This window comes from Rhinolophus sinicus, linkage group LG02 (genome assembly GCF_036562045.2).
Source record: "Rhinolophus sinicus isolate RSC01 linkage group LG02, ASM3656204v1, whole genome shotgun sequence".
Classification (NCBI taxonomy): Eukaryota; Metazoa; Chordata; class Mammalia; order Chiroptera; family Rhinolophidae; genus Rhinolophus; species Rhinolophus sinicus.
Genome location: NC_133752.1, coordinates 2,390,534 through 2,498,919, shown reverse-complemented (window position 1 = coordinate 2,498,919; position 108,386 = coordinate 2,390,534). Strand labels below are relative to the sequence as shown.

At 53.8% G+C, this 108,386-nt stretch overlaps 3 protein-coding genes across 6 annotated transcripts; all 3 read left to right on the top strand.

Moving 5' to 3' along the window:
* Positions 1-6,163: 6,163 nt before the first annotated feature.
* Positions 6,164-28,920, top strand: TRMT44 (tRNA methyltransferase 44 homolog). 4 transcript variants are annotated; one of them, XM_019711492.2, is made up of 11 exons: positions 6,164-6,990; positions 7,798-7,912; positions 10,515-10,734; positions 11,389-11,457; positions 12,258-12,365; positions 13,636-13,707; positions 17,861-17,967; positions 18,875-19,058; positions 20,640-21,033; positions 23,188-23,304; positions 27,588-28,920. In XM_019711492.2, the coding sequence occupies exons 1-11, from the start codon at positions 6,402-6,404 to the stop codon at positions 27,920-27,922; spliced, it is 2,310 nt and encodes a 769-aa protein (XP_019567051.2). In that variant the 5' UTR covers positions 6,164-6,401; the 3' UTR covers positions 27,923-28,920. The 4 variants fall into 4 exon arrangements, with proteins under 4 accessions (XP_019567051.2, XP_074176818.1, XP_074176828.1 ...); XM_074320717.1 differs by having other exon boundaries at positions 6,851-6,990; positions 10,544-10,734; XM_074320727.1 differs by lacking the exon at positions 6,164-6,990 and adding an exon at positions 7,432-7,581 and having other exon boundaries at positions 10,544-10,734.
* Positions 28,921-33,677: 4,757 nt separating this feature from the next.
* GPR78 (G protein-coupled receptor 78) lies at positions 33,678-52,772 on the top strand. The gene is given in 8 exon segments (XM_074319758.1): positions 33,678-33,768; positions 34,168-34,302; positions 38,653-38,768; positions 49,038-49,157; positions 49,458-50,058; positions 50,061-50,105; positions 50,108-50,270; positions 50,873-52,772. Coding segments are annotated over 8 exon segments (1,527 nt in total). The 3' UTR covers positions 51,129-52,772.
* A 6,715-nt stretch (positions 52,773-59,487) lies between these two features.
* On the top strand, positions 59,488-80,347 carry CPZ (carboxypeptidase Z). Its single transcript, XM_019711472.2, has 11 exons — positions 59,488-59,704; positions 63,944-63,976; positions 64,943-65,317; positions 67,694-67,906; positions 70,081-70,277; positions 70,808-70,969; positions 71,391-71,549; positions 74,207-74,342; positions 76,001-76,140; positions 79,080-79,179; positions 79,856-80,347. The coding sequence occupies exons 1-11, from the start codon at positions 59,626-59,628 to the stop codon at positions 80,221-80,223; spliced, it is 1,962 nt and encodes a 653-aa protein (XP_019567031.2). The 5' UTR covers positions 59,488-59,625; the 3' UTR covers positions 80,224-80,347.
* Positions 80,348-108,386: the final 28,039 nt, after the last annotated feature.

Sequence of the window (108,386 nt, the reverse complement as noted above, 5' to 3'; positions counted from 1 at the left end):
CAGAGCTGCGGGATCAGAACCCCCGGCTGGGGCCTGGACACTGTCGAATTAACAGGTACTGCCAAGTGCTGCGTAAAGTCAGAGAACCCTGGCGCTACCCAGTTCCTGAGAGTGTCCGGGTGCGCCTGAGCCCTGGCTGCCCAGACCAGTAACCGACTCGATAATCCAGCCTTTCCTAGGTTTCTTTCTTTCCGTCTCATGCTTTCCACTTCCGCACTCCTGCCCATGGGGTCAGCTCCCTGGGAAACCCCTGCACGCGAAGCCTTGTCTCACGCTCTGTTTGGGGGAATCCAAACTGAGACACGCTCATGATGTGAATCCACCGAGAGAGAGTCAGCTGGACTTGGCAATTGGCCCTATAAAGAAAGTCAAAACTTTTTCATTTAAAGGGAACTGGAAGATGGGCAGTGCAGTCATGGGGAAGCAAAAAAGTTCAATTTCAGAGCTGTGTCAAGTTTAAGGTGTTGGTAGGACATCTGTGGAGATGCTGACGTTCTCTCTCGCCTCCTACTTTGAAATACCGTCCCCTTCATGCCGTGACAACGTTTTTTTCTTCACAGTTGCAACTCCTATTCCAAACAGACTTATAATTAGGGGTATCAATGGGACCTTCCTGTTGCAAAAGCAGAAGGAAGAGACTGACGGACAAACTAGGGCCTCATGTGTGACATACTAAGCTCTCAGAACAGATGCTCCATCCTCTAGGCAGTGTTTCCTGCCAGGGGACTGTGGCATTGCTGCAGGGGGCCCCCGAGCCCAGGAGAGCACCCAGGAATGCAGATCTAATAAGAATGGTCTGATAAAAACACATACTATTGTTTTTCAGATGTTTGGAGATACTTTTGAGAGTAATAAAAAACCCATTCTTACAGAATTCACACCTCCTTTAGGTCACAGTTGCTTCCAAAATTACAACTACTAGAAAGTACGTCAGGTTCACATGTTTTACTGACATAAGAAAAACATCTTTCCACTTGGAAATCAGTTGAGTCCACTGCGGGAGTGAGAGAGAGAGCAAAGACATTTCTGAGTGGACACTGGAGGGTCGGCTAAAGGTGAGGATGGAGGAGCACCTGGTGAACTAGTACAGGTGAGAGGTGAGGAGGCCTGGGGCCAGCCTGCAGCCCTGGAGCCAGGGGGGGAGAGGGGGTTATTGTCGGTTCTTCATAAGACTGGGCCTCCTCACAAAATGTACCCAGAGACCACGTACAAAGCAGATTTTCTCACCCTTTGAATGCCTTCAGGCTCTCCTCCCTTCCCCACCTCCCTCTTTCCTCCCTCCTCTTCTCACATTTGTCTACACCTACCCTCCCGATTTATCAGGACTGGCTCCTACTAGCAAGTTTTGGCCTCATTTCTTCACTCCATTTAGTTTCCTGTACTGGTGATTGGGTTTAAGAGTTGTTCCCAGCTCTGACCTTAGCTTTGCTTCAGGACCCACCTCAGGTCTTTGCTTGTCAATCATCCGGTACCCAGAACTCAGTCCCCTCCCTGGCCCCAGGTCACCGCTTGGCCTGTATCTGATGGGGATTGTGCCCTGGGCATCCCTAGGTAGAATCCGGTGGGCATTGAACATGTTTTGCACAGTGGTGAGAGAGGGAGAGAGGAAGGGGCCCTGCACTGCTCTGGGTTGTTTTGCTGGGACCTGAGTGGAAGGAGATGCCACTGGGATGGGCATAGGGGAGCAATTCTGGGGAAAGGAAAGGGAGTTTGGTTCTGTCCACACTTTGTTAGCTAGTTCTCCGTAAAACTGCCAGGAGCTGCAGTGGAGCTGGTGTAAACAGCAGGGGAGGTGAGAGCTCTGTCCTAACTCAGCTAATGACCTGGCAGGCCTCTAGTGGAGCTCTGCCATCAGTCCCCACCCACCCACTCCTCTCATTTTGACATCTGTTCCTCTGCTTTCTGTGTGGCACACCCGTTGCCTGCTCATTTTTAGTCATTGGCTCTATTGGCCGTCATTGCTAACTGCAATTATTTGAACACATTGTTAACACTAAAGTTTGCCCCCAGACTCTGGCATTTGTCTGTCCTTATCCCCTTCCTTCTTCCTCCACCACCACCGCCACCTCCCTCACTGATTCAGCAGTCACGGAAGGGTAGTTGGAAAGGAGCCACAACTCCCTGGGTTGGGATGGGCCATGATGATTCAATGCCAAGTGTGGGGTTTCAGAGCGCTGCCATGGCCGCCAGCACCCAGCACCAGCGTCCTTCCCCCTAGTAATGTCGCATCACACAGTAGGCCCCTGAGTGTGGTACTGGGGAAGAGCAAGGCTCTGCTGGAGTGGGCGGAAGCCCATGTTCAATCGCATGATGGGGTTGGCACTTGGAAATTCAGAGCACAGAGGGCCTCCCCGCCAGCCTCGGACACGGTGTTCCCCCCCTCCACCCAGCTTCCAGCACTTAGGGGATGAGGGCCCGGTGTGTGATGTGTGGGGAGACCCTTGAGTCTCTCTAGAGATGCCCTGTCCGATGCAGTAGCCCCCAGCCTCCTGGGGCTACTTGAATTTAAATGTGCATTAGTGAAAATTAAATACATTTAACATTCAGTTCCCTAGTTGCATTAGCTACATTGCAAGTGCTCAGTAGCCAGATGTGGCTACTGTATTTGTGAAAAATAATAAACAGAAACTTCATTTAAATGGAAATTGGGACAGTCTGTAGGGGGAGCTCTCCTGTTGGAGTCTTTACCCCAAACAGGAAAAGACTACTTTCCCTCCCCCAGCTACCACTCAGCCAATGAACAGCGACTACACTTCCAATTCCCAGTTTCCTCTTTGTGTAGGACAGCCCCGCTGAGCTCCCCCTTTCCTCTATAAAAGAACATTCCTCTCCTTTGTTGTCAGAGACTTGAACTTGTGGTTCACCCCAGACCATGTGTCCTGAATTGTAATTCTTTGTTGTTCCCCAATAAACCCATTTTGCTGGAGGAACATCTGGCTGTTTATTTGTTCAAGGTCAACACTGGACAATTCAGATATAGAACATTTCCATCCTCACAAAGTTCTATAGGATAGTAATATCTAGAGACCACTCCCAAACCCAGGCCATGGGCAGCAACCTTGCCCTAAACCTGGACCTTGCCAGCTTCTGCCCAGCAGCCTCTGGTTGGGGCTCTGCTTCTCCCCAGAGAGACAGTCCTGGACAGCCTGCCATCTACACAGCTCTCCGGCCACATTCTCTTCACTTAGACACCTTTTCATTCAGCAGTTAATCATTGGGCGACTCCTATACGCCAAAAACTAAGCTAGGGCTATGGTGATAAGCCAAACAGGGTTCCTGCCCTAAGGATGCTTGTGCTTCAGAGGGAGGAGACAACACACAATGTTTGGATAATTACAAAAGTGGTAATAAGATATAAAGAACCTGGGGTTAGTTGGGAGGTCAGGGGAGCCTTGTCTGAGGAGGGGACATTTAATCTGATTTCTTAATTGGGAGAAGATAGGGAACGAGCATTCCAGGCAGAGGGAACACCTAGAGAAAAGCTCTAGGGGTGAGAATGAGGGAATGAGCTCGGCGAGTTCCAAAAACAGCGGCTGTGGTGGGAGCTGAGCAGGTGAGAGGAAGGGGAAGTGAAGTTAGAAGAGAAGGCAGAAGCAGTTTGTGTGGGATGTTGGAGAAGGTAGGCAAGAGGCAGGTTAACGGTATTCTTAGTGCACTGGGTGGGTTTCCAGCAAGGAACTGACACAGTCTCATGCAAGAATACCCACCCGTATTGAACTGGACTTTTTCACCTCCCTGGAAACATTGGCCTCTGGATTTCTGCCCTGTCACTGCCAAGCCCTTGGCCTCCAGGTCTCTGCTCAGCGATGGATCACTTCCTGCTAGGCCCATGGTACATGCAGCAGAACAGCAGGACTCAGTCAGTGCCAGGACGCAGGGAGGCCTCAGCGCCACAAAAGGGCCCAGACGTGTTGGAGCACAGAGCCTGAGAAAAGAATGTCTGGGGACTCGAGCTCATATTTAAAGGAAACAGCATTCTTGCTGTACATGAGAAATCAGAGTGGACACCTTGCCTTGCTGCTGTTTTCTTAGGGACATTACATACCAAGCCAAATGAAAAAAAAAACAAAAGCACTTTGCATCCTCAGAGCAACTAAAATAACCAGAAAGCCCAGTCTAACACCAGTCCCCTAAGTCAATGAAGCTTCTCCTGTAAGTTGCAAATGCCCTAATGAAACATTGCTCCTGGTTGCAGTAACACCGACTGCAGGTATGTGTTGCTTTTTGCAGAGAATATGGGAGAGGGACTTGTTTTGTTCCAATCTGAAGAAATTACTATACTTTTGGGAACTATTTAGTTTTGTTCTGTGCTCTTTATTTAGACAACCAGGTGTTCTGAGGTCAGGACTCCCTTGCAGATTTTTCCTTTATTTACAGTGTTAGTTCTACTTCACTCAGTGGTCACCTAGTCCTCCTTTCACAACACTTCTTTTGAGATAGGAGGAGACTTAGAGAGTAAACAATTTGCTTCTGTAATTTTTTTAAAATAATCATTTTATTTCTTTTTGGGGGGGAGGGGAACAAGACTTTATTGGGGAAGAATGTGTACTTCCAGGACTTTTTCCAAGTCAAGTTGTTGTCCTTTCAGTCTTAGTTGTGGAGGGCGCAGCTCAGCTCCAGGTCCAGTTGCCATTGCTAGTTGCAGGGGGCACAGCCCACCGTCCCTTGCGGGAGTCGAACCGGCAACCTTGTGGTTGAGAGGACGCACTCCAACCAACTGAGTCATCCAGGAGGCAGCTCAGCTCAAGGTGCCGTGTTCAATCTTAGTTGCAGGGGGCGCTGCCCACCATCCCTTGCGGGAGTTGAGGAGTCGAACCAGCAACCTTGCAGTTGAGAGCCTGCGCTCCAACCAACTGAACCATCTGGCACTGCCCCATGTGGGAATTGAACATGCAGCCTTTGGCATTAGGAGAATGGAACTCCAACTGCCTGAGGCACTGGGCTGGCCCTGTCTGCAATTTTTGAACCCTCTACATGTCTTCACTGTCTTGTACTTTTCATGTCCCATAATCATTGTCCTGTTTATCTATCTGCCTCCGCTATTGGCCTGAAGGTTTTTCAAGGGCAGGATCTAATTTAGTTCTGCACTCTCAGTGCTTAGCCCAGGTCCCCCACACACATCAGCAAACAGTAATATTTGTAATTATTAACCTTTTGGCTTCCCCAACAAGGCTAAACCCATTTGGACAATATTGGGGGTTGAGTTATGCCCTCCCCACAAGACATGCCTAAGTCACTACCCACTGTACCTACAACCTTATTTGGAAGTAGGGTCTTTGCAGAAGAGACAGAGAATCACAGGAAAAGGCCACGTGGCCACGGAGGCAGATATTGGAGTTCTAAGGCCACAAACCAGAGAAAGCTAATGATTGATGACAACCATCAGAATCTGAGCGGCAAGGGACAGATTCTCTCTCAGAGCCTTCAGAACTGTGAGAGAATAGCTTTCTGTTGTTTCAAGGCACCAGTTTGTGGTAATTTATGGAAACACACACACAGATAGCAGGAAAGTCAACTACATCGTCAAAGGCTGAAAGGGCGGAGTCAGCAGGTGTGCGTCTGAGGTTCTGTCACTCATTTATCTTACACTTAATTCCAGACATTTGGTCTATGTTCTTCTGTCTTACATCACATGATTTGAGTTAGTTTTCATTTCTTTTTAATTCTGACAGAGACCCTCTAGGGAATGGCAAAATCCCCACTGAGGACTAAAGTCCAAAAAAAAAAGAGTGTCAAATCTTTGAGGGTTTTGGGACATCACTAGATTCTGCAGACAGTGCTGGTGATGTTGGCCAAAACTGGCAGTGCCCACCGTTCCCCGTTCCTCTCGGGGACACGTAGGTGACAGTTGACGTCACCTGTCATAAGCAACGCCCAGGGCTGTGCCCACACAGGAACGCACCACTGTAACTCTGCCACGCGAGAAAGACACCAGAACGAACATGGAGGCGAGAGCGCTTGCACAGGAGGCGTAATCGTGAACGTTCACAAACGCGGGCTCCTGGACTTGGATCACCCATCAATACCGGAGACAATCAGCAGGCGGATGCAGGAATGCTCGTGAGTCTATAAACGCCCCACCTCCAAATTCTACAAAGCTCAGCTCGGTCACGTTACTCGGAGGAACCAACAGCCTGGAACCGAGCCCCAGAGAATACAGAGCAAAGGTGAAATTCCGCAACCAAAGGACGGAAGCGCAGGCTGCCCTTCCCCGCCCGCTCATTTCCGGCCCCGGCGCCCCGCCCCCAGCCGTCCGCGCCCCGCCCCCAGCCGTCCGCGCCCCGCCCCCAGCCGCCCGCGCCCCGCCCCCAGCGTCCGCGCCCCGCCCCCAGCCGTCCGCGCCCCGCGCCGCCCTGCGTCATCACGGCGCGCCGCTGCGGGGCTCTCGGCGCGGGCCGGCCATGGCGGAGGTGGGCAGGGCCGCTGTGCACGATCCCGGGGCGCTGCTCCCGGGCGGCTTCTGGGCGGCGGTGGCCGTGTGGCTGGAGAGGCCGCAGGTGGCCAACAAGCGGCTGTGTGGCGTCCGCCTGGACGGCCGGCGGAGGGCCGTACTGCCCCGGAGCGAGGCCCGCGGCCGCAGGTCGGGATGCGGGCCCGAGGACGGACCGGGCCCCGGTCAGCGTTCCCCCGAGGGAGGCCCGGGCCGCAGGCCGAGCGCGGGCCCCGAGCGGCCCCAGGGACGGCTCCAGCACGGGGCAGACAAGGAGAAAGCCGCCGCAGCGCCCGTGCTCGCGGGGCCCCCCGGACAGCCCGGCCAGGCCGGACTCGGCGAGGACGACTTCCCAGCCTCGGACCTGGATTCCCTCTGGGACGATTTCTCCCGCAGCCTTGTCCGCGACGATCAAGATGTGCTGGCCTTCCTTGCAGGCCCTGGGACGGGCTCGCAGCCAGAGGCTCAGCACGAGCTGGACGTGGTTCTCAGAACCGTCATCCCCAAGGGGAGCACGCATTGCCCGCTTTCTGCTCCGAAGAGAGAGATAGTCGTGCGAGGTAAGGAGTATTTCGGGTAGTGGGAGGTGTCAGGTAAACGCAGCCAGACGCTATTTAAAGTGGCAAAGGTGTAATAGGTTTCAGTCACGCACTGTTCCCTGCGGGAGAGGAGCGCAGCGTGACCTGGACTCCCGTTTGTGCAGCGGTGGCTGGGCCTTTTAAAGGGAGAATGAGCGAATGGTGTATATGGGGGCGGGGGGCCTCAGAGGGTGAAAAATTAAAAGGGAGAAAAGTGTCCACGTGAAACCCATCTGTGTTTACGGAAGTCAGATTCCTCCCCTCACGGAAGCCAGAAGAGGCCCCGTCTTCAGGTGTGGGCTGGAACAGTCAGTTCTTTTGGCAGCAGCCCTGAACTTTCTCAGTCACTTTAAGGTCGTCCTAGGGGTGTGGCCTTGATCTGTTGGAAACCACGTTAGTGTTTGTTCAAGTGTTTATGGACCAGTGTTGATGCCCAGTGGAGAAAGGTCTCAGAGGAGCCTGGCCTGACTTTGGTCAAGAAGAGAATCTTTAGCAGAGGACGCAGTTAGGTTAAGAAGTGCAGGGGTGGAGTCCCAGAGAGCAGTTTCCAGGCTTTGGACCTCTCGTGGAAAGGTGCTGGCTCGGGTAGTGGATGGCCATCAGCTGTAGCCAGTGAGCCATTAGTCACTGATATAACTGCCCTTTCAGTGTATGAGAACCAGCAGAGCAGGAGAGGGAGGGTCGTCCAGGAAACTAACGACCTGAGTCGTTTCTGTTTTTAATACTAACTCTGATGAGACACTGAACTAAGCAGCTTTAACTTGTCATCCCTGTGGTTTTTTTCGCCAGATGTCCTCAATGGAACTGTAACTTTTTTACCTTTGGAAGAAGATGACACAGGGAATTTAAAGGTTAAGATGAGCAATGTGTATCAAATTCAGCTCAGTCACATCAAAGAAGAATGGTAAGTAGAGTACTGATTCCTCTTTCAATGTGTTATGGTATCAGTTGATGATTTCTTTAGGCGACGGCATGGTTTTGGGCCACTGAAGAGCTTAAGGGACCCTGTCGGGCAGTCAGGATTTGTGGACGGTGCCTGGTAGTAGGTGTTGGCAGGACACGCCTTTGTTGTCGCTGGTGCCTGGCCTGCATCTCTGGTCACAGCCTGGCTGGAGGCTGGAGTCTCTGCTTTCCATGCAGCCTTGAGGCTTAGTATTATAGCACCTAGTTTTAGCCCTGAAATCAGATGAACTCAAATCCCTTTATCATGTTGCTGTTTCTCACAACTTGGTGATAGAGTAATTGTGAGCTTCCTTTTTGATTTCCTGCTGAGGCTCTGTTTCGTCTAGATGTAATGGGTATTTAGTAACGCTTAGCATTAAAGTAGCAGTTTAATGAACTCCCTTTGTCCCATATGGCGTTTGGGCCTATACAGAAAGTGTGAGATTTGGTTTAATTCTAGTAGGTATTTTTTAAATGAAAAAGTGCAAGGAAGGGTAAATTCACTCTTTACCCTTCTGCTGATGTTTTCCTGAAAGCCACATCCAGTCTGTACTTTCTAAAACAACCTTGGGGAATGTGTCTGTTTAAGCAGAATGTGCTTTGCACATGGTTTTGTGGAAGGCAGAGGGGTACAGTGGGAGGAGCTTGGTTTGAGGTCAGATAGACCTGGGTTTCCCCACTAGCAGTGTGACCTTGGGTACATAGTCTCCGTGGCCCTCAGTTGTCGCACTTGTGAAATGGGTTTAATAAGCCTCTGAGGGCACCGGGCAGGGCTTCATAGGGATCTGTTGCTTGATGGGAATTCTTAGGGGATACCAAGGTGATGCCTCTTGAGAATTATCAAGAGGTTGCCCAAGGGACTTTGTCCCAAGGCCCTTTTCTCTCAGCGTGCTCCTTTCTGAAAGTGGGGAGTGAGAGCAGGCCCCGTGTTCACCTGTGCGGTCACTTGGCTGGGTGCTGACGCCAAGCTGTTAGGTGCTCAGGTACGTGCGTGGCGCTGCTCGCAGCCAGGCCTGGCCGTAGCGGCGCTCAGTGCACTGATGACAGCGAGCACATTCCCGGCGCTTTGATGAGTTACTGACGGCAGAGCTGGCAGCCCCCCGTCTTTCCAGGTTGGCGTTTCCTATCGTTGCCCCACTGGGCAGCTGTCACTCACATTCCTGTGAGCGCTGGTCATACTTTGGGGAGCACACATGAATTAAATGGGCATTTGATGGGCTGCCATCTCAGCAGTGTTTGTTATGTACCCACCATGTGCTCAGCCTTGGGGGACAGCGGTGAGCAAGTCTTGTGGGGGACACACGTGAACATACTCTCTAGTACCAGGTAGTGCTAAGTACCGTGCCGAGAAAGAAAAGGTGAAACGGTCTCTGTTCCCATTGCCCCTCGTTAGCAAAGGTGGTGTTGTGCCAGCGTATGTAGAGTGGGCGGGGAAGGCCTCCCAGATGGGGACATCCAAAGACAGGCCTGAGTGGATAAGGGAGTAGGTGTGGGGACCTCTGTGGACACCTGGAGAAAGCGTGAGGCCCAGGAAGAGCAGGGGAGAGGCCCACCGAAGTACATCAGCCCCAGCAAGAGCTTCTGAGGGGAAGGGATGGGGAAGGTGAGCATCCAGCGGTCCCGCCCAGGCCCTTCCTGCATTGTGACCTCCCTCGGTGTGTCGCTCCTGCAGAATCAGTGCTGTCACTTTTGGGAGTGAGTTGTGTTCCTCTGGTGCACGTGGTGATAAGAAGTCTGACAGTCATAGCTGTCGCCACCCCGACAGGCCCCTTTTCCTCGTCCCCTGTGTCTTTCTCCAGCTCTGCCTCTCTCTCCTGCAGCCGCCTGTGTTTCTGCTTGTGTAGGGCCCCCCCTGAACACCTCCTCCTTTTTGTTTCCCCACAAACGATGCGCTCTCCCCTCACTGTGCTGCCCGAATTGCAGCCTCAGAGAGGGTATTGTCGTGATCTGGGCCCACTGGGCCCCCCGGGTCATGAGCACCTGCCGTGGGTCAGGTGCTGCTGGGAGCTGGGATGCAGAGCGAACGGCGCAGGCAGGAGCCACAGCTCACCACGTCTGGTGGCAGAAGGTACAGGAGCCCAGGGAACCGCACACTGCGCGGGGACTGCGTGTGGGTCCTTAGCTTCGTGACTGAGCACTCGTCTTTCCGTCCAGTAAATGATCGGTGAACCAGCAAACTCACATTTGAGTTGCACATGTGAAAATGCATGAAGAAGAGGAATGTTAGGAAAATCCATAGGCCTTTAGCACCTGGCCAGTTAGTGCGTCTGAAGTAGCCGGTAGTTTTAGTTGGTCATTTTAGTTCCTCCTTCTGCTGGGCTTCATAGGGTGCGTGATGCTTTCTTAACAGTGTTTGCAAGAGAAGAGGAATTCTTCCTGCTTTTTAAATGTGTTTTTCTCTGTTAGGTGAAAATTCTGTAACGAGTTCAGCTTGTTTTGTGTTTTGGGTAAACTTTTGTGATTGTAGCGGTCTTCTCTCTTGGTTTGGTAAGTAGATAAGTGTGTGATTTAAAAATAAGAATTAAAACCAGCTCTGCTCATTCATGTTTTTCTTATTTTTAAAGGTTCATATCTGTTTTAATTTTCTGTCCAGAAAGATGGCATTCAGATGGAATTGTTTACCCCAAAGTCACGTGGCTTGCAGGCGAGCTGCTGGCCAAGCTGGCCAGGTGGTCTGTGGAGAGCAGGCAGAGCGCGTTTAAAAGCACCCTGTCCCTCATTTCCATTGTGAAGTACAGCAAGGCCTATCAGGCGCTGAAACAGAAGTACAAGGACATGGTCAAGGTAATTCTGGGGGCAGCATCTGTGACCGCCCCATATAAATGAGGTCACGTGACCAAACTGTGCCAGGTTAAATGGTTTCTCCTGTATGCCCTCTAGTTTTCTACATATGCCGGCATTAAGTCAATGTACCCACTTCAGGTCACTCGTGGCTGTGCTGCTGTGTGACATACTTAGAGATACAAACCACAAAAACGTTGGCAGGTGTGTTATGGAAAAGCATTTATTTATTTTTGCATAATACTAATTATTTTTCAAGAGAAAAATGAAATATTTAAAATAATTGAACATTAAATTAGTTGCTAAATTACCATAATGCTTTGGTATGAACTTAAAGATATTTTAAAATATATGAAAAATTAAAGTACGATGTGCTGTGCGGTCGCCTCATCTAAGTACCTATATACACGGTCTTTGTGATAAAATCTTGCCTTGGACTGTTGCTTTCGACGTGTCCTGTTACACAGATAGGAAAAAAGTCTGTGCAGATCTTACTGTAAGAGACCGAATTCCTGCCTTTAGAACGAGCTTTTTTTTTTTTTTTTTTTAATTTTATTACATTATTAGTCCAGCTTGACTTATGCCTTCCAGAGATACTTATTGTGAAACCGGGGCAGATGGGAGAACAACTTTCACACGCTCTTCAAAACTTTGTAGGTGTGGCCCGAGGTGACTGACCCTGAGAAGTTTGTATATGAAGATGTGGCGATTGCTGCCTACCTGCTGGTAAGAGCGTGCCATCGGAGCTCCGTGGGGTGGGGGCAGGTGGCTTTGGTGATGCCGCTGGGAGTGGGCGCCACCTGTCAGGGCCATGACTCAGGTGTGTGTGCCTCTGTTTGCCACAGTTGGTTCCACACGTGATGGCTTTTAACTTCGCAGGGTACCCTCGCATGAATGTTGAACAAGGGTGAATTGTGAAACTTGACGAGGGATTCAAGCTGAACTGTCCTTTCATCACTCATGGTCGGCATGGAGATGCTTGCTGGTCTGGGGAACCCCCCCGATGGCAGCCATCTGACGCTCACACGCCCTCCAACCCTGCACACGGGGTTTCTAGCCGTGGCTCTTTCCTTAGCGAGCTCGCTAGACCACCTCCATTTGGATGTGCCCTTTAACTTGGCAGTCTTGATTTTCTGATCTATAAAATGTTTAGATTAGGTATTTTTCAATTTCCTTTCAACTGTAATTCTCTTAGTCCTTTTTTTAAGACATAGCATTATTTTGTTTTGATTATCAATGTATACAAAACTTGAAGAATACAGAGAAAGCAGGAGGAAACTTACAATAGTATTTAAAGCTCTTGCCCAGAGATGACCACTTTAATGTGGCATCTTGATGGAAGGAGAAAGTGCGGCTGCCCTGTGCAGCATCAGACAAGAGCCGTGGGCCACTTGCAGCCGCCCTCTGCTCACCTGCGCGGAGGCCCGTTCTGAGAGTGCACAGTGTAGTCCCATGTGGGCTTGTGTCTGGAGAATTCTGGGCTAGAGTGAATTACAAACTGACTTTGTTTTCTTCTATTCACTTAGGTTTTATGGGAAGACGAGCGAGCCGAGCAGGGAGTGACAGCTAAGCAGTCCTTTGTGGACTTAGGGTGCGGAAATGGCCTCCTGGTGCACGTGCTGAGCAGTGAGGGGGTAAAGCAGGGCTCACGGCCCCTTCTCGTACCTTTCCTAGAGTGTCTGCAAGGCTAGCGCGGGGTTCGCTGAGCCCTTTTTCCACTGGGACAATCTGGGTTCGGAGTCAGCCTGGCTGTCGGAATAGTGACTGGTTGTAGACTTGCTTTGCAGAACAGTCTGCTTGTAAAACGAGGGAAAGAGCAGTCTCATTAGACTGAAAGGGCTTCTCAGGGACATGCCAGGAGCACCTATAAAATGACAGGCTTCAAACAGCACGTATGTCAAATCTTTTTGGAAAACCCACCGTTTGAAGGCACTAGAGGAGAATAAACAATAAGGTACAGTGTGCCCTCGAGAAGCTTAAGTTCTAGTTCAGAGGGCAGTCACGTGCACACATCCCACAGCACAAAACTGATACCATTTTCTGGATCGGTGACGTGAAGGCAGCATGAGCTGAGAGCAGTGCAGTCAGGGCGGGGTGGCGGCGCCCGGCCCGCAGCTTCCCGCTGTCGTCCCAGCCTTCCCAGAGAACCCAGTGTGTTGGCACGGTTCCCTCGTCATCTGGCCGAGCGAACTGGGGCTCAGCAGCTTCACACTCGAGGGTGATAGCTGGGATTTGAAGCCCAGTGCTGCCCCAAGGCTGGTTCTCTTCCGACTGTGGCATTCTGTCTGTTTCACAGATGTACTTGTCCTCATGGGGAGCTTGGAGTGGGCTTGTCCCAGCGCCCTTTTTGAATTGCTTCATAAAAGAATGGGTTTGTAACACTTGTAAACAGGTGTGGCTTAGCACATCAGGTGGTGACATGGAAGCTGGTAGGTGGAGACCGTGATGGAGCGAGGTTATTGTGAAAGAAATACGGTTCCCTGTGAGAGCTAACAAGGTGGTCGTGGTGTCCTGGGGGAGAAGCCACCTAGTGGGAGAGGCTTGTCTCGTGAGCTGGGAGAGGAGCTGTGCCTGAGATCGGAACCTGACAGCCGAGGGAGCCAGCTCCCTTTCCAGGCACGTTTCCTGGGGCTCCAGCCATGGAGACGTTCCCACACCTGGACTCCGTTTCCCTTCGTGAAGACTTGTGGCTGTCAGAGGGCGGGGCAGGTCTTGTCTGGGCCTTGCGAGTGGGGAGCACAGAGCGTGTCTGTCTGAAGTGGCTGAGAGCTGTTCTGGTGCCCTCCGTCAGTGCTAAGGGCGTCTGTACTTTCCACTGCTGGAGGTACCTGCAGAGTTTAATTGGTTCTTGCTAATGTATTATGATGCACTGAACTTAACCTTCGATTTCTGAAATTATTTCAGCACCCAGGCAGAGGGATCGATATCCGAAGAAGGAAAATCTGGGACATGTATGGGCCACAGACTCGCCTAGAGGTACTGGCTTTGTCCATTCACTTGGTCCCTGCATGGTTATCCCCTGGTGACAGTTGTTTCAACGAGTGTGTCTCTGTGTAGGCCGATCAGAAATGCTAACATAACAATTCACGTAATCTGACATTTAGCGAAAGGATGAACCTTCAGGCTCTTCAAAGCCTTCCTGTTAAATGGAAAGAGGGGGGCTGAGCTCTGCAGCCGGAGGAGCCGTCCTCCTGTGGGCCGGCCGCGGGCCTGCCGTGGGTGGTGGGCACCTTCTGTGGGTGCTCGGTGCTGCCTTGGGGCAGAGGGCAAGTTGGTGAGGAGGCGAGTGAAGGAGGGTGGGGCTGGGCCGCAGGCGTGCCGACGCCGTGCAGTTGGGCCTGGCGAGCTCCTGAGACGCACAGCACATTCGTTCTGATCCTGGTCTCAGCCCAGGACTGTGCACCCAGGCCCCTCCAGCCTCGGTTCAGAGCAGCCTGTCCTGGTGGCCATCAGAGAGGAATGTGTCCCTAAGGGAGGAAGTGATCGGTCACCTCAGCGGCACTCCCACAGCAGGTGTGGTGTCAAGTGTTTACAGGCTGGTCTCTAGTCGAGGCCTCCAAGCCAGGCAGGGTCTCAGCAGTGCGGCCCTGTACTCAGCTCTGGGGCGCCCTTTCCACTGCCAGTGTCTCAAGACCCTAGTCCTGGACTAAATGCCCAGGGTGGCTGGGCCACTGGTTCTCATCCGCCAGGGGGCAGGATGCTGACCTCAGAAATGAAGAGATGCTTACTTTTCACGATGGACACTGTCAGGAATGCAGCCGGGTGCCACATAATGGCATTTCTGGGAACGATAGACCATGTGTGCGACCTTGCTCCATACGATCATAATGGGACTGAAAAGTGCCTGTCACCCAGTGACGTAGCTTTGGTAATGTCACAGCACAAAGCATCCTTCACATGTTTGTGGGGACACTGGAGTAGACAAACCCACTGTGCTGCCAGTTGTCGAAAGTGTAGCAGTACAGTTACGTGCAGTGCGTAACACCTCATCATGTAAATGGCATGCTACTGGCGTGCGGATTTACTACATGATACTTTTTGTCATTGTCTGCGAGTGTGCTGTCTACTTGCAAAAAGTTTGCTGTAGAACAGTATGCTGTTTACGCCGGCAGCGGCCACGTGCATTTCATATTTACTGCGTCTCTTAGTATATGTGCTGCTGAAGCGAGCACTTTACTGCGTCTCTTGATCGCGTGTTTTGTGCTTGATGTCATCTCATGTTGTTTCATACGGTAACATGCTGTACAGGCGGGTAGCCAGGAGCCGCAGGCAGTACCGCAAGGCCTAGGTGAGTGGTAGGCTGGACCTCCTGGGTGCGTGCGTCACTCCGTGATGTTCACACAACAGCAAAATCCGAAATCGCCTAACGATGCACTTCTCAGAACTTTTCCCGTTGTTAAACGATGCCTGACTGTGGGGGCAGAGCCCCAGAAAGTAGTTTCCAGGCTCTCGGCCTCACATAGACAGGTGCTGGCTCAGGGAGTAAATGGCCATCAACTGTGATTGCATGGCCATCAGCTGTGGCTAGTTGGCCGTCAGCTGTAACCAGTGAGCCATTGGCCACTAATATAACTGCCATGGCTACGCTAGCAGAAAAAAATGGGGGGCTAGCAAGAAGATGGCGGCTGGGCTGGCCAGCGCGGATTGCAGTTAGAATGGCTGGTTGCGGACAGTGTGGATCCAGCCTCCAGTGAGAGTATAGTGCCGCCAGCGAGAATATACTAGTATGACTCCCCTACCTATGGCTCCGTGGGTGTTCCTTTTTGGCCTCACTATGTCCTGCGTTCTCTTGTGGGGAACGGGAGCAGAGACCCCGCATGACACCCCCGCACGACACTGACTGTACAAAAGTAGCGACAGGAGCATAACAAACCCCAGAAACTCATCAGCCAGCTTCAGGTCTCTTCCTTTATCTCACCACCCCCTCCGTTAGCCCCACTGTTATTCTGAAACAGATCTCGGGCATATCATTTCATCTGTAAATGGAAAATAAACTTTTTGACACTATTTTTGTATTCTCTCTGTTTCACTTGCTTTTAAAGTTGAGAAGTATGTTGCAAATTTTTTTTCTTTTTTCAAATTGAAGGGAAGTTCATCGCAGCGGCCTGACATCTCTTTGTTTCCTTTTTTTTTTTCATTCTGTATTGCTGTTTTATGCTTCAAGGATTTGCATTCGCTTACGCAGTCATGCATTGTAATAAAACATTTTTAAGCTCTCCGGTCTGAAGAATGTCGGGAAGCAGACGATGTCCAGGGGAGACTGCAGTAGCACACAGACCATATATTCTTACACAGTTAAGGGAAGGGCTCTAATTTAGGCACGAGGTTGATGAGCAGAGCTACAGGAGGGACGTGATTGTTTTCAAAATCCCCTGTGTCCACAGTTGAAAAAAACAAAAGAATGTCTTTGGGAAGAGGTTCAGGCAGTACTTGAATAAGCCCTGTGTTCCAGTGGTGACCCCAGGTGAGCTGGCAGAAGGAGTGGAAGGTTCTAGTCCTGTGTTTGAGGTCCCCTGTGGCCTGCCTCAGGCTCCTCTGAGATCGTGTGCCGTGGAGTTCGTGTTCTAGTCTTGTTATTGTGTCTCATTACACCTGGACCTTCTATCTCAGAGCTTGGAGATTCTGCTTATTCTACTGTTAAATGTGAGGTGAGGCCTGGCCGCCTTCTGTGACGCCTCCTGCTTTAGAAGAACGGCCTGAAACTAGCGCGGTGGTTGTGTGGTGCCTTGGAAACGAGGCCCTTCCATGAATGGGCAAGCTGGACGTTCAGAGGCCACGCGTGGGGTACAGCATCGTCCTTCCTTTCAAAAACCTCATTTGATTATAAGTAAGAAACTGTTAAGAAAAGACACCTGTTTTTAGTAACAGTAGTGTGGGGATCACAGAGTGTCTTAATTGTGGAGCTGTTTATGGAATAGGAATAGTCAGTTTGCTGTACTCAGAATGTCATTTAAAACTTTTCCTAAACAAGTGGGGTTTTGTTGTCCGTCGTGCTGTTGGCGAGATAACTGTAAATGTTACGGGATTGCTGAGTATAAGTGATGTTTGTATTAATGCAGGCCATTTAAAGAGACAAGTAGGCAAATTTAAATCTAGAATGAGTGGGAATAAAGAATAAATATCAAAGTTTGTTTTTCCTGCTTTTAAATTATGGGTATACCTGTTGAGCAATACTATTTTCAACATTTCAATGTATGTGTGACTAAAAGCACATATGCTTATTTAAGAAGCAGAAAGATTGTAGAATTTAAATTCTATTTTTATTAAGGTCATGTCTGCAAGATGCTCTTATATTGCAGTTTTGTTAGTCTTCCCGTTTCTTTTGATCAATGAGTAACACGTCTGCCTACTTCCTTGGGGGGTTCATCAACTTTAAAGTTAAGAGGACTCTGAGTAATTATGTAGTGTCTGCTCTCTTGCCAGTTTTGACTGATAGAGTCACTGTTGAGACTGTTGATTTCGGTACTAGTTAACGATTCAGCAGGAAGGAGAGAGTGTTTCAAGTTCCCAAATCACAAAAGCAAGCTGTTTCAAGGTTAATTTCAGAAGTTTTCAGAGTGGTTAACATGCCGATTCAGTGGATTTTCACAAAAGATAGTAATAGCAAAGAATTATTCATGCCTGCATGTGTGGATTCCTCATGTGTTTATCTTTTAATAGATAAAGATGGAAGGACGTCTGAGGTTGTGTAGGTGCATTATATTATACACTTAAGTCAACTTGAGCCCTAGCTGCTTTCCACTTACCCACTCTTAAGGCCGTTTCTTCTTCCTGTATTCTGCTGAAGATGAAACTGGTCACGTGTCCCCTCTTTCCTGCAGCGCCTTTTTATGGTTTTGTAATGAAGCACAGTTTTGATTATCAAAAGGAAATTAGCACTCAGAAAAGCATTTCCCTAGTGATGACTCTAGAAGTTGCTCATATTTCCTGCCCTTGGGGGCAGCCACGTTCACTTCCTCACTCCTAGTGCCGGCTTCAGCATTGACACAGGAAGCCCACAGGGGCTAAGAACCTGCGGGGAGCATGGCGAGCTCCTGCAGGCCCTCTGCCTGCCCACTCGGGCTGCTGCCTCAGCAGCTCTGCATTTATTTCCGAAACGTTTAGTCTCGTTTTTGTGTTTTTCTTTTAGGAAGGTGCAATCACACCAAACGATAGCACCCTTTTCCCTGACGTTGATTGGTTAATCGGTAACCATTCCGATGAACTAACACCATGGATACCTGTCATTGCAGCCAGGTAGGTAGACAAGTTGGCAGGTGTCTGGGGTGTTGGGTGACTAAACCTCGCTGCCCCAAACAGGAGCCACCAGCTGCATGTGGCAGTCAAGCACTTGAAATGCAGCTGTTTCAAAGTGTGGAAATGACATGTTGAATGTATTGGGTTAAATTGAAAAGAAATTCCACCTGTTTTGCTATTTAAAGTATGGGTACTAGAAAACCTAAAGTTGCATGCGTGGTTTCCGTCAGACTTCTGTCGGACTGTGCTGATGGAAACTGATTACTTCTACAGTACTTACGTCCAGTGTTGAAAGGTGTGTCATTTTTTTGGAAGTTTGTTTTGATAAAGGAGAGTTTGTCTTCAAAGGGCACATCTGTCAACATAAAGATGCTTTTTGCAGTATTTGTTTCGCAGATAACATCACACCTTTGTCGGATGTGGCTTATGCTTTTGTATCAGGAGACCATCACGGCGCACGTTACCTTGCTGCCCTGAAATATTTTGTTTGCTGGTCTCCTTCATCCAGGTTCTTGTGAGCTAGCTGTTCTAGCTCTCAAGGAATTAGGGAGGTCAGGGAGAAAATCTTAGTCTTCGTGAGGCCGACCTCTGAAATTTCTGATTCACGGCTGGAATCTCAGTGCAATTCAGAAAGCTTTAGATTACGGTTGACGAGTAACTGCAATGGAAAATACTTTCTATAAAAGTAATGAGATTCATATTTTATTGGAAAGATAATACTGTGCTCCATTGTTTCTAGAAATTAAATTGGGGAAGCTGTACTTCATTTTTTTATATTAAAACGAGCCAGCAGCAGACGTTTGTATGTTCCCCTGCTAACACGAGTGCCACGTGGCTTTCTGCTGAATTTTCTTCACTGACTGGATTCACGACTTCTGCCTCCTATGCTTGTTGATTGTGTTTGAAGGTCTTCCTACAACTGCCGTTTCTTTGTCCTTCCCTGCTGCTTCTTCGACTTTGTTGGGAGATACCACCGGAGGCAGAGTGAGAAGACGCAGTACCGCGGGTACCTGGATTTCATCGCAGAGGTGGGAGCGACCTGCGGCTTCCACGTGGAAGAGGACTGCCTGAGAATCCCCTCCACCAAGCGAGTGCGTCCCGGCCACCTCGCGTGTTCTCCGTGGGCGACGTGCTGCCATTGAGATAGAAGGCTGAGGGCCTGGCCCAGAACCATAAATGGCCCTGATGTTTGAAAGTATGAATGTTCCAGAAGGGCCCTATCCCAATTTCAACATCTCAGTCGTCGGTGGGGCTCAGGGGGCTTTTCTCTGTACGGTTGCCTCTTTTGGGGACGTTCTGACACTTCCTTCTCCAGGCAGCTCTGGAGGAACCCTCAGCCAGTCTTCATTTCCTTTCCAGAAACTGGGACTGGCCCCACGGGGTCTCCCCGAGGTAGTGTCAGCTTGGCCTGTGTAGAGATTCTTGACCCTCGTGTTGTCTGCTGCTGAACGCGCTAATAATTGGCTGAAATGAAAGGTCGTTTCAGAAGTTCAGAACGATTTCAAATTTTATTAAAAGCCTCATTGATTTAGATTGATCTGCAATGTAATTGGTCTGGGTCCTAGTTGACGCTTGCACCCTCCGGGACTCCGCCAGGTGGGGAGGGCAGATGTCCCCGTGGTGGGCGCTCACCGGCTGTCGGGGTTCGGCCCCCCTGTTGGCTTCAGGGGCCTCTTGGCTGTCCGCGCCGTCACAGCTCAGGAAATGGGCGTAAGACGCGGCGTCAGAGCCTTCCTGTCCTCTAAATGCCCTCGATTCGGGCAAGTCGTGGTCCTCTGAGGCTGCAGTTGGTTTTCAGAAACTGCTGAAGTTTGGGTTGCGTAGGTGGGTGTGAGGACCCCACAGTTTGGTTTGTGCAGTTGTCTTTCCACTGGTGTTTGTAGAAGCCACAGATGACCCTTTACCTCCCCCAGCCTTGGTTTCCTTGTAACTGGATGATTTGGGGTCAAATGCAAGAGTACGTGTCCACACACAGCACCGGACTTTGTGCAGGTATTCTCGTCCTCACACAGAGAAGCTAAGTCACCTGCCTGAGGTCACGTGTGTCGCCGGTGGCAGAGCTGGAGCGTAGTAAGGGGCAGCTCTGATGCGACCAGATTCACCTTCTTTCACTGCCTGTCTGGCTTTGTAGTTGGTGTCCCGGGAGGACGTGCAGAGGTACTATGCTCACGGCGGCGTCACGGGACAGGCCCTGTTCTGGAGAGTGGCCTCTGTGTGCACGTCTGAGGGAGGAGAGAGTGGTGCGGGCCGCACATGCCCACTGGCTGACTGCCCTGCTAGGTACTCACGCCTCCCCTTGCTCTGGCAGGGCTGACAGAGACGTCTCATTCTTTCGTAGCCCCCTCTTAGGGTGACCCTCAGGGTCTGCGTGGGGCAGAGGTGGGGGCAAGTGAGGGCTGACAGAGCAAAGTGTCTAGAACAGGGTGGCTGGCACACTCAGCCAAGTGGACCTGGGTTTGTGCATGTTTGTTCGCTCCCCACAGAAGTCTTAGCGATGCGTGTTTCCATGGCTTTGCATTGTTTACTGTTAAGTCTTTGATCTTGGAGTTGGTTTTTAAAACAAGGCTTTCTTTCGTGGCAGATAGCTAACACTTCTGTGCAACGTGTACTCCAGGGAGTTTCATGGGGGCATTCAAATACTATAGGAGCCTGACTGCTCTTTTCCAATGCAGGTTTGTCTCATTGGGAAATCGAGAACGTACCCCCCTGCTGGAGAAGCCTCCATGGATGTGCAGAGAACGCAGTACATCCACCGGCGGCGGGGCTGCCCTGGGAGCCCGCCCGGCCGGGCGCCTGCCCCTCCTGCCCCCGGAGCCGCCGCCAGCAGCGCGGACCGCCCCGACGGGTGCCCTGACGGCCATGGAGCCCCGGACGTCCAGGCTGAAGGACTATGGCTGCCTGGGTTTCGCCCTCGAGAAAAAGCCGAGCGCGTAAGGAATTGTGCCGCCCTCCCTCGGCACTTTGTTGACCAGGTGGTGCTACAAGTGGCAGATTTGTTGTTGGGTGGAAAGCAGTTAAACCCGAGAAGTTCTCCCGGCGGGCGTTTGAAGGCCTGGAACCGAGGAGGTAACCGTCTGCGTCACCGGAGCACTTGCTGGGTTTCAGGCAGCGACTCGGTCTCCCTCGTAACCAGCTTAAAACTGTGTGGCCGCTTTTAATTAAATATATTTCAAAGAGACAGGGGTAACAGGCTATTGCAAGCTCATTCTTACGTTTCCTTCCGTGTCCTGTGGACATGCGGGACATCGGCTGCCTCCAGGCAGGAGACTGAGAGCAGGGTGCTACCACCGGGTCCTTAACCATGACACGTTCAGGTCTCGGTCTACAGCTACTCAGCTTCAGTCTAGAAAGTGAAATCCCCAAAATGCCAAATCAGACAGGAGAGCAGGGAGGATATTGTGTGTGATTGGTCACATAGGCCGGACAATGTGCTGAAACAGTGGCCGTCAAGGCCGCAAGGAGTGGAAGTGTGAGTCTTGGTGCTTTTTCTAAAACTGCCGGGCGTGTTGGAGTCCCAGGCTGTGGGGCAGACGCGTGTCCTTCCTGCTCCTTTCCCAGCCGCCAGGGGGCGCTGTGGAGCTGACTGCTTGGGCCGAGCCAGAGCCTTGCCTCTGAGACTGGGTCACTGGAGGAAACTGGGGACAGGGTCTGCGCCTGGCTGCTCTGTGTGTGGCACGGGCCAGAGAGGCCGTAGTTGTGGGTCCTCCTTCGCCCTCAGACTGGTCTTCCTCAGGCGTGGGTGTTGGCATCCTTGTTTGTCGTCATTTCTCCCTCTACCTCTGTCCTTGTGACGTGGCAGCACCACCGAGTGTGTCCCCCTTCTCCAGGAATCAGCCGACCCTGTTAGCAGCTGATCAGGGGAGCTTCTGGGGACCCGCTGTCAGCCCTGGCTCAGGTGCTGAGCAATTGCCGACAGTCCCGAGGTGCCATGGGGTGTTCCGTGGGGGCTACCCCACTTTCTAGGTGTGCTCTGCTGAAGCGGGGCCAGACCAGAGCGGAAGGCCAGCTGCGGGGGGCTTCTACGTGGCCTCAGAGCATGGAGCCCATAGCAGGCAGGCAGGCGAGGCCAGAGGCCAGAGACCTTCGGGTGAATCTGAAAATGTGGAGCATGTCCTGTCATGTCCAGGACGGCCCTTTTCTGTGCTGGGGCCTTTGGGAATGGTCCAGCACAGGGATGCCAGTCTGTGCCTCGGGTGGGACACCCTTTTAGTGAGCAAAGCCTGGCTCTTTTCCTCGGCTCATAGGTAGATGGGGGGGACTCTGATGATCATTTCTCAGGCCTGCCCCCCCATTGGAGATACCTGGGAGCTGGGGCGCTGTCCTCCCCAGGTTGGTCTCTGTTGGTCCGAGACTGGTTGGAGGCGCTCCAGCTGCCCCCTCTCCCCCCATCTGGGAGAAGCTCCGCTGAGGTGGTGGGCCCTTTGCCTCTCAGCCACCTGCCCTCACCCATGGGCACTTGTCCTCTTTGGTCACTGGAATTAGTGACCCCTACCCAGCCTGCCCTCAGGCATGGGACCCTCCATGTTTCTGGGACCTCATGACATATGAGTGGACCTGTCCTTAGGACCTAACTGATCGCAGGCCTGGGGTCTGCCCTCTGCAAGGCATGGCTTCGGGGACACTGGGAGGAGGTGGTCCCTGCTCCAGCGAGGGGGAGAGGCGCACACAGACCACAGGATGAGGGACAGAAGCAGGGCATGAGTCAGCGTCACGGGGCTCATGGGGCCAGAACCTGGGAGGGTGGGCAGGGCTTTGTGGGCCAGTGTAACTTTTCCTTACATTTCCTGGGTCCTCAGAACGGGTTTAAGGAAGCTGAGAGGCAAACCTGGAAGGCCGACTGGACTCTGACAGGTGGAATTATAGCAGCCGGTACACACAGCTGCCTGTACTGTGGTCTCCAGGCCTGGGCCGCACAGTGCCGACCCTTTGAATCTGGGAGGCTCGCAGGCAGGAGGGGTGGGGCGGCCTGTGGGGAGGACAGGGATGCAGGGCCTGGCAGGTGGGGAGCTGGGGGAGCCCAGGTGGTGATGGCTGCCCACCTGGTTCCGGCTGTTGTGAGGTGTGCGCTAGGTTACTGGACCTTTACATTAAATGTTGGTGTTCCCTCCTGCTGGCGTACATACGGGGTGTGAATTTATAGAACTGGAATTGTTCTTGTGCCTATTCAATAAGTTTGTAATAGCCATTTTGTTGTTTGGGGGAAAACCCCATTTTCCACAGAGAGCCTTTCCTTGTCTGAAGTCGCAGGTAAGCTGGACAGGGAGACCCTGCAGAGGCTGAAGCGGGAGTGTGGCGGTCTGCAGACGCTGCTGAAAAACAACCATCAGGTGTTTGAAGGTAAGTGGATTACGCCTTTCAGGATGCTTGTTTCTCACCCAGGTGGAAACGCGCTCCCTGTGCCGCCCTCGCTCACCTTCCTTGCACCTGCCTCCACAGCTTCTGCGGCACTGACCCTCTCCGTCCCTCCCGCCTGGCTTGCCCGCTTATGTTTCTGTGGGGCCGTCACTCACCACGCGCTGTGCCCACTCCCCCAGGGTCCCTGCTTCCTCCCCACCTGGTGTCCCGGCCTCTCTGATGGGAGCCCAAGTGTCGTCTCCTCCACGAAACCACCTTCCCATCTGCCCCTGCCCAACCCTGCCTCTGCGCCCCCAGATCCCACATGTGCTTCTGTCACACGTCTTCCTGTCCCTGTCACATCCCCACCCCAGCTAGACCAAGAGTTCCCTGTGGGCGGGGCCGGTGTACAGCCCCCCCACACACACTGTGGTGCTCAGCAGGGGGGTGAGTGAATGGCCTGGGGGGCGGGAAGGGGCACACACACCTGACCCTCCTCACGGCGAGGGGTAGGGGAAGCCATTGGGTCCCCCAGTCTCCGGCCCATGAGGTGCCATCTGTGGGCAGGGCTCTCCCTGAGCACACTGAGATGACAGCCTCTCTGTCCCTGTCCCCAGGATATGGCACACCAGGTGGTGGGTCCAGCACAGCAGGACAGGTGCCTTGGTCAGGATCTGTGTAGGGAAGGTGGCTGGGCACCTTTCCAGAGGGGAGGGAAGCCAGCCTGGAGGCGCAGAATTGCAGTCTGCACCGAGGGGATGTGCCGGCCCAGCCCAAGGGGTGCGTGTACACACTGGGCCCTAGGGCCTTGTCTGGGGATGTGGGCAGCTCCCTGAGCCCCAGGGTTGGGGCTGAACCCCCCCTCCTTCATGTTCTTGCTGAGTAGGGTGGTAGGGAAGGAGGCCTCAACTGGGCAACATGGCTGATGGAGGCGTGTCTGTCCACTCCCTTAGGCTGTAAACTTCCTAAGGTGTTGAGTGCTGCCACCGTTTCTTCCCTGCCCCCATGTGTGCACGGGAGAGCTGGGTGTGCACATGAGAGCTGGGTGTGCACGCCTATACCCCCCCCATGTGTGCACGGGAGAGCTGGGTGTGCACACCTGTACTCCCCCCCATGTGTGCACGGGAGAGCTGGGTGTGCACGCCTGCACTGCCCCCCCATGTGTGCATGGGAGAGCTGGGTGTGCACGCCTGTACTCCCCCCATGTGTGCACGGGAGAGCTGGGTGTGCACGCCTGCACTGCCCCCCCATGTGTGCACGGGAGAGCTGGGTGTGCACGCCTGTACTCCCCCCATGTGTGCACGGGAGAGCTGGGTGTGCACGCCTGTACTCCCCCCCATGTGTGCACGGGAGAGCTGGGTGTGCACGCCTGCACTGCCCCCCCATGTGTGCACGGGAGAGCTGGGTGTGCACGCCTGTACTCCCCCCCATGTGTGCACGGGAGAGCTGGGTGTGCACGCCTGCACTGCCCCCCCATGTGTGCACGGGAGAGCTGGGTGTGCACGCCTGTACTCCCCCCCATGTGTGCACGGGAGAGCTGGGTGTGCACGCCTGCAGTGTGTTTGGATGGCGTGGTTGCCCATGTTGAGCTAAGCTTTGTTTTCACATGAACTTGATTTCACTTGGATAAATGCTGCTGCTCCGAGGGAGGTAAACTTTGTAAACGGAACCAGAGTCTCCATGTTTGGGGTGGTTGCAGGAGGGCAGGCCCCCCGGGGGCTGGAGGACCGCCTTCTGGAACTGAAGGCTCCTGCTCCCGCTGAGCTGGCACAGCCGTCGGGGGTCCGCTCTGCGTCCAGAGCCCAGTGGGTGGAAAGAGTCATGCAGCCGGAGGGCCGCTCTTCTTTTGTTTTTTCCCAACACGTTTTTCCGGTTGGTTTCATGAAATAGTATCTTTTTTCCATTATAAATATGCATGTGTGTGACTGCTTTTCTGTGCAGTTCACATGGGGGGGACACTTTTATTTTTGGAAACACTTCTGAGTAGGAGGCGTGGGGATTGAGCTCCAAGTAAACAGTCTGCTCCCAGTCATGCAAAAACTATGCACTGAAGCTGGGCCTTATCTGTGAGGGTTCTTTGTAAAGGAACGTGGACGGTCTCCAGTATTGTTGAGGGCGCGCTCGGTGAGGACGTCCGCGCTCTGAGTGGTCAGTTGCTATGCTCACGGCCTTGAAGATGGGGACGCAGCTCAGAGAGGTTGGTGACATGCCCGAGGTGTCCCTCGAGGGGAGGGGCTGGGCAGGCCACTAGGTCGAGACGGAGCAGACCAGTGCTTCCAAGCATGCAGCACCATCCCGGTCCAAACCGATTTTCTGGAAGGTTCTTCAGCCCCTCAGGACACTGGTTAAAGTGATGTCTGTTGTCAGAAACAGTGGAGGAGGTGGACGGCAGGTTTCGTGTGCTGTTCAGGCCTGTCGGTGGCACACATGAGGGAGAAAACACTCAGAAATGCCGGGTGGGAAATGAACTTTGGTAGAGCATCTGTTGCTGTGATTCCATCTTACAATCAGCAACGCATTTCTGCACAGGCAGAGTCTGTGGGTGGTCGGTCTGGCTTGTGAGCTGGCTGGAGGGTGCCTGGTACGGGCCTGCCCGGGATGGGAGCTGGCTGTTAGGCCTTCCTTTTGGGCCTGGCACGTGCCTGAGAGCTGCCCTGTGTCCTGTGGGTGTGGGGCACCGTGTCGGCTTCCTGGCCAGCCTCAGGGCTCCCTGCCTCAGCTCTAGCGTCACCACTCTGTCATTAGCGCCCACTCCCAGGCCTTAGAAATCCTGGCTCCCTTTTCCTTGACCCGGCAGGTACTGCTGCAAAGGTGAGGCCAGGTGTAGCCTTAACTGCCTGTGGAGTTAAGCTGCCTCTGCCAGCCAACCTCTCCTGATAGGAGGGGACCGGGCATGACCTCTGTGGGCCGGGCTCCATGCCCAGCTTTGGCCCCTGTGACCTCCCCCAGATTTCTCATGAGCCCATCCAGGCCATCAGGGGCCCCTCGCCTTTTTGGGGTGCACACCTGGGAGCCTTACCTCTGAGGCGCCTTCTCCCCACAGCTGGGGCGTGGCATTCCATGCCCGCCGGGAGGTGCTGCCATGGGAGCATCCGGTGGGCACAGTGAGGTTCCTTGACTCGCTTTCAGGCGGAGAATGAATGCTGAGCGGCAGCGTGGGGGGGTGGGGGGACAGTGCAGGAGCCAGCTCAGGGGAGACAGCCCGGCGAGGAGGCGCCTCTTGCTCCCGTGAGGATGAATCCCCGCATTGTGGCCTCATAGTGGGGCGACTCTGCGGCTCCCTTCTCTGCTTCCAGGAGAAAGCAATAAACGTCAGTCTGCAGGAGCGGGCACCGTCGCGAGCGGACCTGAGAGCGGAGTGGCGATTTCAGTCACATGCCCAGTCTTAGGGGTCGCACAGCCAGGCTGCCTCAATGAGTCTCCTGTGTTTTTCCCGAGACTTTCCAAAGGCTCCGGGCGGGTTTACAGCTTCCAGGCAAAACCGGGATGGGCTTGGTTGCTTTGGCTCCGTTTCACGTGGAGTTGTTGGCTCTCGGAAGGAAACAGCCAGGCGTGAGCTGCGGGGGTGTCAGCCGAGGTGGAGCGATGGCTCGGCAGCTCAGAGCGGCCTGGTCAGCTGCCAGGCCACAGCCCCCACCCCGGCCCTCTGGGGTCCTACAGCCGCACAGGTCCCTCCCACCATGCTCCCCCAGCACCACGGTGGACCCTCACCCTCATTTATATTTTGGGGGCTCTGGCCGTGGGGGTCCCCACCGCCTGCTCCCCCATCTTTGCCTGCCTAGAAGGGACGTGTCCCCCGCATATTCGTTTTCTCTTTGTGACATGGAGATGTCCTAAGAACCAGGGCCACCGTGCAGACAGCGTCTAGCCTCCCTGAATCAGGACCCCATTAGGGCTCTCACCCCTCGCCCCAGGTCCTCAGCCTGGTTTCCCGTAAGCCCGACCCCCGTGCTGCCACAGCCACTGTCCCGTGGCCACAACTTTGATGTTGCCGCCGGAACCTGGGCTGCAGTCACAGGGCTCTTCGCCCTTTCCCGGGGGCCGGCACACCCCTGCGGACTCCCAGCCCGTGGTGCCGGCCTCAGCCCTTCCACATTCCCCTGCTGGCCGCGTGCCTCCATCACCACGGCCACTGCTTGAGACCTCAGCACCCTGTCGCCCTGGGCAGCGGCTGGCTGGGACTGGCGGGGACTCTGGGCTCGTGTCGGTGCAGCCCGCAGATCCTGGGGACCTAAGGGACTTGCAGGCTGACTTCCTGGCTGTCTTTCTCTCTGTCCCAAATGCAGTTCTGAATGGGACCGTTCACATTCGCGACTGGAGGGAAGAGAAGTGTCAGAAGGGAAAGCACCCGGAGGCCAAGCGCACACTGCTCTCAGGGACTTTCAAAACCCGTCTCTGCTGGTTCTTCACTCACCACCCTGACGGCTGTGCCCTGCCGTCACACTGCTGCCCGTTTGCCCACGGGCCTGAGGAGCTGCGCCCACCAAGAAGAAAACGCAGATCCTGTGAGCTGCCTCCGCCATGCGAGGGGCCGGCGGAGAGACAGGCCCCAGCCCCACAGGGCTGCATGGTTTCTGAGACCTCTCCCTTGTCCTCCCCTCCGCCTTCCATGGGGACATAACCGTGGTACAGGAACAGGAGAAGCTCGTACCCACCGCCATCTGCATGCTTAGTCTGTTAAAGGAGCAAACTCTTAAATGTGTTCAGCTTCTTTTTGTCAGTGTGACAGTTCGTAAACATCCTGCAGCTCAGACGGAGGAAGCACAGCCATGCCTGCGACAGCTCCCGGCACCAGACCCAGCTGCCCGGGCTCAGCCCCCTCTTTCCCGCCCTCCTCCACTGGACCTTCCCACTGGTGCTGGTCATTCTTTTGATTCCAGGGAAGAGAAACTCCTGATGTGTTTCTATTTGCAATGATTGTTTCAGCTTTTCACAAAAGTCTGCTCCAGATGGATTCTGTTGTGCCCCTTGATTTTCCGTGGGACGTCTCCTGGCGCCCTTTCCGTGGGACGGGTGGCCGCGGGTCATTTGTGAGGGACGAGAAGAAGCTCATTCCTTTCTCTGTGTCTCACTGGGCCTTGGAGGTCCAGGTCCCGTTGTTTCTTGGCCCCAGCACCACCCTGCCTCCCACCCAAAGGTCATTGCCACCTTGGGCAGCGCAGCACACGTGTGGGGGTGACGGCCAAGAGATTGCGTACACCGTGGCCTGGCAGGGGCCTGTACCAAGGATGCACCAGGCACAGCTCTGAGCCTTAGTGTCACGTGTGGATGATGGGGTCTCACCAGCTCACAGGTGGTTGTGAGGGACCAAGCTAAGCAGTGTTTCCTGCAGCCCTGAGGACGCCACTCCATTTTCTGCTGGCCTCCATTGTGTCTGAGAGGAAGTGAACCATGATTCTTACTGTGGCGCCCAGTATGCAGGGCACGCTTTCTCTGGCTGTTTTTAAGAATTTTTTTTTCATTTGTAGTTTTCAGCAGTTTTGTATAATGTGCATAAGGTGTGATTTTCTTTTAACTTGTTGGGGTTTGCTGAACTTTGTAAATCCCTAGGTTACTGTTTTTGATCCAATTTTGAAAAAAAATCAGCCAGTATTCCGTAAATATTTCTTTTCTCCTCCATTCTGTCTCTTCTCCGAAAACTCCAATTGTATGTGTGTTAGATCACTTGACACCATCCTACAGGTCACTGAGGTTCTTTTTTAAATCTTTTTTCTCAGTTTGAATGATTTCTACTTGTCTCTAAGTTCATTAGCCCTTCAATTACATCGAATCTGCTGTTAATACTATTCAGTGATACATAGTTTTACATTTCAGATACACAGTTTTTATTTCTAGGGTTTCTGCTGCTTATTTTTGTCACAAGTGATTTCTTCTGAAATTCTCCATCCCTTCAGCCATTATCCATCAGGTTTAAAGTCCTTTTCTGCTAGTTCAACATTTGGGTCATCTATGAGTTTGTTTCCACTGACTGTTTTTTCTTTTGACTGATCACATTTTCCTGTTTCTTCATATGGTTATTGTTTCCTGGAAATTGTGGGTGGTATGTGTAGCTCCTGAATTCTGTTGTCTTTGTATGAAGAGTGCTGAATTCTGTGTGGTGCACCTTTAAATATCAGTGAGTCCCTTTCGCTTGGTGGAGGCATCGTTAAGGCAGATCTAGTTCTGTTTTGCCCTTATTCCGATTCTTTATTTCATGTCCTTGCACTCCTGGGACAGGTCTTTCCAAGGTGGCCTTCCTGGGGTTTCATGGGTCACCAGGGTTCTCCCCAGCCCCCTAACTTGGCAGGACTTGAATTCCAGGCTGTGTCCCATGTGGCGTGTGGTGGCTGCACATTCTGCTCTGGTTACTTCTGGCTCTTGTCCTGGCCCCTTTGGACTCACAGACCTCACCTGTGCAATTCAGGAGTCAGCTGCCAAAACACCTGAAAATTGAGGGGGACATCCGGGGGAGGAGGGGCCCGCAGGGGGGCACTCCAAAGTCTGCGTATAAACTTCCCTGAAATCCTTGGCTGCAGTGATGAAATGTCCCAGGTCTGCACTGTCCAGGATGGGAGCTGCTGGTCACTAGCCACTTAATGTGGCTGCTGCCACTGGGGAACGGAAGTTTTCATTTTCTGTACTTGAGATTTAAGTAGCCACATATGGCTAGTGGCTCACACGTTGGACAGAGTGCACCAGACCTTAGCTGCTCAGTGTGGTTTTAGTCTCGCCTGGTTGTTTGTTAGAAATCTGAATCTCAGGGCCCATCCCAGGCCTGCTGACCGATCAGAGGCCCGAGGTGGGACCCAGCAGCTGTTTTGACTTGCTCTGCGGGTGGTATATGTGGAGACTGAGTTTGAGGGATGCTGCCGCCTGCACTTTGTACCTCCGAGCCTTTTCATACGCTCTTTCCTCTGGAAAATGCTCCTTCCTCTTCTCTGCTTGGCAAGTTGCGTTTCTTCCAAGTTCAGATAAAGGCAGCTCTCTGCAGAGCCTCTCACCCACGGCTCCTTTGCCCAAGTGTTAGGATGGCACAGGACCAGGCCTGCGGATCTGCCCCAAGGGAATGAGCCCAAAGCCACAGACTCACTGTACGGGAACCTGAGCAAGAGGTGGCGAGTTTGTGGGGGAGGCCGTGCAGGGCCGTGGACCCGCCAGCCAGGAGAGAGAATGCTGCCTGCAGGAGACCTCTGCTGCCTGTCCTGCCCTGTGCAGTGTGGCTCACGGGCTGATTTCCAGGGTGCAGGGCCAGGCGGTGCTCCTGCAGGCTTGGCTTCCGAGCCTGTAGGCGATGGATGGAGACTCCCAAGACTGCCTTTGTGACCCTTGAGAGGCAGCTGGGTGGTGGGTGGGCTGAGGTCGTGGGGTCAGATGGAGCTGGGTGGGACAGGGGCAGGAAGCTCAGGTGCCCTCAGTTGTAGGCTGTCACCTTTCATCCTCAGCCTCCAGAGGTGTCCTCACTGTTACTTTATACTGTTGAGAAACCAGACACACAGAGATTGAGACACTTGCCAGGGGCCGTACGGAGAATGACAGCACCAGAGCCAGAACCCAGGGCCGTCTGGCTCAAGTGTGCACGGGACACGGGGTAAGAAAGGGCGTTCCCTGCTCTTGCAGGTACTTTATAAGGACACAGGGCCAGTGACATCCAGGGCCTCCCCAAGACCCGGAGCCACGGGGTAGCACAAAGCTCCAGGTGGGCCGGGCACTGCCAGGAGTACCCCGAGGGCAGAAATCTTTCCAATAGCAGGGGTGCAGCGGAATGCCTGCGAAACCCTCAGTGCCCCAGACGACACTGACCAGTTCGTTTCTTCACCAGCCTGTGTAACCATCAGGACTGACGCCACTAAAACAGCAGAGCCCTCCTCCCTGCCCAGGTGGGTGGGCGGCCGTGTAGCCGCTCAGAGCCAGCCACTCCACTTCAGTGCCGACCTAACCTGAGTTAACCTCTGCTCCTTGGGTGCCTGGGGTCCCCTCTGCCCAAGGGAAGCAGGCCCAGTGCTGTGTGTGCACTTCCTCCGCAATCTCACCTCACAGTGTCCGCCCTACCCACAGGCTGCCAGGAGCTCCAGCAGGGAGCCGTTTCTTGGCAGGAATAAACAGCTCCAGCTCCAGCTCCAGCTCAGCTCGCTCCAAATGAGAGCGCTGCCTGGTTAGCCAGGCGGCTCGTCCTCCGTGCAGGCTCACCAAGGGCCTTCCTGCAGCTGGGGCTTGGGGGCCTCGTCAGCGGAGCCTCCAGAGATGGCCTAGCTGGCCAGAGGGGCTGCCCCCTCAGAGCCCGCCTGGCCCACAGCCTGCAGGGCTGGACGGCCTGTGACCACACCAGCTTGCCAGGCCTGGCCAGAGCCTGCGGTGGGGCTGGCAAACCCTTCACACTGCCCACCTCCCCCATCACTGACCCCCCAGAGCCGGCACAGAGCCTGTTTTCTCAGGCGCACTGCCTCCTGGGGGACCCAGTGCCAGTGTCCACCACACCCCTTGTCCACGTGCCCAGGGCAGAACTGTAAGCCCCTGACCCGGGCCAGGTCCAGCCATTCTCCACAGGAGTTTGAACTAAGGGACGAGTCTGCTTGGGTGGACTGGTCATGGGACCCGGCTCATGGGCAGTGACTTGTTCTGCACTCTCCAGAGAGAACAGGCCCAACCTGAGAGGAGGGCTTTGTTCTGGATGGTTCCTGAACTCCCGACACATCCCTGCCTGTGGGTTCTGTGACAGCTTTATCCCCCCAACCCCCTTCCCTCCCTTTATTTTTTGGCTGAAGCTAGAATTGGTTTCCATTACTTGACATCCGAAGAGTTTATCCGAGGGGTGTGTGAGGACCCCTGCCCACTCCGCCCGGAACCTGGAGGCAGGGTGGTCCAGTTTACAGAAAAGTCCAGGCTTCAGGGGCCCGGGAGTGAGCCAGAGTGTCCAGTTTATACGGGCTCCTTCGCTGCACCGAGCCCCCCACGGTCCCCGATTATGATTCCACCAGGAGGCGGAGCCCTAAGCTCCACGCCCTCACAAGGTGGGGTGCGGACTTGCACCTCAGCCTCTAGTTCAGGTATCTGCTGTGTGGTCTGTGGGGCTGTGAGAGGCAGGACGGTGACAAGCAGCTGGGGGCTGGGCAGGTGGGTGAGGAGCTGCTGGCCCTGTGTGGCTGCAGGTTATTGGGCCAGTGGAGCCAACAGGAGCCCTGAGCCCCCTCCAAAGTGACTCCCCATGGAGGGACCTGAAGGTCGTCCAAGTGACCTCTGCCTGCAGGCAGATGCTCGGGAAGCCCCAGTGGGTCTGGATGGAAAGGAAGCCTGTCCCTGAACCCCTCACGATCGTGCAGTGCGGCTGACCCTGACCGTGGCTGTGGGCTTGCGGCCGTGTGGACAGTGGCTGACGTGACGTCCTGGCTGCGCCTCCAGCAGTGTGCCCACAGGTCCCGCTTGCCGGCAGGTCCTGGCACTGCGGTCTGTGGCTTTGTAACAAGTGCCTGCCCCTCCCGAGCCTCAGTTTGCTGACCTGTAAAATGGGGCGATAGCCCCTCTCCATGCCAGTGGCTTTTCTTAGTCCTTGCCCTGACTGACTGCTTTGGGGCCCCTTTCTCTTCCCAGCTGAGCCGCGGGCCGAACCAGCCTTGTACCCCATCCCGTGTTTCCCTGAAGGCCTGATGGCTGGCGGGAGCTGGAAGGGGTCCACCACCCACTCCTCTTAAGCAGATGACAGGGGACAGTTGGGGTTTCCATGGAAACTAGGAAACAACAGATAAATCTGGGATTTTGTAGTCACAGCTCTCCTTGAGTAAGCAAAGAAACATGATGAAATTGTACATCTAACTCCAGCTGCTGGGAGTTGGTTTTTCTCCACAGTCCTGGGTACCTCCACCCCAGAAGGGGAAGTGCGAGAAGGCAGGGAAGTGGGGGGCTGAGCGTTCTGAGCCTGTGCTCCTTATCGGACGCCCCAGGCATTTCCTGACAGGACAGCTGAGGGCCGCAGCCGTGACCCTGGGCTTCCCTGCACAGGTGACAGGCCGGAATCGCTGGCCAGGTGTTGGCTGTTTACCCAGTGTGTGTGAGGCAGGTGGTCTAGGTCCCCTGAGAGCACAGGCTGAGATGGGGGTTCGGGTTTTGTGATTCAGGAGGGCAGGGGAAGGCCAGGCCTCAGAGCGGCCTCGGCTGGAGTCACACTGCTCTGGTGTGCACTGCACCCCCAGGTGGGCCCAGCCCGAGCCAGGGCCCTTTTGTACCTCGCTGTGTTGTGGTGGGGGCAGGAGCCACCCCCAGGGGCACACTGACCGAGAGAACTGTCCTTCCAAGGGCTCCTGTGAGCCAGCCAGCCAGCTGCTGGGAAGGCTGCAGGGGCCTAAGCGAGCTCTGGTCGGGACGCCGGGAGTCCTCGCATCGGAGCAGCTGTTCCCATCGCACAGATGAAGAAACGAGGCTCAGACCATCGAGGGGCCGCGCAGGTCCCACAGCACGGCCGATGGCAGGGCCGGGCCTGCACTCCGGACACTGACCGTGGGACACAGCCTGCTTAGGGTCTGTAGACCTCACGCGTCTTTCTCATCACTCCTCCCACCACAGAGTTTGTCACAGTGCTGCTGGCGTGTGGTGTGGTAGGGGCCTTGTTATACGGCCCTCCACGTCACCAGCTGCCTTCCCAGGTGACCGGAAGTCCGGAGAAGGTCTGTCTGCAGGCAGCACAGACCCCCACCCCCCACACCCCCGAACTGCTTGGAAGAGTTTAAAAATTCACTCCCGATGTCTTTACTGCTTTAATTTTAAAGGGAATTGAGGAGCTGAGATGGAGGGCGGTGGGGTGGTGAGCAATCTTATCTCCCAAGAGGCCAGTGAGGTAAGAGCCCAGGCTCAGGAGGGAGCCTGACCAGACCACCTGCCTGCCGCCCCTCCCTCTAGGTGGAGCCGATGACAAAGGAGGCCAGGCCAGCGACCTGCCACTGGATCCCATGCCCCCTGGAGCCCAGCCCCCCCCCCCCCAGGAACCTGCCACCAGCCGGCAGCTCTGGGGACCCAGCTCCTTGTCAGCAGGAGGTAACCCCCCCCCCCCCCCCGCTCCTGCTCCCTGGGAGTGCAGCCAAGGCCTCAGGGTTGTTCTCCGGTGGCTGAGGACTGCCTGCTATAAGGGAACCTGCACGCTAGTGCCACACACTCCTGAGTAACCTGGGTGAGACTCTGCCCTGCCTGCAAAGGGCGGTACCCAGGGCAGCACCTGCCAGCTTTGCAGGGGAGGACGGGGCAGAACGGGAGGTATGGCATTGCTGCTTGGGGACCCCTGCAGCCCTGGGGATGAATGACAGCAAGGGACCTAGAACTTGCTGATGGGGTCCTCTCTGCTCCCCCTCCAGCCCCCTTGCCCAGAGAGCCCCTGAAGACATGTCTGCTGAAGGCCAGCCCCTCTGACATTTTGGCATAGATGGCTTCTTCCCTGCACGGGCTCTCTGGAAGGTCCCCACATTCTCCCCATGGTGACCCAGGCTCAAGGCCACGTCAGCAGCAGGCTCACAGCTGGGAGGCGGCCTGATCCTCTCCAGTTTCCACCAGGCACAGACTTCTGGCAGGACATGAGGGAGGGCGGGTGCCTGGGGAGCCGTTTTCCTCTCCTCGGGCAGAGGAGGAAAGAGTGACTTCCAAGAACTGAGTTGCATGCAGGAATCTCTGCCTTGAAAGTGCCTTTTCTATACTGGCACTCGCAAAAGCCGCCAACGCCGCCCGCCTGGCCTCAGCTGGGTGTTGGGGCAGCGGTGGGGGCAGGAAGCCTGCCAGGGTCCCCCTGACCCAAGAGAGATGGGGGAGTGAAGGCTCCAGGTGGGACAGTCCCAAAGTTCTCCCAGCAGTGGGGGCTTCCAGGCCACTTACACGCTCATCTGCAAAATGAGAACGGGGCCCTCCACTTGCAGGGTGGCTGGGGGACGACAGAGGGCAGAGGCGATTTCAGGGCAGGCACATCTGCTCACAGCCTGCCTCATAGCCAGGCCCGACTTATGGCAGCAGCAGCCTGGACAAGGGCTTCTGGGGACCTCAGGCTGCCCACCTGTCAAGTGGGCAGGGCGTGGCAGGAGACGGGCGCTGTGCAGAGCAAATTCTTTCTCCAGTTCTCTCCGGCCCTGACAACGAGCAGGGTGGGGTCGTGCCTGAGCTCATGTCCTTTGCCCCAGGTCACGTTTCTGTGTGTTGCCCCAGCTGAGGAGACGAGCACTGGCTGCCCTTCGGGGGTCAGCGGTGCCCTCACTCTGGCGGCAGGCAGATGAGTGAGTATTGTTAGGTGCTGAAGCACGTGAAAGAGATGCTTTTTGTCTAGGAAGACGAAGGAGGCTTCACTGAGCCCATCCCTGCGCGCTCAGCACATCTGGCCTAGTCGGGGGCCAGAGAACCTGCGGAGCGAGTGAGACAGTGTCCACGATGCCTGGGGCCACAGCCGTGTTTCCGAGGGCTCAGTGGGGTCTGCACACCTGCTGGGAGGTGACTCGGCTGCCTCCTGGTGGCCCCGGATGCTCCAAGCAGCCTTCCTGAACGTGGTCCTCAGACAGCCAGTTGGAATGTGCCTGCCAGAGCCCTAGCTGGGAATAGGCTGGCGAGCTCACCCTGCTGTCACCAACTTTGTGAGTGACCCTGGGTGAGCCCTTTTTCTCGGGGTGTCAGTTTCCCCATCTGGAGAGTGATGAGCAATGAGGACCATCCTCTGAGCCTTGGTAAGGAAGGAGACGTTGCACAGTCTGGGGTGGTTGTGCTGGGGAAGGAGTGGGTGTGGTGACGCCTCAGGGGAGAAGCTGAAGGAAAGAGCAGGTGAAGTTGGAGCTGCAGGCCTGGGCCAGTGGAAATACCCGAGTGGCACTTCGGAAACGTTCCTTAAAGGGGTCAGACAGCAGGCGCTCACCCACTTTGGCCCCTGCTCTTCCCTTCTTGACTGGAAGGCAGATGTGCTGGTTGGAGCTCTAGCAGCCAGATTGTGACTTTGAAGACAGACACCAGACACTGACTATGTTGAAGCAGAAAGAGAGAAGGGTCTGGGGCCCCTGGTGACCTCACGCCTCCTGACTGCTTACCTGCTGGTATCCTTTACCTGAGACAGTAAAACCACGGATCTGTTTAATCCATTTCATTCTGTTTTCCGCTGTGTGCGGCCATCCCCGATCCTACTTTGCTCTGCCCTCCTCGGGGCCCAACTGATGCAGGATGTGATGCTGCAAGGGCCAGGGAGGGAAGGAGGAAATGGTAGCAGGTGCCAGGAGGAATGTGCAGGAAGTACCGGAAAAGCTGGTTCGGCATGTCCGGGTGAAGGGTTTTACTATTTTGTAGGCGATCCTGACAATATTACAATATCGAGAGTGAGAGAGATGACATCACTATGGATTTCACAGATATTAAAAGGAAAATAGGGAATAGTATGGACAGCTTCACACCAGTAAATTCAGCAACTTAGCAATAATGAATAAATTCCACAAAAGACCAAAGCTCACCCAAGAGGAGAAACAGAACCTGAATAGCCCTGTATCTATCACAGAAATTGAATTATTAATTGCAAACCTCCCCATAAAGAACATTGAGGCCCAGGTGGTTTCACTGGAAAATTCTACCAAAAATCTAAAGAAAAAAGTAACACCAATGGTATCCAAACTCTTCTGGAAAATAGAAGAGGAAGAAATATTTCTCAGCTTTTTCTACGAGGCCAGCATTACCCGGACACCAAAACCAGGCAAAGACAAGAAAACGACAGCTGGTCTCTCATGAATATCAATGCAGAACTTTTAAACAAAATTTTAGCAAATTGAATCCAATAATATACAAATCAAACAATAGAGTACGTCCAAGGCAGATTTATCCCGGAATGAAATGTTGGTTTAACATTTAAAAAGCAATTAGTGTAATTTGCCACGTTAACAAGTTAAAAATGAAAAACCACATGATCATTTCAACAGAGGCACTCCAAAAAGCTTTGACAAAGTCCAGCGTCTACTTCTGATAAAAACTCTCCGCACACGAGGAATAGAAGGGGACTTTGTGCAGCCGACCCAGGACACCTGCAAACCCCCACCATTCATATCATGCTTCGTGGAGAAAGCCTGAGTGCCTCGAAGAATAGGGACAGGCCTGGATACCTGCTTCCCCCACGTCTACTCAGCGTCTAGCTGGAGGTCTAGCCAGTGCAATAGGCAGTAAAGAGGAATAAAAGGCATGCGTGCTGGAAATGAGGAACTGAAACTGTCTTTATTCACATACAACATGAACGCCTCTGCAGAAAATCTGATATAAGCTACAAAAAAGCTATATATATACTAATATATATACTAATAATATATCAACCCTGTTTGGATGGAACTGGCTGGTAGAATGCATTCTCCCTCACCAGTGTCCTTAAGGAGGGATTTTCCTGAAACTCTCCTGGGCTCCGGCCGCCCCCCTCGCTCGGCCCCTTGCAGAAGGGCGGTCTTCTCTGCGGGGTGCGTGCTGTGTGTGTGCAGCTTCTCCGCCCTCTGTCCACGCCAAATGTGCAGCATGGTCGGCTCCTGCTGGCAGCCAGATTTCGGGGCAGCCCTGTGGGGAGGCCTGCAGGGGTCACAGTTGCTTGGGGCGGGGTGGGGGGGCAGCCTGACTGTGGTGGCCAGCATTAGGAAACCATCAGTGCTGCCCCTCCAAGCTCTGTTCTGCTGAATCCAGCTTTTTTTGTTTGTTTAAACGTGCTATTTTATTTCCATTCCCATCTGCCTGATTTCTTTGTCTCCCAGTTGGCTCCAATCTTGGGCAGGCAAAGAATATGGTTAATGAAGACTTCCTCACTCCCAAAGGCAAGTCACACCACATCCCTGCAGGGCGGGAACTATTATCCTCACTTTGCAGAGGAGGAAATTGAGGTACACAGATGAAGGAAGGAAGGAAGGAAGGAAAGAAAGGACAGTTTGCTGCCAACGTCTGGGCTCTTTGCTGTGAACTACCCTCCTTTGACATGAAGAGTGGGGTTTGCCAGAAGAGAGGTGGGTGGACAGTGCCTGGCTCCATCTGGACATGCGGATAGGTGAGCACAGATGGTCTCGGGCTGGACAGCGCTGCCCTGTGCCTTGTGCCCTGTCACTGTGATGGGCGGGCATCAGCCCGGGCCTTGGACAGCACCTCAGGTGGAGGGTCTCCATCTGCTCTCGCCCGTGTTCCCGTCACAGGCTGGACACAGAAAGGGCGAGGCAGTCTCATTGAAGGGACAGGTGGGTTTTAACATTTCAGCTTTTCCATTTTGACTTTTAGTGCAGGAGGGAGAGTCAAAGGCTTGGATCCCTATGCTGAACCTGCTCAGCTGTGTCCCTGGTGGGGTGACAGGCCTCATGTCCCCAGAAATCTGCACTGACCAGTCCCCCCTTCTGGTCCATTCATGGCTGCGACTGTGGGCTGCAGAGCACTCTCAGCGGGAATGCAACCGAGATGTTCCCCGCCATCTGGAGAAGTCCTCTCCAGAGCTGGCCAGGCGTTGTGCCTCTAGTGGGGCAGGCCGCCAAGGCCGATTTTCCACTGTGAGAAGAAATGCTCTGGACGGGCTGGGGTGGCCACGTGGATGGAGCCCCGTTCCCAGCCAAGTCCAGGCCGCTCTTCCTTTTAGCTGTTCTCCCCTTCATGGTGGTAGTCATGTCCTCCCATTGTCCCCTCGAGGCTACGTTCTGCTCTGTCGGTTCCTACCCCCAGGGAGCACTGTCAGTGGGGGAAGCAGACAGAAAAGAGATGGTTGTAATACCCACAACGCACGTTGCAGCAATCAGTATGATCACGCACGGGTCCTGCTACATGCCAGGAAGCTTGTAAAGGTTCCCTTATTTAACATTGGATTATAGACAAGGAAACTGAACTAAGAGAAGTTAAGGAACTTGCCCAAGGTTCCCAGTTAGAAGCAGGATTTCAATCTGCGGTGACTGACCCGTTTGTCAGATTGCATAACCATGTGTTTTCTGTTGTGACAGGGGAGCAGAGAGGTTGCGGGAGCCCAGAGGAGCCACCAAACCCAGGCCTGGCATCAGAGAAGTCTGCCCGAGAGCAGTGACCACACAGCTGGGCACTGAGGGATGAGTAGGAGTTGCCACGGGGAGGTCCCAAGCCTGATAGCTGGCCTTGGCTTCCTGTGTCACGGAGGGTGGAAAGGCGCGTTGACAAATGGGGCTGGGATGATTGCTTATCTGTGCAGACAGTGAAAACATTAGCGCCCCATCTTACACCAGCATGAAACCGGATTCTGGGTGGGTTAGCGACCTGACTGAACAGCAAAACTCCGAAACGTCGAGAACAAACAGGAGAATGTTCTTATGATCTTGGGTTAGAGAATGATTCCTTCACCAGGACACAAAATGTCCAAACCATAAAGGAAAACATTTATAACAAGGTGCCAAAGGCAAACTTGGGTGGAGGCTTGCAATGCACGTCTGGCACCCAGAAGGACTGGCATCCGGAAGGACTGGCACCCGGAAGGACTGGCACCCGGAGGACTGGCACCCGGAAGGACTGACACCCGGAAGGACTGGCACCCGGAAGGACTGGCACCCGGAGGACTGGCACCCGGAAGGACTGGCACCCGGAAGGACTGGCACCCGGAGGACTGGCACCCGGAAGGACTGGCACCCGGAGGACTGGCACCCGGAAGGACTGGCACCCGGAAGGACTGGCACCCGGAGGACTGGCACCCGGAAGGACTGGCACCCGGAAGGACTGGCACCCGGAGGACTGGCACCCGGAGGACTGGCACCCGGAAGGACTGGCACCCGGAGGACTGGCACCCGGAAGGACTGGCACCCGGAGGACTGGCACCCGGAAGGACTGGCACCCGGAAGGACTGGCACCCGGAAGGACTGGCACCCGGAAGGACTGGCACCCGGAAGGACTGGCACCCGGAGGACTGGCACCCGGAAGGACTGGCACCCGGAGGACTGGCACCCGGAAGGACTGACACCCGGAAGGACTGGCACCCGGAAGGACTGGCACCCGGAGGACTGGCACCGGAGGACTGGCACCGGAAGGACTGGCACCCGGAAGGACTGGCACCGGAGGACTGGCACCGGAAGGACTGACACCCGGAGGACTGGCACCGGGAGGACTGGCACCCGGAGGACTGGCACCCGGAAGGACTGGCACCCGGAAGGACTGGCACCCGGAGGACTGGCACCCGGAAGGACTGGCACCCGGAGGACTGGCACCCGGAGGACTGGCACCCGGAAGGACTGGCACCCGGAAGGACTGGCACCCGGAAGGACTGGCACCCGGAGGACTGGCACCCGGAGGACTGGCACCCGGAAGGACTGGCACCCGGAGGACTGGCACCCGGAGGACTGGCACCCGGAAGGACTGGCACCCGGAGGACTGGCACCCGGAAGGACTGGCACCCGGAGGACTGGCACCCGGAGGACTGGCACCCGGAAGGACTGGCACCCGGAAGGACTGGCACCCGGAGGACTGGCACCCGGAAGGACTGGCACCCGGAAGGACTGGCACCCGGAGGACTGGCACCCGGAAGGACTGGCATCCGGCAGGACTGGCATCAGGAAAGACTGGGACCCAGAGGACTGGCACCCGGAAGGACTGGCACCCGGAAGGACTGGCACCCGGAGGACTGGCACCCGGAGGACTGGCACCCGGAAGGACTGGCACCCGGAAGGACTGGCACCCGGAGGACTGGCACCCGGAAGGACTGACACCTGGAGGACTGGCACCCGGAAGGACTGGTACCCAGAGGACTGACACCCGGAGGACTGGCACCCGGAGGACTGGCACCCGGAAGGACTGGCACCCGGAAGGACTGGCACCCGGAGGACTGGCACCCGGAAGGACTGACACCTGGAGGACTGGCACCCGGAAGGACTGGCAACCAGAAGGACTGGCACAGCAACACAGGATGCACTCTGCAGCTGAGGCAGCAGGACCTCATCCTCTCAGTCTCTCGCTCACCTGTCTGCCTATCTTTTGTTCATCCATTTCCCCCGCATTCACTCCAACGTTTATTCCTTCAATGTGGTTCCCCTGCCAGGGAGCCTTTCCCAGGGCACGGGGTGAACAGGACAGACTGGGACCGGCCACCTCGCTCCAGGGCTCCCCCTGGGGTCCTGGACCCACCAGACCTGAGAAGCCTCTGTCGGTGAGATTCAGGGCAGGTCACGCCTGGGGGGCTGACACCCGGGGCTGACCTGTCCTCAAAATGTTAGTGACAGGTCCAGGGCAAGTGCAGAAAATCGGGAGCAACTGTTGAATGACCTTTGTAGCAGTGCGACCTCGCAGCACCACCGAAGCACGTCATCATCAGTTGTCATCTTACTGCAACATGTAGACACACCAGTTCATGTGACAAATCCCAAGTGACGCGGGCTGAACATGGTCACACACAGGAGGACCACATTTCAGCCTGGGGTGGTTGGTTTTTCCCAACAGGCAGCTTGACAACTACTGACAGAAGTAACCCTGCCCAGCGGGCCGGGGTGGTCAGGAGGTCTTCCTGGGGGAGGTGTTTCCCCAGGTGACAAGAGCTTCCAAATCCATCTCCAGGAGGCCCTGGGATGGATGGAGGTTGAAAACTCACAGCCTGTCGTTGAGACCCCTGCAGACCTCCCTGTGAGCCAGAGAAGGTTCTGGGCCTCCGTGATGCAAAGGGAAGCAGAGAAAGGACAGAAGGAAGATGCATTCATTGCAAGGGAGACTCAAGAATGTGCTGCTCAGGAAATATTTCTGGAAGAGTTTGATGGGGCGTCCTGTGGAATTTAAAATATTCCCAGTTTAAGGAAAGGAAGGTTTGTGTTCCCGCTGTGAGGCCAGCAGGCCTCCGGAGGTCGGCCTGTCTGGGCTCTGATTTCACTGGCGAGGCTCTGGCTCCAGGGCGGGGAGGTCAGCAGTGGAGGAGGCCTGCAGTGGGAGTTGGGGGTGGCGCATGAGGAGGGTCTGGGCCAGAGTGCGGCTGCAGCCCAGATTCAAAGCGGAGAGCACTGGGGCGGCCTGGCCCCGCCCCTCACTCGTCTGCCCCGCCCACCGCCAGAAACACATGGTGGGCGCGGCTGGCCCTGGGAGCGGGGCGCACAGTGGGCGACGCCCAGTCTGCGCCCCGCACGTGTCTGCTGCGTGGATGAATAACCCACATCCCATCCGCTCTTAGACGCCCTCCGTCTGTTCTAGGTGCCTCGTCATTTACACACCACGGAGAGAAAGCCGCTGCCAATGGAACCAGAACGGCGCCTACATCTCAGTGCCAGATACATGCAATGAACCTCCACTCACGAGCCATGTCTGGACTGCCTCCTAGAGGCAGGAGAGCATGATGGTGGGGGATCGGGGTGGACACGGTAAAGTGGGGAACCGCAATGAAGTATGATGACCTTATTACCCGAGGCGCTGGAATCTTGGCACCTCCTATTTCTGTATCTTCGTGTTTTATGTCCAGTTTTATAGCTAAGGAACTGGGGCAGGAAGAGAGCCTGTGGCTTGTATGGGGGAGTCAGGGCTGGCCACTCCGTGCACCCTGAGTTCCCGGCCATCCGGCGTGAAGCGCACAGTGGGCGTGGAGAGATCCCGCCTCCCTCGGGATGGGGACGCTTCTCCTGGTGCCTCCTCTTCCGTCTTGGGCCATAGACAGAAAGGCGTGAGCGCGGGAGGCAGAGAAACCAATCCGCCCACGTGACTGCGTGTCAGGGACTGGCTTCTCTGGGAGCTGATGTTTGCTCTCCTACCTGGCCTGATGGATGCGAAGGGCACACATGGAAACGCTAGGCGGCTGGCGAACCATAATGCCTGCGCACGTGTAAGTGTTTTTCCCTAAAACAAAACACTAACAATGAGGCTCTCCCACCTTTTCTCATTCTGGGGTTCCAGAATGTCTTTCCTCTGAACCCAGGTTTAAAAAATGTTCTGCTTTAAGTTCATATAGTTCCTCGTTTTAATTATCATACAGGCCTCTCACCTTTTTGGCCATAGTGTTGGGAATTGTCACACACGCGTAAGCACACCGCAGTCGGGTCGCTGCCCCAGAGACCCCTCCTGCTGCCCTGGGCCCGCCCCCGGCCCCGGCCCCCAGCCCTGGCCACCAGTCATCTGCCCTCCATCACCACGCCTTTGTCCTTTCCAGAATGTCACCTAAATGCAATAAGACATGGGAATGGTCTGTCGGAGACGCTAAAGGAAGTACCATACAAGTCACCTAAGCAGGGCAGGCGGGCATGGGAGAAGGGAAGGGCTTCCTGCCGCAGTGCCTTGCCTTTAGGACGTGTCCAAGCCATGGCCTGTGTCAGCGGGCCGTCCCTTTGATCGCGGGCCAGCATTCCGTCACCCGGATGTAGCCTCCTACTTTACCTGTTAGCCCACTGGAGGACGTTTGGGTTGTTTCAAGTTTATGTCTCTTGCCAGATTTGGGAAGTGTTCAGCCATTATTTCTTTGGATTTTTTTTTCTGCACTACCCTCTCCCTCCTCTCCTTCTGGGAACCCAATGACACACACGTTTCGCCTTTTGTTATTTCCCCACTGGACTATGAAACTTTGTTCATTTTTTCATTATTTTTTAAATTGCATTTTTATTGAGATGTAATTCACATACAAGTCACCATTTAAGGTGTACAAGTCAACGGTCTTTAATGTATTCACAATGTGCAACCATCACCATTACGCAATTCCACAACATTCCAGCCAAAAGCAAACCCCCACACCTGTCAGCAGTCACTCCCCCATCCCCTGGCAACCCCTAATCTGCTTTCCGCCTCTATGGATTTGCCTGTTAAGGACGATTCCTATAAACGGAATCACAGTACGTGGCCTTCTGTGTCTGGCTTCTTTCACTTAGCATAATGCTTTCAAGGCTCACCTAAGGTGTAGGGTGTGTCAGTGTGTCATTCCTCTCTATGGCTGAGCAATGTTCCATTGTGTGCATAGAGCACACTTACAAAAAATGCACTCATTAGTTGATGGACCGGGAGGTTGTTTCCACTTTTTGGCTATTGAGAAAAATGTTGCTGTGAACATTAGTGTACAAGTTTTTGTGTGAACATATGTTTTCAAATCTCTTGAACTAAATGATATACCTAGGAGTGAAATTTCTGGACCATATAGTAACTTTATTTTTAATTTTTTGAGAAATTGCCGTAGTGTTTTCTATAGTGACTGTACCACCTGACATCCCCACCCGCACTGCACAAGAGTTCCAATTTCTCCACATCCTCACCAACACAGGTGATTTTCTGTTTTTGACCACAGCCGTCCTAGCGAGTGAAAAGTGGTATCTATTGTGGTTTTGATTTGCATTTCCCTGATGGTTAGTGACGTTGCGCATTTTTTCATGTATCTGTTGGCTGTTTGTACATCTTCTTTGGAGAAATGTCCACAGATCCTTTGTCCATTTTTAATTGGATTATTTGTCTTTTAGTGTTATATTTTAGATACTATACCCTTATGCGATATATGATTTGCAAATATTTCATTTCATTCTATATGTTATCTTTTCACCTTCTTGAGTGTTCTTTGCAGCAAAAGTATTTAATTTTGAGGATATCCTATTTATTTTTTCTTTTATTGCTTATGCTTTTGATTTCATATCTCAGAAACTGTTGCCAAATCTAAGTTCATGAAATCTTATACCTATGTTTCCTTCTAAGAGTTTTATAGCTTTAGCTCTTACATTGAGGTCTTCCAGTTAATTGTGAGTTAATTTTGTATATGGTGTGAAGTGGCGGGGGTCCAAAATTATTTGCTTTTTGCATGTGGCTAGCCAATTGTTCCTCTAGTATTTGTTAAAAAGATGATTCTTTCCCCATAGATGGTCTTGGTCTTTGTAGAAAATCAATTGGCTGTAACTGTATGGGTTTATTTCTGGACTCTCAATTCTACTCCATGGATCTTTATGCCAGGACACTCCAGCTTGGTAGTAAGTTTTGAAATCAGGAGGCATCCATCCTCCAACTTTGTTCTTTTTCAAGCTTGTTTTGGCCATTTGGGCTCCCTTTCAATTTTACATGAATTTTAGGATCAGTGTATCCCTTTCTGCAAAACAGGTTGTCGGAATTTTGATAGGGATTGCTTTGAAGCTGTGGGTCAGTTTAGGGAACTTTGCCACCCTAACAAATATTGTGTCTTCCAATCCATGAACACAAGATGTCTTTCCATTTATTGAGGTCTTCTTTACTTTCTTTCAACAGTATTTTGTAGTTTTCAGTGTCCAAGTCTTGCATATCTTTGGTTGCATTTATTCTTAAGTGCTTTATTCATTTTGATGCTCTCGTGGAATGGTGTTCTTAATTCTGCTGTGGGATCGTCCCTGGCTACTGTATAGGAACACAACTCATTTTTGTCTGTTGATCTCAGACCCTACAACTTTGCTCAGCTTGTTAATTAGGTCTGGTGGGATTTGGGGAGATTCTTTAGGGTTTTCTATATACGAGATCATGTCATAGGAACACGGAGATCATTTTACTTCTTCCTTTCCAATCTGGATGCCTTTTATTTCTTTTCCTTCCCTGATTGCTCTGGCTGGAACCTGGCAGACGATGTGAACTAGCAGTGATGAGAGCTGATGTCTTGTTCCCACTTCTAGGGGAGAACGTCCAGTCTTTCACCACTGAGTATTTTGGGTGCAATGGGTTGTTTATAAACATCCTTTACCAGGTTGAGAAAGTTTCCTCCTATTGTTAGTTTGAGTGTTTTTATAATGATAAGGTGTTGGGATTTTGTGATCATTTAAAAAATCTCTTTGTTCTCTCTTGTTCATATTGGATCATTTCTATCGCTCTGTCTTCAAGTTCACTCACCCATTCTTCTGCCATTTCCGCTTCTGAGCCCACACAATGAGTTTACATTTGATTACTGTATTTTTCAGTTCTAAGTTTTGCATTTGGTTCTTCTTTATATCCTCTATTTCTTTGCCTAGACTTCCTGTCTTTCCATTCATGTCAACAGTGCTCACCCTTTCTTCTTGGATTGTTTTTATTATACTTGCTTTAAAGTTTTCATCAGATTATCCTGACGTCTGAGTCATCCTGGTATTGGCATCTGTTGGTGGTCTTTTCTTATGCAAGTTGAAGTTTTCCTGGTTCTTCGTATGCCAAGCAATTCTGGATTGTATCCTGGACGTGTAGAATACTATATTTGAGACTGTGGATCTTGATTAGATCCCATGCAGTGTTAATGTTTTTGTTTTAGCAGGAAATTGATCCAGCTGGGTCTAGCTCACAGGCTTCAAGCAACCTCTGCGGGTTGTGGTTTTAACATCAGTTCCATTTTCAAAGTCTCTGCAGCAGTTTGTCCTGTGAGGGCACCAACCAGTGACCAGTCCGGGACCTGAGAGGTGGTCTACACTTCAGTTGAGCTCTCAATGTGTTGGTACTCTGCTTACCATCAGACCCACACACGTGAAGCCCAGGGGTTCAGAAACAATGTTATGGGTCAGGTTCCAGCTTCTTCCTCTTTCTGACGTCTCTGGGACTTTCTGGTTCTCAGAGTGGGGGTTGCCTGTTGAGTCTTTTGGCCAAAAGACTAGAACTTTAGTTAGCCTGATCTGCAGCATGTTTCCTGGGACCATGCCTCAGTCTAGGGCCAAGCAGTGCGAGGACAGGAAGCAAAGTAAGAGGGTTTGTGCCTTGCTCTTGGGACTTTAGCTCCTCAGATGGTGAGGAAGGCTTGGGCACCTGTGGGCTCACTGCCGCTGGGGTCTGAGAGAACTCTGGATGCAGCTCACCTACCAGCACGGATGGAGGCTGGGTGCCGGTGCTCTGTCCTTAGCTACAGAGCTTACCTTCTCCCTTAGCTGTCCTGAGCCACCGCAGGAGCTGCCCCTGCCCTGCTGAAAGCTCCCCTTGTCCCTGGGCTCCGCCTCGCACACCTGGCAGCAGCTGATGCTTCTGAGACAGATTGAGCATTGGTGCCACTCACTACAGAGCCTTCACCGGCTGACTCTTTCCAGAAGGAGAGATGCTACCCCCACCCCCCACTAGCCTTCTCTCCCTCCTTCCTCACCTCCCATCCCCCTTTACCTTGCCAGCCCTTCCTCATGTCCACATGGCACTCAGTCACACTTGACCTCACACACACAGCCTGCTGTTTCTTTGTGCCCAGTCCCATTAGAATCTGCAGTCTTCAAGGGAGGAGCCCTGAGGAAAACAAGACTCAGAGAGGCTGAGGAAGTTACCCAAGGTTGCCCAGCTCATCATGGGCAGAACTGGGCCTACAAGTCGGGTCTGTCAGACTCCGCATCCCTTGTTCTTTGTACCACAGACCTGCAGAGAAGTCATTGTTTTCCCTGCACCCGTCCCGCTGCCTTCCTACTGTCAGGCCAGGCAGAACTGTAAGCCCCTGAGGGCAAGCACTGGGTCTGGCTTTACTCACCATGAGCCCACCCCTGGCACAGAGTGGAAGCTCAATAAATAATTATTGAACTAAAAAGTATTTTGGAGGGATAAGAAGGGGGTTTTTTCTTGAACATTCTAGAGGTGTCACCCTCATGACCTAAGCACCTCCCAGAGGCCTTACCTCCTAACACCATCACATTGAGTGTTAGGAATTCAACATATGAATTGGCGCTGGGGGGGGGGGGGTAAACATTCAGACTGTATCAGTCATGTTCCCATTTTATAGAGGAAGAAACTGAGGCTCAGAAAGGCTAAGGCCATACTGCTCAGAGGGAGCGGCCAGGATCTGAGTCCAGGCTGAAATGACTCCACAGCCAGAAAAAGTGTTCAGTGTTTGTAGAGTCTCCAGTCGTGCACGGCCTAGGCTGTCACGTCCACTCCCTGCTCACCCATTCACTCAGCCAGAGCCACTGCCAGTCCCGCAGGCTCCGCTCACGGTGGGTGCCCTCTGCAGGTGCCATTTGATCTTGGATGCTGTACTTTTACTGTAGCTTTTCTGTGTTTAGATACAGAAACACTTACAAGTGCCCACAGTATTCAGCCCGGAGCAGGCGGTACCAGCAGGTAGCCAGGAGCCACAGGCGGTACCGCACAGCCTAGGTGTGCACTGCCCTTACTATCTATTAATAGCTCTGCTATACAGAACAAAGGAGGCCCGGGAGGTTAAGTGACTTGTCCCAGGCCATGTGGCTGGGGTGATGGGACCAGTGACGGTCGTTGCTTCCCCCAGCCACCTGCCTTCTCTCCAGTCCTTATCACACCAGGAGACCCCCACGAGGGTGAGCCCCCTCCCCACTAGCCACACTGTTCTTCATAACGGGCGAGGCTAGCAGAGCGTCTGGTGAGGGTGGATGGGGGTGGGCAAAGCCGGGGTGAGGGTCTGCCTTCTGTCTCCTTTCACGTCTGGGCTGCTACTGCAGAGAAAATGCCAAGAAGCTTCCTGGAACCACATCCTCCAAGGGCCTTCCCCTCGTCCTTGTTCTGCCAACTGGCCAGTGAAGAGATTGGGAGGTTCTCACAGGGCGACTAAGCTCAGAAGCCCAGAGGGTCCGCGAAGGATGGGAGACAGACAGACACCCCCTTCCAGGGCCTCCAAGACGCACAGGGAAGGGCAGAGCTCCAGCTCCAAAGGTGTTTGCATGCATCTCCCAAACCTCTGCCTTTCGCTCCCCCCTCTTTGCTTTTCTCTTCCTCCCCCCTCCCTCCCCTCCTCTATCTTTCCTTCCTCATCTCCTTCCTTCCCTCGTTCCCCCCCAACTCGGTTGCCACTCTTGTCACCTTGCTTGGATCCAGTCTCTGTCCCTGAGCTGGGGGGTGGGGAAGGGGAACGCAACACCCCCAGGGTGCTTTCTCTCTCCTCCCTCCTTGTTGCTTCCTCTGCACGGGCCCTCAGTCTCCCTGCTCCCCGCCCCCCACAAACCTCCGGGTCACTCCAGTTTGAAACTAGCGCAGAGGAGGACGAGGAGCTCAGTGAGGGCCGTCGCATCCCTGGAGGAGTGGACAGGCTCGCTAGCGTCTCAGCTGATCACAAGTCGCTACCGGACGCTCCAGCGGAGGTGTGACCATTACAGGTACCGACCTGGTCCGGAGCAGAGGGGCACGGAGCCCCCTCCCGCCACTCCATAAGGAGGGAAGAAAAGACAAGGTAACTGCAAAGAGACCTCCGTGCCCCTGCACCCCGCGCCCTCCCGCCTGGATTGAACCGCAGGGCAGGTCGAGGACGGTAAGAGCGTTCAGCACCCCGGACAGCGCCGCGGGCGGTCACAAGTGCGGCGGCTTCGCGCTCCGCGGCGCGCGGTCACTCCCAGCTCCGCAGCGCAGCGCGCTTGGCCAGGGCTCCCGGAACCCCGTGCTAGTCGCCGCTCCGTGTGCCTCTCCGGGTCCTGCCCGCCGGCTCTGGATCTCCGGGCCTCCGCGGGCACTTTCCCCTCCCGGAGCGGAGCCAAGCGCATGGGCCCCCGCGGGGCTCCCGGCGAGCCGCTAGTGCCTTGGGCTCGGGAGAGGAGAAGCTGGCGGGGCTGCTGGCGCGAGTGCTGGCCCTGTCGCTGCTGTCCACCGCGCTGGTGCTGCTCCGCTGTGCCAACAGCGCTGAGCTGCGCACGCACGCCTCTGGCGTCTTCCTGACGAACCTGTCGCTGGGCCACCTGCTCCTGGCGGCGCTCGACCTACCCTTCGTGCTGCTCAGGCGTACCGTCGGCTTCCTGGACACCTTCTTGGCGTCCAGCGCGGCGCTGATCGCGGCGGCACCGAGTGCGGAGCAGTGGCTGGCGGTGGGATTCCCGTTGCTCTACGCCCGGCGCCTGCGGCCACCGGACGCGCGCCTGCGGCTGGCCTACGCGTGGACACAGTCGTTGGCCTTCGCGTTCGCCGTGCTCGCCAGCTCACCGCTCGGCTACAGCAGCTCCTTCGCGCCCCGCTCTCTGCGCCTGCCCCGGGAACCCGAGGGCCCGCGCTTCACCGCCTGCCAGCCGTGGGCTTGGCGCTGCCGCTCGCTGTGCTCAGCCTCCCTCGCTATAGGTGCCTCGGGTGACGCGCGGCCACTGCCGGCGCACAGACGTGGGCACCACGCAGGCGCTCGCGCTGCTCCTGGACCTGCACCCAGGGAGCCGGCCAGCGCGTTGGGGCCCAGCCCCTGGGGCTGCACCTGAGCCCCAGGTGTTCACAGCCTTGTGGGGCTTCCCCTGCCGCTGCTCTGGAGTTTCCACATTGGCTTATTTGCATGCTCCGTGCGTCTGCACACCCGGAGGCCAGACCTTCTGAGCGTCTGCGTGTGTCCACAAACCACAGGGCGCTTTAGCCCTAGGCTGGAGTCTGCCCCAACGCCCTGCTGTGGGGCGGTCACACACTGCCCTGCTGGGGAAGGTGCGTGTGGACCTGAACCTCCTCCTATGTCTGCCCTGCTGACAGGGCCCTTGCCTGGCATGGTGTCTCAAGTCTTGGGGAGGGTCTGCCCGATTCTGTCTTCACACTCCTTGGTGTGCGTTTGCCCACTGAATCTCCAGCTGACGTCATTGCTAGTTGGAGGTGAGGGGCTTAGAGAGGGAAAGGGAAGGGAGACGCCCTCTATGCCCCCTGCTTCCTGACGCCCCCTCCCGTGCCTCACTGTTTCACCCTTACAAAAGAAACCTGCCTCTTACTCCGTTCTTTCTCTCGGCCCTGTCCCTCTGTCCTGCTGGGGCTCTCCAGCTTGGACATTCACCTGAACGTGCCTGGTCCAGCTCTGGGCTCTGCCCCCTGCCCTCCCTGCCCCTGGTTGAGGCCCTCTCTGCAGCACGTGCCAGTGGTGCCTCTGTGAGCAGGGGCACTGCCCCCAGCAAGCCGCCAGGAAGATCAGCATCTTCATTTGGTCCTTCTTCTTCTGCTTTGCCCCATATATTGTGACCAGCTGGGTCCTGGCACTTGGGCCCCTGTCCTGGGGGCCACTGGACCTCAGTCAGTCCAGCCTTTTACAAGCCTCCCCTGTAAGGCTCCTCGGCCAGGGACCTGAAGGGAAGCTGACATCCGCAGGGCCCCTAGTTCACACCTGAGGCACCTGGGACCACCCATCAGCTCTTGTCGAAGGCCCAGGATGGAGATGTCACTGCCCCATGTCCCATGCTATAAATGAGGAGACTGTGGCTGGGCACAAGCAGGTGTGGGGTCTGAGTTAGCATCTGGCCCTTTCCAATCCTAGCAAGCTTTCAAAACGAGTTACGCGACCTGGGTCAGACCCAGGCCTGACTCAGCATCCCCTGTGTGGATTCCTGATTTCTGGTTGGAGGGCTGGGCTGGGGGCTCAGGACTCTCACAGCGGGGTGAGTGATCTCTTTGTTCCTCCACCCATCGCTATCCCTGGAGACCCTGGCCTGGAGCTTGCAGAAGATTGGGGAAGGTCTCGTGTAAAAGGCCTGATGGGTACCACTGTCACAGTGCTGTGATGAGGGCAACAGGGGTCTGTGTTCTGCCTATAGGTTTCTGGGATCTTCATTGTGTGGCCAGGTCCCTGCCACGTGTGGTCAAGCTCCGTGGGTGGTACCCACTCTTCCCTGTCTTGTGCTGTGGCAAAAGTCTACCCTGAGGGAAGGGGCTCCTTGAAGGAGATAATAGTCAACTATGGCCCAAGCCACCCACCCAGGTGGAGAGAGTAGGCATGGGGACGGTGCCAGGCTCCTGGGTTTGCTCAAAGAACATTCTCCTGGGTTCTGGGATGCCCTCCGAGGTCAGCTCGTCTGTTCAGGCTGGCTGTGTCCTGGGCTGGTTTGGTCTGGTAAGTGTCGTAGGGAGGGGCCTGCGTTTCCCACAGCTGGGGAGGCTCCGTGGGAGTGGAGTGGGCCCTCTACCCCATAAGGCTCCCCTCAGAGCCCTTCAGAGTCAGTGCTCAGGACGTGCGTCATGTGGCTCTTAGCCACCATTGCTGTCTGACTTGGGGACACAGGGTGGGTTTCTATGGGTCACAGGTGGACACTGTGTCTTCTCATGGGACCTGGCAGAGTTCCCCCGTTTTCAGGAAACCGTGTGGGCCAATCACAGGCGCACGGAGCCAGGGCGTTCTCTCAGGACCGGCCATCTATCTGAGATCGCGTCTGGGTATCGTGTCTGTGTGTGCACGCGTGTGTCTGCATGTGAGCAGGGCTGTGAGGGTGTGCATGCGTGTGAGGAGCGAGTGCTGGAGTTTCGTGCTGGAGTTTCACGAGCTTCTGCACGTGGACTCAGCCCGAGCATTTGCTTTTGAAATTATAAATGAATAATGAGGGAGCGTATTGTGTTGATTGCTGGGCCTTATTCTTATTTTCAGTATGTGTACAAGGGCCCGTGCATGTGTGTATTTGTGTCTGTATGAGAGCACACATGTGTGCAGGAGGAAAAACCGGAACAAAGCTGCAGTGTCTGAATTTTCAGCCTGGTTCCCACCGTGCCGGCCCTGAGACCCTGGCAGCTCTGTGACTCACTAGTGCGAGACCTTTATGGAAAATCTGGATAAAATAGAACCTCTTGGGATTGTCATGAGTGCTAATGAGGAGATGCAGCTTTCATGCGTGGCTCAGCATTTGTTGGGCTTTGTGCCTGGTCCCAGGTGACCCCACCTTAATGGGCGCTTAGCTCTGATGGCAGGTATCTCTATGGAAGGACGAAGCTGGGGCAGCACCCTATTCTGGTCACTCTGCACAGCCCTCCCTCCCCCAGACTGCCCGCCTGAGGCTGAGCACACCCCCCACACACACACAGTCTGCGTGCTGCACACCTAGGGCCAGAATCCACACACTGACTGAATGAAGAAAACCCAAGGGCGGCCACCTACAAACGGGGAGAAGTCACCGGTCCCTAGCCCCTTTACCATCTTCAGGCACACCACCAGGCTACCGGGGACTTTGTGATATTTGTAACCAGGGCAAATTCATCTTCGAGGTGTCCACAGGAGAACCTGGCACCTCACCCCAGGTCTGAAAAGAATTTTCTGGGAGAAGGTCTTTGAAATTTCTTTAGCAAATATAGAGTAAGTAGAACAAATGCACACCCTTCTAGGGGCGGGACCTTGAAAGGAGCTGCATGTCCGACGTCTGTGGGTTAATCTGGCGGCTGCTCAGAACCTGGTCCACACACGTGGCTGTGAGGCTCCCATTTGCCTCAGGCTTACGGGAGGTGTCTGCCTGGCAGCATCTTCTGAACCTGGCTCAGCTGGGCTGCTCCCAGACTCAGCCCTTGTGTGCCCCTCACCGGACACTTGCACCTGAGGCTCAGAGCAGCTGCACAGAGCCACTCAGCCCGGAGCGTCAGTGCTGCCATCTGTACTCAGCTGTGGTTCTGGAACCTTCCAAACCTCCAGAGCATGGGCGTGTGCGTGTGTGGTCACCGCTGCTGAGCCACCTGCTCAACACCCCAGCAGGCTGGTGGAGCACACGGCTTTGTCACCGTCAGCACTCACCGGGCAGCAGAGCACATGCCCGAGCCAGGGCAAGGCGGTGGCCGACCCTGTCTCTACTCCCTGCTCCGCCAGCAGTTCCGCCAGGTCCTGGCCAGCCTGGCCAGTGGGCTGCTGAGGACCACAGGCACCAGGCGTCCGCCCACAACAGCTCTCTGCACGCGGACAACAACTTCTGCCTGCAGCAGATGCACTGAGGGCCTGGCCCAGCCTCTCTGGAGCCCAGTGGAAGGGGCACTGGTCTGTGACAGATATGCCACTTGGGACCCCCAAATTGCAGCTTCGTTGTGTGGGGCAGCAGTTGTGGAGTGGAGGAGATGGCACAGGCTGTGGATCATTTCAGCTCTGGGCTCAGCCATGTGGCTGCTGTGTGGCACTCGGGCAGTGTGTTCCCCTGAGCCTCAGTTTCCCCACCTCCTTTCTGAGGTTGTAGTGATGCTTCAAGGTGGTGGGTCCGAAGGCTCCCTGTCCAGTGCCCGGTACACAGTGGGTCTCCTGGAAGTGACAGCTGTCATTATGGGGAAGGTGACGTGGACACTTGTTGTTCCAGCCTCGTTGTTGATAGTGTCCCCTTCGCTTCCAGCACCATCCAGGTTTGGAAGGTAAATTCTGTGGACAGTGGTTTAGGGCTCCCAGGCTTCTCATCTGACAGCTGGTGGTCAGGGCAGGCTGCCTGGCAGGCTGGTGCAGGGGTCCCCCAGGAAGCACCCATCTCTGAGAAACTTTGCAGTTGGCTCCCTCTGCTCCGTGTTGGTTCCTCCTAGCACGTGGGCGGGGCAGACTGGGTGTACCTCCTGCATCTTGATGGTTTTTGGTTTGCTAGGAAAGATCAGAGTCTTAACTGGGGAAGGTCGTGAAGCATATCTGTGCTCAGAACCTTTTCTGGTGAAGGTGTAAGAGCACGTGGCCCCTGTTCCCCGCCCCCAAGGTCACGTCGGGCCTTGTGATCACGGTCACAGATGGTTGAGAGAGTTACTGCTGCAGGCAGAGCCCAGGTGTCCAGGCGGCCAGGAGGGTGGGGGCCTGCCTCCCGAACTCAGCCACCCCACTCAGCCCTGGGAGAGCCCAGAGAGGCTGGGGCTCCCTTAGTCACAGCGTTGTTCTCAGTCTAGTGGTCGAGGGGGCCACTACTGGGTGGAGCACCCACTATCATTGTCGCCAAAGGGACCTAGGGGACAGGGTCCGGGAAGTGCATTGCATTTCTCATATTTCACAGTTCAAAGAGAGAAGGGAGCCCAGATGGTGTCAGCAGACTCTCGATGGAGGTGTGTCGTGTGGAGTGGAGAGCAAGTAAATGAATGGACACAATTCCTTCCTCAGTCCTGTTCATCACTATTTCCTCTCCCCTTCAGGCCCCAGGCTGTTCCCTGCAGAACAAGGGTGGGCTTTGTGATTGGGGTCCAGCACATGGAGGGACGAACTCTGGTAGGGCCTCTCCCATGGGGTCGTGCAGAGCCCGCCACGCTGGTCCCCACCCAAGGTCCAGGGCGAGATGGGTCCCGAGTTCTTTCCTTTCAGACACACAGACAGCGGTCAGCTCCTTTGTCAAGGTTTTCTTTAGTGACAGTTTCTAGCCTGGGGGAGCCAGCCTGACAAATTCTTTCCCAACTAGCTGGGTGTTGTTGGGCTGCTTTGGGCTGATTCTCCAGGGCCTACCCCCAGCAGGACATCTGTAAGTGCTTATAAGTTATAAGGTGCAATTCAAATAAAATATTCTTAGGAATAATAATAACTATAGATATGTGGTAGGAAGCTGTCAAAAAACAAACAAACAAACAAACAAAAACCAGAAAAACACAAACACCCAGGCCGTTCAATGAAAGCATCGTTATAGACCTGGGCTGGATGGCAGGTGTGAGACAGGAGGTGGCTTCATTTCCCCGGCTCGTAGGGGCCATGTGGACCTAGAGCCCCCAGTGCTTGCAAAGGAGACCTTGGTCTCCCTCGTTGGTAACTCTGAGTCAGGCTGTGTGCCCTTTGGTGGAACCTTCCCCTCCCTGGGGTGGTGGAAGCATACCAGTCAGCTGTGCTGGAGGCTGGGCTGCCACAGCCTTGCTGGGTTAAAATCCATGCTCACAGCCTTACATGCATTGGAGGACATATGTGTACTCAGTCCTGCGGAAATGCCATGGTGGGAAAGAGACAACGCTCATTAGAGGTGGTGACTGCTCCTCTCCCCTTCTGCCTCCATGAAACCCCACAGAATTTTCTAGAAGATCACTGAAACACAGGTGCCTCCCAGGGGAGTGTCGTTGGGGCATTCTAGAACATTCTTTCCACCAGCTGATGTGGCTCATTCACCGTGCTGTCTTTCCCTTGTGCTTGTGGTCTTTCATTTGAAAGATACTTTTCCTGTGCACTTAAATGTATTGCAAAACAATGTCGTGTCCCAAGGACTTTGTGAATCAATAAACATTTTATTCAAAGGGTCTCTCATTTCTCGGCAAAGGAGAAAAATGCTGCCTGTGCATTAGCCCAAAACCAACAGTGTAATTACCAGAAAAGCGAGCCCCAGTTGGGCTTCCCAGGTGACTCAGCCTAGGCAGCACGTTTGGGGCAGGGATGGGGGTGGGAGGGGGGGAGGAGAGCCGGGAGGTGGCACTCAGCTCTCCTGCAAACCTCATGTTTCCCGTGCACGAGCCAGGGGCACCCAGCATGGCACCTGCGGTCCTGGAGAGGGTCCTTAGTTCCCTTCTGATTCTCAGAGGGCCCGAGACCCCCCAGGGCAGGAACCACTGGCTGCCACCTTCCTTGCTGCCAACTCCAGGTCTGGGCTGCGTGTGACGACAGTGTCTCTTCAGTGCCCAGCAGGGGCAGTGCTGAGCTGTGGTTGGAGAGCCCCCACGGATGAATTAAACACAGTATTCAGTGAGGTCAGCGCTGTGCCGGAGGAAGCGTGGGGAGGGGGCTCCTGGCGGGGTGGGGCCGCGGGGTTGGGGCTGCTCCCTTGATGCACCAAAGGACAAGCACGCAGATGTAACCCACATGAACTTCCATTCTTTCTGCTTTAATCCGCATGACTCTGTTTACCTGATAGATCTATGACTCCCTGGCATTCCTCCCCCAGACCCCCCTGCCTGTACGTACACCGATGTCCGCTCCTGCTAACCACGAAGACTTTAGGACATTAGGTTCTGGTCAGCGTCAAACTCACTTAATAAAGTCTCAGGTCTGTCAGCCATGACCAAGACACAATAACCACACTTCAAACTAGAATAAGGTTTGAGTCAAACAAAGCTAACACCTTGGCCCCAGTTACATTTCAGCTCCAGATTCATGAAAGCAGAATGGACCCACGGGCCACATGCCCTGGAAACCGGACCGAGCAATGCCGTGACTGACACCTGAAGCCATCCACCATCAACTGCCCCCACCTCGGTCCCAACCAATCAGTGGAGCCCGCGCCCCCAGTTAGTAACCGTGATTACTAACTTCTCCCTTATATAGCCCAGCCACTAGAGGCCATGGGGAGCCAGGTGTTCTGAGAGCAGTAGCTCACCTGTGTCTCGTGCTTGGCGCCAACTCCTTAAACCTTTACTTTCTTTGCTGCAACCTCCTGCTGTGTCTTATTGGGCTAGAGAGCTGGCAGGCAAGCTGAGCCTTTGAGTCCACGGTGACACCGGAAATGATCTCCAGGCTGGGGAGTGGATTCCGACCACCTGTGGGCCCCTGGCTGTGGTTCCACCCTCACTGTGGTTAGTCACTAGCGGAGGGTAGAGTCTGTGTTCTTTCCATGACATGTGCGGCTATTCCCCAAGCAGCCACTGTGGGCTCACCCCCCAGCCCGCTCTGGCCGCAGGCATCTGAACTCTTGCAGACTCAGGCTCCAGTGGCATCTGCTGGTTCACCTACCCCATCCCGACCACGCAGGTCTAGCTGTGTGCTGCCCCGACCCTCTTGGCCAGCGGTGTCCAAACTTTTTCCAACGTTTTTTACCAAGGGCCATATGCGGTGAAATACACAAACAGCCGGGCCACCCTCGAGGTGAAGTACGTATTGCCTCACCTGGTTTATTTAAGTAAACTAAATATATTTTTGGAATTTGCTGCGGGCCAATTAAAAATGGATTGTGGGCCGCAGTTGGCCCTCAGGCTGCAGTTTGGACACCCCTGCTCTTGGCCTAGTATCCAGTGGGCTGGCTGGAGGGGCCTGGGGATTCAGAGGGACAGGGAGGATTTACACACCTCTCGACCCTTGGGAAGTAGGTTAGCCCACCTGTGACTTGTCTCTGACAAACCATTTGGGGGGTGGGCTGTCTTGGCTAAGCAGCCTTACAAGAGAGGCTATTCCTTCCAACTTTATTGGGGAGGAAAAGGGTTAGTCCTGGAGGGGGTTACCAGGGCCCTTCTCTCTGGGTCTTTAAAAATAACAGTAGCTAACACTAACCCTTTTTCATCAAATCTAAAATATCACTGGTTGATTTAAAGCTGTATCATTTTATGCACACAGAAAGAAAAACAAACCTGAAAAGAGGGCTGTAATTGGCGGCATAAAGCTGGCCACCTGAGGGCTCAGAAGTAAACCTGCCCACAGGAGGGGACCGGTCCCCACTGGGCACATGGGGAAGGGAACGTGGGCCACCAGCTGGCTCTCGGGTCTGAATTCGCCTTCCCACGCGTAGGCCAGAGACCTCAAGCCAGTCAAAGGGCAGTGCCCCGAGACACTGGCTGCAGCCAGCACAGGGGCTTCTGGAAGGATGAGGCTGCAGTCCAGGTGTACAGAGGCAGTGTGGATGGAGCGCCAGACGCCCCAGACTCCAGGGCACTGAAATGGGCAACGGGATCCCACGAGGTGGAGCCAGGGAGGGACCCAAGCCCTTTTGCTGCATTTACTCCATAGCAGGTACTGTCACGGTCACCCCAGCCTCTGGGCTAAGCTGCTGGTCCAGAGTGCTAGGGCTGGACGTCTGGCTCCCCGCCGCCCAGCTCAGTTGGTAAGCGAAGGCCCATAAAGGCACATGGCTCCTAAAGATGGTCGGGCCGACGTGACACTGCTGGCCTGTGGACCCTGGTCGCTGGCTAACATTGTCCCCAGGGCTCAGGGCCTGAGCATAGAGGTGCACACTGGCTGGACTGCAGCTGTGGGGCGGTGAGAAGCGGCTGGCAGGCAGATGTGTGCACATCTGGATGGTAGGTCAGCACCTGCCCAGCTCCATGGAGGAAAAGGTTTCAAAGGTTTTGGCTGAACCCCAAAGCAGTCCTGGCTCTGGGGGGAGGAGAGAGGGGCTCTGGGCAGACGTGAGCTGGGGTCTACTTTTCCCTCACCTTGGGGCCAGGCATCCTGGGCCTCCCTCCTCCCAGCCCCTGCCCCCCCACCCCCACCTCCTGCCCAGATGGCTCCCGGTGCCCCAGGCATGGGCGCAGGGGGGGGAGGTATGTGGGAGGGGGCCCTCTCACTCCCTGGGGTGTGGACAGGTCACTGTGGAGGCAGGGGTGTCTGCCTGGGGCCTCCCAGGCCCCTCCACATTGCCTTTCCTTACTCATCTGAGGGTGAGGAGGGAGGGAGAAGCAGAGACTCACCCCGGTGAGCCTTGGGCCACCATCTGGACTTGCTATTGCTCTAATGCACTGAGCTGATGACCTGCCACATTTCCCTGACTGCTGGCTGGTGCAAGGCTCCCTGTGGGGAGCAAACCAAGAGGGGACTTCTCGCCATGGTGCACACGGGGGCTCAGATGTGTACCTCGCCCAAGGCCACGGGTGCACCCACACCCCTGCACAGAGTGGGAGGTGGGGGGTGGGGCGCTCCTTCACTCCCCTCATGGGGACCGAGGCGCAGAGCCCGCTGACTTGGCCTGGCTCACGGCCAGCTGGGGTCGCAGCTGGCCCCAGTGCTGTCCAGGAATCGGGATTTTTAGGCAGGATCAGCCGCGGGGGTTTGGAGGTCAGCTCCCAGTCCCCTCAGGTAGGAGGCGGTAAACTGAGACCTCGGGGCCCACCCCTGGGGGCGGGACAATCCGCGGAAGGGCAGCCGGTCTGTCCTCCCCGCCTGCTCCCTGCGCGGTTCTGGCGCCGCCGCGCTGTAACCCGACTCCGCTTGTGGGGGGCGGGCGCCCGAGTGCGCTGCGCCCCAGCCCCGCGGCCCGAGTGCCACATCACTGCGCCGCCCGCAGCCCGCCGCCCACTATGCTGCTGCTGCTCCTCGCCGCGCTGGCCGCCGCTGCTGCCGCCTGGCCCGGGTGCCAGCCCGCCTGGGGCCCTGCGGGTAAGGCCGGGTCGCCCGTGCCCTGAGGGAGTTGGGGAGCGCCAGGGTTCCGGGATGTTTACCCCCGTGTGACCCAAGGTCCGAGAGAACGTCCCCGAGTGGGCGCCCTGTGACCTTGGATTGGTGGTCTGCCCAGGAGAGGGCAACAGGCTCTCGGAGCACGTCGAGGCTGGGACCTTAGGGCAGAGCGCACAGGCAGCTGAGGACAGTGGAGGGACCCTGTGCCCAGACGCGGCAGTTCTTCTCTGGTCAGGGCACAGTGTGTGGCCATCCTACAGGTGGGGTCCGAGGGAGCAGGTGCCAGGGCTTTGCATGGGGAGAGGCCATCCGAGGTCCCTGGTCCTTCCAGGAAGTGGGTGGCCTCTGGGCTGTAGCAAACTCTTGACCCCTCCCTCCCAACTCAGCTGTGATGTGAACAACGTCTCCGGAAGTGGGCGCAGAGGGCTTGGGAGGGGGTGCGGTCCCCAGAGAGGAGCTCCTGGATGGCTCTGGGACAGGGAGATGGGTGGGACCCAAGGAGCTTCCAGGGGTGTGCCCTGCCTGTGTGATCTCACCTGAGAGTGTCAGGTGTGTGGCAGTTGCCAGGGGTTGGGGTCCTGGCCCACCTCCCCTCCTGGAGTGGGCTTGTTTCCCTTCATATTTAAAGGTGGGCTTGGACCTAGTCTTCAGGGTCCTTATCAGCAACAGACATCTGTGCCCCTGGAGGGCGGGGGTCCCTTTGGGCAAAGAGTCTGGGGGTGTCAGATTCAGAACCTCTCCAGTGCCTGGGCTGGTGGATACCTGAGAACTTGCCACGCAGGCCAAGTGGATGTGCCGCGAGCAGCAGGTCCCCTCTGAAGTGCGATGTGGGCCTTTCCTTTTCTTCTCTCAGCCTGGACTTTCCCTTCCCTCTGGCTCTCCCCCTCCCCTCCTTTCTGCAGAAAAGCCCGGGCCAGGCAGGGTGTGTGTGTGCACACCGGTGTGCATGCAGGACGTGGATGGAACTTGCACAGAGTCATGGAGAGACCCTCCCTTGGACAAGTTCTGAGACCCTAGGAACCGTCTGGAATCATAGGCCTTTCCTCCAGGAAGTTTTCTCTGACCCACCTTCCCAGGGAGAAGTGCAGCCCCCTCCTCTGGACATGGGCAGCACAGGCCACCCATCCTCACCTCCCTCACTGGCTTTAGTCTCTGCTTCTAGAATGACTCCTTCCTCCAGACCCATCTTCCTTCCTTATGAGTGAGCTGCATGGAAACCCTTTTCCTGACCCCTGACGGGCTGGGCAGTTGGAGTCCAGGCTGCTAAATCCAAGGACTGTAGCCTGTCCCCATCTCACATGCCAGGGGCTCAGAGCCAGACTGGACCCTTCTGTCCCCTCTGTCTGGCCTGGTGGAGGTCTCTGGGTTTTTATGGGGAGCCTGGGGTCTGAGGTGACTTTCGTGTCCCTAGGGGCCAGGTGGGTCTGGGTTCAAATTCAGACTCCTATGCTGTGTGGCCGTGGGCAGATGGCGTGACTTCTCTGACCTCATTCAGTTTTCTCATCTATCATAAGTGACCCTGGCCAGAATGAACAACCAAGTCTGGTCTTTGAGACAGCCAGCCATAGGACAGTCTCCATGTCTGTTGAAGACATGCTGCCACCTTGTGGTGGAGAGGTGTAACGGTCACGTGTGGGCTGCTCAAACAGCCTTTGGACTCGGGACTTCCACTAGAAAGATGCCGGGGCCATGTATATAATTTTACATTTTCTCATAGCCACACTGAAGAGGTAATAAGAAACAAGTGAAGTTAACTTTAGTAACAAAATTTATTTAACCCAATATGTCCAAAATATTGGTGCAGGATTTTCCCCTCAATATAAAAATTATTAACTCTTTGTTTAGTGCTAAGTCTGAAATGTGGTTGTTTACACCTACAGCGTGTGTTGGTTTGGAGCATTTCATGTGCTCAATAGGGCTGGTAATCATCATACTGGATGGTGTGGCCAGAACAGCCGATTGCTCTCCTGTCCCCACCTCCAGCCCCTGGGCACACGCTGGGCCTTGCCTATTGTCATGGGTTGAATTGTGTCCCCCAAAATATGTTGAAGTCATGATCCCCAGTACCTGTGACTGTGACTTTATTGGGAAACAGCAACTGGGGGGGATGTGGCCACAAGCCAAGGATTGCTGGGAGCCCAGGAGCTGGAGAAGCAGGAGGGACCCCCGCCCCAGAGCCTTCAGAGGGGCGCGTCCCTGCCAGCACCCTGATTTCAGGTCCTGGCTCCAGAGCTGGGACAGAATCAATGTCTGTGTACCAATGTGTGGGGGCTTTCTTACGGGAGCCCCAGGAAACGAATCCGCCTGTCTCTCTGTCTTGCCCCTGGTGGCATCTGTGAAGCGCTGGTGACCAAGCCAGCAGATGCTGCCCCCTTTCCACCCCACTGAGCCCTGAGGGTCACATGGGTCACCCTTTATAGCCCAATGGCCCAGGTCCCGCTCACCAACCTCATCAGATCCTCCATCAACAGGGGGCGCTGCTGTCATCCCTGTTCTGCAGGTGAGGAAACCAGGCGCAGGGAGGCCTCATTTTCCCACCTGTGAATGTGGAGACTTGGAGCCATGTGACACCAGGAGGGATCTGCCCACTGCCACCGTCTGTTGCGTTAGGGCCGCTGCCCTGATGCCCAGGCACTTTAGGGAAATTATCCTCTTGTCTGTTGTTTTGCCCGACTGGTGCCAGCAGTTGGGACAGCCCGCAGTCCTTGGCGCATTGCCTTTGGGGTTTATAAAACAGTAGCAGTAATGACACGCGCTGTTCCTTATGGGACATCCACCCCGAGCCGGGCACTAAATGTGAGTCGTCTCAGAGAACCTTTACATTATTCCCACAAAGTGATTATAATGAACCCCAGATGAAATGGGGAAATGGAGGCACAGAGAATGATTCCAGGGTCTCCCTGCTGTGACGGGCGCGGCTGGACAGAGGGCTGTGGGATCTGCTCTGCGCATCTTGTCTGCCCTCTGCTGACCCCAGGGCTCACACAGTGTTCTCTCATCACATTATTTGGACAAGGAGGGAGGGGGTCCCAGGGCGGCAGGCGTGCTCCCACAGACAGTCTGCACTGTTCCATCCATGTATTTGTGTGGATCGTTTTGTCACCTGGTCACCAGTGATGAGGGCAGACACCGGAGTTATTGTACCAGTGCCTTGTGGCGAGAGGGTGCCTGGAAAGCCTTCCCCCCCCCCCCCCCCCCCGCGAGAGCTTTGGGAGTTGTCCCGCCCCCTGCGTCTCCCCCATGAGGGACTCATGTGTGCTCAGGCAGGTTTCCGTGACCCCCAGATCTTACGTTGAAATCCTAAAGCAGCTCCCACCCTTCCCGGACTTGGGATTCGGGCCTGGGTGAGGTTACAGATTAGAACACGATCCTCCCTCCCACGCCTCCTTATCTCTGCCCTCCCCCCGCCCACACACATACACCCACTTCTCATTTCCTGTGTCTGCTGTTCCCACCTCCAGCCTGCCCTTCCCCTCCCAGGAGTCCTGCACCGGTGGCCGTTCCAGCTGAGCTTACATCTGGCGCCGACCTCTGTCTCTTGGAGTCTGTTCTTCCCTCTTGGTGCTTGCAGACTGGCTTCTGATAGGGCCTTGCAGGTGGCATTGGTCCGAGTTGGTGTCACTGTGGACACCCAGGGGTCTCGCTCTTGGGTTCACGTGTCTGGGCCTCCAGGAGGGCCCTTGATCCCCACAGTTTCAAGGGAAGTTTTGTGTGTTCTCTGCGAAGAGGGTCCCCAACTCGGGAAACAGAGGAATACCACACTTGCAGAGTGTTCTGGAGGGCAGGGAGCTGGTGCCCCGTGACTCAGGGGGGACTTCAAATAATGTGGGGTCAGAGGCAGTGGTGGGGTGCAGCCCCAGTACAGGCTCCGAGGGCTGCTTGTTAAATGTTTGGGCACGCTCTGAGAACTAGTCGCTCAACGCTGGAGGCTGGAACTTGGCCGTGGTGGGAGCGTGTGCAGCAAGGCAGTCAGCCCCGGGCTTCGGAGAGCCCACACCACTCTCTGGCTGTCTTGTCTTCGGCAAGTCCTGTGACCTTGGTGAGACCCAGTCCCCTTACCTGTGCAGTGAGGGAGAATGGCCACATGGACATCAGAGGGTTGCCATGAAGTGCAGGGCCAGCAGGGGGCTGGTGCCCGGCGGGCATCGGGGAGTGGGAGGCACCGTCAGATGGAGCGGCCACGTTTCGTGCACCCTGACAGTGCTGGCTTTCTCTTTCCAGGTGGCTGCCACAGGCCGTCAGCCTCAGACAGTGGTACGTACGTGGATGCCCTCGTTTTTTGTTTATAGGAGTTATGCACACCTTCCACGCCATCAGCACATTCGAGCTGAGCCCCTGAAGTGCACTTAGTAACGTGGCCCATTACCCAAACCCACGCTGCTTGTTAAGCAGCTGGAAATGAGACAGAACGAAAAAGGAAGGACCTTCCCTCAGCAGCATGGGCCTCCAGCCCGGCTGGCTCCAGCCCCTGCAGGGGCGTCCCTTCCCTTCCTCCCGGCTGCTCGGCTGCCCCATCGCGGCCCGGAGATGGGCTCTAGGCACAGCGGTCCGAACTTGAAGAACACACAGGCCGCATTCACTCTTCACCCTCTGCACCCCTAGTCTCAGCCCTGTGTCCAGCACTTGCTGAGTCTCGGGCTGGGACAAGCCCCTCCCCCTCTGGGCCCTGGTGTCCTCCTTTGTAAACCCAGGAAGGCAGTGCTGGTCTCATGCATGGTTTTGAACATTATGTGGGAGCTGATCTATCTGAAGGGCTCAGAAACAGACATTTCTGCAAGTCTCTTCCTGCCAGACTTGGGCATCTGGTATATTCTAAATGGAGAGACTAGATTTGCTTTTCTTTAAAGAAAGGAGGAAATACTTTCCCAATACACAAGTCAGTGACGTGCCCTACGGTGAAAACTCTCAGTCAGGCTGGCTCTCCTGTTCCCATTTCACAGATGTGGGAGCTGAGACCCAGTGGCCGGGCCGGCTCACCCACTGGCGAGCATTGAAGGCCAGTCCCGGTCAGAAGCCCTCTCTGGTCCTTCCCCCAGCTCCTGCTTCCTCCAAAGTCGCCCTTGTCCTGGGCCTCTCCCTACCCAGACAGTGGGGGCCCCTCTCTCCAGGCCCTGACCCCGGTGGGTCTGCCTGCGAGGACCAGGCCCTCAGTATGCATCAGACAGATGACCGTGTGGGTCCTCGTGGGAGGGAGTGACCGGCTGCCCCCGCCTCCCCCAGCCACATGCGAGGACCTGCAGCTCAGGACATGCAGTGACGCCGCCTACAACCGGACGGCGTTCCCCACGGCCTTGGAGCACCGGTCCCGGGAGGCGGTGGAGTCCAGCTCCGAGTACATCCTGCTGAGTGTCCTGCACCACCTCCTGGAAGGCCAGTGCAACCCCGACCTGCGGCTGCTGGGCTGCGCCGTGGTAGCCCCGCGCTGCGAGGGCGGCCGTGTGCACAGGCCCTGCCAACACGTTTGCGAGGCCCTGCAGGAGGCCTGCCAGCCGGCCTTCGACGCCATCGACATGGCCTGGCCCTACTTCCTCGACTGCGGCCGCTACTTTGGGAGCGAGGAGGAAGGCTGCTACGATCCCCTGGAGAAGCTGCGAGGTAAGTGGGGGCTCTGGGGTGCAGTGGTGTGGAGCAGTCAGGTGACCCAAAGGAGTAGGAAAGTGCCTCCACCAGGGCGCCGGCGAGGAGACCGCATGCAGGCGCCAAGCTGGGACTGCAGACAGCGTAAGAGCATGACTGCCCCGGGGGCCGGGGCCTTGGCTGCAGCCCCCTCCAGAAAACTGCTATGCATGGCTGCTGTCCACGGGCTGTGCCTCCGTCTGCTATAGGGAGGGCATGGCCCCCAAGAGGGCTGCCAGGCAGAGCCTGCGATTGCCAATGGCCAGCCCTGAAAGACCACACATAGGCTACTGGCTGGTAGCCAGACCCCTCAAAGTAGGGTCCGTGGGCCTCATGGGCTCAAGGCAGCCGCAAAGGGGGCTACAGACGTACGGGCTTTGGTTCTTCGTGGACAAACCAGCGGAGGGGCAGTGGGCAGCCCTGGGTGGTGGTGAGCCACTCGTCTCGGGAGGTGTGCAAGAGGTCCTGGAGGGCTGGCTGCTCAGCAGTGGGCTGGGGATGGAGTGGAGCCAGGGAAAGCCCTACAGCGGCTGCTGTGCTCCCTGCTGGGTGAGAAGGAAAGGCTCTGCGAGGGCCGCAGCACCACCCGCGGCAGCCTGCCTAGGAGCTTTCTGCTGCAATGAGCGTTCTTCCTGTGTCGTCCCAGACAGCTGCCACAAGTGACACGTGGGCACTGGCTGCTTGGAGCCTGACCAAGGACCTCAGTGTTATTTTATTTGATTTTAATGAATTTAAGCTTAAATGTGCACGTGTGACACTGGACAATGCAGGACAACGTCTGCTTCCGGCCTTTCTTGTACTCATATCATGAAACTAAGGGAGAGGTTCACAGGCTCTGCTGCCGAGTGCCACACATGTGGCTCTCATTTCAACCCCACAACTACCCTGAATATTAGTCACCATTGTACAGATGACAGAGTGGAGACTCGGAAGGCAAATGGCAGCAGGGTCATCAGCTGCAGCCTGGCAGAGCCGGTGTGAACAGGCTGACGGACACATTGATCTGTCCACTCCCCAAACAGCTAGTGAGCACCTGCTGCGTACATGGCTCGGGCTGCGACGTGGAGGGTGGCAGGGGAGGACACACAGCTGCGTCTGTGCTGGCGGTTCTGCCACTCGCTGGCTGTGTGTGTGTGTGTGTGTGTGTGTGTGAGTGGGGGGGTGGAGGGGTGTGCCTCAGGGCGAATCGTGGAGCTGACTCAGGTGGGCCCCGTCTTCTCAGCGCTGTGTGGGGCAGGGCGTCCGTGGCAGCACTCTGCAGGCGGATAGGAGCCCTCTGCAGGGGCAGAGGCAGGAAGCGGGCAGGGCTGGGGCAGGGATGCAGATGGAGGAATCCGGACTCTGCCTGCCCTGGGAAAGCCTGTGGACTTGGCTTGAAAGAGGTTATTTTGGGCAACTCCGCCACCAAATTGCCGGTTCTGTCTGCTTTCTATCTCCTCAAAAACCAATTTTAGCAGAAGCAAAACCACAGGGTGAGTAAGACACTTAGGGAAAAGCATTAACTGCTAGGGTTCCTCCAGGAGCAGCCTGCAGGAACCTGCATGGGTCAATGCAGAGGGCAGGGGGCGGTGAGGTGGGCGGGGAGTGACCAGGACCGTCCACCCAGAGCTTATGCTCCAGTGAGGGGGGTGGGAGAGCCAGCTGGCTGTGGGCTGTGCTGGAAAACATCTGTTCCCCACACCTGGAAGCCCATGAGTTTCTCCTAAGGAACCTTTTTTAAGTGGGTGAGGCTGCCCTCCCTACCCACTTCCCTTCCCCCCTCCCCGGACACACTTACTGTCCTGTTGGCGACAGCCCCAAACAGCTGATGTCCCCGGGCAGTGGAACGGTAGACTGTGGGAGCCTTTCGGAGCTGCTAGTGGCTGTCTCAGGGGTCTTGGGACCGTTTCCTGAGTGTACAAGGCAGATAGGGACCCATGTGCCACAGGAAACGTCAGGAGGCCACACGACAAACAGCGCTGTTCTCTGGGTTGTGGGGTCTGTAGGTCTCTCTCGTCCTTCCTAGTCTGCTGTTCTGCATTTTATAAAATTTCCAAGTACTCTTACCTGAATAACATTAGAAACTATGTTGCTTTGTACCTCTGTTGGGTGCCCTTATTAGCTGTTGATATTAAGTATTATAGAGGAAACTTTACTTTAAAACATAAACACAGATAGCCGGGGAGCCATCCCAGGGAAACACGTGGGTCCCGCCCCCCAAGTGGCCTCAGTGCAGTGGGGATGGGGGTGTGAGGGCCGATGAGCGGTCAGGGTCCCAGGCAGCGGCAGGGGAAGCAGGCGTGGGCAGACAGAGCAGCCCGTGGGTGGGCGGCAGGCGGTCAGAGGCCGACCCCAGCGTCCCCATTCTTCCCCCAGGAGGCCTGGACGTGGAGGAGGCACTGCCCTCAGGCGTGCCTCCCACCTTCATTCACTTCACTCACCACTCCTACGCCCAGATGGTGCGTGTGCTGAGGCGGACGGCCGCCCGCTGCTCCCACATTGCCAAGACCTACAGCATCGGGCGCAGCTTCGATGGCAAGGAGCTGCTGGTCATCGAGTTCTCGGGCCGCCCTGGCCAGCATGAGCTGAGTAAGCCACTGTCACTGTCCTACTGAGAGGCCTCTGGGAAAGGGCTCTGCACCTGCTTGGCCGTGGGGTGCATAAGCCAGGGTCCACGATCCTCATCAAAGACCCTGATGTTTGGGGGGCAGGGCGTGGACAGAGGCCTGGAGCTCTGCTTGGTGCGTGGCGGTGCACGGCCACAACCACAGACCATGTGGGAGCACTGAGAGGGAGGGGACACGGTCCCGGGAACGAGGACTGCACCAGTCAGGGAGGAGTGAAGCGAGGGCTGAATGATGGCTGTCGGACCCTGTGCATCTATAGGGAAAACATAGTCGCTTGTGCATTTTGTTGTTTTGCAACCTTGCCCTGGCAGCCGGACCCCAGCCAGGTCCGTCCGGTGCCCAGTCCCGGCCCTTTAAGCTGCTTGGTGAAGGTGGTATCACAGAGTTGTGAATAAAATTATTTTTCCACTGTAAAACTCATGTCCAGTGTAACTCGTATCAGGCTTAGTGGCCCTGTTTTGAGATGAGGGAGAGCCGCATGGAAAATGCCAGATTTTCTTGTCCCTTCAGAGCTGCGTTCTTGCAGAGGAAAGTCAGACTTCACTGCAGTCACAGTTCACTCCCCACCATGAATGAGAAAGGGCCACTCAGGCCAGGAGTGCAGCTGCTGAAAAATATTATTGTGGGCCTGAGTGTCAGACAGGCAGAAGCCGTGTGGGCCCTGGGGCTGGGGTGGGGGCTCTGGCCCCCAAATCCAAGGTTCTAGCAAGGATTCAGCCCCCTGGCTGGCAGCCTGTTTCTTGCCGGGCAAGGTGACCTTGAACTCCCCCACCTCCAGGGCACTGAGAGCGACAGGCACAGGTGCCCTGTGCAGGCCTCGCAGGGGGTCACAGAGGGAGGGGCCAGTCCTTCTTCAGCCTCATCACTCAGCTCGTCTGTCCCTGTGCCCATGTGACTCAGCTGGGATCAACCTAGATGCAGGCCCCGGCCATTCACCCCTCATCCCTATAAGTTAACTGAAATGCACACCTCATCGGGGTCAAGTGACTCTGGTGCCTTTGCTAGGCTGGCCACACGCAGCCCTGTTTTTATCTTAGTGGCTTGGATATTATGAGTCCAAAGCCCTCTCCCCAGCCAGGGGTCAGAGGTCACCCAGCTCCCTCTCAGCCTCCACGGCCCACCCTACCTCCTCCCCTCCACCTTGTGCTGGGCTCTCAGCTGAAGACGGGAGCTCTGCCCTATTAGCATCGGCCTGGAGGTGTCCCCTCTGCATCTGAGGGGTGTCCCCTGTGTGGAGAGTCAAGGCAGGTGACTGTTGTGGAAATCCTCAGGGTCTTTTACACCTTCAAATGCTGTAGGGACACGGGGTTTTGCTCCCACAGATGTAAGTCTTTGGGCTGAGCACAGCCAGGGAGGGAGACACCATTTTCCAGATGAGCAAGGTGAGGCTCAGAGAGGAGAGCTGACTTGCCCAAAGTCACACAGCTAGTAAGGCTGCCAGGCTCCTGGTCTACTCTCCTACACTCCATCCATCCATCCATCCATCCATCCATCCATCCATCCATCCATCCATCCAACCAACCATCCACTATCCACCCATCAATCCATCCATTTATCCATCCATTCACCATCCACCTGTCCACCCACCCATCAATCCATCCATCATCCCTCCATCCATCCATCCATCCACCATCTGCCCATCCATCATTCATTTATCCATCCATCTATTTGCCCACCATCTTCCTACCTTCTTTCTTTCCTTCCTTCCTTCCTTCCTTCCTTCCTTCCTTCCTGCCTTCCTGCCTTCCTGCCTTCCTGCCTTCCTGCCTTCCTGCCTTCCTTCCTTCTTTCCATCCATCCACGGGCCAGCTGCTTTCCCATCTAAGCACCAATGTACACCTTAACTTATTACACAAACATGAAGAGTTGCTACAACGAAATTTGCACAGTCCACTGATACCATATATTATCATTAATTAATATCCTGGATTTGTCACGCTATTAATTATGGCTAAACATGACAAATGAGTGCCACGAAAGTGATGCCCTCCAGGAGACCTCATTAGGCACAGAAATGCTGAGGCTAAAACAAGTACGAACAGGTCCCAGAACATCGGCCACCCCCACTGAGGGGGCGCTGAAGGCTGTGGGGAGCCCGGGGCACTAGATGACCCCCAGGTCACCATGTCCCCCCAGTGGAGCCCGAGGTGAAGCTCATCGGCAACATCCATGGCAACGAGGTGGCGGGACGGGAGATGCTCATCTACCTGGCCCAGTACCTGTGCTCTGAGTACCTGCTGGGCAACCCCCGCATTCAGCGCCTGCTCAATACCACCCGCGTCCACCTGCTGCCCTCCATGAACCCCGATGGCTATGAGGTGGCGGCCGCAGAGGTGAGCGCCGGAGGCCATGTGCGCTGCTGCCTCTGCCGCCCCCACTCACTCACTCGTTCGCTAGCAGTCAGGGAGGGTCTGGGTGCCCCCCATTCTAGGGGACGCGGATGCAGCAGGCATCAACACTGGCATGTCCTGACTGGGCAGGGAGGGGACAGGCGCTGATCACTGATGTGTCACAAAGGTGATACGCGCCGTGGAGCAAAAGGAGTGTGCTAGCTGGAGGTTGGGAGCTCCCTGACCGGCAGGGGTGGGGGACGAGCAGTGTGTGAGGGGTGGGGGGCACTCCAGGCAGGGGGAGCAGGCAGTGCCAGGCCCTGAGGTTGCAGGTCAGCAAGGAGGCTGGCAGGAGGGGCCAGAGAGATGGCAGAGGAGGCCAAGGGCCGACGTGCTCCAAAGTTCATCACACAAAGCCAGAGAGAAACCACTGCCTCTGCCCCCAGCTCTCCGCCAGCCCTGCCGCTGCCCTCTGAAACAATCACAGCAGGTGTGCCCACAGACCCCTGCTTGGGGGTGGCCTGTGTTTTCAGGGTGCTGGCTACAATGGCTGGACAAGTGGAAGGCAGAACGCCCAGAACCTGGACCTGAATCGCAACTTCCCCGACCTGACCTCCGAGTTCTACCGCCTGGCGTCGTCCCGCGGGGCGCGCACCGACCACATCCCCATCCCGCAGCACTATTGGTGGGGTAAGGTAGGAGCCAGGAGCCGCTGCTGCCCACGCCCGCCCCAGGCTGGGCCCCGCCCACAGCTAGGCATCCATCTGGGGGCTCAGCTATTCCGGCCTCAGGTGTGGTGCCTCCCCAAGACAGGAAAGCCTGGCAGTTAAAGCCTTCCCCTCTAGCCTCAGTTTCCTGCCTGTGAAACAGGGATACCTCCTCACTGGGTGTTGGTAGAATTCAGGGAGCATGCATTGGAAACACCAAGAGCCTGGGAGGTGCTCAGGGAATGGATGCCCAGGAAGGCTGCCTGGAGGAAGTGACGTCCCTGCCAGGCAAGAAGAGAACTGCAGGCAGGAGGACTGGCACGTGTGAGAGCCCCGTGGTTGAGTGTTGGCCTGGGGTGGTCAGCGGGGCGTGCCCAGGGCTCAGGACCACCTCCCCCATCCGGAGCAGGTGGCCCCTGAGACGAAGGCAATAATGAAGTGGATGAGGACCACCCCCTTCATGCTCTCAGCCAGTCTGCACGGGGGCGACCTGGTGGTGTCCTATCCCTTTGACCTCTCCCAGGACCCCCACGAGGAGAAGATGTTTTCTCCCACGCCCGATGAGAAGGTGAGAGGTGGGTGCCGTGGTGGGGTGGCTTTGGTGGGTGCAGGGGAAGCGGTGGTGTGGGTGGTGCCCTTGGGCCTGGCCCAGTGTCAGTCCTGCTTTGAGCCCACAGAGTCGCTGAACCATTAAGAGCCTTCCAGACCCAGCCAAAGCCCCCTCCTCCAGGAAGCCTTCCAGCCCAGCTGGAAGCAGCCCCTCCCTCCTCTAGCTACACCCACCTGTCATCAGTGTCCCTGTCTGGGAGCCTCTGGGCGGGGGTCACCCTGGCCGAATGTCCTCCCACCAGGCCACCTGGTGTTTTCTTTCCAAGTGAAGGGTGGGTTCTAGGAAATGCCAGCAGAGGGCAGTGCTGCAGCGCGCATGGCACCCGCCTGGCTGTGGGCTAGTCCATCCTTCCTGTGGGCTTTGGGGTTTGTTAAGGACCTGGCTCCCTGGGAGTTGGAGCGCAGTGGGGTCCGAGTAGGAATTCTGGCCCCCTCATCACCTGGGTCTGGAGGAGGTCCTGCGCCTCTCCAGGCCTCAGTTTCCCTCACTGCTCCTACCAGCAGAGGCTGAGACCTGTGATGATAACAGGACCCTCTGTAGCCCTGTTCTCCCCTGAAGCCCTGACTGGGTCCCTCTCCATGCCCGATACTGGAGCTCACGCAGGCTCTTCTGGGAAGGGGGTGGGAGTGGAGCCCTTTCCATTTTATGGGTGAAAAACAGGCGAGGGAGGGGTGATCAGAGAGGCCCCCCACGCTCACGCCTGCTCTCACTGGCTCCTGCAGCCAGCACAGGCCTAGGGCCTGGAGGGATGCCACGTTCTGTGCCCAGAGCTCAGTAAGTGACCACAGGGATAGCTGGGGCGTCTCCCGGGGGCCTGGCCCTGGTCCCTGGTGCTGGGCCAGGCCTAGAATCCCTGGGCACCAGGCTCAGCAGCTCTGAATCTCACAGGCAGGTATGTGAAGATGTCCCCAGGGAGGGATCCACCTCAGTGAGTCCCACAGAGTCAGAACACAGCGTCTTCCCCACCAGCCATCAATCCCCAATCGATAATCCTCAGCCCCACAGCCAGTAGTGGTCTCTGTGGAAACCAGGGTCCCAGGGGAGGTGCTGGGGGCGGAAGAGCAATGAGGGGCTGGCCAGGGTGTCCCGTCACCCCCTCAAACTGTGGGCAACAGCCAGCACCTCAGGGCAGCGTTCAAGGCCCCCAGGCCGGCCCAGCCCCCTGCTTCTCCTCACCTGTCCCCCCACACCTGCCCCTTCTGCCTGCTCCCCAGGAAACCTGCTCTGAGCTGGGATCCAGCTCAGTGCTGACCGCCAAAGCCAACCCACACCCCAGGGTCACAGGTGGCAGGAGCTGGGACCCCGTGTCTGTGTATGTCTGACTCCTCCTAGCAGCCCCCCGTGCCCCACCTTGTTTCATTTACAGCCGTGGTCACACGTCTCTGGTCTCTGAGTCTTTCCCTCACCCACCTGTGCCGTTCTCTGGGCCGGAGTTGCTCCCCACGTCCTTGCCCTGTGCCCAGCCCCCAGCTTGGGCCTGTTCCCAGCCCGGCCTGCTGCTCATGTGCCCAGGGTTTGGGAGACTGACGGTGACTTTCCCTGCTCTCCTGAGGGCAGTGGGTCAGTGGGACCATAGGAAGGAGGTCCCAGGGCAGAGTGGAGAGAGGCTGGGTGGGGAGGGTGAGAGGTCTGGTCCAACTTCCTTCCCCCCACCCCCAGCTCCCCCAGCCCAGGTCCTGCTTGCACACAGATGGTGGAGGGCCAGAGATGTGGGAACCTGGCAGAGTTCTAGAAGCAGCCCTGTCAGCACCTTCAGGCGGCAGCCCCTTTCTTTGTCCCCTGGCTGAAGGTGGTTGGTACTGCCCATGGCTCCCAGGTGGCAGGGGCTGCTGCCAGGATGGCAGTCCCTGATCTTCCTGCTCTGGTGCCTGAAGGGGTTGTATTTTGGGCGCTTGCTTTACATCTGTGGGACTGAGTTGAAACTGCAGACTTATCCCTAAGAAACTGGGCCCATCTTTCCCCAAACCTCAGGGCCTGGGGTCTGAGTCTCCTCTTCCTCCACTAGGAGAGACCCTCTTTCTAGCTTGGAGCAGCTCCTAGTTACTGACTGACCCCTCCTCTTTGCTTACAGGGGCTCCCCTCCCCAGGGCACACTTCTCCCAGGGCGGAGGGGCCCAGACCAGCCAAATACAGATGTGCTCTCATCCATCTGACCCCTACTTGGGGACCCTCACTGGGGTCAGACCTGCCTGGGACATAGAGATGGCTGAGACCTGCCTGAGAGGGGGACCTGTGTGCCCTGAGTGGGGTGGGGCGCGCTGGCCACACCCACACATGGCCTGCCCCCAGGCTCCGGCCAGCAGCCTGCCTTCTGCCCAGCAGCAGGAAGTACTGTATAAGCCACGCCCTGCAACATCTGTAGGAAAGCCCACATTCTAGCCAGGTGTGCAGGAGCTCAGAGATGCACCAAGTACCCACTGCAAGTGCTCTGAGCTTGGCTGTCCCACGTCGGGGCCTTTGCAAGTGCTGTGCCTTCTGTGTGGAACCGGTCTCTCTCTTATCTGTGCTGCAGGGTCTGTTGTGAGGCCCCTCCCGCAGGAGGCCCCTCCATTGTCCTGAGCTCTGAGGGCCTCTGGTCTTGGCCTGGGGAAACCTCTTTTTGGTCTCCTTTCCAGATGTTCCAGTTGCTGGCCAGGGCCTATGCCGATGTCCACCCCATGATGATGGACAGGTCGGAGAACAGGTGTGGGGGTAACTTCCTGAAGAGGGGCAGCATCATCAATGGGGCCGACTGGTACAGCTTCACTGGAGGTGCGGCCCTGGGTGCTGGGTCGGGGGAGGGCTGAGGGGGGAGGGGGAGGGGAGGACTGGGCAGGGGGAGGGCTGGGGTGGGAGAGGGGAGCAGGTGGGACTTGGTACCTCGTCTAGCAGCTTTTGCTGGTAACTGGATTCTAGAACCTTGGAGAGCAGCAAAGACACATCCTGGTGGGGAAACTTCTGCTGGGGCTGGTGCCTGTGGGGCTTCCGTGGCGTTAGTCCTAGTTTCTGTCCTGTTGAGGGTCATCTGTACTGTGCTGGAAGTACAGGACCTGGGATACCCCGCTGCCATTTCTGTCGCCTGTGTAATGGATACGTCTGTTTCATGATTCCACCTGTGACCAGTTCATTTTTGTCTTTAGGGGTGAGGTAGGGATGCTGGTGGAATACAGGACCTCCAGTTAAATTTGAATTTTAGAGAAATAATGAAGAATTTTGTGGCACTGTATAAGTATGTCCCACGTATTACAGGGGACATATTAACCCTAAAACTTTGTCTTTTGTTCCTCTGAAATTCAACTTGAACGGGGTGACCCGCGGTTTTGTTTGCTAAAGCTGTGCTAGGTGCACACTGGGCACAGAGCAGAGCTGAGCGCACGGGCCCCCTGTGCCTTAAGGGGCTCCCACTGGGCTTGGCCCACACACCCTGGGTTCCGCCTGCCACCCCTGCACGCATGCATGGCACTTGCTATTTGTGTTGTTTGGCAGATGAGGGAATTGGGTTTCGCAGGTCCACACCACAGGTGGCAGAGCTGGGACTCTCATGCAAACCTGTCCTCCCTCCTCCTGCGTTGGCAGAGAGGGCGCCCCTTGGGCTCCTGTTCCAAAGCCAGCTCACTCCTGCTACCCCACCGGGAATGTGCGGTCTTTTCAGGGCAGGGGATGGGAGCAAAGCAGTTTGTCTCCCTCCCCGAACCCAGGCTCGAGGGTTCCCTGACTCCTAGGGGAAAGGGTCTCTCACAGCTACGGAAGGCATGGGGCCAGTGGCCAGGCCAGAAGGGCCAGAGGGATGGAGTATGGCCGCACTGCGGGCTATGAATGTTAAGTCACTAACAGTGGCCGCTGAGTACCGGGGCTCAGAGGACCACCTGACTTCCTAAGGGCACAGGGTCTCCCAGCTGTTCCCAACACAGGGCTGCTCCACCTGCTGATCGGGAAACTCCAAAGGCAGATGGGGAAGAGGCCGGTGGGACGGCCATCAGCCCAACTTGCTTCTAAGCCTCTCTCTACCATTCCACTGGCTGGCTGTCCAGCCTGCTAAGCAGTGTCCTCCCTGGAGATGGAGGTGACAGGACCTTCCTCTCTAGGCTGTTTTCAGGACCGTCCAGATAAAGGACATTATTATCACTGGGGTCCAGGCCAGGGGAGGGCCGGCCGCCTGGACCCCAGGGGGGCGTGTGATGGCCACGGGCTGTTGCCGGCCTCCCTACTGGAAGGGGCTGACCCACTGAGGGGCTGCAGAGGATGGTGGGTGAACCCTCAGGCACCAAACCACCTGGGTTCACAGTAACCTCCGCTCCTTCCCCTGGGGACCTTGAGTGAGAGCTGTAAACACCCCGTGCCCCGTCTTTGGAGTGGGGATAGTGACAACGCCAGCCGCTGGCACCAGCTTCAGTGGCGGAGGCGGACGTGACATGCGCCCCTTGCTGCAGGCATGTCAGACTTCAACTACCTGCACAGCAACTGTTTTGAGATCACGGTGGAGCTGGGCTGTGTCAAGTTCCCGCCGGAGGAGGCGCTCTACACGCTCTGGCAGCACAACAAGGAGCCGCTCTTGACCTTCATGGAGATGGTGAGCCCTGGCGCCTGGGGTAGGGAGGGGCGGCCTCGGGCATGAGGTGGCCCCGCAACCTCGTCGTCTGGGGCCCCGTGCATTTAGTTATATTTCAACTGTTTCTTAGTTGACCACTCATTCATTCATGACTGAAGCCTCTCTGGCCACCGCTCCTCCCACAGGCCGTGCCCTGCGGGGATGCTGGGGTCCCCATGAGGCATACGTCAGGGTCCTGGTTATATCAAGGGTCTCAGGGCCGCCCTGGGGAAGCACCTGATCCAGCCTCGGAGGCCACGGGGCTTCCAGGAAGAGGCAGCACCTGGGCTGTGTCTTGAAAGAGTAGGGAAAGGTGATGGGACAAGGAGAGCTCGGGCAGAGGGAGTGGTGTGAGGGTCCCAGTGGCCGTGGGATTGGGTGGGCACTAGACAGGATGCGGCCTGGTGGTGATGTCTCTAAGCTGCAGGGTATCCCTGCGGTCCAGGGCCTTGGGCACGTCTGCCCCTTGGACTTGCACAGCAGGGCACAGGCTGGTGGGGGAGGGGTGGGGCAGCTGGGCGGAGGGGTAACTGCTGCCATGGGGCTGAGGACACCCAGAAATAGTTGTGTGGGCAGTGAGCTGGAGCCTCAGAGAACGTGTCTGAAATGACGCCTCACTGGACTTAGAGACCCAAGAGACCCAGGGGTTTGGTGACTGAGCAGGGAGTAGATGCCAGCTGTCCCGCCACCTCTCCCAGCCCTGCCCTACACCTCAGTGTCCCCAGCATGGCTCACAGCCGAGGGATGTCATGGGTCCTCAGTACGGCCACGTGCATGAGAGGAATACAGGAAGTGAAAATGAAAGATAACAGTGATTTACAGAAGCCTCTGCTATATTTTATTTCAAGCATTTTCAAGTCACACAAATTGCATTTTGTCAGAATGTCCCAGTACGAAGCAGGCTCTAAGAGAGAAACAGACTTGCCCAGAGGCAATCATGAGGGGGTTGTAAGTGCACAGCACTTTACAGTTGGAACCCCCCAAATATGGCATCAAATCCTGACACTAGTCCTGGGTGGTTGACAGCCTGCTCCATTTTATAGACCAAAGGACAGTTGTGCCTGGAAAGGACAGTGCTGGTCCGGGTCACTAGGCCATGCCCTGGCTCCTGTTCCCGCCTCTCCATGACAATGGCACCTCCATAGGAGGAGACAGAGTGACGAGGCCTGTCCATTGTCACCCAGCGACTGCCCAGAGCTGGAACTCAGATCTGCCTGCCCCAAACCCCACTCCTGTACACGAACCCCCTCCTTTCTAGAAAGATCAGGAACCAACCTCCAGGCAGAGCCTCCCGAGTCGGCAGCTACAGCAACAGGAACAGCAAAGATAATAACTGCATGTCATGAGCGTTTGTGTTCCTCTTTTATGGCTGTGCCAGCGACCTCTTGCTGCATGAGGCAAGTCCTGATTCAATAATGGCTCCAGGCCAGACCCCGCATTCATTCCGTTTTACGGCTGTCTGGTGAAAATGAGTTTTAAGGAGCTTTAAATGGAGCTGGGATCACTCCGAGGATATTGTATGTGAAGTCTCGGGATATGAAGATTTAATAGCGCGCGGCCGGGCACGGCCGCCCCCAGGGCTGACCCCCCAGAAAGCCGGCCGGGCGTTCTGATAAGGATCAGGCCTGTCGTGGCCCATTGAGGCCTTTTTCACGGTGATCCGGACCAGGCCTTGGGGGGTGTCGCCATCTCCCTGAGTCGGGAGCGGGAGGGGGATGTGTGCCATCTCTCCTTCCTGTGGTGGAGCTCCGTGTCCTCAGCCTGAGAGCAAGGACAAAACAAAATCTGGCCGGTGCAAGCTGGCATTAAATGAGGTCCCACTATGTGTCCGGCCTCTGCTCTCAGGTTGGGGGAAGGGCAGTCAGTGACATCACAGTTAGGTCAGGGCTGGGAGGGTGGAAGCCCAGGACTGTGGGACCCCCGAGGAGGCCCCTGATGTGGCGATCATCAGGGAGGGCTTCCTGGAGGAAGAGGACTGCGACGTGCGTCTCATAGTGGGAGAGGTGAGGGGGATGAGGAGGTGTTGGGGCGACACTGGAGGTGGACGTGGCAGCCTCCAGGGAGAGACCGGCCTCACTGGGCTGAGTTTCCCCTTCCCCCCAATCATCCTGGCATTGTTTGCCGTGACCTGTGGACCCAAGCTGTTGGGTGGTTTGGCTTGTCTATTGCTGAGTTTTTAATAAGACATGTGAGTAGGATCAGGCAGTCCTGGGAGGAGCTTTCCTTTGGGAAGTACAGTGTCCGAGTCTAGCCCAGGGATGGGTGCAGAAGCTGCAGGCGTGTGTTCAGGACCAGTTCATAATTAATAAGCCGGAGGCAGGCCCAGTGGCCCAGCCATGGCGCGGTCCGTGCATGGATTACTATTCTCTAGCAGCACCCTGGCAAGCATTGTGACCCCGCTTTACAGATGGGGCGACCATGCTGAGATGCGAGGTAGCTTGCCCAAGGTCAGAGAGGGCATTGGTGCCACGGCCAGGGCTCCACCCCCTGGCCTGTGCCCTCCCCATGGCCCACACTGCCTTTGGGACCCCGACTCAGAACCAACCTGCTCTGGTTATGAAGGTGGGGGTGGGGGACACTCAGGTGTGTTAGAAGGTAGGCATGAAGGGGTTTTCTGCTCAGCGCTCACGGCCCAGGAGATGTTAGCCAGACCCTCAAGCAGTACTGGTGGTCATTTACAAACCTGTAACGGGGTTGATTGCCGGATGGGGGACCCCAGAGATGCTCACCTGCATTTCCCAGATGAGGAAACTGAGACCAAGAGAGGGGAATCACTTACTCAGGATGGCAAGGCACATGGTAGGCTCAGCCACCTGGGGACCCCTGGCTCCGAGGAGAGACATGTGGGGACTGGCTGGGGCAGCCGTCGGGCTCTCTGGAGGGCACGTGCCACATCTGCGCCCTCGTGCTTCGTCCCCCAGGCGCACCGGGGCATCAAAGGAGTGGTGATGGACAAATTTGGCAAGCCGGTCAAAAACGCCCGGATCTCAGTCAAGGGGATCCGTCATGACATCACCACAGGTGAGCTCCTTCCTGGGCCTGTGTCCTGGCTGCCAGTCCCGCAAGCACTCGCTGTGTCCCCACGCTCCTCGAGGTGGCTTCATTCATCCTCTTCAGCCTGTTTGGGAGGGCGGGAACCTGGGGCTGCGTCTCCTCAAGCTGTGTCTCCTGCAGCATCTGGCCCAGGGGACAGTGTGCTCGGCTCTAGTGATGATCAATGTCTACTCCATGTTCATCAAGAAATAACTGTGCTGGGAAGAAGCCTCCTTCTGAAAGATTACAGGAGGGAGTCGCCTCCAGTCCATGTGTGTTCATGTCCCAGAGTTTATATCCCACTGATGAGTTGGTGTGTCCAGTGTGGGCTCTGGCTGCCCTTCCTTGGGGATTTCACAACTGATCTGGAAATGACAATACCTTGTGATGTGGTTACCTGGTCCAGAGGAGAGAGGGATGAAGGATGGGGATCGTCTGTGAAGGCTTCAGAGAGGAGGTGGTGCCTGCACAGGGCTTTGAGGCATGAATAGGAGTTTGATAGAGGGAGGAGATGGGATGGACATTCCAGGCCAGTGCAGAGGCAAGTGTAAATTTGGAGTCTATCTGCCCTCCAGGCTAACACCCACTCTATCTCCCTTTACCCATCGTCTCAAGGTTGACTCTAAGCGAGATCTGAGAATCATTTTATTCTGTTTGTCCACAGCCCCTGATGGGGACTATTGGAGATTACTGCCCCCAGGGTCCCACATCGTCATTGCTCAAGCACCCGGCTACTCCAAGGTCATCAAGAAAGTCACCATCCCTGCCCGGATGAAGAAGGCTGGCCGCGTGGACTTTATTCTCCAGCCTCTGGGCACTGGACCCAAGAGGTTCCTTCAGGGGCCACAGAGAAGCAGTCCTGGGCTCCGAGACACGCCAAGAGGGGCCGGCCCATACAGGGAGCCAGAGGAACCCGGCCAGGAGCCCTTCAGGGCACGGAGGCAACCAGGGGCCGGCAGGAGCAAGCCCTGGTGGTGGTCCTACTTCACGTCACTGAACCAGCACAAGCCACGCTGGCTGCTCAAGTACTAGGTGCCACCGCCCGTGTGTGATACAGGCCCAGCCCACCTCTGGCCCAGCATTCCTGGCTCTTGATTTTGTCTTCCAAAGACATCCCATAAAGCTGTTTCTGTTTAATTAAAGTGTTTTTATTCTCCCCTGTCGTGATGAGAGGCTCTGTGTGGGAGGCGTCTGCTGGGAGATGACTCGAACCCCTGTTCAGTGAGGGCCACCCTGGCCTCACCCACCTGATGGCCCTGGGTCAAAGGCTCCTGCCGTCCTACTAGCGGCCACTAATGGCGCTGCCATTCAAACCCATCTGTGCATGGTCCTTAAAGTGAGAGGAGCCCTCTACTTTACAGCAGGGAAACTGAGGCTGGGTGGGGGCACGTGACATGCCCAGGGCCACCCCTGGAGAGGGTGGTGCAGGGCTGAGCAAGGGGCTGAGACTCTGGGTCCTGCAGCTGGAGAGTGTGTGTCTGGGAATATAGGGAGGAAGGATGCAAAAGAGAAAGGTCACGGCACCTGGCTGGGAGAAGGGGGGTTGGGCAGCAGGGGACCCCCTCAGAGTCAAGGCCTCAAGGTGGGGGAGCATCGCCCAAGGGTCACACTTGGAGGCTCCCGGGCTTCTGTGGGGCTGATTCTTCCCCTTCCTCATCCTTATGAAGCTCTCCTCTCAGGTTCAGGGACACGCCAAGGCCCCAAACTCCCCTCCTGGTTCACCACTCTCATAGGCAGGTCTGTCAGTCCTGGGATCTGTCAGGCAGGGAGTTACGCAGCCTGTCAGAAAATGCTGGCAAAGAAGGTGTACTAGTCAGCTAGGGCTGCGTAACAAGTACCACAGACTGGGAGGCTTAAACTACAGAAATCTGTCGTCTCACAGTTGTGGGGGCTGGAGGTCTGACAGCAAGGTGAGGGCAGGTTGGTTCCTTCTGAGACCTCTTTCCTTGGCCTGAAGGTGGCTGCCTTCTCCCTGTGTCCTCACATGGTCTTCCATTTGTGTGTATCTCCGTCCTAATCTCTTCTTATGAGGACACCAGGCATATTGCATTAGGGCCCATCCTAATAACCTCGTTTTAATTTGATCACTTCTGTAAGACGCGATCACCCCCTGATGCCACAATCACGGCTGCTGGAGGTTAGAGCTTTGGCACATAAACCCAGGGCGATGCAACTCGACCCATAGCAGAAGGACCATGTGCGATGTGGTGGGTTCTCTGCTTGCTCCTTCTGTGCCGTTTGGCCCCTTGCATTCTAGCATCCTGGCCTGGGCTAGGTTTACCCCTCACAGGAATGGGTACCCCGTTTGAGCAGTGCCTGACCCCAGCTGAAGACTGTCCTGAACCCCACCAGCAGCATCAGCATTGTTCCATTGCTTTCGGCCAGCGGTGCATCTCAGGAGGTTTCAGGGCTCAGAGCAGAGCCCAGAGGACCAGGCGCACTTCCTGTGCGGGGGGACGTATGGGAGAAGCCGGGGCACCCTCATTCCAACAGGCTTGTGTCGGTCGGCGATTCACAGTGAGAAGACAGGGCACGTGTGATCTGGAGCGTTTACCAAACATCTCTCCGCTTTCAGAGCCCTGGTACCCTACGTTCACCGTGCGGCCAGTGGCTCTGACGGTCAGCATGTATTTGGCCCCACTGCGTACCAGGCACTGTGCCTTGCCCAGGACACGGGCGTGAGGCTCACGGCTTTGCCTGCATCTGTCACTCACTCACCCAGTGTTCACAGCTGTCTGGAGGAGAGGAGCTAGTGTGGGAGCAGAGACAGCTCAGCCGAGAGCCTGGTTCATGCCAGGAGCTGAGGCCTGGGCCCTGGCGGTGGAGGGGGAAGATTGGGACAAGGAGAGAGATGGTGAGAGAGGCCGTGGCAGTGAGGGGAGGGTGGGGACAGGTGGCTGTCTTCCCCACACCAGCCCTTCCCTGGGGCTCACAGCGCCCATTTCTGTCCAGGGGAGACACTTTGGTGGCTCCTATGTCCTTTTGAAAGAATAGGAGGAGACCTTGGCGACGTCGTTGCCGTCTGGCAGCTACGATGAGCTCAGGTCCTCTCGCTCCGTTTCATTTTCTCAGTCTCCTGGTTCCTACTGTAGGGAATAATATTTAGAAATCAGAACCTGCACTGGGGCTCCTAGAGGGGTGGGATGGGGGTGTGGGGTGAGGGAGAGATGGAGGTGAGGGTGGTGGGCGGGGGTGAAGTCATGGCTTCCAGGTCTTACCAGCGGACAGACCAGAAACAGGCTTCCTCTTAAAGGGCCAGTGTAGATGAGTTCCTAGTGACGGTTCCTAATCAAATTCAGAATTACTTAACCCCCTTTCCTGCTCTGAGACCCTGGTTTTCAGGACCGGAATGATAGAATTCGTATTTCTTATAATTGCTCGTTTACTTATAACACGCACACATCAGTCTCAAAAGGACAATACCACTGACCGGTCCACAGCACCACCCACGGTGTCCTGACCGAAAACTGTTCAAGATTTTTCTTTTCTTTTTTTTGCAGTTTCTTTTTCCTGGGATACAGCCCATTATGGATATAAGGTCAAATCATTAGTTTGTGCTAATCCTGGAGGCTGAGGACACCCAGGGAGGTCCAGAAGCTGGTCCTGCCGCCAGGGAGGAGGAGTGGGCAGGACAGAGGAGGGCTGCTAAGGGGACAGGCCTGCAGGGGAAGGGCCACCACGGGAATTGCACAATGAAAAGAGATTCAAGGAAGCCTGAGAAATGTCTGGAACTAAAACCCATGATTTGTAAATCCAAATCCACTTATTAGCTGAGTTACAGGAGACCGACGTTTCTGGGTTCTGCCTTAACGTCAGCGAGGACCAAGTGAGGGAGGAACTTGAAAGGCAGAGCAAAGGCACCGCCAAGAGGAGAGCAGAGGAAAAGGACACTTGAGGACAGACTTAGCAGCCCCCCATGCAAATACCAGGGGAAAAAAGAACAGAGAATAGAAAAAAAGTCTTTGAACTAATGATGTCTCCAAGCCTGCAGAGTGAGAGGGCTCGCGAGGTCCTAGACAGGACTGGTGTGGAGATACACACGGCCAGGTAGAGTCTGATCACATTCCTTAAAGGAGAGAAACAGTGTAGAGGGAAAAGCGTCAGCTTGGCCTGGGCTTTTCATTTGTTGCTGTGAGAGCTGGGAGATGATGGACTGAAGTCTACAAAGTGCTCATAGGAAAGGGCTCTGGCTGGCCGCCTTCACCCAGTGAATAGTAACAACCTACGGCGATAACAGCTGGTGTCCAGGCACTGCCCAAAGTCTTTACCATATGAGTTCGTTTCATTTGTCACCTCTCAGTGACGAGAGCAGCATTAGGATCATTTCCACTCTAGAAAGGTTAAGTAACTTATCCGCAGTCACACAGCTGGAACCTGGAGTCTGGCTTAGGATGGGTCTGTGCTCTTCACCCCTCCCTTTCTGCCTGTTCAGATAGAATTCATGGGTCACAGAGGAAGAAAGAGGTTTCCAGATTGGCAAGGGTCAAGCAAATGCATACCCCAGAAACTCACCTGAGCAAAAGACCACTGACTTAGGACAGAGCCCCCCATGGAGGAGATGGGGAGTAAGCGTCTGTCTGCTGTGCTGTGAGACTAAAGGAGTCCAAGCCATGGGGACCGGGGAACAAAGAGACTGGAGACAGTCGTCCCAGGATTGACTCTGGAGCCACAGCTGCAGGAGCTGGTTTCATCTGTCCTCCAGAGGGGCCAGGCACCAGGCATGGTGGGAGAAGGGGATCCCAGAGGGAGCACGCATGCCCTGGGTGTTTTGATTTCATGTTGTAATGCAGAACCAGGAGTCTGGTCTAGAGGTGGAAGAGGGAAGGTGACCCCTGGTGGGGAGAGAGATCCCAGGACCGCTCTCAGATGTCACAACGGGGAGAATGGGGGTGGGTGCATAGCAGCCAAATGGAGGAAAAGGGAGCCCCCAGCAAGGAAGACATGATGGCCATGAAGGAACACGGGAGGAGTAAAAGCAGACCGCCGGAAACGTGCACGCGCTGGGTTCTCCGTTAAAAGACAGAGACCACCAATTTGGGTTAAAAAAAAATAATAAAGGCAGTATGTGCTTTAAGAAGCATGCTTAAATGCAAGTGATAAAGAATGCTTGAAAGTAAAGGGACGTGGAAGAGAGGCCAGGAAATGCAGACAAAACGGGAAAGGAGGGTTCCTTTTAGCACAGAGAAGGCGAAACTGAAGATTAAAAACATCAAATGGGCAGAAAGACATTTTGAAGAATTAAAAGAGTAATTTATGAGTCAGATAAAACAATAAATCTGTGTAAAACGCTAACCAACTTAGCAGCTAACGATATAAAGCCAAGTTATTTAAAAAGACAAGAATGTAATAAATGCAGAATTCCAATGTACCATTTTCAGAATCAGACTAATCTAGTAGATGATAAATAAATAAACCCGGTTTTAGAGAAATGGCATCACACAATCAGCAAACTCAATTTAACAGATGTATACAAAATATTTCATACTTGAGAGATTATACATTCCTTCAAAGACCCTTTGAACATTATAAAAATTGATATTGTCCTTAGCTTCAAAGAAAACGTTAAGAAAAATTTAAAAGGTTGAGAATTTCTCTAGCCATATTCTAGAAAAATAGATAAAATTGTAACACTCTGCCCCCCCCAAAAGCACCCTATTACCACTTGGAAAATAAGAAACATTCTCTTAAATTATTCTTTGTCCTTAAGAATAGATTTAGCTGCATGGCAGAGAACCAACAGAATTGTGGATTAGCACAATGGAAGTTCATTTTGAACATAAAGGTCTGGGCTGGGTGGTGGTCAGGCAGCAGGATGCTCTCCAAGAGCCCAGGCTCCATGGTCTTCCTGCTCCACAGTCCCAGGAGTGCCCTCATCCACAAGGTCCCCCTCATTGCCATCATCATTTCTGCTCACATTCCATTGGCCAGAACCCAGTCACATGGTCATGCCTAGCTCAAGGAATGCTGGGAGTTGTAGTTTTTATCTTGGGTGGGACTGTGCCCACTAAAAACGGAGGGCTCTGTTACGGTAGAAAAAGAGAAGAATGGCTTTTGGAAGACAGCTAGTGATGTAATACAGAATTATACCCCCGAAATCTATGTAATTTTACTAACAATTGTCACCCCAATAAATTTAAAAAAAAGAAAAAGAAGACAGTTAGACTGTACTACCTCCTTGGCACAGAAAACAAATGAACACAAATCAGAAACTAACCTGACAGCAGTGAAAAGGAAAACTCCTCGATGGGACACAACGGAAGCTGGTACCCAGGGAAAATGTAAAGCCTCAGGTACATTCATTATTGAAGAGTGAAGACTGAAAATAAAGGAATTAATTTATCACATTAAGAAAGTATCTTAAAAAGATAAGAATAAAGTACTAGAGAAAAGAGATGATAAAGGACAAACAAACCCAAACCGTAGAAAGTATTAATAAGCTCGAGTGGTTCTTTCAGAAGGTCAACAAGATAAATCTCTTAGAAACCTGATGGAGAAATAAAGAGAATACAAGAGACATGATTGGAAATGAGAAGAGAGACATAACTAAACCACTGAAAGATAATGTAGAATAATTTTTAAAGAAAACTTCATATATAACTCTATGGTGGTAAAATTAAAGACCTAGAAAGAAAAGAGATGGCTTCCTGGAAAAATATAAATATATATAATATATAAATTACAAAACTTACCCTAGAAGAAGTAGGTAATTTGAACAGCAGACCACGTGCCATAGAGCAGATGGGGCCCCGACTGTCAAGGGCTTGGGGGTGGAGTGTGGGGTGACCGCTCCTGGGGGTGGGGGTCCTTCGGGGTTGATGAAATGCTCTGGAATTAGATAGTGGTGATGATTGTACAACTCTGTGAATATACTAAAACCCAGTGAATTGTATATTTTAAAATGGTTAATATGGTGAGTTTTATGTTGTGAATTTTATTTCAATTTTTTAAAAAAGGCAGAGAGAAGGCTCATTGGAAGGAGCGCCCAGAGATGAAGCGAGAGCCAGCGAGTGCCATCCAGGTGGGAGTACTGGTGGATCATCTAGGGCTGAGAGCATTACCGACTATGGGAGTGGATCTGGCGCACGCCCAGAGCTGCTCCTCCGTTCTTGGTGGGCAGGAGGGAGGGGGTTCCTCGTCACTCTTCTCCGGGCTTATCCATCTGCCCGTGTGCTCCCAGTAGACTTGTGAGCTCCATGGGGAAGGGAACGGTGCCTGGAACTCAGGCCTTAGTGGAGAGGCTTGCGAATCGCTGTTGCTCACCCAACAATGAATGAATGAATGAACGAGAAATACCATGAAAGCTGGGAGTGGGTCTTTGATCTGGATAGTGTAGAAGTCCCACAGACTCATCAAGGCTGTGCCTGGGGAGTGGCGGCTGTGGCTGAGGGTGCTCCGGGGTGCGGGCCACACTCTCGTGTCCCGCCTGGGAAGGAACTGGGAGCAGGGTCAGAGGGCAGATCTCATTCCTGGGGGAGGGGACAGCATGATTCTGGACCAAGTGTCTCCTGAGCTCTCCCTGCTGTTGGTTATTGCACTAGGCACAGGGGGGAGAGAGAGAGACCAGGTGTGGGGCTGGGGGCTTCTTGGCCCCACCCAGCTGAGGCTGGGGATTTGGCCTTGAGCATGGGAACTTCAGGAAAGAAGGTGAAAATGGGTGTCAGAATTGAGGGGTGGAGGCTGAGGGGAGGGAGAGTCACCCCCAGAAATGGGTGAGGGGCTAAACAAGACCAGTATTTCAGAGGCTGCAGCGGAAGGAATGGCACCCATGTCAGGGGTGGTCATCTCTGCCTGGTTTGTGGCACAATCGAGAATCCTAGGCTGTTTGTTGGAAATGACCTCGAGAACCTTCTGTTTAAGCAGACTCTCCTCTCCAAAGTGTCTAGTAGCTGGTCTTACCGTCTTTGCTTTGATGCCTTCAGGGGCGGGAACGTCACCCTCTTACAAGGAAGCCACCACTGTCTGGATGTTTCTCATTGTGAGAAAGTGCTTCCATAAAGGACTCATTTCTCATTAAAGTGTCCACCTGGTGTTGCTCTCTGAGGCTACACAGGCCAAATCCTGTCTCTTCCCCATGACAACCCTCCCAGGCAGCTACCGTGGACTCTCGACTCTCCTGTCTGCTCAATGTCCAGCTGCCCTCCTCCCACGTGGACAGCGCCCAGGAGAGGAGAGAAGCAATTGGGACCCGTCTCCATGTTCCACCAGGCATTAAACCAGAAACCACTTTCAAATGATTTTATGACAGTCATTTTTTTCCCTTCCATTTTCGTATACAAATCTAATCTTTTGAGAACCTACTCCCTTCTAACTCACATATTATGGGCTTTCATCAATAATAATATACGATCAATTACTCAAATGTAATTGATTAGCTGAGAGAACCATGTTTTCCCCTCTTAGTTTGTGTCTGATTGGCCATAAAGCATGTGCCATGCAATGGTGGCCTTGCCCCTTGGCTGTGGACTATCTTTACCTTTTAGCTGAGATTAAATTTATATACAATTTTCTAATGCTAGCTTAAGAAAAATCCAAAAGGGTACTTTATATCCCAACTCTACAGATGACACCATCCCAGGGCGTGATAAGCAGCTTGTGAGGTGGGTGAGTGGCCCAAATTGCCCTCTGAGTGGGCTCTGTATTCGTTCATCTTTATTTGGCCACACAGATAATTTTTTTGTCATCAGAAAGTTGAGTTCCATAAATCCAGTATCGCCCAATTCAATAAAGGGAACCGGAGCCGGTTTTAGCCGGTTTACATCTCTCTCAGTTGAAACAAAACCGTGACGTTTTACCAAGATGGCAGTGTCTCCAGACGGCCCCCCCAGGGCTGGGAACACGACCAGCCCCAGTGTGATGAGAGGCCAGGCTCCAAGCACCAGCCTGGGCTCCACCTCTCTCCACAACCGCCCTGCTTTCCAACCAGCCCAGTAGGTGAGGGGAACTGTGCCCCCGGCCACATGGTTGGCTCATGATGCACAGAATGGTGGTGTGGAGGGTGGAGCTCACACAGCTGGTGCTTACCATGGCCTCTTCCTTCCTGGGGTGGGGGGAAGGGAATCTGGGAGAAAGATGGAAGGTAGACCACAGAAACCGGGACTAAGGGGGTATCTGTGGGCCGCTGTGCTTGCTACCAGGTCCAGACTCCTGAAGAACAGTTGCTAGATTAGGGGTGCTTTGAAACCCTGACCCGCCCTTCAAGGCCCAGCGGAAATTCTGAGTCCTCCACGCAGCCTTCACCATCACCCTGGTCAAAATTAATCCCGCCTCCCCACTGGTTCCAAAGGATGGAGCTGACACCCATTGTCTTTGATGACTTGTGGGGGCGGTGCCAGCTCTGTCACTGCCCCTTCTCTGTTCCCACCATAGTCAGGGGCCAGGAGGCAGCGGCTTCAGTGGAAAGAGACTGTCTTACTCTTTGCTCTGCTCTCACTTCTTATCCCCCCGTGTTTGGGTTCTGCCTCATTGAAAGCAGGTACAGGGCCCTGCTGTGTGTTGGATTGTGTCCCTCTAAAAGCTATAGTGACGTCCGAGCCCCACATGCCTGTGATTGTGACCTTATAGGGTCTTTGTAGATGTAGTCAAGTTGAGGGGAGGTCTCGCTAGAGTAGTAGGGGCCCTGATCCAACAACCGGTGTCCTTAGAAGGACAAGACCCAGGCACACAGGGAGAAGGCCACGTGAGGACAGAAGCAGAGACTGGAGCTGTGCAGAGTCTACACGCCAAGGAAGTCACCGGAAGCCAAGGGTTGCCAACACGGCCGGAAGTGGAGGAGGTATGGAGGACGCTTCCCTGGAACAACCAGAGGGCTGCGGCCCTGCCCACACCTGGATTTCGGACTCTTGGTGTCCAGGACTGTGAGAGAATGAATTTCTGTTGTTTTAAGGCCCTCTGTTTGTGGTTATCTGTTACAGACACCACAGGAACTACTCAGACAGACCCCTGCCAAATAACGACCATCCTCAAACGCTTCTGCTGACCTGGACGGTTTGAGGGGAAATAGATTTCGGACTTATTTCTAGGAGCTAAGGAGCATGGCATTTCTCCCCCCGGCGGTGGTCATCCTGTGAGAGAAGCAGAGGAAGAAAACCCCTCCGGGCCCTGAGCCCGCCCGCGTGCCCCAGGTGCAGTGGGACATGCATAATTTGTTTGCTTTGCAATTCTCTCCCCTCAGTGGAGACAAATTGATTTGTACGTGGAAATGGGCTGTCACTGGGGGGGCGGCTGCCTCGTTAGAGGGCAAGATCTCGCTGGGGCTAAGGAAGGGCTGTTTCTGGCACAGCTGGGTGGTGGTGGGGGGGTGAGGATGAGCCTGGAAACCCTCAGGTTTGTGCCTTGTTGAGGCCCTTGCTGGGCCCATGTTTGCTGGGCATCTCCACTCAACCTGCAGGGACAAGACAGAAACGGTGGCCTTCCTGGGCTGCGGCCTCCTGAAATCTAGGGGAGGTGTTAAAAGGAGGTGCCATGACTGCTTCGACAGGAGAGGGTCCGGGCATTGTTTAGCAAATAAAAATGACTTAAAAAAACCCACACTCAGTGAGCAGCAGTGAACGGCTGTGCGGTGCTCAGCTCCTCGTGGGGGTGCCGGGCTCGCCCCAGCCCAGGCTGCACGTCGTCCTCTGGCCAAACGCAGTCTCTGGGGTGCAGCTGGGTGCACACATGTGGAGACGCTAAATGCAGGGAAAATGCCTTTTCATCAGTTCTGTGGGAAGATAACAGAGCACGACTGGGCCACATGAAAAGGCAGGTAGGTGCTTACACGTCCATGCCAAAGTGTCACTGGCCCTTGCCTCTGAATGGGCATCAGACGTTCATTTTGTGTCTCTCGACTTCCAGTGTTTTCCCAAGTCTCTCTGGTGAACATTTTTTCTAGTTCAGATCAAGGCAGATGATTGAGGAAGTCTGCTCAGAGTGAATGTGTGGAATGTCAGGTTGCTTCTGAGCCAGAGGACCTGCGCTGAGGACAGCTGGGGGAAGCTGAGGGAGGCTTTCCCTCCCGCTGGCTCAGTTGTCAAACACGTGACATTGGATTGGGTGGGAGGTGGCTTCCCGCCAAACATTGGGACAGTGTCTGTCTCCAGCAAAGCCGGAGACCCATGGCTGGTCTCAGGCTTTCTCGGAAGCAACATGACCTGGGACAGAGTTCAGGCTCGAGCGAGACTTCGGTTCACACCCCAGCGCCCCTTCCCTCTGGGGTCACCTGGAGAAGGTGTTCTGAATCTCAGGTTCTTCATCCATCAAATCGGCATCATTTCCACTCAAACAGCACATAGTAGGTCCTCAGAAACTGGCAATGGTGGTAAACTATTAATGTGCTGGGCACTCAGGAGCTTTGCAGCCAACGTGTGTCAGGTTCCGCCTCAAGCCATGTGCAGCCAAGGAAGAAACAGGTCACCCTCGGGCGGCCCTTGGTAACATTTACTGTTCTTTTAATACAAGTTTATAGTTGAGATCCAGTTGCCCACTAAGAATTTATTCATGAGGTGTTTTTAAAAATATTCTATTCCATATCCCAAAATGTCCGAGAGCTTACAGATGTACCACCATGAAGCAGGATAGAATTAATAAATGAGGGGATCTGGGAAAATACTGGAGCCCCTGAACACGAGAACAGGGTGCAGTGGAAATTCAAGCCTGGACTTCAAACCAAAGATGGAAATACACTCATCACATGGCCACAGTGTCCACGAGACAGAAAAATGCCAATTATTCAGAGGAGCGACAGGGCAACCTCGTACTGGGGCCTGAGAAAGTTGGTAAAAGGGAAAATGGGGGACTACTGCATCTAGCAAATGTTTCCTGAGGACCTACTGTGCACAGGTGTTGGGGAGGCAGCGCCCAGCCCCTCCATCGGGGTCGGTGGGTGGGAGGGGCTCGTGACCCATGTGCCGTTCAGCTCATGTACTTGATTCTCACCCTAACAACAGCCCTCCCTGGCAGTCCACGTGCACCCACATGCAGACCTTCTTCCAGCCCAGCTCTTGCACAGGTCTGGCCCTGGGCAGGCTCCCTTGGATCCGTGGTGAGTGACCCAGGGCAGGAAGGAACCAGACTGCTAGGTGTGGCCTGTCCGGCTTGGCCAGCGAGGCTGTCCCCAGTGAGTGACGGCAGAGAAGTTGTGCCCCAGAATCCAGGGTCAGCCCATGTTGCCGTAATTAATACATAAGATAAACAGAGCCTGGGGGCACAGATCAAATTCTCCAGGCCAGGGTCAGAGGGCTGCTCTTCAGGTGTGAGAAAAGGTTTAGGGAGCAGCAGGGTCAAATGTGTGCAGCCAGACAGGCTGGCCACGGCTGGCTACTGGCCTCTTCCAGGCAGCCAGCTCCCTGGCGGTACCTGGGGGGAGGGGAGCAGTCAGAGTGGACTCATTACTTGGAAAGGCTGAGGACCTCGTCTGGGCTGCCCAAGCAGATCAGCTTCAGCCCCCCCACCTGGCCCCGGGCCCTGCTGCTCCTCACCCCATCGGCTCCAGCCCCACCGTGGTTCCAGGGAGAGGGAGGGCCGACCGCCAGATGGAGGGGCTGGGCGGTGGGGTAGGAGCTGAGGCACCACGTCCCCAACAGGCTGTCCCCCAACCTCTGAGCCGGGGAGCGCACTACCTCACAGGGCCCTCTGTCATGTGGGGTCTCAGCTCCCGCTCCCCGCACAAGAACGCAGGACATGGTGAGGCCAAAAAGGAACACCCACAGAGCCACAGATAGGGAGGTCACACCACTATAGTCTCGCTGGTGGCTGGGTTGGAGACACAGGAAGCAGGAGCCACACAATCCACAACCCTGCCAACCAACCAACCCCTTGCTAACTGCAATCCGCCATCCACTTCTCTGACAACCAACCAACAACCAACACCCTAGCTCAGCCACGGCAGTTATATTAGTGGCTAATGGCTAACTGGTTACAGCTGATGGCCATCTATTACTTGAGCCAGCACCTTTCCACGTGAGGCCAAGAGCCTGGAAACTGCTCTCTGGGACTCTGTTCTCAGACCCTCTGTGACAACCCTGGCATTTTACCAACTTGTCCCTTTGAGGAAGCCCTTTCCCACATATGGTCAGAGCCTCAGGCCTCTGCTGTGACTGGGCAGGGCTGGGCTGGGGGTACATGGCCCCCCACTGAGGGCCTTGGTCAAGCCACTTAGCCTTGGGGTCCTGCTTTCTGGTCTGTGATGATGAGGAGCTATGCAGCCCGTGTTTCTGGGGCAGGTGGTAGGGACTCCCCACCTTGTTGGGGGACATGATCCCAGCCAAGAGGACGTTGGCTGTGCCAGCTCATTCCCCCAGCCAAGGGCTAGCCAGCACCAATGTCTCCCTTCCCTCTCCCCCTTCCGTGGGGAACTAATACAAGATGCAGTGCACTTTCCTGTCATTCCTCATGTGCTTCCTTTTTCCTAGGGCACGTTTCTAATGAGCTCCTATGCATCCTTCAAAGCCCCCACCTAAATAACACCACCTCTGGCCAGGCTTCCTGTGTTGAATTGATGGCTATGTCCTTATTGGGCACAGCTCGTATGTAGCACGTTTCATGGTGCTGTGGCCAGTTTTGTACGTGTGGGGTGTGCTCCCCCTACTAGTTCACACGCAAGACTAGAGGGTGGAAAAAATGTGTTCTCGTGTCTGCTTGCTTCCTGGGTCAGGCCCACTGCTCCCTGAGTGCTGGGCAAGCCCTGCCTGAAGTGACCGATTGATCAAAGGAACCTATCCCCCCACGTGGACACTCCCCGCGTGGGCTTGCTCTGGGTAATAAGCGTTTATAGAGCGGAGACTTATGGGGACTTGGAGGAAATTTACTGATGATTCAGTGATCAGCACAGACTTGCACCTGCCACGGACACACAGCGCTGGGGGGTTCTTTGGTAACAGGAGTTCTGACTGGAGGGTGGGTGGGGACCGGGGCCGAGGAGGAAGCCTGCCATGTGCAGGGAGGCGAAGGAGTGCCGGGCAGAGGCCGGGGCAGCCCCAGGGCCCACGGCCTCTTTGCTGGTGCGATGCAGGGTCAGACCTGGTTCCTTTCTCTACATGAGGGGCTTGGTCCAGGGGGGCCCTGATGTCCTCCGGACGCTGTGACTCTAATGTGGTGGAAAGTTGCTTCCAGAAGAGGCTGGGAACACCCACCCTGGCAGCTGCTCCACCAGGAAGGACCTTGTGCCCGTGGGGGAGGGCAGGGCTCTGCATGTGCCACCATGATTCACTCATACACACACACGCTCGCACATGCACGCACACACATGCACACAGAAGCCACAGCAGGATCGCAGCAAATGAAGCTAGCCAGGTAGGAGGTCTGTGAATCCACACCAGAGAGGAACCCTGCCCATTGGGGCCATGCTCGCACTGCTTGGCAACCTGGCCGGCTGGAGGCAGCCCTGGGCAGGAGTCAGGTGGCATGGACCCAAGATGGGGAAACTGAGGCACGGGGAGTCAGAAATGCAGCCAAGTTCCCCTGAGGGTAAGAGGCAGCGCTCGGTCTGCCTGCCTGCTGCTTTTCCTGCACCTGCCAAAAAGCAGTCAGTTTTAGGCTTCTCACTGCATCAGGCGTATAAGCACTTCACCCTGCTGGATCCCACAACCACATCCTAGGGCCGTCCTCAGCCCGACTCCCTCCCACCTGCTGCTGAGAAAACCGGAGACCATTATAGATCTTTAATGTGGGGTTTTCTAAATAAGGACACCTGGCCCAGAGGGTCCCTGGTGGGGAGGGGAGCGAGGGGAGACAATTTCATTACAAAGATTACGATCAAAAGTGCCTCGAGGCTCTCACCTTACTGCATATCACGTGTGAGCACCTTAGCAGAGTGTAACATGTCAGTTATTGCTTCCTGACGCCACCTGACCTACAGTGAGCCCTATGTTCTGGTGCTTGGGGATGGTTTGGGGACACAGAGCGGAAGGTTCTGGCCTGGACTCTCATGGCATGCATTTCTCTCGGGAAATGTGGTCTCAGCCTGAGTTCCCAAGGGTCACCCCACATGGCTGCTGGGGTTGGCATTAACCCTTCTGATCTCCAGGGGTCCCCTTGCTCCCCAGTCTAAAATCTAACCCTGCCAGGATCGCCACCCTGAGCACTGGCTTTAGGCCATGCCATCCTCCCAAATCAGCCTCCTGAGCCCTCTGTGTGTCTCTGGAACCTCCTCAGCGCCCAGGCTATCCTTCCTCCTCCAGGGACTCAGGGGCAGGCACACTTGGGAGGGCAGAACAACCAGAGCTCAGACCCCAGCGTCTCCACTTCCCCACGGCTGGATGACCAGGGACAGACGCTAAAGCACTCTGGCCTTGCTCACTCCTTCCTTCATTCATTCAACAAATATTTACAGCTCATCTGTGCGTGTCAGACCTCGTGCTGGGCCCTGGGCCTGGTGAACAAGCCGTAGACCTGTCCTGATGGCTCTGGTCCATTTGCCTAATTTTGCACCAATAGAGTCTTTTTCCAAAATACGCAGATATAACTCACATACCGTAAAATTCACCCACTTAACATGTGCAATTCAATGGCTTTTAGTGTACTCAGAATAATCCAACCACAATCAGTCAACCTTAGGACACTTTAGTCATCCCTGGAAGAAACCCCATCCCCATCAGCAGTCATTCCCCATCCTGCACCATCCCCTGCCAGCCCTAACCTACTTCCTGTCTGTGAGGTGCCTGTTCTGGACCTTTCATACAAGTGGAATCACACACCCTGTGGCCTTCGGTGTCCGGCTTCTTCACTGGCGTCATGTTTTCAGGTTCATCCAGGTTGGAACGTGTGTCGGTGCTTCGTTCCTTTTCATGGCTGCATAATACTCCACTGTGTGGCTGGACCACATTTTGTTTGTCTTTCATCTGTTGATGGACACTTGGGTTGTGTCCACTCCTTGGCTAGTATGAATAACGTTGCTACAAACATTTTTTGTTCATGACATGTTTTCCGTTTTCTGGGGAATATATGTAGACGTGAAGTTGCTGGGAACAAGTTTTGAGTTACCATGGGCATAAAATTTTCTGGTATCTGGTAGGGAAAAACTCTCTCTGTTGGTGTTATTCATGAGTGCCTTGGCTATTCTTGGATGTTTGCTTTTCCATAAACATTGTAGAATCAGTTTATTAAGTTTCACACACACACACACATACACACACACACATGCTAACTTGGCTGGAATTGCAGTGAAGCTAAAGATTGACTTGGGGAGAACTGACATCTTTAAATTCACAAGTCTTTGTCTCCATGAATATTTGTATATTTCTCTATTTATTCAGGTCTTCTGAAATGTTCGTCAGTAATATTTAATAACTTTCTCCACAGACACCTTTCCTACCTTTTTAAAAATTTGTTGCTAGATGTTCTATAGTTGCTGTTGCTGTCACAAAAATTTGATGTTCTGACTTTGTTGCTGGCTTACTGAGTTTTAAAACGCACATTGACCTAATGTTAAATGATTATGAACAACTTTACATGGATATATTTGAAAAATGAGAAGGAATACATTTTTTCCCCAGAAAAATATGTTACCAAATTTTATTTAAAGGGACGTAGAAAACCTACAGCCATGAAAATTTGAGTCTTCCCAGGCCATTTAGAGGTGAGTTTTAACACATCTTCAAGTAGCAGACAATCTCTACCTCATTCAAACTTTCAGAGAAGAAAAAATAAAAGCTTCTGCTTCATTTGAGGGGCTGGTACATCCCGACATCCACAGTTTGTACAAGAACACACAAACGCAGGCCAAATTTATCCATACATATATAAAATCTCACATGAAGAATTAGCAAATTCAGTCCAGCAGATAATTAAAACAAAATCCATTACACGAAATGCAATATTTATTCTAGAAATAGAAATGTAAATTTGTTTCAGCAAAAATTCGATCCATGCCTTATGTAAAAATTCTAGATGGATCAAAAATCTTCACATGGAAAACAAAAACTGTTAGAAGAAAATACAGGAGGTTAGCAAAGAGCCTCAGGGTAGGAAAATTCTGAGTCAAGATACAAAGGGAATAACTCATAAAGGAAAGAGCGATAGATTTGATTATGTCAAAATTTAAACTGAGTAGGACAGAAGACACCAAAACGAAGACAACAACTAAGCGACAGGCAGAAGAAGACATCTGTAGCATATCCGTCAGCAGAAGATTACCATCCAGAGTATCCGAGTTACTGTTAGGACTCAATGAGGAAAAAGGCCAACAACTCAGTAAAAAATGGACAAAAGATATAAGGAGAAAAGGAGATCTGAAAGCCCAATAAGCATGTAAACAGACAGACAGACGTCCAGGCACCATCTGGGCTGGCTCTTCCTTCGGTCCCAGCCTCCGTCTAGGACTTCACCCTGAGAGGCTGGGGCACGCACGCTGGGGCACAGAAAGACGCTTGTGGCGGCTTCGCTCATCCTGGGCACAGCCCACACACTGGTCACATGGAACGGATAAATAAAATGGAGGTGTATTTGTATGATGGATCTTGAAACGTGATGCAATCCTACAGGTTTTCATAAGCGCTTGTATCGGCAAATCCGAAAGGTGAGCTGCAGGAGAGACAACAGCCAGAATCGTCGCGGCCGTGGGGCGTGGAGGGAGCAGGATGGGCAGGAGACACGTCACCCTTATCTGTGGTTTTCTTTCCTTTATTTCAATAAGGGTAAATAACAATGATAAACTGGGAACATTTGTGGATTCTGGGAGTTGGGAACATGGGTGGAATTTTTCCTCTGTGCTGTTTTATGTTTAAAAAATTGTTTTGAAAGAGATACAGGAGGACAAAGGACACCAGGGCCGAGAGCAGCAGAGGGGAAGGGAGGACGGGGTGAGAAGCTGGGCCACAGGCGCCGGGGTTTCCCTCGCCCTCCAGGAGCCATGACTCACCCTGGCCACTCTCCGCCCGGCAGGTGGCTCCGTGCGGCTCCTGGTATTGATTGGAGAGCCACTCTCTGGCCACAAGCTCCTCGGGTGGTATCTGCAGCAGCAGCTTGGATCATGAGCACTGCCGTGCCTGGTGGAAGCCGGGCAGCGCATTCAGAGAACACGGTAGAAGAGGGTTTAGGCCAGGAGCTGAAAACCCCACTCATGCCCAGCTGCAGCTCAGAGTGACTGGGTGGCCTCAGTCAGGTCACACTCACCCTTTCTCACCCACATGCTGACAAGGAGGGTCTGGTTGATCTCGAAGGACAATTCTGAGGCACTGGGTGTCCACATCACCACATGCATCACTGGGAAGCCAAGGAAAACCTGCTGAGAGGGAGCATCTGCTTGGGGTCTTGAGGGCTGTGTAGGAGTTTACAAGATGGAGGAAAGAAGGGCACTCTAGTCAGAGGGAATAGCATAGACAAAGGTGCAGAGGCAAGCCCAGGAGGTTGCAGCTCCCCTCGAAGGGCCCACCGCCATCCCACCTGTGACTCTGGCACCTGTGACTTCCAGTGAGAACAAAACTGCCAGGAAACCTCACTTGGGGCTATACGTGCAGCCCTGGGTTTAACCATCCCCCCACCCTGAAGAGTGGGGAGACACTCAGGAGGGTGCAAACCCTTCCAAACCCTTCAGGTACCAACACGAGAAAATAAAAAAGCAATCCACTTCACAGAGATATACGGCCACTGCCAATGACAGCAAAACAAATGCTGCCTTCTTTCTCCATTATCATTCTGGACCAAATCAATATCAAAACAACCAAAGTCTAGACGCATAAATGTCAAACTATTTAACAAGAAGCAGTTAGTGCAGAAAAAAACACTTAAATGGCAATTGAGGGGGTCTGATGCGCCTTAAAGTAGCTTACGAGGATTTATGGGAGATAAAAACAGTTTAACTAAAGCCTGGAGCCCAGCCCCTGGCGGGCGGCCGGCACGGGGACATCGGGGCTTTCTCTTCCCTGTCAGGCTGCTGAGAGGGCTGCTTGTCCAAGGAGAGGGAGCCCTTATGTTTCTGGCTCATTTCCGCCTCATCCAGGCTGCAGGTTGCATTGTATGAATAATTATATATGCGATATACCATAACCGACATGGGCTGCAGCCCTGTAACCACAGCTGTGCTCTGTAGCTACGCCATGCCCCCACCACGACCTGTTTAAATATAACAACAGCTACAATGTATTGAGTGACCACCACAATCCAGGCCCATCCATCACCTCCTGTGATCTTCCCAACAACCCACCAGGTGGCATCACCTTTGTGGGGCAGGGGAGGAAGAGGCTTCACTCAAGGTCACTGCTGGGTTTGTGCCCGAATTCCTCTCACCTACAGCCTGTTCTCTGCCCGCCTGCCATGCCACCACACCCAACCAAAGGCCAGGGGGGACTTGGTACCGGTGGTCCGCACGCAGAGGCCCGACTGTCCCCAGAGAGGCAGGGCGATGACCTCCCGGGAGGACCCATCTCAAGTGCCCTTAAACTGCCCACTTGCTGTTTAGTGGAATCAATGGTGCTTCTTAATTGTTGGTAATGACTTGAGGCCCATCCAATTACTGCCGCACTTAACGAGGGCCCATAAATCACCGTAAGTACTCAGACGGCAAGAGAGACCAAGGCTGGAATTAGAAAACGACGCAGACTTCCACAGACTGCCCTGCCACCCGTCAGCTCCCATGGCCGATCAATGCTTTCCTACAGGGAGACCTCGCATGAGCAATAGACATAATTTCCAGGATATAGCAGTAAACTGCATGGCTATGACCCAGCGTCTCCTTTCAGTGAGCTAAGGCAAAGGTTGGCAGTTCTCTGTGCAGTTCAGCTACGGGCCTCCTACAGGGTCAGCTTGCCAAGCGGGCCTTACCCATGACTCCCTTCTCATGGCTTCCATAGTCTTGAGTTCCAGTGAAAGCTGCGGCCCCAGGGACACACGGCCACCACTGTGATTGTGTCTTGGCTCTACCTGTCCCTTCCCTGGACTAGGGAGCCCTCTGGGGCAGGCACAGCACCAGCCATACTGCCCAGCATACAGTATGTGTTCAGTAAAGGCTTTCTGCCCAAGGAATAAGTAGATTTTTCTTTCTCTGAAATTAAAGGACCCCCTCTGGCAATGTCACAATCCAGATGTCTGGAGAAAGCCTCCCAGTTCAGAATAACTTAAAATACTGGATGAAATAAATATGTATTATACCCATATATTATGTTTTATATAAAATCTTTTAAGATGCATGTCTCAGTGAGTAGAAAAGCTATAGCTATAAAAGGTATAGTTATAAAAAAAAAATCAACTAAATCGACTTAAGGGAAAAACACTGCTACAGATAAAGAGAGTCATTGAATTTATATAACATTTTCAATCTGACTGTAATTCTAAACTTGTTTACACCTAATTCCAACTTCAAAATACATAAAGCAAATTTTGTCAGAACACCAGGAAAAATGGACAAATTCCACCAGAGAGGGATATTTTGTAGTAACTAATAGAGAAAGTGGGCCAAAAATCATAATGATACAGCATGTTTTAATGACACAGTTAATAAGTCTAATCTAATAAACATATATAGAAAACTGTACCCAACAACTGGAGAAATCACACCTTTTTCAAATGCTCATGGAACGTGGATTTAAAAAAACCAAACTAGGCCATAAATAAAGCAAGCCTCAACCAATTTAAAAGAAGAGGTCTCAAGAGACCACGTTTTCTGAGCACAGTGAAAATAAGTAAATATCAACAAAACATCATACATGTGGGACATTTAAAATGCACTTATAATTAGCTCTTAAGTCCAACAGGATATCATCATGGAAATGAGAAAATACTACAAAGAATGACAACAGAAATACTACTTAGCAGCACAGTAGGGAGCAGCTGAAACAATATTTTTTCAAATTCTATAATTTTAAATCTTTATATGAGACTAAAGCTTAAAATTAATTATCTGAACATGAGAGGTAATATAAAGAATGCTAAGTAAATCCAAAGAAAATAAATCACAAAGATATGAATATAAATAACAAAATATTATGAGCAACTTTATAGCCCCAAATAAGACAAGGTAGGTGAACTGACCAGATTGCTAGAAAGACATAAAGTGCCAAAGCTGGCTCAAGAAGAAATGGAAAATTCAAGAGGTTTTATAAACATTGAAGAAACGGCATCAATGCCGAGTCCTCTTATCCATAATAACTCTCCACTATGTACTGTCTTCCAGTAAATGTTTTATAATTTTTTACCTAATGATCCTGCGCATCTTTTCTCATACAGAGTAGTTTCAATGACCTAAAAATCCTGTGTTTCACCCATTTATCCCTCCAGTACCTGGCAACCACTGATCTTTTTACTGTCTCCATAGGTTTGTCTTTTCCAGAATGTCATACAGTTGGAATTACACAGCATGCAGCCTTTGCAGATTGCTCTCTTTCACTTATTAATATGCATTTAAGTTTCCTCATTGTCTTTTCATGGTTTGACAGCTCATTTCTTTTTACTGCTGAATAACATTCCACTGTCTGGATGGACCACAGTACATTTATCCATTCACCTACTGAAGGACATCTTGGTTTCTTCCAATTTTGGTAACTCTGAATAAAGCTGGTATAAACATGTGCGTACAGGTTTTCCTGTGAAAATAAATTTTCAGTTAATTTAGGTAAATACCAAAAAGAGTGTGATTACTTGATCATATGTGAGAAGCTGCCAAGCTGGCTTCCAGAGTGGCTGCACCGTTTCACATTCCCACCAGCAAGGAGTGAGAGTTTCTCTTGCTCCACATCCTCACCAGTGTTTGGCGTTGTCAGTGTTTTGGATTTTGGCCATTTTGATAGGTGTGTAGTGGTATCTCACTGTTGTTTCAATGACATGTGATATTGAGCATCTTTTCCAGGTCATTTTTGATACAAAAATTAGATCAACTAGGAATACCTCAATCATGAACACAGATGTAAAAATCCAACAAAAAAGTACTAGCCAACCAAATTCTATGTGCATAAAAAACATAGTAAGTCATGATTAATTGAGGTTCATTCCAAGAATGCAATATTATTACAACACTGGAAACCTTACTAATGTAATTCATCACATTAACAGATAAAGGGAGAAAATTATGTAATCATCTTAATAGATATTGAAAACATTTTACAAAATTGATGATTAAAATCCATTTGTGTTCTTTAAAAACTTACTGTATGAGCAACTAGGGTTGTAATGGAACTTCTCTAACCTGATGAAGAGTATCTAAAAAGAAAAACAAAACAATCTTACTGCAAACATCATAATCAGTGAGGAAACAAACAAACAAAAAACAAACAATTCCATTAAAATCCAATATAAAACCCCTTTATCACACTTTTATTCACTTTGTACTGGCAATGCTAGCCAATGAAATAAGACAAGAAAGAGAAATAAAAAATATAACAAGCACAAATGAAAAAATTGAACTGTCATTATTACCATATAGTATGGTTTTCTGTGTAGAAAACCCAAAATAATCTACACAGAATCTATTAGAATTAATTAGAATCTATTATAATTAATTTGGCAAAGTTTCTAGGTAGGACAACAATAAAGTCAATTGTGCTTGCATGACAATAGCAGTTAGAAAATGCAATTAAACTATCATTATAATAGTGACAAAAAATGAAGCATTAAGAAATATATTGGAGAAAAGGTGTGCAGAATCATTAGGTAGAAAATTATAAAATATTTACTGGAAGGTAGTACATAAGACCTAATGGAGGGTTATGTTATGGACAAGAAGACTCAGTATTAAAGAGAGATCAATAATTCCCCAAATTAATCTATAGATTCAATGCAATTCCAGTAAAATACCCCAAAAATGTCTTTCTAACAAAATTTGGCAAGCCAACTCTAAAATGTAAATGGAAGGGCAAAAAGCCACGATTAGTTAGACACTTACGAACAAGAAGGTGAGCACAGGAGTTCACCTTACTCCATCTCAAGGGTTGTGGAAAAGCTGTGGCAACAGCGGCAGCGTGATATTGGTGCATGGGTACACAATAGATAATTAAATAGAATAAGAGACACAGGTCTATCATATGTGGCCACTTGACACTGCTGGTGGGACATAAAACACTTTGTGAAGCAATTTCTAGTTCAGTTGAAGACACACAGACCACATGGCCTAGAAATTCTGCTGTTACATAGATACTTGATCTGAATCAACCAGAAGCAGTTAGAAATACAAACTCTCAGCCCTACCCCGGCCCTACTGTGTAACAAACTGTGGAGGTGGGGCCCAGCGACTAATCTAACAAACCCCTTGGGTCATTCTGCTGCATGCTCAAATTCAGCACCTGCCTCCGAGAAGCCTGTGCCCCTGTTCACCAGAGACACATGTGTCCTGAGAAGCCGTGGGTGCAGAGCAACTGTGTGCTGGGCATGGGCTTGAGGGGAGGAGGGAGGAGCCTCTTCTCCTTGCTTCCACCGACCTCCCTGCTGCTGCTTCTCACACATCTTTGCCAGCTGCTCCTCCTCTGAGCAGTCTCTTGACATTGGAGCACCTGGCATCTACTACCTTGTAGGATTTGGGGACACCTCCGTGAAAAACAACACAGACAAAAATCCCTGCCCTCAATAGAGCCTACAATTCAGTGGGGAGAGCAACTTAAATAGCATATCAGAAAGTTTTAAGTGTTATGGGGGAGGGGTTACACCAGAGTAAAGAAGTTCAGGGGCATGGAGGTGGAAGTTGTGATTTTAAACATGATGGGCAGGGCAAGCCTCACTGAGAAAGGATGTTTGAACGCAGACTTGAGGGAGTGAGCCATGCAGGAAACTGGGAAGAGTGTTCCAAGTGGAGAGGGCAGACAGTGCAAAGGCCCTGGGGTGAGCCCTGCAGGACCACCAGGAGGTCAGAGTGGCTGGTTCAGAGTGAGCAACAGGGAGGTGATGTGGGGGGCAGAGGGGATAATCTTTTAAGGCATTGGGAGGACTCAGCTTTTACTCTGAGTGAGATGAGGAAGCACTGGGGACTCTGGAGCAGAGAAGTGAGGTGAAATAAAGGGATCATTCTGGTTGCTGTTTCAAGAACAGTCTATAAGGGGCTGCATACCCTGAATGACCTGGCCTTTAAATCACACAAGTTCCTGGATTGACTCCCCAGGGAGGTGGGGAATCTTGGGATCCTGGAAACCAGAGCAGGAAAGGGACATCAGACATTGTCCGGTCCATGCCCCGGTGGACAGATAGGCTACCAGGGGTCCTCTGACTCACGTCCTCCGCCTTCCCACCGAATCCCAGGGGGAGGGGCGCTTCCTGTAAGGGGAGGGGCAGAGACCTGCCATCTGTCCTGCGGCTGATACTCTCAGAGGAGAGGGAGGCCCTGCTTGTTTAAAAGGACACCGTTCCAGGAACAACCTCCATTGATCTTGAGGGCGACGCAGAGGACTTAGCGGCTCCGGGTTCTGCTCCCACCTGGGCCATTCCCGCCCTGCCCTGAGCTCTTCTGGTTACCGGCATCGCCTGTCTCACCAGAAGCAAAAGATGTTTGCCTAAATTTAGAAGCTTTTCTGGGAAGAGAGGACGCAGTGTGACAGTCAGGGGACGATGAAGGGAGCACACCCCAGACCCACCACTTCATCGGCCCACCCCCGACACACACACCTACCGCGCCTGCGTGGAGGGCGAGCGGGGGCTGTCTTGCTTCCTCTGGGGGCTCTTCCGGTGGTGAGAGGCCCCATGCCCGTGCTGGGGAAGCACTGAGCCCCTGCGGTGACTAGCTGACGTGGGCGTGATTGTGCCCATTTTGTAATTTAATAACCCTAATGAGAGAGGTGGGCTGTGCGTCAAGCCTCAGACCTGTGACTGCCTGTGACAACAGAAGGTACTAACCCCCGGCCGTGCTCACGCCCGTTTGTGGCCTCTCTTCTCTCCCCAAGACAGAAGGTGACCGTCTCAGAGTCAAGAGTCAAGGTCCCCTCTGGAGGTGGGTGGCCAGGAGGAGAGAGGATACACCCGCCATGCACAGCGTGAGAGGGTGCAGGAGAGCCCGCCCCCCAGATTCTCCAAGGAAGCTTTGGCTCCGCACACATGAAACTTTCATGATGAAACTTTCATAAGCTCAGGTCCGACCTCAAGCCTCCTGCCCCACGACCAGTGTTCTTCTCAGGGTGCAGGAGCCCTGTCTGGGGCTGGGGCTGTCCCTGTCCCCAGTTACCACGTGAGTTAAATGCCCTCGGCATCCCCTCTCTGCACCGCCCTTCTCAGAGTCATTACTGCCTCCATTTCCCCATCCCGCCCGAACGGTCGGCACTTGCCAGCGAATCCACATCCTCCGAGGACAGGGCGTGCCACTATCTTATACAGCTTGGGACCCCAGTAGACCGTGACTCAAACTAGAAAGGGCCTTCCCCACCTGAGCTCTTTCAGGCCCGGAAGCAACCGCGCGGAGGTGGGGCTGGTGGTAGAGTCCCGCGCGGCGCGGAGAGCTGTCCGTGGTGCTGACCTCAGGCCTGGGCTGCTCCTCCGCCAGCCGAGCTCCCCACTCTCACAGGTCTACCCACCTCTTCCCACCCAGCCCTTGCAGCCTTTCCAGGCCTCTTGCCTCATCCAACTCCCATTTATTACCGTCTCCTCACTGTCCATCACTCACTCACTAACACTCACTGTTGCCAGGCACAATTTTCCTTACAGTGTGGAAAATTAGGAAATAGATTGAACTTGTTCCTGCCTTCAAGGAGCTAGCTCACAGTCGCATGGAGGAGACAAGCAGGTAAGTAAATCGATGGATAACACAGAAGGTTAGGGAGCGTTAAGAGGGGTACAAAGGAGGTGACATATCAAGTTTCCTGACCCCTGGCCACTCTCACTCAAAAATATGGCCAAGTACCTCCTGTGCACCAGGCTAGTTCCACCCTAGGCTACTAAAGGGCCGTAGAATGTTTTACTATTTGTCACTTGTATATTTAAAAAAATTGAATTCCAGTATCCACCCTCAGGCCAAAGGCCTGTTTCCACCTCCAGCTGTGGGGGTGACCAGGAGCCTCAGTTTCCCTATCTGCGGAGCAAGGATAATAGAACTTGCCTTGGCGGTCTTGGAGGATTGCAGGAAATCAAATATGATCATATATCAGAAGCATTTGGGAAACTGTGAAGTCCTGTGTGAGGATTAATATTAGTTTTCAGTCAGAACTAAAATCTTACATAGACAGTAACTTTAACCCCACCATTGAGCGTGTCCTATGATGTACTGTAGTATAGCGGTTCTTGCAGCCCCTCGCCCAGGCTCTCCCGTCTGGTCCTCCCTGTCTAATCACATCCTTCAGAAACCTAGACCCCCATCCAGGAACCCTCACAGAGGCATGTGGGATCCACACTGGGAAGGATGGCATCTTTCTAAGAACACCTGCCCTCACACCACCACACTAGGGTTTGCCTCTCGGTGATTACCGCAGCCTGCTCACTCACCCCCTGGCTGCTCCGCTGGCTCCCTGACCACCCTTTCTCCACGAGTGGCCAAGGAGTCCTCCAGCAACAACAGTCAGGTCATACCCCTGATGCTAAACAGTCCGTGGTTCCCATCCTCCCAGAGCAAGATGCAAACCGACAAGCCCCCGTGCTCTGGCAGTGTCTCCTCCCTGGCAGCATCTGCTGTCATTCTCCTCTTGGCTGAGGAGACTACACTCACAGGGTCATTTGTCCCTTCTTCCGGGCACTTCCTCTAGACTTGATCTGGACCCTTTTTCTCTAGGTCATCAATCAGTTCTTAACCCAAATGCCGTGTCCTTGCCAAGATCTTCCTGTCTTCCTACCTTCCCTGCTGTCTCCCATCCCCACCAGGCCCCCTTTGAACTTCCTTCGGAGAAGCTGCTCTATTTGCTCACGTGGTTATGGTCTGTCGTCCCCTCTGGGAAGCAAGCTCTATTGTGCACACAATGCCAAAAAGCAGCCTGGGACACTGTAAGTGCTGAGCCAATATTTGTGGAATGGCTTAATTGTTACAAAAATATTTTATTGATACAGTAAATATTATTGCAGTAAAAAAAATCTCTTTTTGGCTTTATATATATATATAGAGAGAGATAGATATAGATATAGATATAGATATAGATATAGATATAGATATAGATATAGATATAGATATAGATATAGATATCTGACAGTGCAGGGGAAATATAGGTGAAAAATAAAATTGTGGCACCAAATAGCGTCAGAGCACCCAACTTGTGAGTTGTCTTGGGCTCAGGAGAACAAGGTTCAGGGAGCAGTGGACCCCTCTGTGTACCATGCACTTTGGACATGAAATGCTTTGGTGTGTGTAGTGTGACCTCACTGAGGCTATTGGGGGAAAGGCTCACTCGTGCTTTTGTTCACGCTCATAAAATCCTAAAGCACAATGTAGCTGAGAGTCACTTTTCTTTCTTTATTTATTTTTATTTTTTAAATTTTAATTGAGTTTTCCTTCTCTGATCTGTAGTGATGTATTCATTTTATAGCTATGGAAACTTACCCTGCCTCACTCTCTTTTTGTGGTGGTTAAACATTTATGTAATTTAAAAAGTGATCCCCCTGACTAGGCTAGTACCCTCCGGCACTATACATAGTTATTGCCATATCATTGACTATATTCCCTGTGCTTTACTTTGCATTCCCATGACTACTTTGTAACTGCCAGTTTGTACTTCTTAGTCCCTTCACCTCTTTCACCCTGTCCCCCAACCCCCCTCCCATCTATCACCCCAACACATCTGTACCCATCTGACACCATACATAATTATTACAATATTATTGATTATATTCCTTATGTTATACCCTACATCCCCATAACTACTTTATAACAACCAATTTGTACTTTTTAATCCCTTTCCTTTTTTCACCCACACCCCAGCCCCCCTTCTAACAACCATCAAAATGTTTTCTGTATCTATGAATGTGTTTCTGTTTTGTTTGTTTGTTTATTTTGTTCTTTAGATTTCACATATAAGTGAAATCATATTGCACCTGTCTTTCTCTGTCTGACATACTCCATTCAGCACAACACCCGCCAGGTCTGTCCATACCACTGCAGGTGGTAAGAACCCATTCCCTTCCATGACTGAGCAATATTCCATTGTATCTATGTACCACCCCTTCTTTATCCATTCATCCATTGATGGACACCCAGGCTACCTCTACATCTTGGCCATTGTAAACAATGTTGCAATGACCATATGGATGCACATGTGCCCTCAAAGTAATATTTAGTGTTTCTTTAGATAATCCAGAAGTGGGATTACTGGGTCCTTCTTTGTCTCTTGTGGCCTTTGTTTTAAAGTCTATTTTGTCTGGTATAAGTATTGCTACCCCAGCTTTTGTTTTTCATTTCCATTTTCATGAAATATCTTTTTCCATTCTTTTACTTTCTGTCTGTGTGTGTCTTTCAATCTGAAGTGAGTCTCTTGTAGGCAGCATATGTAAGGGTTTTGTTTTCTTATCAGTTCACCTCTCCTATGTCTTTTGATTGGGGTCCTTAATCCATTTACATTGAAAGTAATTGTTGATAGATATGTAGATATTGCCATTTTATTACTCATAATTCTGATCTGTTTGTTTTTCTGTTTTAAAGAAGTCCCTCTAGCGTTCCTTATAATACTGATTTGGTGGTGATGAACTCCTTTAGCTTTTTCTTGTCTGGGAAGAGCTTTATCTGTCCTTGGATTCTAAATGATAGCCTTGCTGGTAGAGTACCCTGGGTTGTAGGTCCTTGCTTTTCATCGTGCTGAATATTTTGTGCCAGTGCCTTCTGTCCTGCAAAGTTTCTGTTGAGAAATCAGCTGACAATCTTGGTGTGGGGGCTTACTTATAAGTTACTAGCTGCCTTTCTCTTGCTGCTTTTAGGATTCCCTTTGTCTTTAATTTTGCCATTTTAATTATGATGTGTATTGCTGTGGGCCTGTTTGGGTTCATTTTGTTTGGGACTCTCTGCACTTCCTGGACTTGTATGTCTATTTCCTTTGCCAGTTTAGGATAGTTTTCCACCATTATTTCTTCAAATAAGTTCTCAATCCCTTGCTTTCTCTCATCTCCTTCTGGTACCCGTATGATGTGAATGTTGTTACACTTGATGTTATTCCAGAGGTCTCTTAAACCATCCTCATTTTTTTTTATTCTTTTTTCTTTTTGCTGTTCCAATTTGGTATTTTCTGCTATCTTATCTTCCAAATCGCTGATTCAATCCTCTGCTTCATTAAACTGCTGTTAATTCCTTCTAGTGCATTCTTCATTTCACTTATTGTATTCTTCACTTCTGACTGGTTCCTTTTTATGGTGTCTATGTCCTTTTCTATGCTTGCTGTCTCTTTGCTGAAGTTCTCACTAAGTTCCGTGGA

Coding starts and splice junctions, on each gene's coding strand:
- TRMT44 (XM_019711492.2), top strand. CDS start 6,402: ATGGCGGAGGTGGGCAGGGCCGCTGTGCACGATCCCGGGGCGCTGCTC. Junction 6,991..7,797: donor GAGAGAGATAGTCGTGCGAG/GTAAGGAGTATT, acceptor TTTTTTCGCCAG/ATGTCCTCAATGGAACTGTA. Junction 11,458..12,257: donor CGATTGCTGCCTACCTGCTG/GTAAGAGCGTGC, acceptor CTATTCACTTAG/GTTTTATGGGAAGACGAGCG.
- CPZ (XM_019711472.2), top strand. CDS start 59,626: ATGCTGCTGCTGCTCCTCGCCGCGCTGGCCGCCGCTGCTGCCGCCTGG. Junction 70,278..70,807: donor ATGAGGTGGCGGCCGCAGAG/GTGAGCGCCGGA, acceptor CTGTGTTTTCAG/GGTGCTGGCTACAATGGCTG. Junction 76,141..79,079: donor TCTTGACCTTCATGGAGATG/GTGAGCCCTGGC, acceptor TTCGTCCCCCAG/GCGCACCGGGGCATCAAAGG.